Source organism: Lampetra fluviatilis, chromosome 28 (genome assembly GCF_964198595.1).
Source record: "Lampetra fluviatilis chromosome 28, kcLamFluv1.1, whole genome shotgun sequence".
In the NCBI taxonomy this organism is placed as follows: Eukaryota; Metazoa; Chordata; class Hyperoartia; order Petromyzontiformes; family Petromyzontidae; genus Lampetra; species Lampetra fluviatilis.
Genome location: NC_136302.1, coordinates 3,593,780 through 3,737,958, shown reverse-complemented (window position 1 = coordinate 3,737,958; position 144,179 = coordinate 3,593,780). Strand labels below are relative to the sequence as shown.

Here is a 144,179-nt window from a genome sequence, read left to right as displayed (position 1 = left end):
TCGGGATTTTGGCAGCTTCCCCTTGACGAGTCCTCACGGGAGAAAACCGCATTCCGTACGCCGCAGGGGTTATTTCAATTCAACTGTCTCCCGATGGGATTGAATGCGGCCCCTGCTACATTTCAAAGATTGATGGAGCTCGTTTTGACGGGGTTGCAGTGGGAGACATGTCTTATATATTTGGACGATATCATTGTCTTCAGCCGCACATTCGATGAACATTTGACGCGGCTGGAGACAGTGTTCACGAGGATGCGTTCTGCCAAATTGAAATTCAAACCAAAGAAATGTCACCTACTGCAACGGTCCGTCCGCTATTTGGGGCACATTGTGAGCGCTGAGGGGGTGTCCACGGATCCGGAAAAGACGGCGTGCGTCCGGGATTGGCCGACTCCGGCCACCGTGGGGGATGTTCGGCGGTTTTTGGGATTTGCCTCGTATTACCGAAGATTTGTGCCGGGTTTTGCGACGATTGCGAGGCCTTTGCATCTCCTTACGGGTAAAGGACGGAAGTTTGTTTGGGGACAGCCGGAGGAGGCGGCCTTTCGGAGTCTGCGTGATCTATTGGCCACGGCCCCAACATTGGATTATCTCGATTTCGATCACCCATTCATTCTTGATACGGACGCGAGTGACACAGGTATTGGGGCGGTGTTATCACAGTCTAAAGGGGGTGTAGAGCGTGTCGTGGCGTATGGTAGCCGAGTCTTGTCTCCTGCGGAAACCCGCTACTGTGTCACTCGCAGAGAACTATTGGCGGTTGTTTTTTTCCTACGGCAATTTCGACCATACCTCTACGGTCGTTCTTTTATTGTGCGTACGGATCATGCGGCCTTGCAATATGCCCTTAAAATTGACCAGCCATCCGGACAGTTGGCACGTTGGTTGGACACGCTACAGGAATTTTCCTTCCAAATTCAACATCGGAAGGGAGTGCGCCATGCGAACGCTGACGCACTTTCCAGATTACCGCGGCGCGGCCCTTGTAAATGTGAGTCGGGGACGCATAGGTGTTCGCCGATTCCAAACCCCCCTCAGCCGCTCACGTTGGCCGTCGAGAAGTCGGACACTCCGATGGAACCGGGACCGGCTGACGGGGTTTTGAATCTGCCGCGGTCTGTCTGGATCCGTGAACAGATGATGGATGAGTCATTGGTGTCCTTGCGGAAGCGGTCTGCTAAGGACAATGGGAGTCCGAGTACGGCTGTGGGGCCGCAAACCGCTCTCCGAGATGGTCTGCTTATGTGGCGGGAGGGGTTCCAGGAACGTTGGCGCCTGGTGGTACCAACGTCCTTGCGATTCGAGTTGATTAGAACCCTCCATTGTGACACTCTCTTACATTTAGGGGTGCAGAAGACCTTGTTGACGTTGCAACGTCATTATTTTTGGCACGGCATGGCGACAGATGTCGTAGGGCACGTGCGCGCGTGCCCTGCATGTGCACAACGTAAGCCGCCGAAACATCCTTACGTGCCGCCTCTCCAGTCCATTCAGGTGTCTCGAGTCAATGAATTGGTGGCACTGGACATATTGGGACCTTTTCCACCATCGGCGAGGGGTAATAAATATTTGCTGGTAGGGGTTGAGTACCTCTCCCGTTGGCCGATGGCCTGGCCGTTGCCCGATCAGTCGGCCGCGGCCATTACCGACGCCTTTTTGTTTGGGTATATTATGGATAAGGGGGCGCCTGAGAGACTCCTCACGGACCAGGGCAGGAATTTCTCTTCTAAATTATTGGCGGAAGTGTGCGCGGGCCTTGGGACTAAGAAAGTACGGACATCCCCATACCATCCGCAGACGGATGGTATGGTTGAACGGCTGAACAGGACATTGTCTGCCATGCTTTGCCATACCGTGAGTGAACAACAATCAGATTGGGATCTGCACATCCCCGGGGTGCTTTCGGCGTACAGGATGACGCCTCATGCGGCTACAGGATATTCGCCGTTTTACCTTATGTATGGTCGGGAAAACGTGCCGCCGGTGGATGTGCAATTGGGAACTGGGGTGAAGGGACCTCGTAAACCACTTCCTGAATACATTCAGGACACGGTTCGCCGAGTCACGGAGGCGCGGGAGAATGCCCGCGTGGCTACGGCCAAAGCCCAGGCCCGGAACGAGCGATATGCGCGACGGTCTGAGGGGGAGTGCCCTTGGAAGGTTGGGGACCTAGCCTGGCTTCATTGTCCACAGGTACGTCCGGGGACCTCGCCGAAATTGCACAAACCCTGGCATGGTCCCGTACGCCTCATTGCGGTTCCCAACCCACAGTCAGCACGCGTCCAGATTGGGTCTCGTCGCTGGGTTGTGCATACGTCGCGCTTGAAACCATATGTTGCTCCCTTACATGATGCGTCATCCCCCAATGTTGCCTTGCCGGGGTCTGTTGCTGCTGACTCTCCCCTGCCTGCGTCCATTGATTTTGCTAGAGCGCCTGTCGTACCTGTTCCAGACAGGCCGGCCGTGACATTGCGGGGGACGAGGGGCCCTGCTCGGAGGACGCCTGCCAGGTCTGCGGGACCTTCGAGCCCTGCAGCCCTTCCGACCCAGCTGCGGGCACGGTCACAGGACAAGCCCAAGACTAACTCTTTAGAGACACGGGACGGCGGTGGACTTCCAGCTGCGACAGGGGGATTACCCCCTGTCGTTCCTCGACTTTCATCGCGTTCCCGTTCTGCGAGTGGGCCGCCGACCGTCCGGGACGGGCCGGCGACCCGCACACGTTCCAAATCGCTTACGTTTCGTTGATTGTTGTTGTCTTGTTATTTTTTTCTTACAGTTGTATTTATTGCATGCTTTTTGTACGTTCGTTGATGTTAATTGCGTTGTTGTTGTTGTTCTTGCTGTTACATTGTATGCTTAGTGTCCTTTAGGGGGGAAGCTCGGTTCGCCGCATTACGATTTGCTATTGGTCAGCCGAGGTCGGCTGGGATTTTTCTACGGGGGAGGGTGGTGTAATGCGGGCGTAAGCGACCTTCCGGATGTGACGTCACGGGGGGTGGAGCCATGTGACGTGGGTGGTAGGTTCGGGTTCTTAAGTGGGTAAACCGGAAGGGGAAGTCAGTCGGGGTGCGAGCGGAAAAGAGTGAGGCCACGCGGGCGAGTGTGGAGAGGGGGGGCGCCGACGGCCATCGGGAGCCAACCCCGAAGATAAGAGGAGAGCTGCGGAGTGGTGGGCAGCTGCAGAGGAGACAGCCAGGAGGGCTGCGTGTTAGAGGCAGCGGTGTGGCTGCCAGGAGGAGCTGCGGAGAGAGAGAGAGAGAGGGCTGCATGTTAGAGGCAGCGGTGTGGCTGCCAGGAGGAGCTGCGGAGAGAGAGAGAGACAGCAAGAAGCTGTCAGAGCTGCGGAGGGAGAGGAGTTGCAGCGAGTACAGCCAAGGGGGGCTGTGTGAGAGAAACAGCAGCGGAGCTGCTGTTGTGGATCGGGCCGACATTGGAGTCAGCACCGTGGAGAAGCTACAGAGTAAAGACAGCCGTGTGGGTGTACAGCACGAACCGAATAAAGGACACTGAGCCAGACATCGTGGTCCAGTCGTTCATTACACTTGTAAAAGGTTTCAGTTTGGTGGTTTAACATCTTATCACCTGTTTTGTTGCCAGAAAAAAGTGGAAAACCTATTCTCATATCTTGGTACATATCTCTTACAGATTTGTACCTAGGCTGTGTGTATCGGGCTGTCCAACACAAGTTTTATCAGTGTGAAAACACTTCTACCAGAGCTTTCTCTAACCATGCGATTGCAATGTGACTGCCAAACATTTAAATAAAAATGTCAGAATGTAGTTGCATTTGTATGAAAACGTCTAATACAGCAAGAGCTAGGTGCTCGCAGCCAATATGATTCGTAATATAATTTAGGGTTAAGCATTGCAAATGTTGTGGATTCACTCTTCAACACACCGGTGGGCTAAAAAGTAGTGAACTATTTGTCTTTTGCCAATGTGACACATTTTTTACTGATTGGCCGTGTCGGATGGTGGAGGGTTGCGACACATTTGTAAATAATGCGATCTAACCCAAACATATTTATTATGAATAATACTGGTCACAAAAGCCGACGTGTTCAACTCACATTATGATTTGACTAAATCTGTGTCGATAAACCCTCATTACCTGACATAACCACACTACTTACATTGTCATGTGTACAAGTATTATTATTGTTTCAGGTCAACCGGTAAGTTGAAAAACAATTCTCAAAGACCAAATTTAGCAATTAGATACACAACGTTTCGCTTGAAACTGCGTCAAACACCTTAAGGAAAATCTAGGAAATCGTGGAATCTGATTAGCTAAATTTGGTTGTGAGTTCCGTTCTTTTTAGCACGTTTGTTTGGCTATATTGGGCGGTGGAGGGTCTGTTGATACGATTTTCGTCAGATAATGATGTGGCCTTACAGAAAAATCGGTTGTCCATACAACTCTATTGATGTATGTATGTTGAACTTCTTTCGCACCGTATGTAGCCAACCGTGCTAATCAGAGGTGCGGGGGAAGGACAACAAACTAAAGACAAAAGCTGTTTTTCATATAGTTGATACAAGTATATCAAATGTACAGCATTCACACTTTAGTGATGACACTGTAATATCCGACAATACACTTATAAATTGTATTTTATATTAAAAAGTATGTTGTTGGACCGTCCAGTTAGATATCATATAGAGGTTAGCTATGTAGCCGTGAAGTAATACGGGCTTTGAATTTCAATTATTTCATGGATACGTTTCATACACTTTAAAGATGTGGGAAATCATTTGTATAATCATTAAGGAGCTTTTAATTGGGCATGGTACGTCCACCATTTAGAATGAAAAATCAATCATTCGTCCAATTATCTTGATGAAGGAGAAATTCTCATAAAGCATCACGGTGTTGGATGTACACACATACAGGAACTGATTTTAAAAACTGATTTTAATCCATGCAGAGATGGCGATGGTGCATGCAGTTTCACATACACCAAAAAACCGTTGACTTGTTCAATAAATAAAACAACTTTTATAAAGCTATAGATAATTGTCTTCAATTTTACACTCACTATGTCGAAGTTGTTTTTTTATTTTATTTGTGAGGTTGCCTAATTTGTGCAATTATTCATGTTGCCTAATTTATGTAATGCCCAGTTCTTTGTTTGTTGTCTTATTTGAATTGTGCAAAAGTGGCACTCGTGCATTTGTTTTCTGTCATTTAAGATGCTCAGATTTTTTAATTGATGCACGTTTGTGCGTGTGGTATCCAGTTCACAGACAACGGGTTGATTGTGTTCAAAGAAAACGAAGACCAATCAAAGTTTGCTTATCCCAATCCAACTAGAAATTCATGGTGGTACTATACTCCCATGATTGCAGTTTTCTGGGACGATTGTGACTTCTCATCCGGCATTGGAAAAATATATTACCAGGTATGTGTGCTGTACGCTGAAGAGTGTTAAAGCCATCGACACCTCTGTATCCAGTTGCTGTTATTGTTGTTAGCCTGTAACTACCCACTCCTGGGAAAAGGTCTGCCCCATTTTCTTCCATTCCTTCCTTTCCTCGGTTGTCAAGTAGTGAGCCTCCAAACTCTTTTATTTCGTCTCGCCATCTCTTTCACCATCTTTCTTTTTCTTCGATTGCCTTCTCTTCAGTATGCACTATGCAGTTAATTTCCTCTATCGCTCATCAATTGTTGTCATGATGTGTCCTGCCCATTTCCACTTGATTTATTTTTCCGTGCATTAAATATATATAGCTTTCACGTGAATGCACACATTTGCAAACCTAACATAAATGTAATGCTGGAGTAAATGTTGGGCTTCGTCTCTCCACCTCAATCAACATTGCTTTCATTTTGCAGGAGTATGACTTTACTGTGGGCAACCCGAGCCAAGATGCAAAACAGCTCCGTGACAAGGTGCAGGCCCAGGTCCGAGCCAACTTCAGCTCTACGTCGGATATACAAAACTATGTGCCCACCTGGATGTTAAAGATCACCTGGGAGGAAGCTCCTGCTGTGCCAGCAAGCAACAATGGCAGATATGTAAGAATATTTAGCTACTCAATTGCAGGTCATACTTGAATGTCACTTCATAATTATTTTTTACATTTTTATTGCATTTTTCAATAAATGTTTTGTGTGTGTGCATGTGTAGGTATTAAGTATACAAAACAAATCTCGCAAATAATGATTTTATTTCATCAAATGTTGCTTGATTTTTGGGGCATCAAAAAAATATATCTCATCTAATAACAATAAGTATTTGATATATGTTAGTCAATCATAACTGTATTGCATTTTAATGGGATTTGATCATCACAAAAAAAAATCACAGTTACGTAATTTTTTTATTTTATTTTATTTGTTTTGGTTTCGCACATTATCTTGTCCCGGCAATATGTTACTGCAGCAGACATAAAGTAAACTTGAAATGTCCAAGTGACCTGAACCCGAGTGGGTTCCGGGTCTATCGGGTGTGAGGCACGATCCATCACATACTCAGGCACATGCCGTCACACCATACTAAGCCATGCATGCCACGCAAGGCCTCCCCACACCTCGTCAGTTATGGGAGTTGTTAAGACCATGCTTCACCATGCTGGTCGGTTTGAGTTTGTGAGGTTGGTGGTGGAGGGGGGGACAAGACTGGTTCAGATATCTCTCGTAACTGTTGTTAGCCATGGTTGGGTATTTAATGCACTTTGCCAGGTCTTGAGTGAAGCACACTCACCAACGTCTATCCCCTTACCGCTGTGAAGCATTGCATAGTTATTTGAAAAAAATGTATTTTAAAAGAAAATTGTATTTCTGTAAATGGAAATTGAAAAAGAATATTCGTAAAAGTGCCACTTATGCATAGGTTATAAATAGATGTCACGAGATGTTTACGGTCAGCTCATATTTCAGATCCCGTTGAGTTATTTTTTTCTGGATAGGGTTGCATGGCACTGCAATGGTGTTTAGCAATTTTTTGTTTGGACTCGGATTACAATGCAACACTGCTGCATTCCAGATAATTATTTGTCCCCGCTGAGGCCCATACACGACCCAAATTATTTTAACTTGACTTCATAACTCTCAGACCTTCCTGTCCATGCCTCATGTGGGGTGCAACTTGGCATACACCTGCAGGATTGACACATTTTATCTGACTATGCCATGGAAATTACTTGACTGTACTTCACTACATTCTTCAATCAGTACCTTCCAAAAAACTTTTAAAATAAAGTGAGTTTTTATATCTTCTCTCACGAAGTCCTAAATAGTATAAGCATTTACATGTTTATCTTCAATATTTGTTACTGTAAAATTGTATCCAACCACAATCATATGTGTACTCTAAGCACATTGAATGTCAATATACATCTCTCAGTCGTACTGCATCTTGTTTGGAATCATATCCATTTGATATCCATTCCGCATGAATTTATATTTGTTTACTTTTCAGACAAACACATTCCAAGCCATCTTGAGCACAGATGGCATATTTTCATTCTGCCTACAAATATTTAAGGATGGAGGCATGCAATGGAGAACTGAAGTTAGGGATGTCAACAATGTTGTTATGGGCTTCATGAGGTAGGTCAAACATCACCGATATAGATGGTAATTTTCGATTTAAAGCTTTCGTGACTGCAGGGATTCATCTTCTTGGTTCTTTCAGTAAAGTTACGTAGAAGGGAAGTAATAAAATAATAAAAATAAATCATAATAAAATAACTCTCACGACGTTTCGGCCACAACGCAAGCAGCCGTCCTCAGGTGAAAATCAGGTCTGTCGAGGCGACAGCGTCTGAACGAAACAGCACACGTGCTTGGAGCATATATATAAGCTGGGTTGGAAGGGGGGGAAAGGGCGCCTTGACGAAAGAATATGCATATCAAGAGGAATTTAGCATATTTATGGAAATGCAGGTATGTGATTAGTACTACTTATGCCCGTGCATTATGCAGGATTAGCAGCATCAAAGGGAGGGGATATGGGAAATGCAGGTATGTGATTAGTACTACTTATGCCCATGCATTATGCAGGATTAGCAGCATCAAAGGGAGGGGATATGGGAAATGCAGGTATATGATTAGTACTACTTATGCTCGTGCATTATGCAGGATTAGCAGCATCAAAGTGAGGGGATATAGGTAGCATTAATAAAGGGAAGGAGTGTTCATAGTATGTAGCTGCAGTAACTAAAACCACCACGTAAACAACTAAAGTATAAACTACATAGTATCATCAGTATACAAAATATACTCTACAATAAGCTGAATTACTAACAGTAAGTAATAAATTACAATTCTACGTCGTAAAAAATATAATATGCTTCCATCTAAACTTTATTCTCTTACATCACACGAGTCTACACCGTACTATATACTGCCATAGACAAACCCAACTTTAAATTATATACTGTATTGTTATAAACCACCCTAGATCTTATACATTGTAATATTACACTATGTATTATTGTACCCACCCTAATGTATATCACACTGCTGTATATTCACTATACAATTACGATACTATATATTACTTTGTACATTGTATTAAGCATTACAATTTTATACTATTTATTATTATACAATCCGCTATACACTGTACCATTGACCGTCGTGTGAAAGATACTAAGAGGAAGCAACGAAATATGTCAATGGGAGAGTAGTGAGAGGAAACTTGCAGCGGAGCAAAGAATCCATTCCCTGCGGAGAAGACAATGCCAGTGAGTGGAACGCGGTCTGAAAGCCACCGTAAACGTGAACACAATCAGTTAAGATCCGAAATGGTTTATTACGTCCTTCCTATGATTGCTAAGCCAGAATCCATCTTCTCGGTTGAAATTGTCTCTGTGTTTGTATATGTGGATCGCCTCATGAACGAATCTCTCATGGTAGCCAGATGGCTTGCAGAGAACCTCTGTCTTGGAAAAGTCAATATCATGTGAGCCCACTGAATTGTAACAGTGATATGCCACGGCTGAGGTGTTTGTCCTACCGTGTTTCAATTCTGCTTTATGTTCACGGATGCGGTCCGAGACATGTCGTTTGGTTTCTCCAATGTAACTGCTACCACAGAGGTAACTTAGTTTGTAGACGCCAGGGTACTGTATGTCTGGAACCACATATTTTACAGATGGGACCAGATCACGGATTTTATGTACTGTGTTGAATCGGACCTGGATCTTGTGTTTTATCAGGATTTTGGAGATCTTTTTTGTGACCCCAGCAATGTAGGGTAAGGTGATGGTTTTGAAAGGCTCCTCAACAGGATCCTTCTTGATGGTTGGAGTGATGGCTTTGCGGATTGTGTAGTCGGAGTAACCATTAGCCTTAAGAGCTTGGCGTACGTGTTTGAGTTCACTGGTAATGTGTTCCTGGTCGGATATGCATTGGGCTCTACGGTATATGGTCTTGATGAGGGAATTCTTCTGGGATGGATGGTGGTGGGAATCCGGTTTTAGGTAAGCATCCGTATGGGTGGCTTTCCTGTCGACAGAGTGGCTCATTGAACCATCAGGTCTCCTTTTAATTAGGACATCCAAAAAGGGTAGCTTGCCATCTTTTTCGACTTCCATGGTGAATCTGATGGCTGGGTGTATGGAATTGATGTGGTCGAGAAATTGGTCTAGAGCAGGCCGGCCATGTGGCCAGATGACAAAAGTGTCATCTACGTACCTCTTCCATAAGGTCGGGCGTAGAGTGGCAGTCTGGATGGCGTCAGTCTCAAATTTCTCCATGAAAACGTTGGCTACAACCGGAGATAGGGGGGGGGGGCCCATTGTGGTACCCTCAGTTTCAGACACCCAGCCATCAGATATGTCAATGGGCGCTACTCTCCCATTGACATATTTCGTTGCTTCCTCTTAGTATCTTTCACACGACGGTCAATGGTACAGTGTATAATAACAAATAGTATAAAATTGATATGCTTAATACAATGTACAAAGTAATATATAGTATCGTAATTGTATAGTGAATATACAGCAGTGTGATATACATTAGTGTGGGTAGAATAATACATAGTGTAATATTACAATGTATGAGGTATAGGGTGGTTTACAGCAATACAGTATATAATTTAATGTTGTGTTTGTCTATGGCAGTTTATAGTACGGTGTAGACTCGTGTGATGTAAGAGAATAAAGTTTAGAAGGAAGCATATTATATATTTTTTACGACGTAGAATTGTAATGTATTACTTACTGTTAGTAACTCAGCTTATTGTAGAGTATATTTAGTATACTGATGATACTATGTAGTTTATACTTTAGTTGTTTACGTGGTGGTTTTAGTTACTGCAGCTACATACTATTAACACTCCTTCCCTTTATTAATGCTACCCCTATCCCCTCCCTTTGATGCTGCTAATCCTGCATAATGCACGGGCATAAGTAGTACTAATCACATACCTGCATTTCCCATATCCCCTCCCTTTGATGCTGCTAATCCTGCATAATGCACGGGCATAAGTAGTACTAATCACATACCTGCATTTTCCCATATCCCCTCCCTTTGATGCTGCTAATCCTGCATAATGCACGGGCATAAGTAGTACTAATCACATACCTGCATTTCCCACAAATGTGCTAAATTCCTCTTGATATGCAAATTCTTTTGTCAAGGCGCCCTTTCCCCCCCTTCCAACCCAGCTTATATATATGCTCCAAGCACGTGTGCTGTTTCATTCAGATGCTGTCGCCTCGACAGATCTGGTTTTCACCTGAGGACGGCTGCTTGCGTTGTGGCCGAAACGTCATGAGAATTATTTTATTATGTTTTATTTTTATTATTTTATTACTTCCCTTCTACGTGACTTTACCGAAAGAACCAAGAAGATAAATGGTAACTGTTTTTGGTGAGTTTGAAAATGTAATAATTCATTGAAAAATCATCTTTTTTTAAGAGTTTTATACCGGATTATCCATTTATAACATCGCGCCATGGTGGTGAGATGTTAACTACCTCGCTTGGTATACAGGAGGTTGTGGGTTCGATCCCGATGTCTGTATATTTAGATTTTGCATGTTCTCCCAGTGGTAGCATGGTTTTTTCTCCATGTCCGCTGTTGTTTCCCTCCACATTTAGAATCTACATGCGTTCAGAGTATTTGGCTGCTATAAATTTCTATGTGATAAGCCACTTCTTTGAGCTATCATTTGTAGCCAGGTCGCTTCTGAAAGGAGCTATATAGCTCAGTGGGCCTTGGTCAAATAAAAATAGTTAATCGTTGAAATAGTTTATTGATTTCTAACGACCTTTTGGTGTACTGCAGAACAGGTGATTGAATATTGTATAAACAATGGCACTATATCTTATCGAGGAGAGCATTAAACGATCTAATATGTAGTATTGAGTTTGGTGAGAGACTTGTAGAGGCTTTGAAATACAACTGTTTCTTTCTCTATTGATTTCTCCTTATCATTGTAATGGGGGTGTCTAAAAATGGATCAACCTGTATTTCCATAACTTGATGCTACTACGATTTGGTTCTTTCGGTAAAGTCACGTATAAAGATAAAATAATAAATTAAATAATAGCATACTACGACGTTTCGATTGCAACACAAGCAATCATCATCAGGTATAAAAGAAATAGCAACAAAAATCTAACCAGAAAACTATAGAGAGACATATACGCAGACAGATATCACATAGATACATAGAGAGAGAACACACATCGGCACACAGAGAGAGAACGTCTCTGTGACGAGGCCTTAAATAGAGAGAGGGGGCGGGGGCGGAGAGAGGGAGGGGTTAGAGAAAAAATAGCATGCCAATGAGTAGCACGACGCGTGGCACGGCACGCAAGCTTGAAAAATTAGGAGAACGGGAGAAAGACACACTAAATTAAATAACCTAGCAAAATATCGAAATGTAATGTAATGAAACACAGAGAGTCGGTCAACACACAATTAACGGATAGCCTGGTTGATTACGTATTTCAAAGATTGCTAAGTTAGAATTTAATTGTGAAAATTCCAAAGAGAGGACAGGCAGAGAGAGAGAAAAAGATAAACTTAAAACTTCCCCGTAGAAGTGGTTCAAACTTAATTTGGAGCTTTCGTGACTGCAGGAATTACTATTTGGTTCTTTCGGTAAAGTCACGTATAAAGATAAAATAATAAATTAAATAATAGCATACTACGACGTTTCGATTGCAACACAAGCAATCATCATCAGGTATAAAAGGAATAGCAACAAAAACCTAACCAGAAAATATAGACAGACATATAAGCAGACAGATATCACAAAGATACATATAGATTGATGCTGCTACATTCGTTGTATCGAATACATCAGTATTTTTATAAGATTAACTTTGTGTTACTTTAACACACTTTGTTTTAGATGTTAGAATACATATGGTAACAGTGTATGATTTCTGCAAAGTATGTTGTTACTTTGTTGGATATTTGTTTAAAAATCCACCTTGAATGATCAACCGATTTGAAAACATACGGAATCAGAATTTGACCATAAAGGTGTTTTTGTTGATTAGATTTGCGTGTTTTTATTCAATTTCAAAGTAATAATTGTATTGTACACATTACATTGAAAACTAAAAATGTACTCTTTAGGCAAACGAAAGTAGTATTAAAGAAGACAGTATATCTTGATTTTATTATGTTTGATTTTGTTGATGACAATTGGATACATTTAAATTGCAATTGAAAGTCTAAATAATAACGTATCATTATTTATTTGAATTATATTGTTGAATCGTCATTCTTTAAAATCCTCTCAAGATGTTTGAGTCGTCCAACATTTATGCATGAATGAGTTGTGTGTTAATTTCTCTAATCTCTTACATGAGTGTTTGGATGATGTTTTTTTTCTTCCCATCATTCCTTCCCTTATCAGTGGATACGGAAATAGCCTTTACATTGAACCAATCTCACTGTCGCCAAATGTCACCGTACGATATCGTCCAGACCAGGCTGTTGGAACAAATACAGGTATTCATATGAATTTGTAGCGATCAAATGTGACTGTATACATGTTATAGAATTGTTTGCAAGAGTGGATATTGTAGGTTTGTGTTCTTGGTCGTGTGAATTTACATGCCCATTAAATCTATACGAAGAAAATGTTATTAATCAAATAACAAATTCGTTATACAGTTGAGAAATATTAATAGGAACAAATAGAGAAACGCAATTGTAAAAGTGCAATGCACAACATGGAATTGTAAATGTACGCACACTGCGCACTTTACAATTGCATTCCTTTATGCATTCGTGCACATTTTCCGCATCCAACGAACTTAAGAGCTGCATTCTCTCCTGTGATGAATCAATTAGACCGTTTAAACATTTTAAGATGAAGATACTGCAGCATGACAGCAAGGTGGATAGTCTTCAGACTTGATGTGCGTCAATGTTGTCACGCAACACGTAGCAGCACAATGTATGGTATATTGCAAACTGGTATTTTTTCGGTTTCTGTAAAAAAAAAGATACGCCTCTGTTGAAATACCCTGTCCTTTGCACGTGAATGAAAACACCTGCACACTACTGTCGTAGATCCTATCTTGGTGTCAAAATGCATCTTGACATTGGAATGTTGGCGTGACTTTGTCAGAAGCCAGCACACTTTGCAATTCCATTGAGATTGTCTTATAAAAGCTTTTTAAAAAATAAATTATTTTACCACACAGTGTCTAAGTAGGGAGTATTATTACCATGGCTTTTGTATAAAATTGACCATATTTTGAAGGTTGGCATTTCCCAGGCAATTGGTTTTCAATTAACCACTTGCAAAAAATGTACAACCATTCCATGCGGTGGTGAATAAACTTGAAAAGAAGAACATATGGATGTCTGTCTGTTAGTAAATTACGATAATTTTTTGTGATTCTCATTGTGTGGCATGCTGCTGAACTATTTTAGTGACGATGCCACATAATGGAAGATGCACAAGTCACACCACGTGTTGAGAAAACCCCCAAATTTATTAAGTATCACTCGGTTCTTTTTGGGACCACATTATCCGACCCAGATTTAATTAGGATACTCGTCTGGAGTTATGGTGTCCTTATTCTTAGACTATATTGAATGTATTCACCATATTTCATACAGTTTTGCAACTTTAGCAAGTTCATTAGACAGTTTGTAAAGTGTTTGTAAACTCATTAATATATTGACTGTATTTCAAATTAATACTACATTTTTGTTGCTATGTATATTCAATCAATACAATTTTAATTGGTTTGGTGCCATTCACAATAATTTGTCGCAAGATGCTTGACAAATACAGATACACGGTAATAAACAATTAAAAACAATAATAAATTATGCATCAATGTAAACAATTCAAATTATTCAATACAGAGATAAATTAAAATGCAATCTAAACTCTTATAGTACAGAAGATTAATTCACTTCTGGATAAAAGGCTCTCTTATGACTTTCGGTCATGGGGATTGTTTGACCCATGCTTCAATAAGCTGGCCATAGTGTGCAACGATTAGTGCACTGCGCTACGAACCCGGCGAGTTTGATTCTAGCTCATAACACCAGTGACGATTATCTGAACTAGATCTGGGCCTCCCCTAGGTCGACTCAACCTCAAATGGTGAGTAGTGTAAGCATCACCACTGGGGAGACAAAGACGGCCGGGCGTGGTATTAACCACCCACCCCCTCATGTGCCATGGTGGCCTTCATAGGTGCTCACTTACAGCACTTGCCCTCACAGTCTGTTAAAGGCTATATGGGATATCTTTATCTCTGCTGGTCAATGTGGGTTGGTGAAGGTTGGGTGCCCAGGACTGATTAGGTGTAACTTACCACTGATGTTAGCCATGATCAGGAATCAAACTCAGGCGCTAACCATTGCTGGCCACCTGGGTTTGATTCCTAGCCACGGTGAACATCATTGTTCTGGCACGCTAGGCACTGCACTTTCACCAATCCATACTGACCAGTGTCGTGAGGTGCGACCAAACAACCTTGATCTAAAGGGCGTTATACAGCAGTGGATTGGTAAAGGGCAATGCTGGTATGTTAAAAAGATAAGGCATTGTGTGTTCAACGAAAAATCTTAACAGCAATCACGAATCATTCCTGACACATTCGTCATGAGCACTGGAACTCGTACTTGCAGATATGAACTGCTTTCGTCGCACTTTGTTTATGCTCAGTGTTCTTTTGTGTTAACATTACAATGCAACATGTCTGAGGAAAATGCTGCTTCATTCAATACAAGGTCAAACACTTACCCTTAAAAATATATTTTTTTATGTTCATGTAACTCATTGCGAAATATTACCTGCTTTTCGACAAGTATGAGACATTTTACAAAGCTGCCTTCACAATTAACTCCAAATCGTTGTTTTCCAGTTGTCAGGGCCATGATATAGCTGGTTGCAACTGCCCAAAGCATGTAATTATTGTAATGTGTTGCATACATGTCAAAGTGTGTCATATATGGCCACATTAAAGAAGACACTTGGTTTCCCATATTTTCCAAAACAGCAATAAAGGCAATGCACTTAAAATGTGTTTTCTGAATGCTTCAGAGAGTCCAGGGGATTAATTGTTTCATGATCAGCATGGAAAGCAAACATCAAGTAATTCCCGTAGGGTAAAACAGTTGTATTCACGTAGAGAACTGAGTGTATTACAGCACCAGTGTGCATACATTTCAAATGCTCTCATCATCATCTGCCTTGGTCTGTCCACTGCTGGTTGAAGTCCATCCCATTTAAGATGCGTATTTCGCTAGTTAACACCTTTTGTGGAGATCAACCCTATGCTCTACATTATTAGGGAGTCATGAAAAGAGGATGCTCTATCTTGGTGTATATTTCACCTTCTCACTAAGGTATATGCTTAAACAAAACAATTAAAATACATAGACATATATAGCAGTGCTCTTAAATACATGTTTTATATGATCAAATTATTTGACTCCATTGCAGGCTTGAAGGGGAGATCAGCACTCAGGTTGGATCGTAACTCATTGAATACTAAAAATCCAAAACGCGAATGCCTAAATTGGTATCAAAGTGAGGGATACGCCCCCTACTTCAGTCCCTTCACTACCTGCCCTTGCTTCTACTGGCAAGGGTATTTTGACATGTCCTACGTTGACGGGAACATCATACAAATGTATGGCTACAATCCTCCCTACGTCTCAGGTACTTTTGTAATATTTGCTGTTTTATGTCTGATTTGGTTCGCGATAACGGTGCTCATGGTGGTGATGTGATTTTTTTGTTTACATTTTCTTGTCGGAAACAAGCTCATGTGCCGATATTTATTGCATTAATTAATCTGTACCTTGAATTGTATTACTGGAGCTGTTCTGAAGCAATTTAATATGCAATTTATTTCTCCTCACGTACTTATATTCTGCATATAATTGATTTATGTAATGTTCACAATTGAGAACTTTTGTAACTATCTTGCAAAAAAATTGTATTCGCATTTGTTAAGTCATGGAAGCAACCACTGCCATGCTGCCTTTCACTCTGTCCAAACACATTCTCACACCTGCATCCTCTCAAAAAACAAATACTGGACTGGCAACGTGTGCAATTTAGGAGCATCTCGGAGTCTGCAGAGCCTTTGGCCAGACTACAATCGTGGAGGGGTGAGATGCCACTATAGCTGGTCAGGCTCTCTGCTGTCTGGTGGTTACGAGAGGTATCTGCCCACTCCTTGGAACTACTGGTCGTGGTGGTGGTGGGGTGGGGCGTATTATATGCAACAACAAAGACAAGAATATCAACGTAAGTTACTTAAACGGTATGCTATTTCACAAAAAAATTAAGTGGTGCTATTGTAGAAGTCACGTGATGTCATGGGCATATTTGAAACATATCGAACTAAATGTTTCAGACTTTGTAATCGTTTTGCACGATACGATACTTACAATTTACCAATTTGATGATAAAGACGTTGGCAGATGCAATTGTATTTCACACCCGTATCATCTCGTTGTTGTCCTCTGATGTCCTTCAAGTACGAATGTAGATTGTTTAAAGGTTATTCACCTGCAGTACACTCAATCATAAGCCTTCCATTAGTCTTGTAAGCATTGTGACTCTACAATCTGTCATGCTTATAATTCACACGTGGTCAGTTACTCAAGAAAAGTATTCAATAATTACATGGACAGCGAAAATCATGATCCAATTACATTTTGTCTTTGTATTGTATTTGTTTGATATAGTGTAGTATCGCAGAACCCTACCCATAGTTGTATCTTCGTTAGTCGAATACATGTTTCAGTTGCTTAATGAAGTCTCAAAACAATACTTTACAATGAGTGATTGACTAACATTTTATTACGTCTTCATTGTTTTGCTCAAATTAGAAAAGGAAGCGGATCCCTACCGATACTGCTGTCAGTCTGGAGACAGTCGGCTGTGTCGCCTGTACCAAGAGAAACGCCCTCGCAACCAATGTTCCTTCTACAGGCCTCCCTTCTTCGGTGAGTCTCACAGTCTCTTCGCTAAATAGCATATTTATATTACATGTATGTTCAGAAACGCAACATGCGTGATCCCGTCAGGATTGTGCTTGCATAGTGCTTCGATGAACACTCTGCAAGGATTTTGTGGTTGGCAGTACAGCAAAATGGATAGTTTTACTGCACTTCTATGCTGCCCCCCCCCCACCCCTTTTGTGTATGCTTGGCAAATTCACCAACCTGTACGGACTAGCATAGTGGTGAAGCATTGTCACGTGATCACTTTCAAAATGATGGAGGGGCAATTGTATAATTAAGACAGAGCCAACATATAAATTACATCCTATCCACACAGAACTTTTAGAATTGAGTAAAATATCTTTCCGAAAAATGTGACTGCAATTACAGAATATATTCTTAGGTTTTTTCGGTAAAGTCACGTAGGTAAACAATTAAAATTAATAAAAGTAAAATAAAAATAAAATTAAAATCACGACGTTTCGGAGGCAACACAAGCTTCCGTCCCACCCTCAACCAGTATATATACAAGGACTGTTTTCTTGGAATTTCTCTTACTTGAAACAGCAATCGTGCTGTGACGGTTCCACCTGAAGACGGAAGCTTGTGTTGCCTCCGAGACGTCGTGATTTTTATTTTATTGTTATTCTACTTTTATTAATTTTTATTTTTTACCTACGTGACTTTACCGAAAAAACCTAAGAATATGAATCCTTGCAGTCATGAAAGCTTCAAATCTAGAATTACAGAATATGTAATTGCTTACCTGCCAGCACAGTTCTACAAACACTTGCATGCACATTTATGCATGCAGATATGTGTTTTACTGTGTAAATTCTTGAACGTGCACAACCTGCTGTCATATTTTTCTTGCATTGGCAGCGTTTCTCCTTGGCGACCCTCACATCACGACTCTGGACAACGTCTCGTACACCTTTAACGGCCTGGGAGAGTACACGGTCTTGGAGGTGTCTGCCGATCAGAACCATTTCACCATGCAGGCCCGGACGGCGATCGCAGGGTCCAATGGGACCTCAAAAGCCACGTCGTTTGTGGCCATCGTGGCCCAAGAAAATGGCAGCAGCAAGGTGGGTAGGGAAGTGGCTTGAGCGCTCAGCTTGCCCCCTAACCCTTCGCTGTTTTGTTAACGTTTGTGGACAGGTGCACTTATGACAAAGTTGGCACAGTAGGGGGGCACAGGTGGTGCATCGGCCAGTCATTTGAGGGAGTCAACCCATGGCACCTGGGTCTGTCCCATGACTTGCTGCCAGTGGCCGTTTGACACTTCATGTGGCCCTAACGTGCACATAGCCTGGCACAAGTGCCGCGGTGATGTCACCGCCACTTTGTGGCAAATGGCGGTTGTTGTTGTGAAGACGAAGTGCACCTGTAACGAGCTTTTGTGTTCACAGGTTGAATGGATTCTCAAAGACAACATCACTGTCGTGCTATTAGATAGTCAAGTTACTCAAGTCTCAGGTACCCCCTTTGCGTTGAGGTGCAAATACACTTGATATATAGTGATTAAAAGATGCTGTGTGTGTGATTCCTTTTTGTGTGACATATGCAATGCATCACGTTTTTTTACGTATGATTTGATGTTTCATCTTAATATACCAAAAAGTTCAGTCGCAGTCAGTACATACATTGAATGTTCCCTATTGCCCACAGAAAAACAAACCCCAGTAAGGATATTTTGTAAATTAGACCTTCGTAAACCATCCTTGATAACCAAGTTAATGCGTTCCTGGATAAGAAATAATAATTTTGCTGTAATGTTCTCAAATGTGGTTTGTGGCTGTAAACTATTTGCTCGGCATGAAATCCCACGTTTGCCTCCGTGGGATATCAAGCTGGAAGCTTGTTCAGATAGTTCCTGAGAGGTTCCTGAAGAAGGTTCTTGTACGTGGAGCAAAACGTTGGACATCATGCTGAACAATACCTGATGCAAACAGAAAACACATCGGAGAGACATAGTACAGCGTGACGGCGAAAATGTACACATTCGTATTGCATGTGTAGCTTATATATATTAAACATTTGTCCTTTTTTCATTTCAACGTGCTTTGTTAGAAAACAAAACGTTTTTCAACCAGACGTCAGTCGAGCTGTCGTATGGGTCAGTCGTCGCGTCGTTCCCATCGGGTATCTCCGTGAATGTGACGGCTTCTTACGGGGCGCTCAACTTCATCACCCTGCTACCCCAAAAATTCGTCAACCAAACGCAAGGCTTGCTGGGTGAGATGTCCATTCATCCCACTCACCGCCACCACCACACCAAATGCTCATCTACCTCTGTCGGTCTGTGGGTTGTCTCCTTACGAAATGTTTTTTACTTGTGTCTCCAATAAACAACAGCTGACACATATAAATCATCTCACAAATACAAACGCAGTATTTAAATATATTTTGTGATGCATGTAATTTGTGTGAGTGTTTAAAAAAAAAATTAAGTGTATTCCATATTTTACTTGCAGGTGTTTTCAACGGTGATCCTAAAGATGATTTTAAATCTAAGAATGGCACTGTGCTGCCCTTTGATGGAACAAATATCCCTCCAGAGAACCAGTTATACTATGATTTTGGAGTCACATGTGAGTAGTTTATACATTTTCTCAAATTATATCGGCTGTGTGGGTTGTTTGACCATACTTCACCATGCTTATCAGTGCAGATTAGTAAAAGTGTGTAACAAGGGGGGAGCAGGAGCAATTCATATGTCATTCGGCAACAATCTGACGTGCAGCCTCCTGACTAACTTTGGTTATTGAACCAATTTTCTCCAATTTCCCTTCATATGTGTAGTAAGAGAAGCTCGCAGAGAAACACGTGCATTTTCATGACAATATGCGTTTATATATGAGCATTTATATTGATGTAGCTGAACAATTCTTAATACAGTAGAACTCCTCTTAATGATAGCAATGGGTTCCATTGAACAGGTCGTTAAGTGATTTAGTCATTAAGCGAGTATAGGAAATATATGTTAAAAGCTAAATTCGTTCCCATAGCATCGAAAGTTACCCTTTTTCACCCACAAAACACATACTTTATAATATTTAAACAATGGATATTAATACATAAACATACTAACAACATTGTAAACACATAATATTAAAAGAAACATGGTTAATCAATGCATTAAATTAATATTTGCTGTACCTACAACAGCCCATCGTTAACGGGAGAATTGCGGGTAAGCAAACACATTGGGCTCTTTGGAGGCACTACACTACTATACACTACGCTAATATACACTACGCTACTATACACCACACTACTATACACTACGCTAATATACACTACACCATATACTACACATTGGGCTCTATGAAGGTCCCGTCGTTAAGCGATTCGTCATTAACAGGGGTGGTCGTTAAGAGGAGTTCTACTGTAAACGCCATTGCAATTAAATTTTTTTGAGTCTTGCTATGTTCATGCAATCAGCACCATTTACATTTGTTGTCGCGTGGCTTAAAAAAACACCTGAAAGAGTGGCCGAATAAAATTAAACAAGGAAGGTATTTCAGACGACTCATATAGAACGGCACGTGAGCATTCCAAAAAAAAATTACATTTCATGTCATAACAACGTTTGATCTTGTTGTCATCGGTCTCAAAACATATATTCAGTTTGTGAATGCTTTCTGAGGAATCACGCATTGCCGGCGTACGTCCTTCTCGTTTAAGGAGCATTATGGGTAAATTTTGGCTTAGATACAAGAAATCAGTCAATTTATTTCCATACCAGGTATCTAGGAATGCAAATTTTGTACGTGTTCTATTGAATTAAACTGATTTGGTAATTAACCATCATTTAGTTAATGTTAACATCTAATTGATTAGCGTTAACTATGATGATTAGCAAATATCGAGTATTAAGATTAAAACTATTTAAAAAGGAATACATTATACATGTAACTGTGGCTCTTGCAACAGAATGACCTAAGATTAAAATGCCTAGTACGACGTTGCAGGTGCATACATTCTTGTTATATTCACCGTTTTAAAAATGTTATATTTACAGGGCAAATCGCTGCAAACACGAGCTTGTTTTCCTACAACACCGGTGCTGGGGAGAGCTGGCACACCTACAACAACAACAGCTTTGTGCCGATGTTTTATGAAGAACTCCTTAATCGGACATCGGCCGAAAAGCTGGCCAATGTCAGCGCTTCCTGCGGAGGGCAAAAGGACTGCATTTTTGATGTGCTCAGCACTGACGACCCCAATTTTGGAACGGCCACGAAGAACAGCGCTGGAGAATTTGGATCGCAGGGCCAAACACTGCGTGGGTTTTATTCGTATTTTTTCTACGAACAAGTGTTTATGTTATTAAATGATGAGTAAAAAAAAGGTGAAATCTACTAAAAAGCTTTGAATATTTTTTCGTTGCAGAAAACTTCCCTCCCAACATTACAAGCAGCGGACAGCTCTCGACCAAAGTGAATTCCACGGTGTGGGCCAGAGTAATTGCAGAGGACCCCAATAACGACACCATTGTCTTCACCCTTACGACAAACTCATCAGGCCTCACGATTACAAGTGGGTTATTAATTTCTATAAGATGATCTTATTAGAAATTTCTATTACTTGAAAATGAACATCGCTGTCCGATGTACATTCAGAGTGCAGCGCCTGTTGTTCGGTGTGATGTCTGATGTTTCTTTCTACGTGCTGGAAAATTCAGTTCCTTAGGAGCTTCAGTTTCTGAAATTCAGTTTCTGAAGCTCCTAGGATGTGGAGTGAAACGTTGGACATCATGGCGAGTAATACGTGGCAGAACCCGAAAAGACATCGGAGAGCTGTACAAAACACAACCGCGTACATTCATGCTGTAGTAAAATAAGCATTCGCCAAGATGAGACTCCAGGCCAAGGGCTCGCCATGCTCATATGACTTTCTTTGTTGGTTGCCCAAAGCCAGTGGTGAAAATTCTACATTTTGCCATGACAGGGGGTTATTCTTTCCATATGATGGTCACTCTTACATTTCAAAGTGATTTAACATAATACCTATATTATAAAGTATGTATTACAAAGGGATAATTTATATAATACTTTTTTCCCACGGGCATATCCAAGCCAAGCTAATGAGTGCATGGCCCTCCCGATACGGGTGGTTTTCTACTGGCTAATTGCCGTGCTGAGCCAGAGCCAAACAGTGATACGCTTGCTTCACAAGCCATCTGAATATGGCGGGTTTGACTTAATCAACCATTTCACCATTGCATCTGCGACCGGTCTCCTAGCAAGTGAGAGCATAGTTCGAGGGATATGGCTGTCACTTTTTGGACACATTGCCCCGTCTTAATGCACAAACTCCAGAAAATTGTGCACTTCAGTTGGCGGCTGACGTTCCAAGTGGACTGCGACCCTCAAAGGAATGCCCACCACCGCAGTGGTACCCCCCCCTCCCCCCGTGATACACGGGTCAAACAAATCACTCGAGACACTGGTATGGCAGCAAGAGCAGTTTATGCTAATGCTGTCGCAAGAGGTCACACGTTTGGCGCAATCGTTATTCCTTCGCTGACTATGTCCGATGAATGAATGGCCAAATACGGCTGGGGGGGAGGCTAATTACACGTTCATTGCATGTGACGTCAATAAATTAACTGTAACAACAGCGTCACTACACGCCTCGACTTTCTCACTGTGAGCGACGTCAGCGGCACGACTCAGCTTCTCCATTGAAAAATTTACGTGGTGCCTCCTGAGCTGTGCCAGCCTTGCACGGCATGGCCCCAGCGCGGCCTGTTTGTCCAATGGAAAAAGAGGTTTAATTGGCACGGAGACTAAAATAAGGACACAGAATCAGCAATCTGAAAAGTTTTTTTTTTGGTGCGGGTTCTTGCAGGCGATGGGAATTTGACGTGGAGTCCCAGAAGCTCGGAGCCAGCGTTTGGCGTGGTGAGCGCCAGCGACGGCAAGGCCTCCTCTGCGCTGCTGCTCAACCTCACTCTGTGCAACTGCAGCGCGAACTCCATGTGCCTCTCCAACCAGACCACCCTGAGCATCAATGGCAGCGACGGATCCACTTTTAAGGTCTGCCAAACAATCTGCCCGCTTGTACCCTTCTTATAAGAAAGCGTATTTATGGCTCTGATTTATCGTTGCTGTATTGTAGCAGTTTCGCCATGGCACTCTTCGTGCATGCTGCTGCAGGGAGTATGACCGACTTATTATTTCTTCTTGATTTGAAGCTTTCGTGACTGCAGGAATCAATACTCTTTGGTTCTTTCAGTAAAGTCACGTAGGTAGAAAATGAATAGATCACGACTTTTCGATCGCAACACAAGCAACCGTCATCAGGTGAAACAAACACAGCAGGAGAACTTCATGTCTTACCAATTGGCCTGCTCTTGTATATTATATCACGTGTCCTTTAATGTATGTATTTCAATAGACCACACACTTTGATAATGACTCAAATATTTAAAGCATTTAGAATTAAAAAGTTTGCATGTGAAATCATCCAGAGAAACTAAGCTGTGCTCATGTACCACAGAATGACAATAGCACAAACAAATGTTTTATCGTTAGCAGTTTTTCAGTATTACAAAGCAGCCAGGATACTTGTTACAATCCATACATTAATTGGATCAGATTTTTAATGTTTCACTCAAGATGTAAGCATTGATTTGTTGTTGTAAGAATGTATTATTTAGGTCCATGTGCTTTTTGTGTTTAGTTTGTTGTCATTCCCCGCACCTCTAATAAGCATGGTTGCCTTCGTATGGTGCGAAAGAAGTTCAACATATATACTTACATATAATTTCTGTGATTAGGTTTATGTTAATCCACCAGCCACTGCAGATTCTACTTACATTACAATATTAACTAACAATGTTTTTGTTAATCAAATTGTGAGGAGGCAAAGAGTTAAATGCCCTGGTATTAAGGGTTAATGTAATAGCACCTTTTCTTTCCTATATTAAGAAAATTAACCAATGCATATTCACTCCTAAACAAAACAATATCCTTTGTTCTGCGTTTAAAGTTAGCGTGCATCGTGAAGTTACGTCCGGACGACGAGGAAACAATCTGCGACAAAGCATCAGCACTTTTTTTTGTAACAAAAGCCTTTATTTCCTTTTCTTGTTTTAACAAAATAATGACCAAAACATATATTTGGCATACTTTTCTGTCATCAGTGTGGACACTGTTGCTGACAAGTTAATCTTAATATTTCAGGGAATGTAAACATTCTGGGGTTCCTATGACAACAGAGTGTGCGGCTTTTTGTATCGGACGCGTCGTATGTTTTACGGTCACATATGCTGCTGTTATTTATGACGTGCCAGTTGCTGTATTTCACTGTGGTCACGATGAGTCAACGTTAATAAATACCAGAAAATTTATAATTGCATATGAAACCGAATGTTATACAATGGTCACTGATATTACTTAATTGCTTTAAAAAAATATTAATAACAAGTGCAAGTTTTTAAAACATATTTCTAAATATATATCTGTAATGCTCTAACAATTGATATTTTAATGGTGTTATTTTTGTCAGAAGGAAAACACAAGCCGTGACTTGTATATTGCAGCACTATTTAGCATTTAATTGAGTTTCGGGAAACGTCTGCCAAAAGTTGGATAATTTATTTACGTTTTAATTTTAATCATTCCCTTTTTGTTAAATGTCTGCGATTGCCTGAAGGTTTCCGGCTGTCTGTGTGATCCTGGCTACGCGGGAGCGTATTGCACGGACGACTACAATGCCTGTGTAGACAGCCCTTGCCATCCTGGAGTGAACTGCACGGATGATCCTGCACCCTCCCTAGGCTTTTCGTGTGGGCCCTGTCCCGTTGGGCTCACAGGCAACGGGAGCAAGTGTTTCGGTGCGTACAGTTTGCTTAAAATTGCTTTTCTCATTTCATGTTCTCACGTGTAAATTGTAATTTCATGAAATATTTATTGTATGAGTATGCTCTGTAGCAGTGGCGGCTCCTGCAAAATCTCTCAGGGGGGGCAAATGTCTGGATGATTGATAAGGATAAGGTCCACCCATGCAATGGATAAATTAACAGCTTAAGCATGTAAAGGCAACTTCACTTCTTTAATATTAATGAAAAATAAAGTGACTCTTACAATACATCTTGTTTGTTTCTATACTCACTATTATTACAATCCACTCAGTTTATTTTATTAAAGATTCCACTAGGTGGCGACAAATAATATTTTTGACTGAAACGTGCTTACGTATGATGACGTAAGCACGTTAGTGCGAGCCCTCCCGGAAGCCATAGAGAATGCATTGCAGCGCCCGCCGTTCAAAAAAAAACATCTTTGAATGTAAGTCTATGGGAACACTCTGGGCGATTCTCAGCCAGAGTGAAATAGCCCAAAAAGAGGCGGTACTCCACAGAACGTGACATGACGCTGATTGGACTATATCCAGAGGCACAGTAACGGCTAGCGTAACTCTGTGGTTGAATGACATTGGTGGTGCGTCGCCCAATCGCCCTAATGAAGAAACCGCCCCTGCTCTGTAGACTATATGAGACCTCCTTTACCAGTGGCAAAATATAGTAATAGGTTTTTACCCTTTCAACTGGTGCAAAAACTGACACCTTTATACAAGGGATCATGTTTGCAGTAACCACAACACAAGCAGTCAAAATGCAAACAAAAAGAAACAACTCTGATAATGATATGCACTGTCCTTGAAGTTGATTGGTCCACACCCGAGACAGCTTTTCCTAGAGCCTAGTTTCCATTGGTGTTGGACCAGATGACGCCAAAAGGCTAGGCTCTAAGAAAAGCTGTCTCGGGTGTGGACCAATCAACTTAAATGACAGTGCATATCATCAATATTGTTTCTTTTTGTTTGCATTTTGACTGCTTGTGTTGTGATTATTGCAAACATCATCCCTTGTATAAAGGTGTCAGTTTTTGTACCAGTTGAAAGGGTAAAAACCTATTACTATATGCTCTGTAGGTTAGTATTAATGCTGTCTATACTAGGTATGGCTTATAAGTTATGATTGTTACTTGGTGGTGATGGTGTGGTGATGTTCATGATGGTGGTGATAACCCTGGTTGCTCTTGACGCTCTTGCTTGCAAACTGAGAATGCAACAGGGTTTTGGGGTTATTAAGAGAGAATGCAGAAAGGTAAAATATATATTTTTGGAAACGATTCAACTACATTGTATTTTCTTTGCTTGATCTCTGCCTTTTGTAGATGTGGACGAGTGCGTGTTACAGCTGTCTACGTGTAATCAAACGTGCACGAATATATTTAATGGCTACACGTGCAGCTGCAATGAGGGCTACCGTAATGTCACCATGAACAGCGACAGATGTGAAGGTATTTTGAGGCTTTGGTATATTTGTCAATTATGTAGCACAAGTAATGTAAAAAAGTATTCTCGTCGGAAAAAAACCCACTTAAACATGGCTTCCTTGTATGTTTTGCACTTTTGTTATTTTTTAAGTCTAAATATACTTCCCATAGTCTACAAGTTTTGCTTGAAGCAAAGCATAGAAGCTGTGAAGCTACTCATGGTTTGTTGAAATAATAAAATGTGGTCAAACAGCATTCCCCTGCCCAGCTTTTTCATATTAAAACATGCATTTTACTTACATTTGAATGTATGTTGACATGTTAAGGCAGCACATTGTTTTCAAATGTTTGTATCCGAGATCTGACCTGGAACTAAAAATGTGAAACCCATTCAACTGTGAGCCATTCCTTACGTGTTTTTGTGTTGTTTTGAACAGACATTGATGAGTGTGCCCTGAATTCATCTCTTTGTGTCAACAATGCCCATTGTGTAAACACACCTGGACACTATGACTGCAGATGCAATGCTGGCTTCAGAGGAGATGGATTTATGGTTTGTCAAGGTAAAACAATCGCTGCATCCGTGCATGTTTAGGTCTGATTGTCTTTGTGATACCAGTAACTTAACCCAATACTTTTAGTGGGAGCATCTCTCATAATTTGAATGAGGTTTATTCATCTACCAAACGGTGCTTTCTTGAAAGTCTCGAAAGTTTTGTCTCCTGCTAGTCACTGAATAGAAGCTGTTCAAAGTATTTTATTTGCAGTTCGCGGGCCAGATTCACTTCTCAGAAGAAAAAAAACAGCCAAGACATATTTGTGATTGTCTGCACTCTTGGCAATGCTGAAAGTTTTTTTTTACTAAAACCTTTGAAACGTAAAATTCAACAACATGTGAATTGGAAGCAAAGTCCATTAACGCTGCCTGATACACTTTTTTTGCATTAAAGTACTGCAGTATGCTTGTTTAAACATTCAATGTCACAAACTTTTCACCTATAAATCCATGTTTTCACCGTGTGTTCAAATATCATGTCCTGAATTGGTCATGTGTTTAGTGTGTTGAAATTCATTATATCAGAGTGAAGGCAGTTCGCAGTCTGAATATCAGCTGCAACTGCTGTAAAATAAAAACGGTTTATATTGTATATGCTTGTTCACATTATCTGTGTTTTAGTGATGGGTAATAGTTAATGTTTAATATTCTAAAATACACCCCTTGAGAAGTATACGCATACAGTGTTGGATGTTTGTTTTGAGCAAATGTAGTAACTTTTTCAGACTTTAGTATTTGCCCATCTCTGTTAAATGAAAAGCAAATGTGGGGAAAAGTTTAGATTCGGTGGTGATCGTTAATGGATGTGTAAAAGTGTGTAAAAGTAGCTCCGCGTGTGATGCGGTTCTCGAAAGTATTTCGGTCAAAGACGAAGAAAAAAATGGCCCTTCTTCTTTGAAAGGTTGCCCACCCCCTGGGATAGAGCGTTGCCGCCTCGCACACTTGGGTTTTCTCCGGGTGCTCCGGTTTCCTCCCACGCGTACTGGCTGCAACCATCTTCATAAATAGACATGCATCCGTGTGTGTTGCGGATTGGGAAACGTTGGGAAATGCAGTTTGCATAAGTGACGCATTGAGCACGCTAATTATTCGAGGTAGCTGCCATGGGAAATGTTGAAGTGTTCCTGAATTATTAACATTCCTTGTTTTTTTGTCAGTCACGTTCAAGCTCTAAAGTGGAAACTATAGTAACGTGCGATGGTTGAACCAGTTCTCGCTACCCCTTTAATAACCCACTCTGACCAGCATGGTGTAGTACTGCGTGGTCAAAACCCCCTACAGCACTGGATGGACAGGGCTATACACTTTTTTAGCTACCCCCATGGCTCTTGAAACTATTGATGTGGAGTTTATGGATAAGTATTTGCTGTCATGACATATACAGCATTTGAAAGGGAAGCGTACCTTAATTTTCACAGACATTACTGAACATGTGAAGTATTTCAAAGGGAATTGTGTCTTGACTTTCACAGCATTACTGACCTGTAATAGAGGTGAATCTCACACTTACTCATAACTACCTTCCTCGGATGTTCGTTTCTCTTAAGTCTACTTGCCTGCCTTATTTGACCACGCATATCCATACTGGCCAGCGCAGGTTAGTTAAGTCCAAGAGTATATACTTGGGAGCATAGTACACTACAGTAATACATTTGCTTCACTGATGTCTGCTGCCTGCAATGTAAGCCCACAGCTTGTAACGTTTGGTATACATTGTGGTCACCCAATAAAACACTATCCAGGCCTTGTCCTGTTTAACGTCCGAGATTTCACAAAAGCAGGAACTATGTGGGCGAATTAAATTGTTATATTATCACGGTTCCTGGGCACAAATCCTAAATAGGCCCAAGCCATAAATAAACAAGAAAGGTTCTAAGAACTTGGGAAAGCGATGGGGGGAGTGACTTTCAAAGTTGAGCAGTGCGAGGAAAGACGCAGAATGAGAAAGTTTTTGACCTGCAGCATGGTGATTGAACACACGAGTCAGATGAAATGGTCAATCTGGTATACTGAGTCCTCAATGGGTGGAAGAATGAGTGAAGTTCATGGGAATAGTAACCAGTCATCTTCTATATATAAGGGAAATTTGTGAATATGTGTGTCTATACTCTTAGTTCTTTCGGTAAAGTCACGTAGGTAAAAAATGAAATTAAAATTAATAAAAAATAAAACAATAAAAATCACGACGTTTTGGAGGCTTGTGTTGCCTCCGAAACATCGTGATTTTTTATCCCAGGGGGTGGGAGTGTGCCTGCTGATGTCACGCAACCTCCCCCCCCAACCCTCCGCGGGTAAAGTGAAATACAAATGTGTTGCAGGTCAAAGGCGTTCTTCGCGCAGCATTGGTTTCTTATTTGAGTCGTTTACTGTCGTACGCACCCTGAAAGTTATGTGTCTGCAGCAAGCGCATGTATGTGTACCTATGGACACACGCGTGTGTGGGGGGAGCGGTAGTGTAGTGGTTAGCGCGCTGCGCTATGAACCCGGTGACCCGAGTTCGATTCCTGGTCATGGTCACCACCGGTGACGATTATTTGAACCGGTCCTGGGACTCCCCTAGGTCGACTCAGCCTCAAATGAGTAACTCGTGTGGTGTGTGAACATCGCCGCTTGGGAGACAAAGGCGACCAGGCGTGGTGAATCCAAGTCTTGGGCGAAGCCGGGTAGTAAAGCTAGTAGGGAATAAAAGAGTGATCAGGTGGTGACTGACTGCAAGTGAGTGAGTGCCTTGAGTAAAATAATTGTTTCGCCATGGTTGCCGTAAATAGTATTACATTTATTAATCTGTACTTGGTATTCAAGTGTCGATTTAAAACTCAATGACGGTTTTGCTTTTCACCTGCAGATGAAGATGAATGTTCAATCGGAAATAATCCCTGCTCATCCGTAAACAATTCTTTTTGCGAAAATTGCATCGGGTCCTATTCCTGCGTCTGCACTTCCGGCTATAACGGCACAAATTGTGAAGGTAATACATGATCAAACACAATATTTTAGATTAATTTGTTTCATTTCGTAGGAATTGTATTATTATATGCTGGGCTACTTGTACGCCTAGAGTGTAACGAATCACCCCCTCACTAATAATGAGTTTAATGAATTATCACGGTTTCGAGGTCGCTATTCCATCCAATAATTGGTGTGTTATTTTCTACTTCGGTGTAAATATCATCTCCATTGGTTGCAGGGTTCATGTGAACCAAACTACCTATAACATCGTACTAAATTTTTGTTATTATAGATGTTTCACATGCATTATTGCACAGTGATCATTTTAATGAGTTTTGACAGTTTAATCGATGCATCATTGCATACCAGTGTATTATTCATATACAACACATCTTACCCAGCAAACAAGCAGGACATTTTAAGTGTAAATAATGTCCGCGCTGACACGCAACATGCCACACTATATACAGCCCTGAAATTATTACACTTCCTCGCTGGATACGCGTACTCCCTACCACATACATTTTACCGACACCACATTCTATAAATAAAAAAGTTCTCCTGCCTCGGAGGGTTAGGGTGATTAGGATTATGTTGGTAGAAATTAGTTCTTCGAACCTTGAATACAGTTATGAATGCTAAAGTTAAAAAAGTGTTACAAGTATTTAGTCGTTTTAAAATGTGGCCTCTCTTTCAGGGAGGTACTGATCGATAAAATTACATGTAAATGCAATCTCACTATTTATATTCCCATATTTATCTTCCAAGCTGATGTGTATACGTCAATTAATGATGCCTGGCCAAAAGATGTATGTATACTTGTTTAATATGTGCAGGATGTTTATAGAGATATCATGTACTGTATTATTATTTGATAATAATTATCAGCTTTAACCGTATGGTTGAAATATTGGCAACATATATATTTGTATTGGCGAATGTTTCAAAGATTCACAGTGGAGATATTGAACATCTGGGGACATGTGAAAGTGTATAGGGATGAAACTCGTGCAATATAATCGTCAAGTTACCAAGTGTGTAGACATATGTTTTTGCTGACCTAGCCCAAAAGATTTGTCAAATTATAATTATTGAATAACGGACATTATGGAAAATGTACGTTACTGAATACAAGTATGAAACAAAATAAAAATAGGTTTTATCCTTTCTGGCAATAAAATAAGTGTTAAGATGTTCAAACACCAAAAAGGAACCTATTCCGAGGAATCATATTTTGATATTGACAAAAAAATGTCCCATGTAATATGCATAAACCAGCAAGTGTAATGTATCATGCCTGGAATCTAAAATTAAGAGTTAAAAGCACGATTATAAATGATAATTATTACAGGTTTTTTATATTTATTGTTTGTAAAAAGTGAATGAATGCCTGAAAACTTACACAGTTTCTTTTTTGTTACAGATATAAATGAATGCATAAGTGGGCAGAACACTTGTTCCGTCGACGCCAATTGCACCAATACAATCGGCTCCTATACGTGTGCATGCAAACTGGGCTATGAAGGAAATGGCAGGGACTGTATGGATATCAACGAATGTATGAGGGGAACAAACAGTTGTAATAGCAGTATATCGGAATGTATGAACAATAATGGGTCATATTACTGCACCTGTGCTCTTGGATTCACTGGGAATGGAACCTACTGCACAGGTAAGAGGACACATGCTCAAATGTTAATGGGGAAAAATAGGCAGCTTACGTAGATAATGTGACGGGCGATGTAATTAAACTTATTTAAGTATTTTCAGTGCATATATAATATTTTTACAATTATTGTTCTATTGGCATCATGTCGTAAGCTAAAGAAGACATTCATAAGAGATCATAAATCTCACACAACAGTGACCCCTCCCCCCCTCCTTGTTAGCGGGTGGCCTGCCAAGTCACATAACTAAATATGGAGATCCCATCAAGGGCCTTTCTTTATCCACACACACATTCGATCCCACATGCCCTGCTACAGAGAAATGGCCAGCCAAATATTTTTACACTCTCAGAATTGGAATTTGCTGGCTTTGAGACTATCAATTCACTTTTCTTAAGAATTCAGTGCAATCATGGTTGGCTGAACCAACATTCACACTGAGGGTCTCAGCAGCGCAGGTTAAGTGCTCGGACCCCATCTCGCCAACCGACCATCTCGCTTTTTACTTAGTTTTAACTTATTATAATTTAGTTTAGCTATTGGAAGTGTAAACTATACTGGGCAACTATACTGTATATATTTGTAATGGAGACTGTCAAAGGGCAGAGTGGCTCTTAGGTCAAATGAGGAATTCACATTTCCATGGTGAGGAAAGACCACCCCGTAGAAATCCTGTTGACCTACCACAACAATGCTTATTTGATCTACCTCGCACTGGAGTTTGAGAAACACTTTTTTCATATTGCCTCACTCTCCACCACTAATGCTGCACCCCTGACAGCATCATCTATTGTCGCTCACAATGGTTTGAACCTAAATCAAGGGCATACGTTAAATATGACTTGCCATCCGGGTTCCTCACAGACAGAATGAGCCCTCACTCGAGATCATATTATGACAACTGTTCAAGTAAGTGTTGTTACTGAAGAACTGATGCACATATTTTTGTTCCTATATAAAAGGATCCGTAGGTGAATTTAAATACCTGTGATTGGTGGGAGCATGAATTAAACAATAGAGGCAGAGTAGCAAACTGCAGAACATTGTTTAATGTATTACATTCGAACTAATATGGCTGTTCTTTTGTGTACAGATATAAATGAATGCACGGCCAATCCATACTTGTGCCAGGACACAGAAGAATGTATGAATATTTTTGGAAGCTACAAATGCGAGTGCTTACCAGGCTACAAAAGGAATGGAACAGTTTGTACAGGTACACAATATTGTGATGAGGATTTTTTTTTGGTGGATCTGCCAAGAATCTGGATCCAACAAAACTACAAATGTCTGTCATATATGCGCTAAAAGATATATAAAAAAAACTAAATAAAGGGGCAGACATAATGCCTGCTTCCCGTATTTTTTTTGCCACATCCTATCAGCCAAAATGTCTTCAGAGAGTGCATCTCATCAACAGCATTGGTTAATTAGAATACATCTATGGACCGGTTTTGACATTCATCATCTCATCAGCAGTCAGGCTTGTTTATGCAGTGTGTAGAAGGAGATTATCTGCCACATTGATATTCTCATAGCATCCTTTAAATTACCATTGCTATAATTCTCATATGGATTTTACCATTTTGTCATTTACTTGTCTGAGAAAGCCTCACTCATTCTCAAGATTGTTTTTGGTTTAAAACTAAGCCACTGTGTTGGAATAGTTAGTTCTCATCTTATATCTCGGCCTCGCTGTGCGCTGCGTTGCACCGCTAGCTGAGTAGATAACCTTGTGTCCAATAAACCCTCAAAGCCAAGGTGAACATCCGACTCCAAACGTCATTTATTGGTTTTAACGAGGTAAAACTGGTGAGAAAACACAGACACAGCATCTGTTATAACCCGGAAACACATACACAATGAACACCACAGCATCAGAACATTTTCTTAGATAACACTGAACAACTACACAAGAGTACAAGCCGATGCGTTGCATAAAGGCACATCGTGTATTCATCCCACTGCACCCCAAATGTACAGCATTACACATAACACTAAACTGTGGATGAGATACTTCGTCATCTTTGCTCTCAGGATCGCAACATAGCCACCTGGGCACAAGTCTGACTCGACCTACTAAATCACAAGTAACATCCACAATAAGGAAAGTTGCAGGCTTCGTTGCTAACTAGGCCTCGTATTTACCACACCAACTTAACGGCACCATAAAGGCATTTACATCACTATAACGGTCATTCCAACATTACAACAGCATTGCAAATATTTTAAGAACATAAACAAACTTACAGACAATGCTTCTCAAAGTCCCACGATGGACAACTGCGTCTGGCTTCACTGGGACGCGATGTGTGCCGCCATCTTGAATTATCTGTGTAATGGCTGACGCCCGCGTGGTTAAGCGGGAATCTTAATTCGCAACTTCCTGGTCACGTGACCAAAATTAGCATAAAAAACAGGAAATTCCCGTGTACATACGCCCCCCCCCCCCCCATCTGCCATGAGGCAAAACTCCTGCCATGATGCAGAACATTCCCCGTCTGGTATCTAAGAGATACCACCATTTATTTCCTATCTAAACAAATGTATAACAACTTCAACGGGTCAACTTATTTGTCTATATCTTTGCGAGAGAGAAGTAGTACTGTCTCCACTATGGGCCTGACGAAAGTTCTTGCGACACCTTGCTTTGCAATCATAACCTCGACTTTTCGAACTTTTCCATCAGCACTTGGAATCGACTTGAGGATGCGGCCCATTGGCCACTCATTCCGTTTGGCTTGGTTGTCCTTCAGTAGGACGAGATCACCTTCTTGGATGTCTGGTCTGTTAGACTGCCACTTGTTGCGCACTTGGAGTGTCGTAAGGTACTCGTTTTTCCAGCGACGCCAGAACGTGTTCGCGAAGTTCTGCACTTGCCTCCATTGATGTCTGTAGAGGTCTGCAGTGCTGGCCTCCTCGGTAGGTGCTGTGAGCACGTCTGTCTTCTGGGTAAGAAGTGTAGCAGGAGTCAAGATGAATGGTGACTCCGGGTCGGTTGAGATGGGGATCAGGGGTCTTGAATTAATTATGGCTGAGACCTCGGCCATGAGAGTGGTTAAGACCTCGTGAGAGAGCCGTGTAGACCCGACATCCCATAGCATGGAGTCGAGAATGCGTCGAGCAATCCCGATCATGCGTTCGCAGGCTCCACCCATATGCGAAGAGTGGGGAGGATTGAAGATTCATGTGCAGCCTTGGTCACTAAGGTATTTCCTGACAGAATCATCTTCGCATTCTCCGTATTGATCTTAAGCTCTTTACATGCTCCAGTGAAATTGGTTCCACAATCAGAAAGGAGTTGCTTGGCTGGCCCTCTGATGGCGAAGAATCTCCGGAGTGCATTTATAAAGCTCGAAGAGTCCATGGACTCGATGACTTCGATGTGCACTGCTCGTGTACTCATACAGGTGAACAGCACTGCCCAATGTTTGCTGTTCGCGAGCCCTCCTCTGGTGCGGCGGGAGATGACTGTCCATGGTCCAAACACGTCGATCCCTAGAGGTGAAGCGAGGTTCCACACTGAGTCGATCGGCTGGGAGGTCTGCCATTTTCTGTTCTTCCTGTTTTCCACGTAGCTTGTGACACCTGCTACACTTGTGGATTGTGCTGGCGATGCACCTCTTTGCTCTAACGATCCACAGCCCTGCAGATCGGATTGCTCTTTTTGTGAAGTGCCGACCTTGGTGCTTGACCTTCTCATGGTAGTGGCACACAAGTAAGATTGCGATGTGGCTCTGGCTTGGGATTATGAGGGGGTTTCGTTCATTCTCATCTAATTTTGCATTCCCTAGCCGATCACCGATCCTGAGCAAGTCGTCTTTGTCCATCCTGGGGTTTAGCTTCCTGAGGGTGCTGACTCTAGGAAGGTCTTCTCCCTTGTTGATGGCCTTGATCTCGCTTGCATAAGCTGCCTGTTGCACACAGCGGAAGATTGATTTCCTTGTTCTGGAAAGCTCGTCTTCAGTGCGTGGCACTGTGCAGTGATGGCATCCATTGCAGCTACCAGTGGTGCATCTCATTGGGCGATGGAAGCAGTCTGTGATATGCGTTAAATGTGCTATCGCTCGCACGAGCGTCGTCCATTTCAAGAAATGTTCAAAATGGTGTGGACTCAGTGGACTTCTTGGTCGCACATTTGTTACGAAAGTTGTCACTTGAGGACGAATCTCCTTGTCTGACTCGGGCTCTATGAGTCCAAAAATCTCTTTGGTAGTACATGGGCCACCGTCATGTCGTAAAAGGAACGCTGGACCCGTCAACCAGATCGTTTGCTTCAGCAGAGATGCAGGGACGGACCTAGTTGCGAGATTTGCTGGATTCTGGTCAGTTGGAATGTAATTCCATTGCTCCGGCTGCTGATGTAGGTGTAGAACCTTCTGGTTTGGTTGTTTATGTAGCCTAGTACGACCTTACTGTCCGTGTAGAACTTGACCGCATCCAGTTTGACGTCCAATTCGTCTAAGATCAGTTCCACCACCTCTGTAGCAAGAATGGCTCCACACAGCTCGAGCCTTGAGATGGTATGTTCTGGTTGTGGGGCCTTGCCGTGGAACTCCTTCCAGGATTCCCACTCGGACGACAGCTCCGAGTCGAGGAACGGAGAGGCCACGGTCACAGCGACCACCGCCACGACCACCAGCAGAGCGACGAGCAGCGGCTTCGTCTTAGTCTTCTTCCCGTCAGTCAGGACTGGCTTGGAGAAACGTGGAGGAACAAACTCCAGCGAAGACGGTGGATGTACAAGCGAAGTCGTGGTGGTTTCTTCGTAAGTCTGCACGGTACAGCCTTGACTTCTCTTGTCGAATTTCTCTTTCAGCGTGAAGTGGTTGGGGCACGGTTTGAAGAGCGACGTGCGTTCATTCATGAGCACACTCGTTCTGAATGTGCTAATGTGGTCTGGTTTGTGTGTTCCATCAAGACAAACGTCACCTATGATGACCCATCCTAGGTCGAGTCTCTAGGCGTAGGGAGCGTCGTGAGGTCCATTGCGTTGGTCGCGAACCTTGTGGGCTCTCAGCATGTCCCTGCCGAGCAGAAGTAAAATCTGTGCTGCTTGATCCAATGGCGGGATGAACTCTGCTATGGGTTTCAGGTGTGGGTGGTGACGTGCAACTTCGGGCGTGGGACTCTCACTCCTGTCGTCCGGTATCTCGTTGCACTCTGTCACCGTAGGAAGGGCTAGCTTTATGGTGCTATCCATGGTTTCCACCATGAGGCCGCTCGCTCTTCTTCCCGCTGTCTCCATCAGTCCTGAGCATGTTCTGAACGTGTATGGAAAGGAAGTCCCACCTACGCTTAGCTGATCAAAGAACCCTGACCTTGCCAAAGACTTGTTGCTCTGGTCGTCCATTATGGCGTACATCCTTACTGCCCTTTCAGGATGTCCTTTGGGATACACTCGGACGAGGCATATCTTTGAGCAAGATCTTTCTTTGAAGCCTTCTCCACAGACTTCTGTGCATTTGGTTGTGATTGACGAAGTGAGTGCGGCGGTCTCGCATTGCTCCCCGCCGTGCTCTGCTTCGGGATCGGAAGCCTTAGTGCCACTGGGTTTGGAGTAAAATGTGTGCAAAGCAGTTGCGTGTTTGTCGCTGCCACATTCCTCGCACTTGATATTTGCCTTGCAATTCCTTGCAAGGTGGTTTGTAGAAGCACAGCATTTGAAGCACACTCCAAATTATTTCAGCATGTTCTTCCTCTCTTCCAATGGTTTCCTCCTGAACTCACGGCATTTCTGGAGGGAGTGAGGTTTATCATGCAATGGGCATTGCTTCTCTGTATCCTCCATCTTTTTCTTTGTGGTGGTTGTCTGAACGGAGTTTGCGAATGTCATAGGAGAGACCTCAGTCTTGTGTACGGAAATTGGCACTCTCGCTGTTGCTCGTTTCGCCATCGTTCTTTCTATTTTTGGGAGATCTGGACTGGAAATCCCCGTGGTGCCAAACATGAAACTCGGGTCATTTCTAGTCTTAGCCAGGTTGCGGATAAACTTTGAGAAAAAAGAGAATAGGGGGAATGCAACCTGATGCTCTGACTTGTATCTTGAACCCGCTGTTCTCCATTTTTCTTGCACGTCAAATGGCAATTTCTCTACAATGGGGTTCACGCCATGGTAGGTATTCAAGAAAATGAGACCTGGTAAGTAGGGGTCAGCCTGGGCTGATTTAAGCTCCATAAAAAGATCTCCAAGCTCTCGTAACCTTTTATTGTCCCTACCAGAGATTTTTGGAAAGTTCTGCAACTTCTTGAAGAGAGCCTTCTCATATTGTTTCTGGGCTACCATAGCACTCCTCGAGCCTCTCCCACACCGCATGCAGGCTTGAGGCGGGGTCGTCAATGTTTGCTGGCCGGATCCTCTTTGCGTACTCTGCAGATTTGTTTCCTAACCATTTCACCAACAGGTCCAGTTCTTCACTTGCAGAGATGTCTGCATTTCGGATTGCATTCCTGAAGGTAGATCTCCAGGCTCGATAGTTCTCAGAGTGGTCATCAAACTTCACGAGTCCTGTATTGATTAGTTCGCGGTGAGCCAGGTACCTAGCAAAGTCCCCTAGTCCTGCTGATCCAGGGTGTGTCAATACCGGCGCTTGTGAGGTGGCATTATTGGCTGTATTGCCTTGCATGCTGTAATTTGCGATGGCGTTGGACTGTGGGCCCAAAGGGTTTCGATCACGTTGGTTTGATCCCTTTATGTGACTGTCTGGAATGTGGGTCTGACTTGATGCATCCACGTCTGACCCCTCGTGTGCGACGCTGAGTTGGCGACTAACTCTCAGGGCAGGATATGCATTTCCACCATTCCCGTAGACAGCATTCATGTTCATTCGGTGTGGAGATGGCGATGCCTGAACGTCCACCCTTTGTTTATTATTGTTTGGTGGAGGAGCATTGATGCATTGTTCAGACCAGTCCAAAATATTTTTTTCTGGTGAGTTGATCACGGTCCTTGACAGGTATCTGAGTGCCAAACTCACTCCAATTCTCTTCCTTATCCATGTTAGCTGCTGCTTCGAGTACCTCTGCCTGGGCCCTTGCAGCAGCTGCTTCCTTTTTGAGTTGTAGGGTGCTTAACTTAGCATCCAGCTCAATCTTTTTCCGTGTGGCAGTAGCCGCTAATGTACTTGCTTCTTCTTGTATGCACGCCTTTTCAAGGAGCATGGCTTCCTCTTCAGCCATGTAGGCAATACGTGCATTTGCTGCTTCTGCTACTGTGCGTGCCTGAGCTGCTGCCATACTAGTAGATGATGTCTTTGAGTGTGCTGAGCCTTTAGATCTTGTGGTGGACCTGGATGAGACAGAGTGCTGGGATCGTGTCTCTCTTAAGCCCTCCACACGGTCCATTGCATCTTGTATCACTGCCTGCACATTATCATCGAGCAGTTTGAGGAAGTGCTCTTGCGTGCGCACTCCCTCAATGCCCTCATCTGTTTTCATCTTCATCAGGAGGGAAATGTATTTATTTGCCAGGAGTTTGTAGCTTGAGCTGCTCACCTTCACTCGCTGGATGGCCCGCTGAATTGAGGCCACTGTGTCTGAGGCGTTTGAAGTTTCAGATATATCTGCTTCAGCCCGGTCCCATGCCCTTTGCATCCTGGCATCAAGGTCCTGCTTCTCAGCATCATAGCTTTCCAAGGCCCGTTGTGTCAACCTGACCTCCCTCTGGGGCCTTGAACTCCCTTGGTCCTCTTGAGGCAGGATGGGAGGTCCTGGATTGCTTGAATCACCTTCTTCAGCATCTCTCCCTGCTGAACTGTGGCTTTCCATGCTGCGATGCTTGCAACACAATGTTTAATGTAGACTTGCTGCAGAGCTGGCTGCAGAGCTGGCTGCAGAGCTGGCTGCAGGGCTGGCTGCAGGGCTGGCTGCAGGGCTGGCTGCAGGGCTGGCCACAGGGCTGGCCGCAGAGCTGGCTGTAGGGCTGGCCGCAGGGCTGGCCGCAGGACTGGCCGTAGAGCTGGCCGCAGGGCTGGCCGCAAGGCTGGCCGCAGGGCTAGCTGCAGGGCTGGCTGCAGGGCTGGTTGGGAGCATCAAGAAGAGTGTCTTTTTACTATCTCGGCCTCGCTGTGCGCTGCGTTGCACCGCTGAGTAGATAAACTTGTGTCCAATAAAACCTCAGAGCCAGGGTGAACATCCGACTCCAAACGTCATGTATTGGTTTTAATGAGGTAAAACTGGTGAGAAAACACAGATACAGCATCTGTTATAACCCGGAAACAGCAACACAATGAACACCACAGCATCAGAACATTGTCTTAGATAACAATAGATCCTGGACGGACCAGGCTCCTACATTACCACTGAACAACTACACAAGAGCACAAGCCGATGCGTTGCACACCAGAAGGCGTACAACTCCAATGGGGACTAGGCTCTAAAGAAAGCCGTCTCGGGTGTGGACCAATCAACTTCAAGGACAGTGCTAATTATTATCATTATCAGAGTTGCTTCTTGTTGTTTGCTTTTTTGACTACTTGTGTTGTGGTTATTGCAAACATGATGCCTTGAATAAAGGTGTCAGTTTTGTACCAGTGTAGTGACATAGAATGGTCACTACTGTGTCGGCCTGTACGAAGGCTGGGGGCCCCAAGGGGGTGCCTGGGGGGTCACGTGGTGGAGGGATCCGGACCTTCCCAGAGGTGGGGGAAGTGAGGTGTGTCCTGGGAAGGGAGGCGTGGCCAGAAGAGAGCCAGCCACGCCGGGGCGGAGCCAGCCACGCCAAACCAGATATAAGCGTGGTGTGAACGCAGAGCGAGGCTGTTGTACTGTACTCCAAAGAGAAGACATCATCGGTCATCAAGTCCCGAGTCGTTGTCCTGGGCCAGGCAGGCCGTTGCCTGCCTGGTCCAGTCTGTGTCGCGTTCCAGAGTGTTAGTGAGTTGAGGAAGGTGGTCACCACCTCATGTACAGTGTTATATTACTTACCGTTAATAGTGTTGCCTCCAAGCTGCGTGTGTGTGCACCTAATTCGAACCTACTACATTTGGCGTCAGAAGTTGTGGAAAAATAAATATTGCTAGGTGTTATCCTAGGGAAGTAAAATGGGCACACGAAAAACAAATATAAAACTCACCTGGACGCCTTCGTACGACGGGGACGGTGTGACGACCATCCTTCGGACAGCCCCGGGGATGGCAGCCCCGGTGACAGAGAGAGAGAGAGATGGCGCTGCACGCGGAGCGGTGGGACTTGCATCGTACTGCTGCTTCGCCGCCATCGGGAACGGAGCGACGGAGCCGCGGGGAGAGGACACCATCGTCGCTGCGGGGGCTGGCGGGGGAGGCCCGGGCATGCGGGCCACGCGGTGGGCCCGCCATTTCGGCGGCGGGTCGGGGCGCTGTTCCCGCCAAAACGCCGCTCCCGCCATTTCGGCGGCGGGTCGGGGCGCTGTTCCCGCCAAAGCGCCGCTCCCGCCATTTCGGCGGCGGGTCTGGGCGCTGTTCCCGCCAAAGCGCCGCTCCCGCCATTTCGGCGGCGGGTCGGGGCGCTGTTCCCGCCAAAGCGCCGCTCCCGCCGACATCAACGCCTGCGGAGGGGGAGTTCCACACGTGCAGGTGGCGCCCCCGTCTTGTGGATGGGGGTTCGCAAGAGCAGGCCGTGTTCACCATGCAAGATTCTTCGGGGTGTCCCAGTGCTCCACCTTGCCGCCCTCCACTATTCACAGTTTGCCAGGCGAGTCGTGACATGACAAGCACCCGGCCTCAAGAAAAATAATAATAACTTCACCCATCTTGCGTGTGCCGGGTTGCGATCGCGGGTGTTTTTTTTTTAACTCGCTGGTTTGCGGAGCGTGTTCGTCCGGTTGTGTGCGTGATAAAGTGACGCGGCGACCATGCGGGTTTCTGCTTGTAACAGTGTTGTTGTTAATTACGGCGTCGAGATCGGTATCTTCTGGGTGTAGTTAATGATTAATTCGTTGTTGGTGTCCCGAGCTCCGTTGATATCCTGTATGTTGCCGTGTTAATGACTCGTGTTGTTACATCGTTGTGTTGCGAAATCGCCATTGTTATTGTGTATACTGTATGGAGTTTCGCTCGTGATTGTCACTTGTAACTGTCAGAAACTTTGATCGTCATTGTTGCCAATGTACAGACCGTATGGAGCTCTGCTTGAAATTGTTAACAGTGTATGGACTGTTGGGTACTTGCTTGTGATTATTTACTATGTACGGATTGTCTGGAGTATTGATTGTGTGTGTTGCCATGTGGGGACTGGATGGAGCATTGCGCCAAATGATTGACTGTACGAACTTCGTATACTGCATATACTGTATTAATCAATTCGGCGATTTTTGACATTTGTGTCTAGTTTTTTTTTTGCTCTCAAAATTCGAATGCCCTGAGTCCCATGGTTAATGTTGAAGGGGATTTTGAAATGACAGGTTCGGTTTGTTTCAAACTCACTGGTTGGTTCCTGTCCGTTGTTGCACAGATGATGTCTTTTGTGCGGGAATGCTCCTTGTGTTCTACATGGATCGGGGGTGCGTTTCCGTTAATTGCCGTCAAATTGCGTTGCTCTCTCCACTCGGTTGGTACAGCTGCATGCTGCCATGCGAGTCTCGGAGATGATGTGTACGGATACGGGATGTGAGGTGTATTGTTGTGACCATTGAATATTCGGGATCGTCACAAATTGTGCGTACCTGTTCGGCATTGGATCAGTTCTGTGGGGGATCATAATTCAAATTGTATGTGTTGTGATGGTGTTAAATTGCGATGGTGACATGCTGCCAGGGATTTGGAATTGTGCTGCTGGCTGTCACCTATCTTGGGGCGCAGGTCCTGACCAGGATGGCCCAGTGAGTGTTGCGTGTCTAACATGAACGTTGTGGTCCCGTCATGCTATGGCTGACGGCTTGACCTGACAGCCCGGAGATTGAAACACTCCGTGGTATGTCTAGCCTAGTGGGCTGTGCGCTCACAGGGCTCGGAGAGTGTGGTCCCGTCATGCAATGGCTGACGGCTTGACCTGACAGCCCGGAGATTGAAACACTCCGTGGCATGTCTAGCCTAGTGGGCTGTGCGCTCACATGGCTCGGAGAGTGTGGTCCCGTCATGCAATGGCTGACGGCTTGACCTGACAGCCCGGAGATCGAGACACTCCGTGGCTTGTCTAGCCTAGTGGGCTGTGCGCTTTCATGGCTCGGAGAGTGTGGTCCCGTCATGCTGTGTCTGACGGCTTGACCTGACAGCCCGGAGATCGAGACACTCTGTGGCTTGTCTAGCCTTGTGGGCTGTGCGCTCACATGGCTCGGGGAGTGTGGTCCCGTCATGCTATGGCTGACAGCTTGACCTGACGGCTCGGAGGTTGAGACCCTCCGAGGCGCGTTGAAACAGTGGGCTGGAGATTCGTAAGGTTCAGGTGGAGTTGTCCTGTTACGTTGAGACTGTATCCCTCAGTTGTTAGGGTGCATGTTGTGCAGTGAGTGAACGATGGGTCGTCTCAGCTTGGTCGGTACAGCTATATGCTGCGATGCGAGTCTTGGAGAGAGACTGGGTCGTCTCAGCTCGGTCGGTACAGCTATATGCTGCGATGCGAGTCTTGGAGAGAGACTGGGTCGACTCAGCTCGGTCGGTACAGCTATATGCTGCGATGCGAGTCTTGGAGAGAGACTGGGTTAAAATCCCACCGATATGGCCGACGCGTGCTGCTGGTTGTGACGCCGCGTCGGAAAGGCGGTGGGGTGGTAACATGGAAATTCCCCCCCCCCCGATATGGCTGACGTGTGCTACTGGTTGTGACGCCGCGTCGGAAAGGCGGTGGGGTGGTAACATGGAAATTCCCCCCCCGATATAGCCGACGCGTGCTACTGGTTGTGACGCCGCGTCGGAAAGGCGGTGGGGTGGTAACATGGAAATTCCCCCCCCGATATGGCCGACGCGCGCTACTGGTTGTGACGCCACGTCGGAAAGGCGGGGGGGTGCTAACGGGTGACTGTCATTGCATGCGTGATTCTAACGGGGGGGGGGGGGGGGGGGCTGTGCTGGAGCGTAAGTGGGTTAGCCAGTTTTCATGTATATTTGTTGTTAATTCCCCGTTTTCTATGCGGTTCCCTTTTTCTTATCGGTCGCCGGTCATTTATTGATGTTGCTGGTTCGGAGGCACACCTTTTCGATTTTTCACAGTTGTGTTACAGCCGGGGACGGCTGTGTGTTTATACAGGGGGGGGTGATGTAGTGACATAGAATGGTCACTACTGTGTCGGCCTGTACGAAGGCTGGGGGCCCCAAGGGGGTGCCTGGGGGGTCACGTGGTGGAGGGATCCGGACCTTCCCAGAGGTGGGGGAAGTGAGGCGTGTCCTGGGAAGGGAGGCGTGGCCTGAAGAGAGCCAGCCACGCCGGGGCGGAGCCAGCCACGCCAAACCAGATATAAGCGTGGTGTGAACGCAGAGCGAGGCTGTTGTACTGTACTCCAAAGAGAAGACATCATCGGTCGTCAAGTCCCGAGTCGTTGTCCTGGGCCAGGCAGGCCGTTGCCTGCCTGGTCCAGTCTGTGTCGCGTTCCAGAGTGTTAGTGAGTTGAGGAAGGTGGTCACCACCTCATGTACAGTGTTATATTACTTACCGTTAATAAATAGTGTTGCCTCCAAGCTGCGTGTGTGTGCACCTAATTCGAACCTACTACACCAGTTTAAAAGGGTAAAAACCTACTACTATATTTTGCCACTGGTAAAAGAGATCTCATAGTGATCCTATACCCGTGTCGTGCACACTCGTATGGAAGCCTGCTGTGCACTAACATTGATATGTTGGAACCCATCGTTTTGTATATGGTTGCTCGATTGTGATGTGCATTGTTTATATTTCGACCAGATATTGATGAGTGCAAGGAAAACCAACCGTGTGACGCGAACACGATGGTGTGCAGCAACACGATGGGATCATACACATGTCCGTGCAAGGCGGGATACCAGTATAATAGCACACTTCGAATCTGTACTGGTAAGTCTTTTACCAGCGGGTTTGTTATCAACGCAATATTTCTTTGCAGTATAAACCGAATCATATACTGTGTAGTGTTCTTACCACTACAAAGAGCTGCAAGAACGTATGTTCTTCTGAAGGAAGAGATAACGTTACTGGGCTCACATCTCATTAAGAACAATGACATTGTTCAATTTAAAATGACTGACAAGATAGAGTATTTCTCGAGTCATCGCCTGAGCTTTTGTAGTCTTTCTCAAATGCGTGTGCACATTTGCAATCACACCCTAATTACAAACGCCACGTACATTTTTTGTTGTTTCTTAGACACGGACGAGTGCGTCGTTCCATCGTTAAACAACTGCTCGAGGACGACAGGGCTCTGCCTAAATTTCGATGGAAGTTTCAAGTGCCAGTGCATCGCTGGCTATACAGGAGACGGAGTCACGTGCACAGGTAAGCTTTGCTTCCACGTGGTGGGTGTCCCCCAGTGTCGAGGTGCCGTCATTCTCTGGCTAGAAAAACGTTTCGTCTTTTCCCGGTTTTATTTCACTTAGTGCGATCTAAATCACTTCATGAGACTATTTATTCCAAACTCTTGCAGACCAGTGCATCGGAAGCTGACATCACGGAGCCACTTTTGAGATACGCGCACATTTCCTCGTTTGTCCAAGCTACGGAGTGCTTGCTACATATCCCCAAATGCCCCGCATAGCAGTAAAACTAATATTAAAAAATATATATTGTAAGAGCTGATTTTTCTTTCAACCATTATTTTTTTTACTAATTCAACATGCATTTGTTTGTGACTCAGCTGAAAGCATTAACTCACGATAGACATTCGAAGCACTTGCAAACATAAACTCGTATGCTCGTGGTGCTTATTGTTCTTGTTGTCTTGCTTAGTCTAACTTTAATTGGAATAGGAAAAGTGGGCACGAATAACATGTAAACGGTAACGGTGCCGGTCCTACTATTACGCCACTGCTGGTAGAGAGGTCTCCACTAGAGGGAGCTCTAGAGCGGCCTACTCTTCCACACTAGGCCGACGTGTTGGAAGTGTGGGAATACGTATAGAATGTGTCTTGAAAAGTTCATAAAGCATACAATAGATAAACTCAGATTATACATTTATTTTTAAGAGGCCCAAGTTATAAAACTTGTAGAATATAGTAGTTCCTTTTTTATGAGCCTCATAATATCTTGACTATTAATAATGATTATACTAAAAATGCATGGATGCAGTGCCATGAAATTATTTTGTTTATTGATTTTTGCCAAGCATACGACTGCCTTGTTCTCCCTTGTGCTGTACTGTACACGCAGGTTTAGCAATGGAAAGGAAGCGATGCTTCTGGATGTTTCAAATGTTTAAATTTGAGGATAGTAAAGTCAAGTATAGCTTCTTATGTTATCACTGTAATGCAAGGCTATCGCAAAGGCGCTATGTTCCACAGATGGTATAATCTGGCAGTAGGGGCGGTGTTGCTTTGTGATTTTACCACAATTAAGTTGTACAAAAAGAAAGTTTTTGGTTAGAATGTTCCTAATCACTGTGCAGTCGTGAGGCTCCCGCAAGACCACTTGTAATTCAACTTTTGCATATTAACATACGTTCTCTTGCGATGCACCACAGATATCGATGAGTGTAATCCACCGGAAAATACAACGCAGCCCTGCAAAGGCCCTGTCGGAGTGAGATGTAACAACACCATTGGCCACTACACATGCAGCTGTCCCCTTGGATACTACTTGGACAATGATGGAACCACATGCAAAGGTTTGACAATGATCATTTCTGATTTTATGCGCAGAAGCATAGCTGTTTACTTACTAGAACTGTATGAGGGGAAATCAATTTGAGTGTGTCTCAATGTTAATTCTGCACTGAGGCGACTAATGTCTTGGCATGGCTTGTTATGAAAAAGCTACCTTAATAGGCCGCTGTCAGTAGCCTAAAAGAGGCCTAGAAATAGGGTTTCGTTCCACCAAGTGGGGCACTACCTACTTTTTTATATTTAACATCAGAAATATATAGAGATTCCTTAGGAAAAAGTTATCCGCACACAACCTTGCAGTTTTTGAGAAAAATGATGCTAAAGGTGCCCATTTTGAAAAAAAGGGAAACCATAGGGAATTTTGCACTTTCAAACCTGTTTATCATATAAACCCAAAAATGCAGAATTACCACTTGAAGTACAAAATAAACCAGTTTGAAATGTGTGATATACCTGAAGTTGCTATCTATGCACAGTAAACATAAGATTATCAAGAAAACTTCTACTGTAGCATTAACATCCCAATTACTTCTCATTATGTTGTTCCAATTCAAAGGTAATATTTGAGGTAAAATCTGAATAACAAATATAATTAAGCCAAAATATACTATATTAAAAAAACACTTTTCAAAATAACACATTTAATGGTGAATTGTCAATTCGCATACACGAGCAGTAACTGCACTACATGTACATATTCACAGGAATTATTATTGTAAACAAGATTTAATTTTGATTGATTTATATTAAATATATATATCCTATATTAATTTTATTATCATATACACATCACTAAATATCAAGATCACTGTCCTCACTATCAGATTCACATGAAACAATATCCTCAGTTAATCTCACATTGTCACAATGAACACATTTACATAGGTCAGTGCAGGCCAGGCCAGCCTTGTGGCATGAGCACCTTCCACCTGTACAAGTACCAGACTTACACCCACAGTGGAGTGACCCCAAAATCTGTTGAGGAGCTGGATCTTTAGTCATCCATGATATGATGAGATCACCATCCTTGACAATCCATCCAAAGCCGTCTGGACTGGGAGCATTTATAAAAGGATCCAATGCTCTCCTGTGGATTGCAGCTTGGTAGTTAGCATGCTTGAAGTGCTCTGTAAGTGCATCTTTTGTTGGAGGTAATGCCTGTTCGGAAGAGGCCTGGACACAGAACCTATTGTATCTGGCCAAATTAACATCTGATACCTTTTCTCCATACAGCTCACACACAAAAAGTTCTATGGTCACAAATGCGGTGCTGTCCATTTCAAATTGCCTCCCAAGAGCAACAAATGCACTGATGTACTCTGCATTTCCAGACACTATATTTAGTGGTTTCTCTTTTCCTTTCCCATAAAAGGAACTAGTTGAGTCACAGCCAGTGTGTAGTCCTATCAGTGCCTCTGTTAGTGAAGGACCCAAAGCAGAACCAATAGCCTGGAGATCTAACATTCGTTGCCTGTCTTTTGTTCCTGTCAGAAAGTACATCTTTGCTGAGGGAAGCTTAGCCATTATTGAAAGTGAAATGATAGCAACATCAGTGTCAGGACTCTGGATGATTATCTTATTATAAAGTTCACTCCAGGCATGTTTTGCATGAAGTAGGAGCCTCGTGTCAGCTTCTTCATGGTCACAAGTCAAAGATTCTACCTCTTTGACAGACAATGCCATCTTTAAGAGTGAGTTGATGACATACATTTCTGTGTGCCACAAAGATAGCTATGTCTTTTCCAGCTGCTTGTAAAGGCACAGTTCTCCATGTCTCAAAGAGAAAGTCTGTCAAGGCTTCTTTATTTTCACCACTGGCTAGAAACTTGGTCCACTGACTTGGAGTCTTCTGCTTGATGCTGTATATTTGCAGTAATTGTTGTCCAGCAACAGCACGTCTTGATTGTTCAGCATTTTTGATGCTCACTGCCAGGTAGTGATCAATGACAAAATCGACCCTTGGACAACTGGACTTTCTACCCATCTTAATCATAAGTTGAAGAAGATCATCAGCAAGCTCACCGAATGTGTCTGGTATATTCTTGAGACTCCTGATCAATGCCATGCCATCTATCAGTAGGGCACCATTATCACCAACAGTCTTGTTCACATGACAGTCCTTGTTCTTTGAGTCTAAACAAGCTAGAAGAGCAGCCTTATTTGTTTTGGCTAATGAACCATCAGTGCTTGCTAGCGGGGATGAGATATTGGCAAGCGAATATGTCAGAATCTCTTTCAAGTTTACAGACCGGGATTGACTTATCACTAACAGTCGTGCAAAGAGTCTCCTGTCATTTTTTAGAATGACTTGATTTCCATCTTTTGTCTTAGATGATTTCTTCATTTGATCCCCAAACGTAGTGAGCTTCAAGGACTTTATTGGAGAGAAGTCTGTTTTTGATGACTGGACTCGATCTTGGATGAAATTTTTCAGAGCTGTTTCACCTTTATCACAAGCACTTTGTATGTCATCTCTGACAGTCTTTGTAGCAACAACACCAGAGCTAACACATACAAGATCTTCACGAGGCAGGAAGGGATTGATCATAGACTCAACCGCTGAAACCAAAGATATAACAGCAGCATTGTCTTTTGCAATTCTTGTTGCATCTAACTCTTTATGACCCCTCTCTTCATGTTGCATTCCAGCCATCATTTCACACTGCCTTGTGATTGCAGAACGTTCAGGATGAGACAGTATCCATCGCTGGATGGCACCTCTGTTCAATGTTATCCCAGTTATGCCGCCTTTGGTCTTTGAATCACGGTTGCAGGTTTGTTCTATTGCTTGGTCACAAGCTATGGATGAGAACCTGTTAGCATCCTTACGCTGTACTGTCCAGTTTCCTTTTGCAGTAACTTCTTCATAGCAGTGTGAATGAGTCTTTGGAAGATTGATCATCTCGACCCAATATGCTGATAGGTACCTTGCATAATTTTGGTGGTCATATGCAAAATACCATGCCAGCATACGTCTCACTGTTGCTAAGTGAAGGCTCCAGTCAGATTCTCTGGTTGCTCTAATGGAACTCAGTAACAGTTCAACCATTTCAATGTATGAGCTCCAAAGTCCAAAGGTGGGATTAACATAGTTCATCTCATGTACATATCTATCATAGCAGGACAGCATATCTGATATGTCAGACACTGAGTTAGATGAAAATCCTGCCTCAGACTTGTACTCTCGTACTAGATCTTCCATGGCTGATATGTAACGAGTGTGCTGTTAATCAGGAAGGGACTGAAGAATGACCTCAACCGTAAGATATGCATTGCCTCAAATAGGAGTTTGTGTGCACGAATGCTACGGTTGTAGTGATGTCCACTAATGACTCCATTTATTGAACCAACAGCTACCACATTTGATTCAATCAGCATATCCTGTAGTCCTGCTTCTTTGAAACGTTTGCCTATCACTGCCATAAAGGACATGGCTGTGTGGAACTCACCTTAATCGAGCTTGATCGCCGCTATCAGATGAAGCTGCACTGCTTACGTCCTCCATGTTTACATGTGCGTAGTGATATTGGCTTGATTTTGGCTCAGACCTACTTACATTTTCGATGCTGATTGGTTGAAAATCTAGCTCAACAGTTGTATATGTCTCAATACGCAGTCAATATAGTGCGCCCATAAATTACACTTTTCTCATTAACTGCAGGATAATGCGTGGAGAACTTTTTGCTTGGATACCTTTTATTAACGTTGAACATATTGAGCAAAAGAAAAAGTAGTGCCCCGTTTGTCGGAACGAAACTGAACGATACAGCTCACGTACAGCGGCCTATAAGGATTTGTATGGCCGCAATGATGCTCATTGTGTTTGTGCAGATGTTGATGAATGCATCAGAGGACTCCACAACTGCACCCAGAACTGCACGAACATCGAAGGAGGCTTTACCTGCAGCTGCTTTGCCCGTTTCAGCTCTGTGAATGGGACTTGTAAACGTAAGTTACATCTGTCTACATCCTTTGTACATGTGGCTTATGTATATACTCTATGGCCTAATTCTATATCTCTGAAGCTAAGCAGGTTTGAGCCTAGATAGTGCTTATATGGGTGACCAACCAAGTATGCTTAATAGGGTCAGAGGCTGTGTAGTTACGTTGGGTGCAACAGAAGCAATGCAGCCATTTAAATGTTTATACCGTACTTTTATGCTTCCCACTGTCACAACCTGTAATGATTCAGTGTTTAGAGCCCGTGCTACAATCTCGGTTGCCCAGTTTTAATCCCTTGTAATGTGCACCAGTTTGGCAAGTCATATCTGTACATGACCTGGGCCTTCCCAAGGTTGACTCGGCCTAAAATTAATATCTGGCACGCTGTGTGAGCATCAGTACTAGGGATCAACGATTCTAGACGTCTTCCAATTTACATGGCTTAATGGGGATCATTGCCTTTGTGCATATCTACAGGCTACAAGCTTGTAGGTAATTGACACTTGAAGCTTCGTGCTTCCTACGGTGATGGGAGTGTTTGTTATAGCATAAGTATGTGTGTGTGTGGTACATAACTATAGCAATGCAATTCCTGTCTTGCATAACTCTAAACACATTTAGAGTGATATCAATAACTGCATAAAGAATTAACTGAAGGGATCACTGGTTTGAAATGTACAAACATCTATGGTACCATAATATGCAATTCTGCACGTGAAATAAATTGTATTTATTTATTTTTCAGAAAACCAAACTTGTGTGACGGATGTTTGCAATGGAACTGGAGACTGTTACATTGATGATACAACTCTCCCAGGATGTTCCTGCAATTCTGGGTATGAAAAATTTAACCCGTAAAAACAAAGTTTTTCACTATAAATCCTTTATATGCGTGGCGGCTAGAGTCATCTCGTCCTCTGGCTTGAGATGGCTGCCTCCTATGGGTCAGATGATAGCCTGCCACCATTAAGCAATTGGTAATTAAATATAATTTTTTTTCCCTAAAAAGTGTAAAGTTATGGAAAAAAATTTTCATGAAAATAAATTGTCACGCACAACGAGTCTGTGTGCAAAATGTCAGCTCGATTGGATCACGGGAAGTGGGTTAAAAAACTACCGAAAGATTTGCACGGTCGTAAGCACGCAAGCAAGTGAACTTAATATAAAGGATTAAAAAATTGATGGATCTAGGGTTGTTTCCAAACCAATTGATATTTGCAGCATACTCAACATACTGTGTATAAGTACATAGCAATGTTTCATATCCACAAGGATATATTACACACCAGCACTAGACATTTTCTTGAAAAGGTGGCCATGTGGCTGTGGAGTCAGAGCATTGAGCCAGCACTGCTGAGATTCTGGGATTGGTTTTAGGTTGCCAAGAACTATGGTGAAATTGGGTTCTCAACCATAAACTAAAGTGATGTAATTCTTTCAGTGGGTCACAAACGAATGCATGTTAAATTAGTTTATTTTTTAATGGATGAAAGAAAAATCAGCTCTTAACATAAATAAGGATATTGGTTTGACTGCCATGCGGGACATGTGTGGATAATGAGCAAGCACTCCCTAGCTTGGACAAAAGAGGTCATGTGCATGTATCTCAAAAGTGGTTCTGTGATGTCAGCTTCTGATGCACTGGTCTACAAGAGTTTGGAATAGTCTCATTATGTTATTTCGATCGCACTATAGGTGAAATAAAACTGAGAAAAGACGAAACCTTTTCTAACAAGAACATTTCTGGAATTGTAACATTACATTGTAGACTTGTAACTTACAATTGGATTATTAGTGTGATCGGCTATGTAATCACAAGACAAGAAACAATACTCTATAGTCCTTTATAATGTTGGCGGTTCATCTTGTCTATGCAAACCCATTTCCTCTCGTGGACAAAGTAACTTCACATGATTAGTTGCAAAATATTTTTCTTTCTCAACCTTGTAAAGTCTAAAAGTACTTTACTTATTTAGTTTGTTATGGTAAACTTTGTTATAAATAACTTAACATTTTAAAGTGTGTTAATCAGAGTAATAATACAGCTTGTGTAAAATAAAAGGTCATGGGACCACAACTCAGGACTACAATTGATGTTAAAAGCATTTATATTTTACGTGCTTCTCGGTGCCATGAAAAATTTGTATACGTTGTCCGCTTGAAGTAATTGATTTGTGTTTTGTATCAGTTTTAACGAGTGTAATTGTTAACTTTATTTCATCAGGTACACCCTCAATGGCACAAGCAAAACGCAATGCATCAATATTGATGAGTGCAGCTTGTCCGTGGCTGATGGACAGACACCTTGCGACTCCATATACGGGACATGCACTGACACAATCGGCAGCTTCAAGTGTGGATGTGTGGCTGGGTACGTGGTCGTTAGCGACAGCCGGACCTGCCAAGACGTGGACGAGTGTCAGAGCGGAATCTACAACTGCACTCAAAATTCCACGTGTCATAACTTAGATGGAAATTATACCTGCATCTGCAACAATGGATATGTCCGTAAGTGTCTTAGTGGCTATTTCTATAGTACCTGTATGAATTTCACATGCAAAGGTCTATACGAATTTTCCTACACATTAATTGTACAGGCTAGCACAACATAAAAACACCAACAAAATTGCCATGTGTCTACCTCCCATTATACATTTTTTGTCTCAAATGTATAGAAATTTAAATTTTCATAGGAATCAGCCCACGGTATTCCCACCCAGGGTGTATATTCATTTGAGTTCAAGCATGTAAACGCACAATGTATTTACGAATGTTTCTTATTCCAATATTTTCTTCCCCCTCCAAACCACCAGAATCTGGAGAGACGTGCGTAGATGTTGATGAGTGTCAAAAAGCAGGTAGTGCTCTCTGTGGTCATGGAGCCTACTGTGATAACACAATGGGTTCATACGCATGCAGGTGTCTTGCGGGATACGTAGGCAATGGCACTGTCTGCCTGGATGTGGATGAGTGTCTGCTCCCCAGCAACAACTGTAGTGCCAATTCAACCTGCGAGAACACGCCAGGCTCTTACCAATGCAAGTGTGATGCTGGTTTCCAAAGTAAGTTGAAACGTCCGGATTTCCTCTGCGTGATTTTCATGGTTTTGGTATGCGTCAATGTAATCTAGGCTCATCCTACAATAACATGGCTGGAAGGGCAGCACAGTCAAAACACTTGCATGCCACAGCAATAAAGGCCTTGGTGTGATTCCCAACTCGTACACCTTTCTGAGTGTCTCTTCCTCTTCTGCATGGGGCTTCCTCCAGGCTCAGCGGTTTTCTTCTACGGCAAAAACAAACACACAAATACATAACTGGTAGAGGCCAAACATCCCAATGCTGAAAATGTACATGCAAATTACCCCCTACTCTGAAAAATTTGCAGGACCCTCCAGTTATATGTCTTGTGGCTAAGTGAGGCTTTTCTGAGCAGGCAAGCATAATAATACAGTAGTTTTTCGTAAAAAAGAAAATTTGTTTTACATGACTTTACTGAAAGACCCAAAGAATATAATAATACAATTATCAATACATACAATAATAATCTCAAGATGAATTGTCACACTACAATCTAACGGTACAATTCTGGGTATGATGGTAAGTGTGGTGTATATTTATATTGAGTTTATATTATGTAATTTTTCCAGGTAAAATCCAGACGACTCCTTCATAATGTATTCAAAGTGATTTGTTTCTCGGGATTATACACATTACTCATACGAGCTATGAAAAAATAAAAATACATTACACAAACAAAATATCCCACACGTCCACTTCTCATTCCATTTCTGTAGCCTCAAATGTATACAGATATCAGCCAAGCACTGTTCCCGCCCAGGCTATGTAGTATTTTTTTCAATGATACAAATTAAGAAAATTTAGTTTTTCTGGGTTCCAGTGGTGAAATACGTATCTAATGTTGTTCGTGTTATTCAAATCTCCCTCCCTCCCACCCACCAGAAACTGGAGAGATGTGCACAGATGTCGATGAGTGTCTGAAATTTGGCAGTGCGGCCTGTGGGCCAGGAGCCTACTGTGTCAACACGGTGGGTTCATACAATTGCCCGTGTCTTGCGGGATACATAGGCAATGGCACTCACTGCCTGGATGTGGATGAGTGTCTGCTCCCCAACAACAACTGCAGTGCCAATTCAACCTGCGAGAACACGGCAGGCTCCTTCCAATGCAATTGTTATACTGGTTTCCAAAGTAAGTTGAAGCGTCCAGATTTCCTCTGCGTGATTTTCATGGTTTTGGTATGCGTCAATGTAATCTAGGCTCATCCTACAATAACATGGCTGGAAGGGCGGCACAGTCAAAATACTTGCACGCCACAGCAAGAAAGGCCTTGGTGTGATTCCCAACTCGTACGCCTTTCTGCGTGTCTCTTCCTCTTCTGCATGGGGCTTCCTCCAGGCTCAGCGGTTTTCTTCCACGGCAAAAACAAACACACAAATACATAACTGGTAGAGGCCAAACATCCCAATGCTGAAAATGTACATGCAAATTACTCATTTGGGATTATACATAGCAACATTACCCCCTACTCTGAAAAATTAGCAGGACCCTCCAGTTATATGTCTTGTGGCTCAGTGAGGCTTTTCTGAGCAGGCAATCATAAAACAGTAGTTTTTTGTAAAAAAGAAAATTTGTTTTACGTGACTTTACTGAAAGACCCAAAGAATATAATAATACAATTATCAATACATACAACAATAATCTCAAGATGAATTGTCACACTACAATCTAATGGTACAATTCTGGGTATGATGGTAAGAGTGGTGTATATTTATATTGAGCTCATATTATGTAATTTTTCCAGTTAAAATCCAGACGACTCCTTCATAATGTATTCAAAGAGATTTGTTTCTCGGGATTATACACATTACTCATACGAGCTATGAAAAATTAAAAATACATTACACAAACAAAATATCCCACACGTCCACTTCTTATTCATATTCTCAGGTTTTTTCGGTAAAGTCACGTAGGTAAAAACATTAAAATTAATGAAAGTAAAATAAAATAAAACAAAACAAAAATAAAATTCACGACGTTTCGGAGGCAACACAAGTCTCCGTCATCAGGTGGGACCGTCACAGCCGAATTAGCTGCATCAAGTGAAGCAATGATTCAAGATGTAATCCCTTATAAGCAAGTTGAAGGGAGGTGGAGAGGTGGGGGGGAGAGCTTATCAGGCTGTGGTAGCCAATGAATGGAAACGTATCGGGAGGGAGGAGGAGCGGTGATCAAAGACTGCACGCAGTGCTCAACACAATGAATGGAGACGTGTCGGGACAGAGGGCGAGCGGCGATCAAAGACTGCACGCAGTGCTCAACACAATGAATGGAGACGCGCCGGGACGGAGGGCGAGCGGTGATCAAAGACATCACGTAGTGCTCAACACAATGAATGGAAACGTGGCGAGCGGTGATCAAAGAACAATGAAGAGATTACTGTTAAACACTGTGGATGTTAACACTCGGTGAAGTAAATTAAAATAGTGCCTGTCAGATAAGATGGTCCAAAAAGTGTAATTAAGTCTTTTTTGCGTGGTTAATAACATCTTTCCAGTGATTACTGAGTTTGTACCCATCATCACGGTTGAAATTATGTCTGTGTTTGTATATTTGTATGGCTTCGTGTACAAACCTTTGATGGTAGCCCGGAGGTTTGCAGAGAACCTTGGTCTCGGAAAAGACAATTTCATGAGAGCCCGCCGAGTTGTAGCAATGATCGGCAACGGCCGAAGAATCAGTTCTGCCGTGTTTCAGATTTGACTTGTGCTCGCGGACACGATCAGCAACATGACGTTTTGTTTCTCCAATGTAGCAATCACCACAAATGCAACTCAATTTGTAGACTCCAGGATACTGTAAGTCAGGAACGACATCCTTCACAGATGGAATCAGATCACGGATTTTATGCACTGTACTGAATCGGACTTGGATCTTATGTTTGTTTAGAATTTTGGAGATCTTTTTGGTCACGACTGCTATGTATGGTAACGTGATACAAATTAAGAAAATTTAGTTTTTCTGGGTTCCAGTGGTGAAATACGTATCTAATGTTGTTCATGTTATTCAAATCTCCCTCCCTCCCACCCACCAGAAACTGGAGAGATGTGCACAGATGTCGATGAGTGTCTGAAATTTGGCAGTGCGGCCTGTGGGCCAGGAGCCTACTGTGTCAACACGGTGGGTTCATACAATTGCCCATGTCTTGCGGGATACATAGGCAATGGCACTCACTGCCTGGATGTGGATGAGTGTCTGCTCCCCAACAACAACTGCAGTGCCAATTCAACCTGCGAGAACACGGCAGGCTCCTTCCAATGCAATTGTTATACTGGTTTCCAAAGTAAGTTGAAGCGTCCGGATTTCCTCTGCGTGATTTTCATGGTTTTGGTATGCGTCAATGTAATCTAGGCTCATCCTACAATAACATGGCTGGGAAGGGCGGCACAGTCAAAACACTTGCACGCCACAGCAAGAAAGGCCTTGGTGTGATTCCCAACTCGTACGCCTTTCTGTGTGTCTCTTCCTCTTCTGCATGGGGCTTCCTCCAGGCTCAGCGGTTTTCTTCCACGGCAAAAACAAACACACAAATACATAGAGGCCAAACATCCCAATGCTGAAAATGTACATGCAAATTACTTTTTTGGGATTATACATAGGAACATTACCCCCTACTCTGAAAAATTAGCAGGACCCTCCAGTTATATGTCTTGTGGCTCAGTGAGGCTTTTCTGAGCAGGCAAGCATAATAATACAGTAGTTTTATGTAAAAAAAAAATTGTTCTACGTGACTTTACCGAAAGACCCAAAGAATATAATAATTCAATTATCAATACATACAATAATAATCTCAAGATGAATTGTCACACTACAATCTAACGGTGCAATTCTGGGTATGATGGTAAATGTAGTGTATATTTATATTGGGCTCATATTATGTAATTTTCCAGTTAAAATACATACGATTGCCTTAATAATGTATTCAAAGTGATTTGTTCCTCGGCATTATACACATTTCCCATACGAACTATGGAAAAATACAAATACAGTACACAAACAAAATATCCCACACGTCCACTTCTCATATTCCATTTCTATAGCCTCAAATTTATACAGATATCAGCCTAGCACTGTTTCCGCCGAGGCTATGTAGTATTTCTTTCAATGATACAAATTAAGAAAATGTAGTTTTTTGGGTTCCAGTGGTGAAATACATATCTAATATTGTTCATGTTATTCAAATCTCCCTCCCACCCACCAGAAACTGGAGAGAAATGCGTAGATGTAGATGAGTGTCAAACATCTGGCAATGCGGCCTGTGGGAATGGAGCCTACTGTGTCAACACGGTGGGTTCATACAATTGCCCGTGTCTTGCGGGATACGCAGGCAATGGCACTCACTGCCTGGATGTGGATGAGTGTTTGTTCCCCAGCAACAACTGCAGTGCCAATTCAACCTGCGAGAACACGCCAGGCTCCTACCAATGCAAGTGTGATGCTGGTTTCCAAAGTAAGTTGAAGCGTCCGGATTTCCTCTATGAGATGTTTCACGATTGTTTTGGTATTCATGGCTAAGAGTTGTAAAGGGATACATGTTATCTCCTCCAAACTTATATTGGGGGGGATAGCATTTTTTCTCCGATATTTTTGTACTCAATGGTCTACAGGCTTTTTTTAGGAGGGATCTGCTTTGGAATATCGTGGCGAAGTAACTTATTATAGTATATACTTTTAAATGGAAGTGGCCAAATAAAACCCACACATATGGGGCAATAGAAAGCAGCATTTTGGAATGAATATGTTTCAGTTCATGAAATGTTTTCACCTAATAATGTGCAGAATAAAGGTTCCGCTGCTCAGAATATAGAGCTCGTATTGAAATATTTAAAATATATAAACATTAAAGTAGTATTTTTTTTTTTATAAGAGACCAATAAAGCAACATTTTAATCGATATAGGAAGTTAAACGAACCAAAAAAACATGCAAAAGTAGTGTAAACTCAATACAAATAATGTTTTTTTTTAATCATCTACACTGCGTATATGTAAAACGTTATGTTAAATTATTTCCCTTAGGTAATGCTACTGTGTGCGAGGACATCGACGAATGTGGGAGAGTCCCAGCTGTGTGTGGCTTGGGAACGGTTTGTGAGAACACAGTGGGGTCATACCGCTGTCCCTGTGCTCCAGGATATCAACGCAACACAAGTAAACGCTCCATTGCCATCCTGCGCTGTACAGGGTATCCATAACAGTGGGATTTGTCTTCTTGGTTCTTTCGGTAAAGTCACGTAGAAGGGAAGTAATAAAATAATAAAAATAAAACATAATAAAACAATTCTCACGACGTTTCGGCCACAATGCAAGCAGCCATCCTCAGGCGCCTGAGGATGGCTGCTTGCGTTGTGGCCGAAACGTCGTGAGAATTGTTTTATTATGTTTTATTTTTATTATTTTATTACTTCCCTTCTACGTGACTTTACCGAAAGAACCAAGAAGATGAATCCCTGCAGTCACGAAAGCTTTAAGTGGGATTTGTTTTAAGCCAATCTGTGTTCTTTTTTCTGGCCACACAATATTGAAAACAAGATTTTTGTATACATTTAAAAATGTACCATGTAGATAATTACTGCGTGGGTTTTCGTAGTTGCGCTGTGTAACTTCAGAGCTTTACTGCAAAAGAATCGTGAAAAAAACTACGTAGGACGAGTCTATTCCTGACATAGGTTTTTGTTTTTTATAAACCACAGAGAGCTTCAGTGATGTTTGGCAGGCCCATGACAGAAGCATTTGAAGTAACCACAGTTGACATGTCGGTGAACACCTGGGACTCTCCTAAATCTAGATTTGTATTACCAACCTCATTGCGGGTGTGGAGGTTGAGAGGGATGAGACCTTTATGATGAGTCTACACATGGCCATGTGATATTAGCCTCATTGGATTTCCTGTAAATAGTGATATAACAATGTATTTAAATTCAGCATTTTAAAATAATTATTATGCCTTTTCAATATTTTATATATGTTTGCTGAACATTTGTTTTGATCAAAGTATATTTTTCTACGATTAAGTTATGACGGTGCTTAATGGTGCTATCTTCTCCTCCCCCTCTGCAGGTGATGGAAATGCAACATGCTCACGTGAGTCTATCTCCCTACCCTTGTGTACGCTGCATTACAGAGCAAATAATAGAAAAATGTACTATTAAAATTGAGGGATATTTTGGAAATTTGATCGGACTTTCAGTCAAATGTACAATTAGAAATCCTGATGCCACTGAATAGAATATCTTCCTACATCACTATTTTCTCATATATGGTACTGTAAATATTTCAATGATGGGAACTGTGTTAATGGTGCAAGACTGTACATTAAGGGCCAGCAACCTGCGGCTCAGGAGCCGCATGCGGCTTTTTAAGGGACTTTTTCGTGACGTTATTTATTAAGGATCACCGTCTCGTATTCATGTGCATTGTGTGGCTCTTGTAATATTGAGGGTTTTTTTTACCGATTTAGAAAAATGGCTCTTCTTCTTATTTTGGTTGCTGACCCCCTGCTGGACATGAAGTAACTTCTGAGGGAAATTATCTTTGGTGTTAAGTGTGAAAAGTGTTTCAAAGTCCAGTGTCTTTCTTGGTAAAAATAACGCTTGGTAATATAGCACCTTAAAATATGTCGGTTTAAGGCCTGTGATTACATTTTACAAGGTCATTAGCGTGCTCAGGTCATCTGTCAATAATAAAATGTCAAATTTCTGTCTCTTAATGGTGATATTAGAATCATGGTGCATTTGTCAGTTTAACATATACAACGCCTACGTTTAACACGTAGGCGTTGCATATGTTCAAAAACAGAAACTTTATGATTTACAGATAGATAGACAGCATTTGTGTATTTGTACAGTACATTATATACAGGACATACAGTTTTTCCATCAGCAGATATGAACATACATTGTGTAACTGATGATAGAAATACATTGGCCTGTGACCAAATACGCTTAAATATTCCCAATTCCAGGAGGCCTTATAAGTTAAACAAATATAACCCTTGTGGGTGACTACGAAGGCTTGGTATGTGTTTTAGGCATAAGGCTGCAAGGTTGCCAAAGGATGACAATACTGAGTATCACCCAGTGTGAAATATCTCGGGCGCATTCTAGTTTCCTGATAATATCGATCAGTAAGGATCCTTATGAAAAATCGTCTTAATACTCAGGCTTTTCTGAGTAAATAATTCGTATTGTTCTTGTTTTACTGCAAGGTACATTGAAAGGTTCTTTAAGTCACAAGAATGATTGATTAATTGTAAACTATTGAATTATTCTCACAGTGGCAACGACATATTCAACCACGCCATGGACTGCTAATTCAACACAGTCACCACAGACAGCAAGTCCACCAAGATCAACCACCTCAAACACAACGAGTAATTCTACAGTATTCTTCACATCAGAAGGTGTATCGGCCGCTACTGCACCAATAAATGCATCATTCACTGCAATTACTCAACCTCCACCATTCTCAACATCAGCCACCCCGGTAACAAATACAACTGATTCTATTAATGCAACCGCTACCGCTGTAGAGACATCACCAATAACAGCGCCCTCAGAGACAACAGCAGTGAATACATCAGCTGTGATTCAATCTCCATCATTCTCAACATCAGCCGCCCCGATAACAAATACAACTGATTCTATTAATGCAACCGCTACCGCTGTGGAGACATCACCAAAAACAGCGCCCTCAGACACAACAGCAGCAAATACATCAGCTCTGACTCAACCTCCATCATTCTCAACATCAGCCGCCCCGGTAACAAATACAACTGATTCTATTAATGCAACCGCTACCGCTGTGGAGATATCACCAATAACAGCGCCCTCGGACACAACAGCAGCGAATACATCAGCTGTGACTCAACCTCCATCATTATCAACATCAGCCGCCCCGGTAACAAATACAACTGATTCTATTAATGCGACCGCTACCGCTGTGGAGATATCACCAATAACAGCGCCCTCGGACACAACAGCAGCGAATACATCAGCTGTGACTCAACCTCCATCATTATCAACATCAGCCGCCCCGGTAACAAATACAACTGATTATATTAATGCAACCGCTACCGCTGTGGAGATATCACCAATAACAGCGCCCTCAGACACAACAGCAGCGGATACATCAGCTGTGACTCAATCTCCATCATTCTCAACATCAGCCGCCCCGGTAACAAATACAACTGATTCTATTAATGCAACCGCTACCGCTGTGGAGACATCACCAATAACAGCGCCCTCAGACACAACAGCAGCGAATACATCAGCTGTGACTCAACCTCCATCAATCCCAACATCAGCCGCCCGGGTAACAAATACAACTGATTCTATTAATGCGACCGCTACCGCTGTGGAGATATCACCAATAACAGCGCCCTCGGACACAACAGCAGCGAATACATCAGCTGTGACTCAACCTGAATCATTCTCAACATCAGCCGCCCCGGTAACAATTACAGCTGATTATATTAATGCAACCGCTACCGCTGTGGAGACATCACCAATAACAGCGCCCTCAGACACAACAGCAGCGAATACATCAGCTGTGACTCAACCTCCATCAATCCCAACATCAGCCGCCCCGGTAACAAATACAACTGATTCTATTAATGCGACCACTACCGCTGTGGAGATATCACCAATAACAGTGCCCTCGGACACAACAGCAGCAAATACATCAGCTGTGACTCAACCTCCATCAATCCCAACATCAGCCTTCCCGGTAACAAATACAACTTATTCTATTAATGCAACCGCTACCGCTGTGGAGATATTACCAATAACAGCGCCCTCGGACACAACAGCATCGAATACATCAGCTGTGACTCAAGCTCCATCCTTCTCAACATCAGCCGCCCTGGTAACAAATACAACTGATTCTATTAATGCAACCACTACCGCTGTGGAGACATCACCAATAACAGCACCCTCAGACACAACAGCAGCGAATACATCAGCTGTGACTCAACCTCCATCATTCTCAACATCAGCCACCCCGGTAACAAATACAACTGATTATATTAATGCGACCGCTACCGCTGTGGAGATATCACCAATAACAGCGCCCTCGGACACAACAGCAGCGAATACATCAGCTGTGACTCAACCTCCATCATTCTCAACATCAGCCGCCCCGGTAACAAATACAACTGATTCTATTAATGCAACCGCTACCGCTGTGGAGACATCACCAATAACAGCACCCTCAGACACAACAGCAGCGAATACATCAGCTGTGACTCAACCTCCATCAATCTCAAAATCAGCCGCCCCGGTAACAAATACAACTGATTCTATTAATGCGACCGCTACCGCTGTGGCGATATCACCAATAACAGCGCCCTCGGACACAACAACAGCGAATACATCAGCTATGACTCAACCTCCATCAATCCCAACATCAGCCGCCCTGGTAACAAATACAACTGTTTCTATTAATGCAACCGCTACCGCTGTGGAGACATCACCAATAACAGCGCCCTCAGACACAACAGCAGCGAATATATCAGCTGTGACTCAACCTCCATCATTCTCAACATCAGCCGCCCCGGTAACAAATACAACTGATTCTATTAATGCGACCGCTACCGCTGTGGAGATATCACCAATAACAGCGCCCTCAGAAACAACAGCAGCGAATACATCAGCTGTGACTCAACCTCCATCAATCCCAACATCAGCCGCCCTGGTAACAAATACAACTGATTCTATTAATGCAACCGCTACCGCTGTGCAGACATCACCAATAACAGCGCCCTCAGACACAACAGCAGCGAATACATCAGCTGTGACTCAACCTCCATCAATCCCAACATCAGCCGCCCTGGTAACAAATACAACTGATTCTATTAATGCGACCGCTACCGCTGTGCAGACATCACCAAAAACAGCGCCCTCAGACACAACAGCAGCGAATATATCAGCTGTGACTCAACCTCCATCATTCTCAACATCAGCCGCCCCGGTAACAAATACAACTGATTCTATTAATGCGACCGCTACCGCTGTGGAGATATCACCAATAACAGCACCCTCAGACACAACAGCAGCGAATACATCAGCTGTGATTCAATTTCCATCATTCTCAACATCAGCCGCCCCGATAACAAATACAACTGATTCTATTAATGCAACCGCTACCGCTGTGGAGACATCACCAAAAACAGCGCCCTCAGACACAACAGCAGCAAATACATCAGCTCTGACTCAACCTCCATCATTCTCAACATCAGCCGCCCCGGTAACAAATAAAACTGATTCTATTAATGCAACCGCTACCGCTGTGGAGACATCACCAATAACAGCGCCCTCAGACACAACAGCAGCGAATACATCAGCTGTGACTCAACCTCCATCATTATCAACATCAGCCGCCCCGGTAACAAATACAACTTATTCTATTAATGCAACCGCTACCGCTGTGGAGATATTACCAATAACAGCGCCCTCGGACACAACAGCATCAAATACATCAGCTGTGACTCAAGCTCCATCCTTCTCAACATCAGCCGCCCTGGTAACAAATACAACTGATTCTATTAATGCAACCGCTACCGCTGTGGAGACATCACCAATAACAGCACCCTCAGACACAACAGCAGCGAATACATCAGCTGTGACTCAACCTCCATCATTCTCAACATCAGCCACCCCGGTAACAAATACAACTGATTATATTAATGCGACCGCTACCGCTGTGGAGATATCACCAATAACAGCGCCCTCGGACACAACAGCAGCGAATACATCAGCTGTGACTCAACCTCCATCATTCTCAACATCAGCCGCCCCGGTAACAAATACAACTGATTCTATTAATGCAACCGCTACCGCTGTGGAGACATCACCAATAACAGCACCCTCAGACACAACAGCAGCGAATACATCAGCTGTGACTCAACCTCCATCAATCTCAACATCAGCCGCCCCGGTAACAAATACAACTGATTCTATTAATGCGACCGCTACCGCTGTGGCGATATCACCAATAACAGCGCCCTCGGACACAACAACAGCGAATACATCAGCTGTGACTCAACCTCCATCAATCCCAACATCAGCCGCCCTGGTAACAAATACAACTGTTTCTATTAATGCAACCGCTACCGCTGTGGAGACATCACCAATAACAGCGCCCTCAGACACAACAGCAGCGAATATATCAGCTGTGACTCAACCTCCATCATTCTCAACATCAGCCGCCCCGGTAACAAATACAACTGATTCTATTAATGCGACCGCTACCGCTGTGGAGATATCACCAATAACAGCGCCCTCAGACACAACAGCAGCGAATACATCAGCTGTGACTCAACCTCCATCAATCCCAACATCAGCCGCCCCGGTAACAAATACAACTGATTCTATTAATGCAACCGCTACCGCTGTGCAGACATCACCAATAACAGCGCCCTCAGACACAACAGCAGCGAATACATCAGCTGTGACTCAACCTCCATCAATCCCAACATCAGCCGCCCTGGTAACAAATACAACTGATTCTATTAATGCGACCGCTACCGCTGTGCAGACATCACCAAAAACAGCGCCCTCAGACACAACAGCAGCGAATATATCAGCTGTGACTCAACCTCCATCATTCTCAACATCAGCCGCCCCGGTAACAAATACAACTGATTCTATTAATGCGACCGCTACCGCTGTGGAGATATCACCAATAACAGCACCCTCAGACACAACAGCAGCGAATACATCAGCTGTGATTCAATTTCCATCATTCTCAACATCAGCCGCCCCGATAACAAATACAACTGATTCTATTAATGCAACCGCTACCGCTGTGGAGACATCACCAAAAACAGCGCCCTCAGACACAACAGCAGCAAATACATCAGCTCTGACTCAACCTCCATCATTCTCAACATCAGCCGCCCCGGTAACAAATAAAACTGATTCTATTAATGCAACCGCTACCGCTGTGGAGACATCACCAATAACAGCGCCCTCAGACACAACAGCAGCGAATACATCAGCTGTGACTCAACCTCCATCAATCTCAACATCAGCCGCCCCGGTAACAAATACAACTGATTCTATTAATGTGACCGCTACCGCTGTGGAGATATCACCAATAACAGCGCCCTCGGACACAACAGCAGCGAATACATCAGCTGTGACTCAACCTCCATCATTATCAACATCAGCCGCCCCGGTAACAAATACAACTGATTATATTAATTCAACCGCTACCGCTGTGGAGATATCACCAATAACAGCGCCCTCAGACACAACAGCAGCGGATACATCAGCTGTGACTCAGTCTCCATCATTCTCAACATCAGCCGCCCCGGTAACAAATACAACTGATTCTATTAATGCAACCGCTACCGCTGTGGAGACATCACCAATAACAGCGCCCTCAAACACAACAGCAGCGAATACATCAGCTGTGACTCAACCTCCATCAATCCCAACATCAGCCGCCCGGGTAACAAATACAACTGATTCTATTAATGTGACCGCTACCGCTGTGGAGATATCACCAATAACAGCGCCCTCGGACACAACAGCAGCGAATACATCAGCTGTGACTCAACCTGAATCATTCTCAACATCAGCCGCCCCGGTAACAATTACAGCTGATTATATTAATGCAACCGCTACCGCTGTGGAGACATCACCAATAACAGCGCCCTCAGACACAACAGCAGCGAATACATCAGCTGTGACTCAACCTCCATCAATCCCAACATCAGCCGCCCCGGTAACAAATACAACTGATTCTATTAACGCGACCGCTACCGCTGTGGAGATATCACCAATAACAGTGCCCTCGGACACAACAGCAGCAAATACATCAGCTGTGACTCAACCTCCATCAATCCCAACATCAGCCTTCCCGGTAACAAATACAACTTATTCTATTAATGCAACCGCTACCGCTGTGGAGATATTACCAATAACAGCGCCCTCAGACACAACAGCAGCGAATACATCAGCTGTGACTCAACTTCCATCAATCTCAACATCAGCCGCCCCGGTAACAAATACAACTGATTCTATTAATGCGACCGCTACCGCTGTGGAGATATCACCAATAACAGCGCCCTCAGACACAACAACAGCGGATACATCAGCTGTGACTCAACCTCCATCAATCCCAACATCAGCCGCCCGGGTAACAAATACAACTGATTCTATTAATGCGACCGCTACCGCTGTGGAGATATCACCAATAACAGCGCCCTCGGACACAACAGCAGCGAATACATCAGCTGTGACTCAACCTGAATCATTCTCAACATCAGCCGCCCCGGTAACAATTACAGCTGATTATATTAATGCAACCGCTACCGCTGTGGAGACATCACCAATAACAGCGCCCTCAGACACAACAGCAGCGAATACATCAGCTGTGACTCAACCTCCATCAATCCCAACATCAGCCGCCCCGGTAACAAATACAACTGATTCTATTAATGCGACCGCTACCGCTGTGGAGATATCACCAATAACAGTGCCCTCGGACACAACAGCAGCAAATACATCAGCTGTGACTCAATCTCCATCAATCCCAACATCAGCCTTCCCGGTAACAAATACAACTTATTCTATTAATGCAACCGCTACCGCTGTGGAGATATTACCAATAACAGCGCCCTCGGACACAACAGCATCGAATACATCAGCTGTGACTCAAGCTCCATCCTTCTCAACATCAGCCGCCCTGGTAACAAATACAACTGATTCTATTAATGCAACCACTACCGCTGTGGAGACATCACCAATAACAGCGCCCTCAGACACAACAGCAGCGAATACATCAGCTGTGACTCAACCTCCATCATTCTCAACATCAGCCACCCCGGTAACAAATACAACTGATTATATTAATGCGACCGCTACCGCTGTGGAGATATCACCAATAACAGCGCCCTCGGACACAACAGCAGCGAATACATCAGCTGTGACTCAACCTCCATCATTCTCAACATCAGCCGCCCCGGTAACAAATACAACTGATTCTATTAATGCAACCGCTACCGCTGTGGAGACATCACCAATAACAGCACCCTCAGACACAACAGCAGCGAATACATCAGCTGTGACTCAACCTCCATCAATCTCAACATCAGCCACCCCGGTAACAAATACAACTGATTCTATTAATGCGACCGCTACCGCTGTGGCGATATCACCAATAACAGCGCCCTCAAACACAACAGCAGCGAATACATCAGCTGTGACTCAACCTCCATCAATCCCAACATCAGCCGCCCGGGTAACAAATACAACTGATTCTATTAATGCGACCGCTACCGCTGTGGAGATATCACCAATAACAGCGCCCTCGGACACAACAGCAGCGAATACATCAGCTGTGACTCAACCTGAATCATTCTCAACATCAGCCGCCCCGGTAACAATTACAGCTGATTATATTAATGCAACCGCTACCGCTGTGGAGACATCACCAATAATAGCGCCCTCAGACACAACAGCAGCGAATACATCAGCTGTGACTCAACCTCCATCAATCCCAACATCAGCCGCCCCGGTAACAAATACAACTGATTCTATTAACGCGACCGCTACCGCTGTGGAGATATCACCAATAACAGTGCCCTCGGACACAACAGCAGCAAATACATCAGCTGTGACTCAACCTCCATCAATCCCAACATCAGCCTTCCCGGTAACAAATACAACTTATTCTATTAATGCAACCGCTACCGCTGTGGAGATATTACCAATAACAGCGCCCTCAGACACAACAGCAGCGAATACATCAGCTGTGACTCAACTTCCATCAATCTCAACATCAGCCGCCCCGGTAACAAATACAACTGATTCTATTAATGCGACCGCTACCGCTGTGGAGATATCACCAATAACAGCGCCCTCAGACACAACAACAGCGGATACATCAGCTGTGACTCAACCTCCATCAATCCCAACATCAGCCGCCCGGGTAACAAATACAACTGATTCTATTAATGCGACCGCTACCGCTGTGGAGATATCACCAATAACAGCGCCCTCGGACACAACAGCAGCGAATACATCAGCTGTGACTCAACCTGAATCATTCTCAACATCAGCCGCCCCGGTAACAATTACAGCTGATTATATTAATGCAACCGCTACCGCTGTGGAGACATCACCAATAACAGCGCCCTCAGACACAACAGCAGCGAATACATCAGCTGTGACTCAACCTCCATCAATCCCAACATCAGCCGCCCCGGTAACAAATACAACTGATTCTATTAATGCGACCGCTACCGCTGTGGAGATATCACCAATAACAGTGCCCTCGGACACAACAGCAGCAAATACATCAGCTGTGACTCAATCTCCATCAATCCCAACATCAGCCTTCCCGGTAACAAATACAACTTATTCTATTAATGCAACCGCTACCGCTGTGGAGATATTACCAATAACAGCGCCCTCGGACACAACAGCATCGAATACATCAGCTGTGACTCAAGCTCCATCCTTCTCAACATCAGCCGCCCTGGTAACAAATACAACTGATTCTATTAATGCAACCACTACCGCTGTGGAGACATCACCAATAACAGCGCCCTCAGACACAACAGCAGCGAATACATCAGCTGTGACTCAACCTCCATCATTCTCAACATCAGCCACCCCGGTAACAAATACAACTGATTATATTAATGCGACCGCTACCGCTGTGGAGATATCACCAATAACAGCGCCCTCGGACACAACAGCAGCGAATACATCAGCTGTGACTCAACCTCCATCATTCTCAACATCAGCCGCCCCGGTAACAAATACAACTGATTCTATTAATGCAACCGCTACCGCTGTGGAGACATCACCAATAACAGCACCCTCAGACACAACAGCAGCGAATACATCAGCTGTGACTCAACCTCCATCAATCTCAACATCAGCCGCCCCAGTAACAAATACAACTGATTCTATTAATGCGACCGCTACCGCTGTGGCGATATCACCAATAACAGCGCCCTCGGACACAACAACAGCGAATACATCAGCTGTGACTCAACCTCCATCAATCCCAACATCAGCCGCCCTGGTAACAAATACAACTGTTTCTATTAATGCAACCGCTACCGCTGTGGAGACATCACCAATAACAGCGCCCTCAGACACAACAGCAGCGAATATATCAGCTGTGACTCAACCTCCATCATTCTCAACATCAGCCGCCCCGGTAACAAATACAACTGATTCTATTAATGCGACCGCTACCGCTGTGGAGATATCACCAATAACAGCGCCCTCAGACGCAACAGCAGCGAATACATCAGCTGTGACTCAACCTCCATCAATCCCAACATCAGCCGCCCTGGTAACGAATACAACTGATTCTATTAATGCGACCGCTACCGCTGTGCAGACATCACCAATAACAGCGCCCTCAGACACAACAGCAGCGAATACATCAGCTGTGACTCAACCTCCATCAATCCCAACATCAGCCGCCCTGGTAACAAATACAACTGATTCTATTAATGCAACCGCTACCGCTGTGCAGACATCACCAATAACAGCGCCCTCAGACACAACAGCAGCGAATACATCAGCTGTGACTCAACCTCCATCAATCCCAACATCAGCCGCCCTGGTAACAAATACAACTGATTCTATTAATGCAACCGCTACCGCTGTGCAGACATCACCAATAACAGCGCCCTCAGACACAACAGCAGCGAATACATCAGCTGTGACTCAACCTCCATCAATCCCAACATCAGCCGCCCTGGTAACAAATACAACTGATTCTATTAATGCAACCGCTACCGCTGTGCAGACATCACCAATAACAGCTCCCTCAGACACAACAGCAGCGAATACATCAGCTGTGACTCAACCTCCATCAATCCCAACATCAGCCGCCCTGGTAACAAATACAACTGATTCTATTAATGCGACCGCTACCGCTGTGCAGACATCACCAAAAACAGCGCCCTCAGACACAACAGCAGCGAATATATCAGCTGTGACTCAACCTCCATCATTCTCAACATCAGCCGCCCCGGTAACAAATACAACTGATTCTATTAATGCGACCGCTACCGCTGTGGAGATATCACCAATAACAGCGCCCTCGGACACAACAGCAGCGAATACATCAGCTGTGACTCAACCTCAATCATTCTCAACATCAGCCGCCCCGGTAACAAATACAGCTGATTATATTAATGCAACCGCTACCGCTGTGGAGACATCACCAATAACAGCGCCCTCAGACACAGCAGCAGCGAATACATCAGCTGTGACTCAACCTCCATCATTCTCAACATCAGCTGCCCTGGTAACAAATACAACTGATTCTATTAATGCAACCACTACCGCTGTGGAGACATCACCAATAACAGCGCCTTCGGACAGAACAGCAGCGAATACATCAGCTGTGACTCAACCTCCATCATTCTCAACATCAGCCGCCCCGGTAACAAATACAACTGATTCTATTAATGCAACTGCTACCGCTGTGGAGACATCACCAATAACAGCGCCCTCAGACACAACAGCAGCGAATACATCAGCTGTGACTCAACCTCCATCAATCCCAACATCAGCCGCCCCGGTAACAAATACAACTGATTCTATTAATGCGACCGCTACCGCTGTGGAGATATCACCAATAACAGCGCCCTCAGACACAACAGCAACGAATACATCAGCTGTGACTCAAGCTCCATCATTCTCAACATCAGCCGCCCTGGTAACAAATACAACTCATTCTATTAATGCAACCACTACCGCTGTGGAGACATCACCAATAACAGCGCCCTCAGACACAACAGCAGCGAATACATCAGCTGTGACTCAAGCTCCATCATTCTCAACATCAGCCGCCCTGGTAACAAATACAACTCATTCTATTAATGCAACCACTACCGCTGTGGAGACATCACCAATAACAGCGCCCTCAGACACAACAGCAGCGAATACATCAGCTGTGACTCAACCTCCATCAATCCCAACATCAGCCGCCCCGGTAACAAATACAACTGATTCTATTAATGCGACCGCTACCGCTGTGGAGATATCACCAATAACAGCGCCCTCGGACAGAACAGCAGCGGATACATCAGCTGTGACTCAACCTCCATCATTCTCAACATCAGCCGCCCCGGTAACCAATTCAACTGATTCTATTAATGCAACCGCTACCGCTGTGGAGACATCACCAATAACAGCGCCCTCGGACACAACAGCAGCGAATACATCAGCTGTGATTCAACCTCCATCATTCTCAACATCAGCCTTCCCGGTAACAAATACAACTGATTCTATTAATGCAACCACTACCGCTGTGGAGACATTACCAATAACAGCGCCCTCAGACACAACAGCATTGAATACATTGGCTGTGACTCAAGCTCCATCCTTCTCAACATCAGCCGCCCTGGTAACAAATACAACTGATTCTATTAATGCAACCACTACCGCTGTGGAGACATCACCAATAACAGCGCCCTCAGACACAACAGCAGCGAATACATCAGCTGTGACTCAACCTCCATCATTCTCAACATCAGCCACCCTGGTAACAAATACAACTGATTATATTAATGCGACCGCTACCACTGTGGAGATATCACCAATAACAGCGCCCTCGGACACAACAGCAGCGAATACATCAGCTGTGACTCAAGCTCCATCATTCTCAACATCAGCCGCCCTGGTAACAAATACAACTCATTCTATTAATGCAACCACTACCGCTGTGGAGACATCACCAATAACAGCGCCCTCAGACACAACAGCAGCGAATACATCAGCTGTGACTCAACCTCCATCAATCCCAACATCAGCCGCCCCGGTAACAAATACAACTGATTCTATTAATGCGACCGCTACCGCTGTGGAGATATCACCAATAACAGCGCCCTCGGACACAACAGCAGCGGATACATCAGCTGTGACTCAACCTCCATCATTCTCAACATCAGCCGCCCCGGTAACCAATTCAACTGATTCTATTAATGCAACCGCTACCGCTGTGGAGACATCACCAATAACAGCGCCCTCGGACACAACAGCAGCGAATACATCAGCTGTGATTCAACCTCCATCATTCTCAACATCAGCCTTCCCGGTAACAAATACAACTGATTCTATTAATGCAACCACTACCGCTGTGGAGACATTACCAATAACAGCGCCTTCAGACACAACAGCATCGAATACATTAGCTGTGACTCAAGCTCCATCCTTCTCAACATCAGCCGCCCTGGTAACAAATATAACTGATTCTATTAATGCAACCACTACTGCTGTGGAGACATCACCAATAACAGCGCCCTCAGACACAACAGCAGCGAATACATCAGCTGTGACTCAACCTCCATCATTCTCAACATCAGCCACCCTGGTAACAAATACAACTGATTATATTAATGCGACCGCTACCACTGTGGAGATATCACCAATAACAGCGCCCTCGGACACAACAGCAGCGAATACATCAGCTGTGACTCAACCTCCATCATTCTCAACATCAGCCGCCCCGGTAACAAATACAACTGATTCTATTAATGCAACCGCTACCGCTGTGGAGACATCATCAATAACAGCACCCTCAGACACAACAGCAGCAAATACATCAGCTGTGACTCAACCTCCATCAATCCCAACATCAGCCGCCCCGGTAACAAATACAACTGATTCCATTAATGCGACCGCTACCGCTGTGGAGATATCACCAATATCAGCGCCCTCAGACACAACAGCAGTGAATACATCAGCTGTGACTCAAGCTCCATCATTCTCAACATCAGCCACCCTGGTAACAAATACAACTGATTCTATTAATGCAACTGCTACCGCTGTGGAGACATCACCAATAACAGCGCCCTCAGACACAACAGCAGCGAATACATCAGCTGTGACTCAACCTCCATCATTCTCAACATCAGCCGCCCCGGTAACAAATACAACTGATTCTATTAATGCGACCGCTACCGCTGTGGAGTTTTCACCAATAACAGCACCCTCAGACACAACAGCAGCGAATACATCAGCTGTGACTCAACCTCCATCATTCTCAACATCAGCCGCCCCGGTAACAAATACAACTGATTCTATTAATGCGACCGCTACCGCTGTGGAGACATCACCAATAACAGCGCCCTCGGACACAACAGCAGCGGATACATCAGCTGTGACTCAACCTCCATCATTCTCAACATCAGCCGCCCCGGTAACAAATACAACTGATTCTATTAATGCGACCGCTACCGCTGTGGAGATATCACCAATAACAGCGCCCTCCGACACAACAGCAGCGAATACATCAGCTGTGACTCAACCTCCATCAATCTCAACATCAGCCGTCCCGGTAACAAATACAACTGATTCTATTAATGCTACCGCTGTGGAGACATCACCAATAACAGTGCCCTCAGACACAACAGCAACAAATACATCAGCTGTGACTCAACCTCCATCAATCCCAACATCATCCGCCCTGGTAACAAATACAACTGATTCTATTAATGCAACCACTACCGCTGTGGAGATATCACCAAAAACAGCGCCCTCGGACACAACAGCAGCGAATACATCAGCTGTGACTCAACCTCCATCAATCTCAACATCAGCCACCCCGGTAACACATATAACAGATTCTATGAATGCAACCACTACCATTGTAAACACATCACCAATAACAGTGCCCTCAAACACAGCAGCGAATACATCAGCTGTGGAGTCGACAACAGCATCAACAACGAGAGTTGGGACTGAAAGCACATTAGTGATGGTGAATATGAATGCAACAAGTCCCGTAGTTCTAACAGCGGCATCAAACGCAACTTCAAAGACCACTGTGACATCAGTGATCACCGCAGCAATGTCTACAATCGGACCTAATGGCACAAACGTGACTCTACCAATATTATTAGGGACATCAAGCACAACAACCACAGCCACAATGGCACCAGCGGCTCCCAATTCCTCAACGGTAGCGTTGACAAGTGCGAGTCTGCTGTTGTCGCCTGCTACATCGAACACGACAGCAGCAAACACAGTTGTGGGTTCGGCAACAACATCAACAACTACATTGCCAACCAATAGCACAACAGTGACTGCACTTACAAACCAGTCAACAAGCACAGCTGTGACTCAACTGATAGTGAACTCACCCACCTCATACACAACAATAATATCAACAGTGTCATCGTCTACGGCCTCAACCACAAATGCAACAGTCAATCCGGCTTCAACAATTAGTAGCATTTCAACGGTGACATCTCCAACGACTTCATCGACTTCCACCACTGTGTCTAACTCAAGTAAGCAGTGTAAAGTGGGCTCATATATCAAAACTCTGTATTCTGCTGTCCATATATTAAATAAGATTAGGCTGGGTAGAGATTGTGAGTTCAGCTCATCATTTTTCAAAGCTAGATAAAATAAGCACCACTGTGAAAATTAAATTGTATTTGTCCTCTGTAGAGACTGAGGTATCTGTCCTTTGAGATGTTGTTTTCCATATTGGTTCAATGTTGTGAGTGGGGATGAGCACCAACTTTAATACAAAATTTTACTACATTTTTGTTTTATTTTAGCAGGTAAGGCCCACTGAGCTATACAGCTCTTTTTCAGAAACGATCTGGCCACAAATGATAGTTCAACGAAGAGGCCTATCACGTGGAAATGTATAGCAGCCAAATACAATTCATAGCAGTACACGTGCTTGGAGCATATATATAAGCTGGGTTGGAAGGGGGGAAAAGGGGCGCCTTGACAAAAGAATATGCATATCAAGAGGAATTTAGCATATTTATGGTAAATGCAGATATGCGATTAGTACTACTTGTGAAATGCGTAGGAGGTTTGGCGAGGGGTTGAACGTCATTATGCCCAAGCATTATGCAGGATTAGCAGTAACAAAGGGAGGGAGTAAGGTTAGAATTAATAAAGGGAAGGAATGTTAATAATATGGCGCCGCAGCAACTAATATGCTTATAGACTATACATTGTAATATTACACTATGTATTATTCTACCCACTCTAATATATATCACACTGCTGTATATTCACTATGCAATTACGATACTATATATTACTTTGTACATTGTATTAAGCATTACAATTTTATACTATTTATTATTATACAATCCGCTATACACTGTACCATTGACCATCGTGTGAAAGATATTAAGAGGAAGCAACGAAATATGTCAATGGGAGAGTAGTGAGGGAGACTTGCAGCAGAGCAAAGAATCCATTCCCTGCGGAGAATACAAGATATATAGTCAATGCCAGTGAGTGGAACGCGGTCTGAAAGTCACCGTAAACGTGAACACAATCAGATAAGATCCGAAATGGTTTATTACATCCTTCCAATGATTGCTGAGCCAGAATCCATCTTCTCGTTTGAAATTGTCTCTGTGTTTGTATATGTCGATCGCCTCATGAACAAATCTCTCATGGTAGCCAGATGGCTTGCAGAGAACCTCTGTCTTGGAGAAGTCAATATCATGTGAGCCCACTGAATTGTAACAGTGATCTGCCACGGCTGAGGTGTTTGTCCTACCGTATTTCAAGTCTGCTTTATGTTCACGGATGCGGTCCGAGACATGTCGTTTGGTTTCTCCAATGTAACTGCTACCACAGAGGCAACTTAGTTTGTAGACGCCAGGGTACTGTATGTCTGGAACCACATCTTTTACAGACGGGACCAGATCACGGATTTTATGTACTGTGTTGAATCGGACCTGGATCTTATTTTATCAGGATTTTGGAGATCTTTTTTGTGACCCCAGCAATGTAGGGTAAGGTGATGGTTTTGAAAGGCTCCTCAACAGGATCCTTCTTGATGGTTGGAGTGATGGCTTTGCGGATTGTGTAGTCGGAGTAACCATTAGCCTTAAGAGCTTGGCGTACGTGTTTTGAGTTCACTGGCAATGTGTTCCTGGTCGGAGATGCATTGGGCTCTATGGTATAGAGTCTTGATGAGGGAATTCTTCTGGGATGGATGGTGGTAGGAATCCGGTTTTAGGTAAGCATCCGTATGGGTGGCTTTCCTGTAGACAGAGTGGCTCATTGAACCATCAGGTCTCCTTTTAATTAAGACATCCAAAAAGGGTAGCTTGTCATCTTTTTCGACTTCCATGGTGAATCTGATGGCTGGGTGTATGGAATTGATGTGGTCGAGGAATTGGTCTAGAGAAGGCCGGCCATGTGGCCAGATGACAAAAGTGTCATCTACGTACCTCTTCCATAAGGTCGGGCGTAGAGTGGCAGTCTGGATGGCGTCAGTCTCAGACGACCTGCTTGTCAGTTTTGATGTGGTTTCCTTATTCACCAAAGTTCCTGTACCTGACACCATCGCAATAATTGAAGACTTGGTTCATCAAGGACTGAATACTGGGGTACCCCCCCCCCCCCCCCCTGGTGAGACACTGCTTAACCAATACATACTTCACCTGGAATGAAACTTTCTACAAACTGAGGGCACCCCAATGGGCTCCCTCCTATCTCCGGTTGTAGCCAACGTTTTCATGGAGAAATTTGAGACTGACGCCATCCAGACTGCCACTCTACGCCCGACCTTATGGAAGAGGTACGTAGATGACACTTTTGTCATCTGGCCACATGGCCGGCCTGCTCTAGACCAATTCCTCGACCACATCAATTCCATACACCCAGCCATCAGATTCACCATGGAAGTCGAAAAAGATGGCAAGCTACCCTTTTTGGATGTCCTAATTAAAAGGAGACCTGATGGTTCAATGAGCCACTCTGTCTACAGGAAAGCCACCCATGCGGATGCTTACCTAAAACCGGATTCCCACCACCATCCATCCCAGAAGAATTTCCTCATCAAGACTCTATACCATAGAGCCCAATGCATCTCCGACCAGGAACACATTGCCAGTCAACTCAAACACGTACGCCAAGCTCTTAAGGCTAATGGTTACTCCGACTACACAATCCGCAAAGCCATCACTCCAACCATCAAGAAGGATCCTGTTGAGGAGCCTTTCAAAACCATCACCTTACCCTACATTGCTGGGGTCACAAAAAAGATCTCCAAAATCCTGATAAAACAAGATCCAGGTCCGATTCAACACAGTACATAAAATCCGTCATCTGGTCCCGTCTGTAAAATATGTGGTTCCAGACATACAGTACCCTGGCGTCTACAAACTAAGTTGCCTCTGTGGTAGCAGTTACATTGGAGAAACCAACGACATGTCTCGGACCGCATCCGTGAACATAAAGCAGACTTGAAATACGGTAGGACAAACACCTCAGCCGTGGCAGATCACTGTTACAATTCAGTGGGCTCACATGATATTGACTTCTCCAAGACAGAGGTTCTCTGCAAGCCATCTGGCTACCATGAGAGATTTGTTCATGAGGCGATCCACATATACAAACACAGAGACAATTTCAACCGAGAAAATGGATTCTGGCTCAGCAATCATTGGAAGGACGTAATAAACCATTTCGGATCTTAACTGATTGTGTTCACGTTTACGGTGACTTTCAGACTGCGTTACACTCACTGGCATTGACTATATATCTTGTATTCTCCGCAGGGAATGGATTCTTTGCTCCGCTGCAAGTCTCCCTCACTACTCTCCCATTGACATATTTCGTTGCTTCCTCTTAGTATCTTTCACACGACGGTCAATGGTACAGTGTATAATAACAAATAGTATAAAATTGATATGCTTAATACAATGTACAAAGTAATATATAGTATCGTAATTGTATAGTGAATATACAGCAGTGTGATATACATTAGGGTGGGTAGAATAATACATAGTGTAATATTACAATGTATAAGGTGGTGTATAGCAATACAGTATATAATTTAATGTTGGGTTTGTCTATGGCAGTATATAGTACGGTGTAGACTCGTGTGATGTAAGAGAATAAAGTTTAGCTGGAAGCATATTATATTTTTTGCGACATAGAATTGTAATGTATTACTTACTGTTAGTAGCTCAGCTTATTGGAGAGTATATTTAGTATACTGATGATACTATGTAGTTTATACTTTAGTTGTTTACGTGGTGGTTTAGTTACTGCAGCTACATACTATTTACATTCCTTCCCTTTATTAATGTTACCCCTATCCCCTCCCTTTGATGCTGCTAATCCTGCATAATGCACGGGCATAATGACTTTAAAACCCTCGCCAAACCTCATACGCATTTCACAAGTAGTACTAATCGCATATCTGCATTTCCCATAAATATACTAAATTCCTCTTGATATGCAAATTATTTTCTCAAGGCGCTCTTCGCCCCTCCATCCCAGCTTAAATAGTCGCTCCAAGCCTGGGGCGTGTCATTCAGACTCTGTTTTCTCGACAGACCTGTTTTCCACCTGAGGACGGCTGCTTGCGTTGTGGCCGAAACGTCGTGAGAATTATTTAATTATGTTTTATTTTTATTATTTTATAATTTCCATTCTACGTGACTTTACCGAAAGAACCAAGAAGATATATTTAAGGTCTATTTTATTTTACCAGGTAAGGCCCACGAGAGCTATATAGCTGTTTTTCAATAGCGACCTGGCCACAAATGAGAGGCCAATTAAGTGGAAATTTATAGCAGCCAAATACTCGAAGGACATGTTTCTAAATGTGGAGTGAAAAACCCGCACGATAATGGGGAGAAAACGCAAACTCCATATATACAGGCGTGAGGGTCAGCATCATACCCACAACCTCCTGCATACAAGAGATGTTAACTGTTAAGAGCAGCATCACTATAACCCTGAACGCCGATTAACAAATCACCCGGACTTGGAACGCACGCCTTTCATTGGTCAGAGGCTCCCCAACATCCACTGTAATTGGACAATATGTTCCCCGAATAGCTGCGCACAACCATCCGTGATTTAAGAGGGGGGGTAAAATGTGGGAGTATTAATAATAAAAATTAAGTAAAATAACACGACTAGGACCAGGATCGGCAGGACCTGGACCAGTTTTTTTTAATGAAACATTTAATTGTTACGCAAAACAAGTCTGGGTAGAAAATTTTGGCTTGTTAGGCTTCGTAAATCCGAATATATTAAGCATCAAAGATTTGAAAGAATATAAACAGACGAGGCAAATCCAATAAAAGTGTGTAAAAAAACATGTTTAATGTAAATACATAAGTTTGATAAAACAAAGTAGTTGTTCTTACGTGCCCGTACTTAATTTGAGTTTCGATGATTTACCTTCTAAAAAAATTGGCCATATCTTGCACCCCCAGAAAGGGCATCTCACACCCCAACGGGGTGCGTGAACCCCGGGATAGGAGCCACTGGTCTAAGTAAAGCAAGAAAGAGAGAACTGCAGTTGAGTTTCACTGGTTTAAACAAGCCAGAGTTATAACCAATGCAATATAAGGCAAGCGTCACATTTGCGAGAAACGTTTCTGAGAGTTATGACTAGATTTTAATCAATGTCCATTCATCAATACTAAACGCACATATAATAAAAAATGCCATATTAGTTCATGCTGCACCACGGTTTTAAGTTGCAGTGAAAGGGGGTCCACACGAGTGGGCCTGGTAAGGGAACTTTATTGTTCCAACAGAACTAATAGGAACACCTGTAGGGCACGAACATGGTTGTGACGACCAGCCTTTCCTTCCCTAGAGACCTCCGGGTTTGACTTACACCCTCTTATGCAGGATAACCTCTTTCCAATTCTCCTCTTTCCCATAAATCTATATCTTTTGGTCGTATTCCTCCAATCCCCTATCCCCCTTTTTACACTTTCATTGCAAACACCCTTCGTTAATTATTTCTATGGGAGTGGTCCATTGTCCTTACTGTGTCCCCTGATGCATGCTACTGATCTGTTTTTACATGTTAATATTTTCCTTGGGGAGCACCTGCATTCCATGTATATACATCAGCTCTGCAACTGACACGGAAACGTTTTCCACTTCGTGAACCAGGTCACCATTGCAAATAAGTCTTCTTGCATAAATTGACTCTACAATCATGAAATAATGAAAAGAGGTAAGGTGTTTGTAGCCATTGCATATTTAATATGATACGACTTGTTGATGTTTATACTGTCTTTTCACAGCCTCGACTGAACAAACTACAACAGACACCACCACTACAGAATTGACAACTACCACTCCGCAGGCAACCACAACAAAGGAAGGTGCCACCCTATCAACTTCAACAGAACAATCCACCACAACTTCACCTATAACAGCCACTTCAGAATTGACAACTACCACTCCGCAGGCAACTACAACTAAGGAAGTCACCACCTTATCGACATCAACAGAACAATCCACCACAACTGCACCTACAACAGCCACTTCAGAATTGACAACTACCACTACGCAGGCAAGCACAACAAAGGAAGGCACCACCCTATCGACTTCAACAGAACAATCCACCACAACTGCACCTACAACAGCCACTTCAGAATTGACAACTACCACTCCGCAGACAACCACAACAACGGAAGTCACCACCCTATCGACTTCAACAGCACAATCCACCACAACTGCACCTACAACAGCCACTTCAGATTTGACAACTACAACTCCACAGGCAACTACAACACAGGAAGTCACCACCCTATCGACTTCAACAGCACAATCCACCACAACTGCACCTACAACAGCCACTTCAGAATTTACAACTACAACACCACAGGCAACCACAACAAAGGAAATCACCACCCTATCAACTTCAACAGCACAATCCACCACAACTGCACTTACAACAGCCACTTCAGAATTGACTACTACTCCGCAGGCAACCATAACAAAGGAGGTCACCACCCTGTCAACTTCAACAGCACAATCCACCACAACTGCACCTACAACAGCCACTACAGAATTGACAAGTACTACTCCGCAGGCAACCACAACAAAGGAAGTCACCACCCTGTCAACTTCAACAGCACAATCCACCACAACTGCACCTACAACAGCCACTTCAGAATTGACAACTACCACTCCGCAGGCAACCACAACAAATGAAGTCACCACCCTATCAACTTTAACAGCACAATCCACCACAACTGCAACTACAACAGCCACTTCAGAATTGACAACTACAACTCCGCAGGCAACCACAACAAAGGAAGTCACCACCCATTCAACTTCAACAGCACAATCCACCACAAATGCAACTACAACAGCCACTACAGAATTGACATCTACCACTCCGCAGGCAACCACAACACAGGAAGTCACCACCCTATCGACTTCAACAGCACAATCCACCACAACTGGACCTACAACAGCCACTTCAGATTTGACAACTACCACTCCGCAGGCAACCACAACAAAAGAAGTCACCACCCTATCGACTTCAACAGCACAATCCACCAAAACTGCACCTACAACAGCCACTTCAGAATTGACAACTACCACTCTGCAGGCAACCACAACAAAGGAAGTCACCACCCTATCAACTTCAACAGCACAATCCACCACAACTGCACCTACAACAGCCACTTCAGAATTGACAACTACCACTCCGCAGGCAACCACAACAAAGGAAGTCACCCTATCAACTTCAACAGCACAATTCACCACAACTGCACCTACAACAGCCACTTCAGAATTGACAACTACCACTCCGCAGGCAACTACAACAAAGGAAGTCACCACCCTATCGACTTCAACAGCACAATCCACCACAACTGCACCTACAACAGCCACTACAGAATTGACATCTACCACTCCGCAGGCAACTACAACAAAGGAAGTCACCACCCTATCGACTTCAACAGCACAATCCACCACAACTGCACCTACAACAGCCACTTCAGAATTTACAACTACAACACCACAGGCAACCACAACAAAGGAAATCACCACCCTATCAACTTCAACAGCACAATCCACCACAACTGCACTTACAACAGCCACTTCAGAATTGACTACTACTCCGCAGGCAACCATAACAAAGGAGGTCACCACCCTGTCAACTTCAACAGCACAATCCACCACAACTGCACCTACAACAGCCACTACAGAATTGACAAGTACTACTCCGCAGGCAACCACAACAAAGGAAGTCACCACCCTGTCAACTTCAACAGCACAATCCACCACAACTGCACCTACAACAGCCACTTCAGAATTGACAACTACCACTCCGCAGGCAACCACAACAAATGAAGTCACCACCCTATCAACTTTAACAGCACAATCCACCACAACTGCAACTACAACAGCCACTTCAGAATTGACAACTACAACTCCGCAGGCAACCACAACAAAGGAAGTCACCACCCTATCAACTTCAACAGCACAATCCACCACAAATGCAACTACAACAGCCACTACAGAATTGACATCTACCACTCCGCAGGCAACCACAACACAGGAAGTCACCACCCTATCGACTTCAACAGCACAATCCACCACAACTGGACCTACAACAGCCACTTCAGAATTGACAACTACCACTCCGCAGGCAACCACAACAAAAGAAGTCACCACCCTATCGACTTCAACAGCAAAATCCACCAAAACTGCACCTACAACAGCCACTTCAGAATTGACAACTACCACTCTGCAGGCAACCACAACAAAGGAAGTCACCACCCTATCAACTTCAACAGCACAATCCACCACAACTGCACCTACAACAGCCACTTCAGAATTGACAACTACCACTCCGCAGGCAACCACAACAAAGGAAGTCACCCTATCAACTTCAACAGCACAATTCACCACAACTGCACCTACAACAGCCACTTCAGAATTGACAACTACCACTCCGCAGGCAACTACAACAAAGGAAGTCACCACCCTATCGACTTCAACAGCACAATCCACCACAACTGCACCTACAACAGCCACTACAGAATTGACATCTACCACTCCGCAGGCAACTACAACAAAGGAAGTCACCACCCTATCGACTTCAACAGCACAATCCACCACAACTGCACCTACAACTGCCACTTCAGATTTGACAACTACAACTCCACAGGCAACTACAACACAGGAAATCACCACCCTATCAACTTCAACAGCACAATCCACCACAACTGCACTTACAACAGCCACTTCAGAATTGACTACTACTCCGCAGGCAACCATAACAAAGGAGGTCACCACCCTGTCAACTTCAACAGCACAATCCACCACAACTGCACCTACAACAGCCACTACAGAATTGACAACTACTACTCCGCAGGCAACCACAACAAAGGAAGTCACCACCCTGTCAACTTCAACAGCACAATCCACCACAACTGCACCTACAACAGCCACTTCAGAATTGACAACTACCACTCCGCAGGCAACCACAACAAATGAAGTCACCACCCTATCAACTTTAACAGCACAATCCACCACAACTGCAACTACAACAGCCACTTCAGAATTGACAACTACAACTCCGCAGGCAACCACAACAAAGGAAGTCACCACCCTATCAACTTCAACAGCACAATCCACCAAAAATGCAACTACAACAGCCACTACAGAATTGACATCTACCACTCCGCAGGCAACCACAACAAAGGAAGTCACCACCCTATCGACTTCAACAGCACAATCCACCACAACTGGACCTACAACAGCCACTTCAGAATTGACAACTACCACTCCGCAGGCAACCACAACAAAAGAAGTCACCACCCTATCGACTTCAACAGCACAATCCACCAAAACTGCACCTACAACAGCCACTTCAGAATTGACAACTACCACTCCGCAGGCAACCACAACAAAGGAAGTCACCCTATCAACTTCAACAGCACAATTCACCACAACTGCACCTACAACAGCCACTTCAGAATTGACAACTACCACTCCGCAGGCAACCACAACAAAGGAAGTCACCACCCTATCAGCTTCAACAGCACAATCCACCACAACTGCACCTACAACAGCCACTACAGAATTGACATCTACCACTCCGCAGGCAACTACAACAAAGGAAGTCACCACCCTATCGACTTCAACAGCACAATCCACCACAACTGCACCTACAACAGCCACTTCAGATTTGACAACTACAACTCCACAGGCAACTACAACACAGGAAGTCACCACCCTATCGACTTCAACAGCACAATCCACCACAACTGCACCTACAACAGCCACTTCAGAATTGACAACTACGACTCTGCAGGCAACCACAACAAAGGAAGTCACCACCCTATCAACTTCAACAGCACAATCCACCACAACTGCACCTACAACAGCCACTTCAGAATTGGCTACTACTCCGCAGGCAACCATAACAAAGGAAGTCACCACCCTGTCAACTTCAACAGCGCAATCCACCACAAATGCACCTACAACATCCACTACAGAATTGACAACTACTACTCCGCAGGCAACCACAACAAAGGAAGTCACCACCCTGTTAACTTCAACAGCACAATCCACCACAACTGCACCTACAACAGCCACTTCAGAATTGACAACTACCACTCCGCAGGCAACCACAACAAAGGAAGTCACCCTATCAACTTCAACAGCACAATTCACCACAACTGCACCTACAACAGCCACTTCAGAATTGACAACTACCACTCCGCAGGCAACCACAACAAAGGAAGTCACCCTATCAACTTCAACAGCACAATTCACCACAACTGCACCTACAACAGCCACTTCAGAATTGACAACTACCACTCCGCAGGCAACCACAACAAAGGAAGTCACCACCCTATCAGCTTCAACAGCACAATCCACCACAACTGCACCTACAACAGCCACTACAGAATTGACATCTACCACTCCGCAGGCAACTACAACAAAGGAAGTCACCACCCTATCGACTTCAACAGCACAATCCACCACAACTGCACCTACAACAGCCACTTCAGATTTGACAACTACAACTCCACAGGCAACTACAACACAGGAAGTCACCACCCTATCGACTTCAACAGCACAATCCACCACAACTGCACCTACAACAGCCACTTCAGAATTGACAACTACGACTCTGCAGGCAACCACAACAAAGGAAGTCACCACCCTATCAACTTCAACAGCACAATCCACCACAACTGCACCTACAACAGCCACTTCAGAATTGGCTACTACTCCGCAGGCAACCATAACAAAGGAAGTCACCACCCTGTCAACTTCAACAGCGCAATCCACCACAAATGCACCTACAACATCCACTACAGAATTGACAACTACTACTCCGCAGGCAACCACAACAAAGGAAGTCACCACCCTGTTAACTTCAACAGCACAATCCACCACAACTGCACCTACAACAGCCACTTCAGAATTGACAACTATCACTCCGCAGGCAACCACAACAAAGGAAGTCACCACCCTATCAACTTTAACAGCACAATCCACCACAACTGCACCTACAACAGCCACTTCAGAATTGACTACTACTCCGCAGGCAACCATAACAAAGGAAGTCACCACCCTGTCAACTTCAACAGCACAATCCACCACAACTGCACCTACAACAGCCACTACAGAATTGACAACTACTACTCCGCAGGCAACCACAACAAAGGAAGTCACCACCCTGTCAACTTCAACAGCACAATCCACCACAACTGCACCTATAACAACCACTACAGAACTGACAACTACCATACCGCAGGCAACCACAACAAAGGAAGTCACCACCCTATCGACTTCAACAGCACAATCCACCACAACTGCACCTACAACAGCCACTACAGAACTGACAACTACCATACCGCAGGCAACCACAACAAAGGAAGTCACCACCCTATCGACTTCAACAGCACAATCCACCACAACTGCACCTACAACAGCGACTTCAGATTTGACAACTACAACTCCACAGGCAACTACAACACAGGAAGTCACCACCCTATCGACTTCAACAGCACAATCCACCACAACTGCACCTACAACAGCCACTTCAGAATTGACAACTACGACTCTGCAGGCAACCACAACAAAGGAAGTCACCACCCTATCAACTTCAACAGCACAATCCACCACACCTGCACCTACAACAGCCACTTCAGAATTGACAACTACCACTCCGCAGGCAACCACAACGAAGGAAGTCACCCTATCAACTTCAACAGCACAATTCACCACAACTGCACCTACAACAGCCACTTCAGAATTGACAACTACCACTCCACAGGCAACCACAACAAAGGAAGTCACCACCCTATCAACTTCAACAGCACAATCCACCACAACTGCACCTACAACAGCCACTTCAGAATTGACTACTACTCCGCAGGCAACCATAACAAAGGAAGTCACCACCCTGTCAACTTCAACAGCACAATCCACCACAACTGCACCTACAACAGCCACTACAGAATTGACATCTACCACTCCGCAGGCAACCACAACAAAGGAAGTCACCACCCTGTCAACTTCAACAGCACAATCCACCACAACTGCACCTACAACAGCCACTACAGAACTGACAACTACCATACCGCAGGCAACCACAACAAAGGAAGTCACCACCCTATCGACTTCAACAGCACAATCCACCACAACTGCACCTACAACAGCCACTTCAGAATTGACAACTACCACTCCGCCGGCAACCACAACTAAGGAAGTCACCACCCTAACGATTTCAACAGCACAATCCACCACAACTGCACTTACAACAGCCACTTCAGAATTGACAACTACCACTCCGCAGGCAACCACAACTAAGGAAGTCACCACCCTATCGACTTCAACAGCACAATCCACCACAACTGCACCTACAACAGCCACTTCAGAATTGACAACTACAACACCACAGGCAACCACAACAAAGGAAATCACCACCCTATCAACTTCAACAGCACAAGCCACCACAACGGCACCTACAACAGCCACTTCAGAATTGACAACTACAACTCCGCAGGCAACCACAACAAAGGAAGTCACCACCCTATCAACTTCAACAGCACAATCCACCACAACTGCACCTACAACAGCCACTTCAGAATTGACAACTACCACTCCGCAGGCAACCACAACAAAGGAAGTCACCACCCTATCAACTTCAACAGCACAATCCACCACAACTGCACCTACAACAGCCACTACAGAATTGGCATCTACCACTCCACAGGCAACCACAACTAAGGAAGTCACCACCCTATCGACATCAACAGCACAATCCACCACAACTGCACCTACAACAGCCACTTCAGAATTGACAACTCCACAGGCAACTACAACACAGGAAGTCACCACCATATCGACTTCAACAGCACAATCCACCACAACTGCACCTACAACAGCCACTTCAGATTTGACAACTACAACTCCACAGGCAACTACAACACAGGAAGTCACTACCCTATCGACTTCAACAGCACAATCCACCACAACTGCACCTACAACAGCCACTTCAGAATTGACAACTACCACTCCGCAGGCAACCACAACAAAGGAAGTCACCACTCTATCAACTTCAACAGCACAATCCACCACAACTACATCTACAACAGCCACTTCAGAATTGACAACTACCACTCCGCAGGCAACCACAACAAAGGAAGTCACCCTATCAACTTCAACAGCACAATCCACCACAACTGCACCTACAACAGCCACTTCAGAATTGACAACTACCACTCCGCAGGCAACCACAACAAAGGAAGTCACCACCCTATCGACTTCAACAGCACAATCCACCACAACTGCACCTACAACAGCCACTTCAGAATTGACAACTACCACTCCGCAGGCAACCACAACTAAGGAAGTCACCACCCTATCGACTTCAGCACAATCTACCACAACTGCACCTACAACAGCCACTTCAGAATTGACAACTACCATACCGCAGGCAACCACAACAAAGGAAGTCACCACCCTATCGACTTCAACAGCACAATCCACCACAACTGCACCTACAACAGCCACTTCAGAATTGACAACTACCACTCCGCCGGCAACCACAACTAAGGAAGTCACCACCCTAACGATTTCAACAGCACAATCCACCACAACTGCACTTACAACAGCCACTTCAGAATTGACAACTACCACTCCGCAGGCAACCACAACTAAGGAAGTCACCACCCTATCGACTTCAACAGCACAATCCACCACAACTGCACCTACAACAGCCACTTCAGAATTGACAACTACAACACCACAGGCAACCACAACAAAGGAAATCACCACCCTATCAACTTCAACAGCACAAGCCACCACAACGGCACCTACAACAGCCACTTCAGAATTGACAACTACAACTCCGCAGGCAACCACAACAAAGGAAGTCACCACCCTATCAACTTCAACAGCACAATCCACCACAACTGCACCTACAACAGCCACTTCAGAATTGACAACTACCACTCCGCAGGCAACCACAACAAAGGAAGTCACCACCCTATCAACTTCAACAGCACAATCCACCACAACTGCACCTACAACAGCCACTACAGAATTGGCATCTACCACTCCACAGGCAACCACAACTAAGGAAGTCACCACCCTATCGACATCAACAGCACAATCCACCACAACTGCACCTACAACAGCCACTTCAGAATTGACAACTCCACAGGCAACTACAACACAGGAAGTCACCACCATATCGACTTCAACAGCACAATCCACCACAACTGCACCTACAACAGCCACTTCAGATTTGACAACTACAACTCCACAGGCAACTACAACACAGGAAGTCACTACCCTATCGACTTCAACAGCACAATCCACCACAACTGCACCTACAACAGCCACTTCAGAATTGACAACTACCACTCCGCAGGCAACCACAACAAAGGAAGTCACCACTCTATCAACTTCAACAGCACAATCCACCACAACTACATCTACAACAGCCACTTCAGAATTGACAACTACCACTCCGCAGGCAACCACAACAAAGGAAGTCACCCTATCAACTTCAACAGCACAATCCACCACAACTGCACCTACAACAGCCACTTCAGAATTGACAACTACCACTCCGCAGGCAACCACAACAAAGGAAGTCACCACCCTATCGACTTCAACAGCACAATCCACCACAACTGCACCTACAACAGCCACTTCAGAATTGACAACTACCACTCCGCAGGCAACCACAACCAAGGAAGTCACCACCCTATCAACTTCAACAGCACAAGCCACCACAACGGCACCTACAACAGCCACTTCAGAATTGACAACTACAACTCCGCAGGCAACCACAACAAAGGAAGTCACCACCCTATCAACTTCAACAGCACAATCCACCACAACTGCACCTACAACAGCCACTTCAGAATTGACAACTACCACTCCGCAGGCAACCACAACAAAGGAAGTCACCACCCTATCAACTTCAACAGCACAATCCACCACAACTGCACCTACAACAGCCACTACAGAATTGGCATCTACCACTCCACAGGCAACCACAACTAAGGAAGTCACCACCCTATCGACATCAACAGCACAATCCACCACAACTGCACCTACAACAGCCACTTCAGAATTGACAACTCCACAGGCAACTACAACACAGGAAGTCACCACCATATCGACTTCAACAGCACAATCCACCACAACTGCACCTACAACAGCCACTTCAGATTTGACAACTACAACTCCACAGGCAACTACAACACAGGAAGTCACTACCCTATCGACTTCAACAGCACAATCCACCACAACTGCACCTACAACAGCCACTTCAGAATTGACAACTACCACTCCGCAGGCAACCACAACAAAGGAAGTCACCACTCTATCAACTTCAACAGCACAATCCACCACAACTACATCTACAACAGCCACTTCAGAATTGACAACTACCACTCCGCAGGCAACCACAACAAAGGAAGTCACCCTATCAACTTCAACAGCACAATCCACCACAACTGCACCTACAACAGCCACTTCAGAATTGACAACTACCACTCCGCAGGCAACCACAACAAAGGAAGTCACCACCCTATCGACTTCAACAGCACAATCCACCACAACTGCACCTACAACAGCCACTTCAGAATTGACAACTACCACTCCGCAGGCAACCACAACTAAGGAAGTCACCACCCTATCGACTTCAGCACAATCTACCACAACTGCACCTACAACAGCCACTTCAGAATTGACAACTACAACTCCACAGGCAACTACAACACAGGAAGTCACCACCATATCGACTTCAACAGCACAATCCACCACAAATGCACCTACAACAGCCACTTCAGATTTGACAACTACAACTCCACAGGCAACTACAACACAGGAAGTCACCACCCTATCCACTTCAACAGCACAATCCACCACAACTACACCTACAACAGCCACTTCAGAATTGACAACTACCACTCCGCAGGTAACCACAACAAAGGAAGTCACCACCCTATCAACTTCAACAGCACAATCCACCACAACTGCACCTACAACAGCCACTTCAGAATTGACAACTACCACTCCACAGGCAACTACAACAAAGGAAGTCACCACCCTATCAACTTCAACAGCACAATCCACCACAACTGCACCTACAACAGCCACTTCAGAATTGACAACTACCACTCCGCAGGCAACCACAACAAAGGAAGACACCACCCTATCGACTTCAACAGCACAATCCACCACAACTGCACCTACAACAGCCACTTCAGAATTGACAACTACCACTCCGCAGGCAACCACAACTAAGGAAGTCACCACCCTATCGACTTTAACAGCACAATCCACCACAACTGCACCTACAACAGCCACTTCAGAATTGACATCTACAACTCCACAGGCAACTACAACAAAGGAAGTCACCACCCTATCGACTTCAACAGCACAATCCACCACAACTGCACCTACAACAGCCACTTCAGAATTGACAACTACCACTCCGCAGGCAACCACAACTAAGGAAGTCACCACCCTATCGACTTCAACAGCACAATCCACCACAACTGCACCTACAACAGCCACTTCAGAATTGACAACTACCATTCCGCAGGCAACCACAACTAAGGAAGTCACCACCCTATCGACTTTAACAACACAATCCACCACAACTGCACCTACAACAGCCACTTCAGAATTGACATCTACAACTCCACAGGCAACTACAACAAAGGAAGTCACCACCCGATCGACTTCAACAGCACAATCCACCACAACTGCACCTACAACAGCCACTTCAGAATTGACAACTACCACTCCGCAGGAAACCACAACCAAGGAAGTCACCACCCTATCAACTTCAACAGCACAATCCACCACAACTGCACCTACAACAGCCACTTCAGAATTGACAACTGCCACTCCGCAGGAAACCACAACCAAGGAAGTCACCACCCTATCAACTTCAACAGCACAATCCACCACAACTGCACCTACAACACCGACAGCCACTACAGAATTGACAACTACCACTCCGCAGGAAACCACAACAAAGGAAGTCACCACCCTATCGACTTCAACAGAACAATCTACCAGATTCACAGAAGCAATCACCCAAGCCCCTACCACAACTTCACAATCCACCACAAATACGCCACCAACAACGGAGACAACCACCGTACATTTGACAACAACCACACCGCAGACAACCACTCCAACCACAACACTGCAAACTACCACCCAATCAACTTCACAAACAACCACAAATACACCGACAACAGACACAACCACCGTACATTTGACAACAACCACACCGCAGACAACCACAACACATCAAGCCACCACACTATCGACTTCAACAGAACAATCTACCAGAATCACAGAAGCAATCATCCAAGCCCCTACCACAACTTCACAATCCACCACAAATACACCGACAACAACAGAGACAACCACTGTAAAATTAACAACAACCACACCGCAAACTACCACGCCAACCACAACAAAAGAAGCTACCACCCAATCAACTTCACAATCCACCACAAATGCACTGACAACAACAGAGACAACCACTGTAAAATTGACAACAACCACACTGCAGACAACCACACCAACCACAACATTGCAAACTACCACCCAATCAACTTCACAAACAACCACAAATACACCGACAACAGAGACAACCACTGTAAATTTGACAACAACCACACCACAGACAACCACAACAAAAGAAACTACCACCCAATCAACTTCACAATCCACCACAAATACACCGACAACAGAGACAACCACTGTAAATTTGACAACAACCACACCGCAGACAACCACACCAACCACAAGAAAAGAAACTACCACCCAATCAATTTCACAATCCACCACAAATACACCGACAACAGAGACAACCACTGTAAATTTGACAACAATCACACCGCAGACAACCACACCAACCACAAGAAAAGAAACTACCACCCAATCAACTTCACAATCCACCACAAATACACCGACAACAATCACAACAGCATCTTCAACCACAACATCTCTCCCCACCACACTTGCATCACCAACAACATTGACAACAATCACAACAGCATCACCATCAACCACAACAAAATCTCCAACCACAATAGCGTCACAAACAACATATACCCCAACTACAACATCTTCAACAACAACATCTTCAACATCGCAAATCACAACAGCATCGCCATCTACAACATCTCCAGGTTAGTTATGTTATGTAAACAGGACCTATGCCTGACTATTCCGCTAGCAGTGTTAAGATCTCGATTTAAAATGTGGATATCCACCGTTTGTTAAACCAGGTTCTGAAATGTACAGGAGTCGGTTGATGGTCTCAATGTGAACACCAATTATTGTGCTGCATAAATTATCGTGTGAATTGTATATTATTCCATAATAACATTAATATCCCATAGGTAATTTTAAATGTGGCTAACCCTCTAGAGATAATGTGAGAGCTCGCCTATATCTACGTTCATTCCACGACAAGTTTATGATAATACAATTGGGAAATTCATTGGCGATATGAAATATATATTAAGTGCTTAAAATGTATATATTACGTCATATATCCATGCAACTTCTACAATGAACAATACAGCACCATCTAAGATGGTTACCCATAATGTATGTTGTTTATTTACATGCAACTTTCCAGTACCAGGTTTGCCAAGAAATCTAACTCTTGCCAGTGGAGGAGTAACAAACACATCTCTGCAAGTAATTTGGCTGAGTGCTCTGGGAGATGTTGAACGATACACAGCATTAATCTCTCCTGGAGATTCACCCTCCATTGCTGTTAGCCCGAATGGTTCACTCAATGCCAAGTTTGGTGGGCTGAGACCCGGAGTCCTATACATCATCACTGTGAAAGCCATTGGGAAAGGAAATCTCTCTGGTGAAGGAGTGTCTGTGACTGCGAGGACAGGTATTTACACTCCAACTACATCGAAGCCATTTTAGCCGATTTGAGGGACATTTATTTAATGTCAATATTGTACACAAAAATATGTATTATGTTGAACTTCTGTGCTAATCAGAGGTGCGGGGAAAGGACAATAAACTAAATACAAAAAGCAGTTCCAAGGAAATTAGTTTTCAATCTAGATTTAAAAGTGCACAGCTGCAGTGGCTTCCTAATATCGGAAGAGCATTCCAGACGGCCGCAGAAGTGCATCTGAAAGCGCGCAATGCAGTGATCGTCTTTGTTCGATGGTTAGAATATATAACTATTGTATAGTGTGATACATAACTATTGTATAGTATTTGCAAAAAAAGTATGCTCGAAGAAGAATACGTATATGAAAAATCAACGTAATGTGTATGATTTTTTTTAAAACTAATGCAGTAGATTACGTACATGATGATCATCATATATAATACCATAAATGTTATATACTGTATTTCAATCATGATTTGTACAATATTGCTTCTCAAACCCCAACACTCACTACATCTGAAAAGAAGTCAAGGCGATAAAATAATTATATTCTTTACATAGCACCTAAGATATTTTTGTGAACGTGTTTAATAAAGGAAGTACTTCCTGTATTAACGATATTAGATTTTCTAACATAGGCATTATAAATACCAATGAAAACTACAAGAAACTTTCACTTGCAGAGTGCCACAAGTTATACTCATAACAAACGTCAGGAAAACTCACGTATACGTGTCCAAAACAAAATACAATTATTGGAGAGACAATTTAAAAGCAAATTTGTAAATTACTCGTCATTTACAGAGTTGAATTTATTGTTTTCTGAGGTAATCGTATGGGTATCCCCAGAGTGTAGAAGTGGGGACTGAATAGCCAACGAATGTGAGCTTTCCAGAAGTAGGCCTGCCAGCAATGAGCATTAATTAGGTTACTGTGTAATATTCTTCTGAGTCAATAATGACAAACTTGGTATACCGTTCTCTGTCTGTTGATTAGACAAATTAGCTCAACTTAATACAAGATGGCCACATTGCAATTCTTCAGGAACTGGCGGGTTTGCATAATGCTTAAGCCCCGAAAACATTTTGTATGCACAGTGCACATGTTTGTGTTGTTTTGTGTTGTATATACCCAGGGTAATCATTGCAAGTGGATCAGGATTAAAATGATGAATGAAAGACATCAGAATAGAGCAATTCTTGTGAATTTTAACTTGATAAATGGAGATACAGATGTATAACTAAAAAAAGCGTTCCATATATTTTGCTGCTATCTTTGATGTATGGACGGGTAAGCATAGGGATATGTTCACAGACTGAAACCGTCACGGGAGGGCACATTTGGATGAGGGAACAAACACAAACCCGTTTAATACGTAGACTTTCGCGACCAATATTATACATAAAACAAGTGTTTTGTGTTAGATCACGTAAATATCAATGGGGTTTACTCTCCAACACACCGATGTGCTGAAGTAGTAACTAATTGCCACGTTTTGTTTACGTGACAAACCTTACTAAATGGCTGTGTCGGGTGGTGTCGGTTAAACGACACATTTATATTTACGCGATCTAACCCAAAAACACCTCTTAAAGGAAAACACAGCAGATTAACTGAAGATACACTCCTTTAAAAACTTTTTTTTTAAACAACGCTTTTATTAACTTCGTTTAACTCACGGTCGAGAAGTACAGTACGTCAATGGCGCCTGCGTTTTGTGTGAGTAGATTCCACAGTTTAGGGACCGCGGCGTTTTTTTGACCTTCACAAAAATATATAATTAATTTTCCGTCCATACAAAAATTGTAATTGCTTGAAAGGAGGTAATTAATTGATGAATTGATGCCGATTTTCACATAGGCGTGCATTGTCACCGGAGCTGAGTACGTGTACAATATTTGGAATTGATTGGACAGCAGGAAGTAGACTAACTTTTGATTACAAGATTTGACCACGACAAACACAAGTGAAGTTAAATAAAACCGTTGAATAAAGTGAGCATGCATGGCCGATTCACAAAACTGGTGACGGAGCGCCAGCCAAAAGAGAGCAATGCACACCACAAGGAAAAACTAGTGGAGATGGAGTGATGAAATCATTTCATGAAGACAGGTGCTTATTCATTTACTGTATAAGGGTATATCATCTATTGTGATATTTCCCCCCTGTTGGAGTTAGTACATTTTAACACGTGTTGGCGCGTGTTAAAAACAACCACAACACGCAACAGCAACAAATTGAGGCAGTGACATTCCAGTTTTTAATGTATAGCTTCTACCAACGTGCACAACCGATTAGCATGGTTGGCTATGTAGGGTGCGAAAGAAGTTCAACACACATCGGGACGTGTCTTATTATCAAACCGGATGCTGGTTTGAAGGGCACAAATGTTTGAATTTCCTGTCCATAGTTAACGCCATACTAAATCGTTTTGTACTCATCAGTTCCAGGGAATGCAAGGAATTTGACCTTCACCAGTCAAGGAGTGACCAACAAGTCCTTGGAAATTGTCTGGACGAGCGCTCAGGGCGACGTGGCACAATATTCGGTGCTCATCTCTCCGGCAAACGTTTCTGCCCTTTCCATCAGTCCATATGGGTTACTCATCGCCAAGTTTGATAATTTGAGAGCAGGTGTCATCTATGTCATCAACGTGAAAACCATTGATCATGGGAATAACTCCAATGATGGGGTATCTGTGACGCAAAGAACAGGTAACTTATCTCTGTAGCCTTTTAGTAGTAACTGAGGTTGCTTTCACAATGCTTACAGCAATTCGTTTGCACATATACAGCACATCAGAAATCCAATAATTCGTGTTGATTTGAGAGGCTATGTCAAAAATCATGTAATCAGCAGCACAGCGCGCAGGTTTGACCAAACAATCCGTGCAATGTGTTCTTTTGCGCCCATGCGGTTTTGTGATGCAGATAATAGGATGAAATATTCCATTAATCCGTGAAAAATATGCGCATGACAGGGGAACCGTGCCTAAATTCATCCGCGAGTGGTTTCGTTTCTTCTCAGACCCAAATTGTGCAAATCCGTTATCAACGCGTATCGTTTTGTTACTCAAAAAACCTCGACAGAGCAGTCCCCACGTTCGCCCCACCTGCTTGCACGGATCGCGATTTCCATTTTCGTGAAGCATTTTGAATCCACCGCGGTTTGCCGCGGAATTACCGAAGGGCATCGCGAACCAACAATTATAATTATCCGCGAATTACAAGGATTCGTAGAATATTAAAGTTGGAATTATTGGTGTTCTGCTGCACTTGTTGATTATTTATACCCAAAAATGCCGTCAGTACACACACTTCTGTAGATTTACACTGTTTCATTAACATTTAGCGTGTCCTGTTATCAACATTACAGTCACGTATATGGAGTCAGATATCATCAGTTGGGTATCTATAAATGGATGACTGTGTTAATTAAAGTATAAATACTATGATCTGTAACCCGATTATCCACAACTCTTATTATCCACAAGCTGTAGGATTTGTGGAACCCTATTATCCATGGCCCTATGGTTTTCTATTGTAAAATGTATACGTTAAGTAAATGTGTGGTTAATCGCAACCACAAAATTCAATCTCCCCAACAACATCACTACAGATAAGAGGATATACTGTGTGCAGCTGTTTATATTTTTAGATATCCAGCGTGTGCCGAGATAGTTATTTTTTTTAAATGTATATACAATTGCGTTAATTTGTCCTTTTATGCCTCGTCTTAATTTCACTTCTCGTTCACTTTATAGACGTTGACGAGTGCAGTGATGGGAACAACAAATGCGCTCAGGTATGCAATGAGCTGAACCTCTTTGAGAACAGCCAGGGCTACAACTGCAGCTGCTTCGGTGGCTTCAAGATGCAGCAAGATGGCATAAGTTGTCAGCGTGAGTTAACGACACAATTTATTCTGCGCATAATGTGTCCAGGTTGTTTCACAGTGCACTTGATTGAGACACGCATCTTCTGGTGTAATCGGGACCCTATTTTCCATTTGCCGTGGGTATTTTTACTGTATTTATTCTTGTTGGTGCTACCACAATGAGTACACTATACGATATGTTAAACATTTAGTACGCACATCAAACTGTAATGTTTAACATTTCTGTAGGATTGTGTTGCCTGTAACTTGCAAATCGCATAAAAGCAAAGCTAAATATTCTACGTGACAGTATTAAACATTTTAATGTAGTCTTCTTCCGCTCCAATAAATGTTAACGTAGAAAAATACAGTAAAGGGAAACATTTACTTATGTTTTGGAAGTAAAAGTAATGATGGTGTGTGTATACATGTAGTGCTGAACTCGACATAACAGCTTCTTGCTTTTCTTCCTCACTTTATTCCGCTAATACCGATCAACATTCCTTCAGCGCGTTCTCCGCTCGCTCGCCGCCGCGTTCCGCCGGCCTCGCTCGCTCCGCGTCTCTCATTCTGTCGACTCTCCTCTCCACTCTCTCAGTCACAGTTCAGCCGCTCTTTATCAGCTTCGCCGTCACACTGCTACCCTATACTTCTCCACTGCTACCCTATACTTCTCCACTGCTACCCTATACTTCTCCACTGCTACCCTATACTTCTCCACTGCTACCCTATACTTCTTCACTGCTTCTGGCTCCGCTGTTTCCGCTCCAACATTCTTCTTCTCCTCCCAGGCACGAACTCCCGTCTCCTTCAAACCCCCCTCTCTTTATGGCCAAGCCAATTAATTTCTAATTAATCAGGTGGCATCCCCCGCAACGCCCCCCCCCCCTCGCTGGCACCCGCCACGCGGCGCCACTTAGCATTTAGACAATAACAAATCCCAGCCAATCAGCGCCCTGTGTCCTTAATTGCCCCCTACCCGTCTCTGGCCTCCTTGCATCGAGACGACAAAAACAACCTCGACCTCGCATGCTCCCACTGTACTCTGCGCACACGTGCCCCCGACTCCCGCGCGTGGCACATATTTCAGGCACTACATACATACAATGTATAGAGTGGTGATTGGTTGCAATAGTGGCAAATGTCGAATTCCTGGCAATGCACGTCGACGGCTGGCGATATCCAAATTCGACCCAGGCCTCCCCAAAGTCAACGTAGCCTTTAAAATAAATATTTGTATAAAAATTAGTAGAGCCGGTCCAGCCCCTGTCCCCTCTCCTCCTGTACTTAATCGCCCAATAACGATCAGAAGAAACACTCCCCCCCCCCCGCGTCGAAATACCGCAGTTCAATTTCTCATCACGAAATTCGCCCAAATCTCAATTGTGACAATAGCCGATGATATCTAGGAACATTTAACATAGAAACATCTGCCCGAAACATTAATAATGTCCCTCCTAAACGTCCGAGTTCATCATAATACTTACACGTTTCGTTTAACATCGAATTCTATGAACAACGTCAATGAGATAAATCAAATTTAACTGACAAAACATCAAAAACAGTTATTGTTTCTTATATTAATGTCACCGCTTCCATAGCGCATGTTCTGCTCAGCCCCATTAGCTCGCTCAATGTTGAAACCAAGCTCTGATCAGCCATCGTGCGCCTTTCCAATGTACAGCTCTACATCGCAACAACACCACTACCACCAAGTGTTTGCAATTGCAAAAACGAATTCCGTTTTTCAAAACCAAAACGCACTCATCATCTTTCAACTCCGTTATAGCTATTGATTCGAGTTGTATAGCTCAAAGTAAACAAGTTTATTAACACTCGTAATACTGATTAAAGAACTCGCCACGAAGCCGATTTTCCGCGCAAATACTAAGTGGTGGAAGGGGAGGAGTGGAGGAGATTGCTGACTGATGCTGCCCCCACGTGTGGTGGTTGTCAGTACTGCTTGCCGCTTGCTTGCTGCTGATGCTGCGGCACTTCGAGGCATCAACGCCACTCAACTTTTGCCTCCCGACTCGCGATCAGCTCCGCAAGGCGCGCTCCGTCTGCGTCGCGTCCCAAACGCGCTCGTTATTTCCATTCATAGTGCGGGCATGTACAACAAAAATAAGCGCTCGTTATTTCCATTCATAGTGCGCGCATGTGCAACAAAAATAAGTGCGAGTTAATCGAACGCGCCATTTCAACCCCGCGTTACGTAAAACGCGAGGCGACTCCACCGAGCTCCTGTCAGTCGATTGACGTAAATTGAACAGTTAGACATTATTTCTAGATTTGAAGCTTTCGTGACTGCAAGGATTCATACTCTTAGGTTTTTTCGGTAAAGTCACGTAGGTAAAAAATAATTTAGCATGTGCACCTCTAGCATGTGCACTTGTTGTTCTCTTTTAGCCCCGCCCCCCCCAATACGTTCCATTCATTGGCTACCACATTCAGATAAGCCCCTCCCCCCTCCTCCCCCCTTAACTTGTATTTAAGAACTTATATCTTGGAATTTTTTGCCTCACTTGATACAGTAAATCTAGCTGTGACGGTCCCACCTGATGACGGAGACTTGTGTTGCTTCCAAAATGTCGTGATTTATTATTACTTTTATTAATTTTATTATTTTTTACCTACGTGACTTTACAGAAAAAACCTAAGAGTAGTTAGACATTATTATTGGAGCTAATGTAACAACACGCGGCTGAAAGGGCACTTAATCCACCCAAATCTAAACTGTGCACTTCGGGGGCTAGGGTCCCAATCCTTGATTACCATTGCATTAACTTAAATAATAATTTAAAAAACGCAACTGGTTACCCGTAGCTATTAGCAGAGTGCTCAAATTATACGTGTCATACGTGTGATTAATCACAGGTGAGCACACACCAGCATCAGGGAGACAAAGCTGGTGAGGTGTGATGCTGGCCACACTTCCTGTGTCCTAGACTGGTTCTTAATATGTGTTTGCTGTGTGTTTAATTCAGATTTAATTTAATATAGAAATATTAACAAATACAAGAACGGCAGTGTATATTAATTCTGTACCTCAGAGATGTGAATACAAATGCTGCCATATATGCTGTGACTGACCCAAAGTCTTACATATAGCTCATATTTTCAACCTTTATAAGATTTAAAGTACATATTTGAATCGTAAATCTAGGCAATGGTCACCAGTGCATAAGCAATTTGACCAATTGGATGCAACTGAGAGTGAAGTATTATATCATGGACAGAGCCAAATTGAAGAAGGCCATGATCGCCGAAGTCTTTGAGAAAGGACACGGCTCATAGAGAATAGGAATTGGAAATTATAACTAAATATTTAGAAAATGACTTCACTGTATCATGTTAATCGTGGGATGGATGGTAGGCTTGAATAAAGGAAATCAATGTCATTATTTAGAGTACAATATAGTATTGCCCTGCATCAAAAATGTAATCTAAACATTACATTTCACATTCATCTGTTTTGGCCATCTCGTTACACCCAAACATCACATGTTAGCTGTTTAATAAGTTTACTGAATGTATAAGCACGTACATACAAACATATATTATTTGTTTACAACATACTATATATATTTACAGTCAAATATTAAGAAAACATTAAATTTGCTTGTAAAAATATTGAGTCATTGTGTATGCATTACTGTACTGTTTCATTACACACGTTACGATTTGAATTGTGAACAATTACACTGCAATACCGTATGGAGGTTAATGCACTGTATATGTTGTATGTTATTTTTCAGCTATTGTGAGCTGCACACTGGCCTGTACCAATGGAAGGTGCTTTATTGATCCCAACACAAAGAGACCAACCTGCTCCTGTAACATTGGTTACGTCCTTGATAAAAGCAAGCAAAACTGCTTAGGTAAAACTGGATTTGCCAGCACAGCTGACATACTATTGCACGATCAATCTGTTGTATTTTTTAAATCCTTTATATTAAGTTCACTTGCTTGCTTGCTCGCTTACGACCGTGCAAATCTTTCGGTCGTTTTTTAACCCACTTTCCGTGATCCAATCGAGCTGACATTTTGCACACAGACTCGTTGTGCGTGACAATTTATTTTCGTGAAAATTTTTTTCCATAACTTTACACTTTTTAGGATTTTTTTTTTATATTGAATTACCAATTGCTTAATCATCTGACCCATAGGTGGCAGCCATCTCAAGCCAGAGGACGAGAGGACTCTAGCCGCCACGCATATAAAGGATTTATAGTGAAAAACTTTGTTTTTACGGGTTAATTTTAAATCCTTTATATTAAGTTCACTTGCTTGCTTGCGCGCTTACGACCGTGCAAATCTTTCGGTCGTTTTTTAACCCACTTCCAGTGATCCAATCGAGCTGACATTTTGCACACAGACTCGTTCTGCGTGAAAATGTATTTTCGTGAAAAAATTTTTCCAAAATTTTCCACTTTTTAGGAAAAAAAAATCATATTTAATTTAAAATACCAATGTGATAAAAATGAAACTCTTACTCAAGAAAAACAGAAATGAATAATAAAATAAAACCGATGCCACGCATATAAAGGATTTATAGTGAAACACTTTGTTTTTACGGGTTAATTTTTTAAATCCTTTATATTAAGTTCACTTGCTTGCTTGCGTGCTTACGACCGTGCAAATCTTTCGGTCATTTTTTAACCCACTTCCCATGATCCAATGGAGCTGACATTTTGCACATAGACTCGTTGTGCGTGACAATTTATTTTCGTGAAAAATTTTTTCCAAAATTTTCCACTTTTTAGGAATTTTTTTTTTCATATTTAATTTAAAATACCAATTTCATAAAAATGAAACTCTTACTCAAGAAAAACAGAAATGAATAATAAAATAAAACCGATGCCTCGCATATAAAGGATTTATATTGAAAACCTTTGTTTTTACGGGTTAATTTTTTATGCTTTCTCCCACCTAGTATCCATTCATTAGAGGAGATGTCAGTAATACTGTGTGTTTATTTAAAGCATTTAAGATTAAACATTTTTTAAAATGTTATGTTTCTAATCTGATGATTGTTCTTTACGTACCCTCAAACATACCTCTGGACCTGCTGCTTAGCTAGCTATATAAGAATTATTATGATACATTGCCAATACTGTGTTGTTTAAGCTCAATTGCCTGATAACTACATGCAATGCTACTGAATGATACATATTTAAATGAATAGCTGTTAGTTGCAAGCAATGCAATAATTGTCATGATACATTGCCAATACTGTCTTGTTTAAGCTCAATTGCCTGATGACTGCATGCGGTGCTCTTGAACGATACAGATTTGAATGAATGTGAAGAACAGCCTAAACCGTGTGAGCAGGAATGCTCTAACACCATCGGAAGCTACAAGTGCTCCTGTTCTCCTGGGTTCACGCAGGATCCCGTTGTTGCTCACAGATGCATTGGTACGTGAAAACCGTCACTACGGAGATTTTTCCCAGTTCCACAGCCCTTGTGTTTTTTCTTTAAACAAACAAAGCATGATCGAAGGAAGAGTGATTGGGCTCACTGTCCCGCTACTCACGTAGGGGTAACGATCAGGAATTTTTACAGGAGCGAAAGATGAGGGAAAGGAGGGGGAGGGGTGTACTCAAACAGAACTGCACAATAAAATAACATAGACACGAAATGAGTGAACTTGACGTTGTTAATTCCCCATATCATCTTGGTCATAGGTTTTTGTTTTAACATACTTTCATTAGTGCGGTTTGGGGGATGTGTTGTTAAGGATATTAATTTCATTGGTACAGCAAAATTTAGTTGAAAGAAATAAGTTGGACTGAGCCATTACATTTTACATGATACACATGTGTACCATTGTACTATTAATAATTGTTACATACTTGTTACAACTTAATGCTGGGCGGTGGTTGCTTTGCACACCTGTAATCCAGGATGGTGGAGGTGAGAGTTGGTGGATCGCACAACTATTGTGAAGCTCCCTTCCCATGGGCATCAAGGTGCCATACCCTAGGCTCGCTAGGAGAAGGAATAACACTGAGTCCAACAATAGCTATCATACGTTTTGATTCCTTTCGGGGATAAGAGTCACGTGCGCTTTATCGCTGGGTGCTATAGTGGTTTGTTTCCTACTTGTATAGACACTCAGTAATTGCCTGAAAACATCTGTTTTAAAAATCCCAATGGAGGACCTTCGTGAAAAAAAGAGTCCTTAGGGGGGTTGGTGGGGGGGGGGGCCTCGTGGATGAATGAGTAAATCATTATTAGAATGACCTGTATGCTGCTCAAAGCCTTTACTCCATTTTCATGTTTTCTTTTGTTCCCCACAGATGTTGATGAGTGCCAGAGTAATCCTTGCACAAATTCTGGCACCTGTCAAAACATGGTAAATAAATTCTCCTGCCATTGTACCAGTGGATGGACCGGCGTCTACTGTGATGAAGGTGAATGGAACATTTTAATTACATCAATGTTTGTGGGGTAAATGCTTCTGAACATGTGGATGTAGTTTATGTACTTATAATGGTAACAACATACTTATAGAGGCAACAATATGCTTGGTGACATTACTACTACATATTCTACGTAATGTCAGTTTGGGGCAAAACATGCTTACATGTACTGTATGTTAATTTCGTATAATACCATTTAGTAGAAATGTCGTAATCAAAATGTATTTTTGTAAAAAAAAGTTAACCGGACGTTTTACATCGATGGGTATATTTCCATGACCTTTCGTGTGTGTGTTTTTGCAGATGTAAATGAATGTGCCTCTAGACCATGCTCCCATGGAGGAACCTGTGTCAACACACCGGGCTCCTTCTCTTGCAGATGTGCACCCGGTTGGAGTGGGACCCTCTGTACACTGCGTAAGCTGATACACATGCGTTGGCTAGTTTTGATAAATTACTCGCAAAATCACTGAATTGGGAATAACCAGATAGCAACGTTGGCCCCTACTGGCAGATGAAAGCCCACATGCAGGCCAGTGTTGCGTGCGCTGAGTGCCGCACAGGGACAGCTGCCACTGGGGAGCATCTTTAGCCGGACTGCAGCAGGGTATCAAAATGGTTGAGATGAGATACGATGGAGAGCACTTTGAGTGCCCTATAAATGCAAATCCTTAAACGCATTCAAAAGTCCGTGAATACTAACAAACATTGCTCTTTTTATTATTATTACACGCTTTTATTTAACTCACTCCGTCTGTTGTCATAACCTAAAAAAAATTTCTAAGTTAATTTTACCCACTTCCCAATGTGCTATCGACTGCAAACTTGGTGCACTTATGTCATACTGATGACAAGCCTATATACTATCATTACAATTTAAATAGATATTAAAACATTTTACACGTTTTTTTTATTTAACTCACTCTGTCTGTTGTATCCTCAAATCTTGTAACTCAATTTTAACCGTCTTCCCAATGTCGTATCGACTGCAAACTTGGTATAGGCATGTAATACTGATGGCAATACTATATTCTATCATTGAAAATTAAAAATATATATTTTTAAACAATCCTTTTCACGGCTCTAATTGCCCACGCTCAACTCACGTTGCCTGTAAATCACCACGGTCCCTTACGTTACGACAAGCCTCGTGGAGCCACGCCGAGGGGCGGGGGATGTGGAAGGAGGGGAGGGGCAATGGGGGAAGGGGGCAGGGGGAGGGGCAGCTCGGACAGTACATTTCATTAAATCGTGTTTAAAAAAAGTATTTTTTTAAATATATTTTACTTATTTGTGTACACGGTTCACGATAGCAAAAACACATTTTCTATATGGGAAATGTAGATGTAGCACCAATGTCTGCACATTGATGCTTTAACACCTATAAACTTCACAAATAAAACGTATATATTAAATACAATTCTACAACCTCACACTGCCTATTTAGTTTTTTTTTTTCAGCAGACATAAAATCTGGAGTGTGCAATGTGGCCCTGTGCTATCGTGCAGACTGCACAAGTTGTGTGTTTACACTGCCCTTTGCTTCCCTTAGTTGTGGATGAATGTGCTTCCAACCCGTGCATCCACGGCACCTGTGTGGATCAGGTCAACGCCTTTTTCTGCAGATGTGACGAGGGGTGGTCGGGCGACACATGCAATACGAGTGAGTCCTGATCATGCTCGGCTTCAATAAAAACGTTTTAGATCGAACACATCTCAGATTGCCTCATATACATATGGAGCATAACAAAAAAAAGTGTCTTTAGCCCAGTACGTGTGCTTCGTTCATAACAACCTCCCAAACACCGCCCTGTGGTGTGAGCAGGCAGATGCACTACTACGATAACTGAATGGCAACCCAGGAATAGGTAGTTTACTTCTACCCCTTACTATTGATTGTCGTGCCACTTGAATGCCTTTAAGCTGAAGTTTAACGGGCACATTTTCAGCTTTTAGAACTTTCTGGCCTGTCCAACATAAAGTTGTTGAATGCTTATACATGAATGTGAAGAGTGTGTTTTGGTGCATATGTGTTCAGATAATGAACATGATGAAGCACTTCAAAACGCATTTTACATAATGTACTGTACTATATTTTCAAATGAGACGCATGTGCAAAATAGTAGAGCGCATAAATAAACTGAACTCAACTGATAAATAAGTCCTGGCATTGAGAGAGAAGTAAATATGTCTAAAGGTATGTTAAGTGAATGTTGTGTGTGAATTTGCGTATGAAAGTGGTTCTATCAAAATAATCGTTTGCTGCTTAATGCAGTTAAAAAGTGTATTAACCTTTTGTGTGTATAACCACTGCGTTGTGATATTGTTTAGACATCGACGACTGCGTGAATGCACAGTGCCAAAATGGTGCAACCTGCATTGACAATCTGAAGGGATACAACTGTTCCTGTGTGCTGGGATACAAAGGGCAATACTGCCAATACAGTGAGGCTCATTTCCCACATTCTTTTGTATTAAGTCAAATGTAAGAGTTTTCAACTCAGATGAGCATTAGGCTTTGTTTATATCATACTATTTCATAGCTTTTGTGATTGTACTGTATACCTCTGTTGCATTTTCCAGTTGTACTTTGTGTTGCTTGGCATGATATCCAACGTGTATTCAGTTCTCTTAAGAAGCTGCTAGCATGTATAGCGAAACGTCGGACATCATGGTGAAGAACATGCAGTGCCAACCAAGAAGACACGCCGTAGAATTGTGCGATCTCTTTTGGTTACGCTGAGTCAGTGGTAGAATTTCCACATTCATATGAAGAAGCCCATGTTTAGGTTGACCGCTGTTGTTGAGGAATGTCGAGAAAAGACGATCCCTGACTGGGATTAGAACTCATAAGTATTTGAATGTATTGTAAATTATTACTTTTGAGTGACTTTAGTTTAGGGGGTAGAATTCTGGACTAAAAATCCTCACGCATGGGTATGATTTCCAATTAAAATGAATGCCAATGAAAATAATCTTGTAACATTGATCTGATTTCTCATTCCAAAATCAATGTGGGTTATTTGGAATTTGACCATAGTTGTCATCCTACAAAATACAATGTGGGCCATTATTTTCTAGTTTTTTAAAATGTATTTCTATGAGAATCAAATGTGCCAGCAAGAGTGTGAATTTGAGTGAATCACATACTCCTCTTCGTGATTGTCTGCTACGCTTTCTTGTATTCCAAACCTATTCTTCTTTCGTAAGGCAGGAGGAAACATCAACAGTTTTGAAACATGTGAAAGTTGAATGCTAAGTTCTTTTAACAAATACAGGGAGGCGGTAGACACTGTATGCATTGCAGTGACACCGCTAAGATGTGCATGCATGGTGCATTCGTCGGTGATGTGATTCTAAACTTAGCAGGTTACTTACTCTATCCTGCCATGACATTTGTATTATGTTCTGCGTGAGTCCTTATGTAATACTTTTTTGTCCCTCTCAACGTCTTGTGTTTCATTTGCAATGTATGATTAATGTAGCTGTCAATAGTGTAAATCTTGGACTGTTAAAGTGACATTTACATGAATGATGTTTGTGATTTCTCCATAGATATCGATGACTGCATTGGAAACAAGTGTCAGCACAATAGCACATGTCTGGATGATGTCAATAGTTACATGTGCCTTTGTCCGCGTGGATGGACTGGTCTTCGCTGTGAAACTGGTAAACATACATATACCATGCTACTTATAACAATTGACTAATAACTACGTATAATACTTATAACATATACTTATAACAATTGAACATCGCCCATTTACTCGTTAAGCCATACATGGTACTGCATACATAGTTTGAACCGGTGGTCCAGTGGTTGGGGCACTGCACTATGAACCCCGTGACCTGAATTTTATATCTGAACCAGTCCTGGGCCTCGCCTTCATCAGATTGTAAATTGCTGTGTGGTGAAGTATGGTCAAACTACCCCCATTACCAACACAGTGTGGGGAGGCCTTCATCCTGTCCATGGATTGAAGAAACGGCTATAAATGTGTATATTTTTTACCACATATCTAACTTTTTTGAAAACTAAACCTGCGTCTTTTGGGAGGCTCTTCTACCAGCAGTGTTATAAGCAAGCAACTACAGAGCTGCACCTTTCGAATCTCTTAACATTACTTCGGTTTTAGTTGTTATAGTGAAGTTTGAGTAATGCTTGTTTTTCTCATGCCGAGAAGAACATAAAATGTTTATGTTTTAAGTTTGCTGACCTTCATGAAAATAGAGTCTAAAATGTGATTTTTTAAAGGATGCAATCTCAGCTCAGTACTCGCAGCATGTTTACATATATGTAACTGTGGCCGTGTGCACATTGTATGTTTTGTTCAGACATTGATGAGTGCAATGCTAGACCACCCTGCCACGGAACGCTTGGGCTCTGTACCAACACGCCTGGCTCATACGCTTGCTCGTGCAAGCCTGGCTATGAGGGAGATGGCATTCAGTGCTTCGGTATGCAAACTCTGCTTTTGAGAATAATAAAACACACGATCATTCAATTTAAATAAAGTTATCACGTGGGTAATTATGCTAATTGCTTTGGTTTGACAGCAAACTGAAATCTTAATAAGCAAGCATATTTTTGACAATTGTATATTGACGTTTCGCTGAAGATTACATCCAGCATCCGCAGGTGTAAACATATACATATAATACACATTTAATTTCCATTGAACATTTACAAATTCAATATCATGTATATGTCAAATAATTCAATATAGAGATACTCATCTGATACTGATTGTATAAATACCTGACAATGCTGACTTCTGCAACCACGTATCGTGACCTTTACAAATCATGAACTAGGGTTTAATCAGGGGCGGTTTCTTCATTAGGGCGATTGGGCGACGCACCACCAATCTCAGCCGTTACTGTGCCTCTGGATATAGTCCAATCAGCGTCATGTCACGTTCTGTGGAGTACCGCCTCTTTTTGGGCGATTTCACTCCGGCTGAGAATGGCCCCGAGTGTTCCCATAGACTTTTCGAACGGCGGGCGCTGCAATGTATTCTCTATGGCTTCCGGGAGGGGTCGCACTAACGTGCTTACATCATCATACGTAAGCACGTTTCATCCAACAATATTATTTGTCGCCACCTAGTGGAATCTTTAATAAAAGAAACTGAGTGGATTGTAATAATAGTGAGATAGAAACAAACAAGATGTATTGTAAGAATCACTTTATTTTTCATTAATATTAAAGAAGTGAAGTGGCCTTTACATGCTTAAGCTGTTAATTTATCCATTGCATGGGTGGACCTTATCCTTATCAATCATCCAGACATTTGCCCCCCCTGAGAGATTTTGCAGGAGCCGCCACTGGGTTTAATGGTTTCTGAAATATATGATCACTTTCCATTGACACCTTCATCTAAGCAAGAACTTTTCTATTACCCAAAAGTCAGTTTTAATGTGTAACAATTATATTCACTGTGAGAGTCTTTCTTTAATAGTTTAATTGATTTATTTTAACAGAGAAGAGGCTCTTCGATTATGGGAGAAATGTGTACGACCAAAGTCCGTATATTTGGGACACAGACTACGTTTCTCCGTTCTTCTCACCACCGTACGGATTTCCATTCGGAACCAGGTTCTACCAACAGTTGTATGTAAGTAGTTTCAACTGATGCTGTTACAAGATATTGTACAATACATATGTCAACGTCTGAAAATGGAATATCATCTTTTAAGAGTTTCATTATTGCTAAAGACGTCATATTGACCGGAATATGTTGAAGTTATTGAAATACTTTTGTGCTGTTTTGTTGCCCCAGCATTGAGAACAGAATTATTAACACTCGCATATGTAAAAAAATTATTAAAGGAAGGTGCAACTCCTAAATAAATAAATGCATATCTGAAAATGGCTTTTCCCCTTTTTTGTGGCAACAAAACAGGGGTTAAGATGTTAAAACATCAAACTGAAACCTTTTACAAGGAATCATAACACCGTTTTGAGACTAGGCTCAAAATACAGCTGCCTCTGGTGTGGACCAATCAGTTTCAAAGACAATTGCATATATTATCAGAGTATGTTTTTTGTTTGCATTCTGACCACAAGTATTGTGGTTAATGCAGTCATGATTCCTTGTAAAAGGTTTCAGTTTGGTGGTTTAACATCTTATTACCTGTTTTGTTGCCAGAAAAAGGGGAAAACGTATTCTCATATCTTGGTACATATCTCTTACAGATTTGTACCTAGGCTGTGTGTATCGGGCTTTCCAACACAAGTTTTATCAGTGTGAAAACACTTCTACCAGAGCTTTCTCTAACCATGAGAATGCAATGTGACTGCCATGCATTAAAATAAAAATGTCAGAATGTAGTTGCATTTGTATGAAAATGTCTAATAGAGCAAGAGCTAGGTGTTCGCAGCCAATATGATTCGTAATATAATTTTGGGTTAGGCATTGCAAATGTTGTGGATTCACTCTTCAACACACCGGTGGGCTAAAAAGTAGTGAACTATTTGTCTTTTGTCAACGTGACACATGTTTTACTGATTGGCCCTGTCGGGTGGTGGAGAGTTGTGACACATTTATAAATAATGCGTCTAACCCAAAAATCTTTATTATGAATAATACTAGTCACGAAAGCCTACGTGTTAAACTCACATTATGATCTGATTAGATCTGTGTCGATAAACCCTCATTACCTAAAATAACCACACTATTTACATTGTCACGTGTACAAGTATTATTATTGTTTCAGGTCAACCAATAAGTTGAAGAACAATTCTCAAAGACCAAATTTAGCAATTAGATACACAACGTTTCGCTTGAAACTGCGTCAAACACCTTAAGGAAAATCTAGGAAATCGTGGAATCTGATTAGCTAAATTTGGTTGTGAGTTCCGTTCTTTTTAGCACGTTTGTTTGGCTATATTGGGCGGTGGAGGGTCTGTTGATACGATTTTCGTCAGATAATGATGTGGCCTTACAGAAAAATCGGTTGTCCATACAACTCTATTGATGTATGTATGTTGAACTTCTTTCGCACCGTATGTAGCCAACCGTGCTAATCAGAGGTGCGGGGGAAGGACAACAAACTAAAGACAAAAGCTGTTTTTCATATAGTTGATACAAGTATATCAAATGTACAGCATTCACACTTTAGTGATGACACTGTAATATCCGACAATACACTTATAAATTGTATTTTATATTAAAAAGTATGTTGTTGGACCGTCCAGTTAGATATCATATAGAGGTTAGCTATGTAGCCGTGAAGTAATACGGGCTTTGAATTTCAATTATTTCATGGATACGTTTCATACACTTTAAAGATGTGGGAAATCATTTGTATAATCATTAAGGAGCTTTTAATTGGGCATGGTACGTCCACCATTTAGAATGAAAAATCAATCATTCGTCCAATTATCTTGATGAAGGAGAAATTCTCATAAAGCATCACGGTGTTGGATGTACACACATACAGGAACTGATTTTAAAAACTGATTTTAATCCATGCAGAGATGGCGATGGTGCATGCAGTTTCACATACACCAAAAAACCGTTGACTTGTTCAATAAATAAAACAACTTTTATAAAGCTATAGATAATTGTCTTCAATTTTACACTCACTATGTCGAAGTTGTTTTTTTATTTTATTTGTGAGGTTGCCTAATTTGTGCAATTATTCATGTTGCCTAATTTATGTAATGCCCAGTTCTTTGTTTGTTGTCTTATTTGAATTGTGCAAAAGTGGCACTCGTGCATTTGTTTTCTGTCATTTAAGATGCTCAGATTTTTTAATTGATGCACGTTTGTGCGTGTGGTATCCAGTTCACAGACAACGGGTTGATTGTGTTCAAAGAAAACGAAGACCAATCAAAGTTTGCTTATCCCAATCCAACTAGAAATTCATGGTGGTACTATACTCCCATGATTGCAGTTTTCTGGGACGATTGTGACTTCTCATCCGGCATTGGAAAAATATATTACCAGGTATGTGTGCTGTACGCTGAAGAGTGTTAAAGCCATCGACACCTCTGTATCCAGTTGCTGTTATTGTTGTTAGCCTGTAACTACCCACTCCTGGGAAAAGGTCTGCCCCATTTTCTTCCATTCCTTCCTTTCCTCGGTTGTCAAGTAGTGAGCCTCCAAACTCTTTTATTTCGTCTCGCCATCTCTTTCACCATCTTTCTTTTTCTTCGATTGCCTTCTCTTCAGTATGCACTATGCAGTTAATTTCCTCTATCGCTCATCAATTGTTGTCATGATGTGTCCTGCCCATTTCCACTTGATTTATTTTTCCGTGCATTAAATATATATAGCTTTCACGTGAATGCACACATTTGCAAACCTAACATAAATGTAATGCTGGAGTAAATGTTGGGCTTCGTCTCTCCACCTCAATCAACATTGCTTTCATTTTGCAGGAGTATGACTTTACTGTGGGCAACCCGAGCCAAGATGCAAAACAGCTCCGTGACAAGGTGCAGGCCCAGGTCCGAGCCAACTTCAGCTCTACGTCGGATATACAAAACTATGTGCCCACCTGGATGTTAAAGATCACCTGGGAGGAAGCTCCTGCTGTGCCAGCAAGCAACAATGGCAGATATGTAAGAATATTTAGCTACTCAATTGCAGGTCATACTTGAATGTCACTTCATAATTATTTTTTACATTTTTATTGCATTTTTCAATAAATGTTTTGTGTGTGTGCATGTGTAGGTATTAAGTATACAAAACAAATCTCGCAAATAATGATTTTATTTCATCAAATGTTGCTTGATTTTTGGGGCATCAAAAATGTTTTATCTAATCTAATAACAATAAGTATTTGATATATGTTAGTCAATCATAACTGTATTTATTTAATTTTAATGGTATTTGATAATCACACAAAAAAATCACAGTTATGTAATTTCATTATTTTATTTTATTTGTTTTGGTTTGGCACATTATCTTGTCCCGGCAATATGTTACTGCAGCAGACATAAGATAAACTTGAAATGTCCAAGTGACCTGGACCCTGAGTGGGTTCCGGGTCTGTCGGGTGTGAGGCACGATCCATCACATACTCAGGCACATGCCGTCACACCATACTAAGCCATGCATGCCACGCAAGGCCTCCCCACACCATGCTGGTCGGTTTGAGTTTGTGAGGTTGGTGGTGGAGGGGGGGGACAAGACTGGTTCAGATATTTCTCGTAACTATTGTTAGCCATGGGTGGGGATTGAATGCACTTTGCCAGGTCTTGAGTGAAGCACACTCACCAACGTCTCTCCCCTTACCGCGGTGAAGCATTGAATAGTTTTGATTTAAAGCTTTCGTGACTGCAGGGATTCATCTTCTTGGTTCTTTCGGTAAAGGCACGTAGAAGGGAAATAATAAAATAATACAAATAAAACATAATAAAATAATTCTCACGACGTTTTGGCTACAACGCAAGCAGCCGTCCTCAGGTGAAGAATGAAACACCACCAAGCTTGGAGCGTATATTTAAGCTGGGTTGGATGGGGAAGAAGACCGCCTTGACAAAATAATTTGCATATCAAGAGGAATCTAGCATATTTATAGGAAATGCGTAGGAGGTGGGCGGGGGGGTTTTAAAGTCATATTATGCCCATTTATTAGTCATATTATGCCCATGCATTATGCAGGATTAGCAGCATCAAAGGGAGGGGATAGGGAAGGAATGTTAATAGTATGTAGCTGCAGTTACTAAACCACCACGTAAACAACTAAAGTATAAACTACATAGTATGATCAGTGTACTAAATATACTCTCCAATAAGCTGAGCTACTAACAGCAAGTAATACATTACAATTCTATGTCGCAAAAAATATAATATGCTTCCAGCTAAACTTTTTTCCTTGACATCACACCGGTCTACCCCGTACTATATACTGCCATAGACAAACCCAACATTAAATTATATACTGTATTACTATACACACTCTATACTTTCGACTATAATATTACCCTAAGTATTATTCTACCCACCCTACTGTATACCACACTGCTGTTTATTCACTATACAATTACGATACTGTATATTACCTTATACACCGCATCAAACACTACATTTTTATACTATTTATACAATCTGCTATACACTATACCATTGACCGTCGCGTGAAAGATACTAAGAGGAAGCAACGAAACATGTCAATGGGAGAGCGGTAGCAGGAGACCCGCAGCGGAGCAATTAATCCATTCCCTGTGGAGAACACAAGATACACAGTCAATGCCAGTGAGTGGACTGCGGTCTGAAAGTCACCGTAAACGTGAACACAATCAGTTAAGATCCGAAATGGTTTATTACGTCCTTCCAATGATTGCTGAGCTAGAATCCATCTTCTCGGTTGAAATTGTCTCTGTGGCAGATCACTGTTACAATTCAGTGGGCTCACATGACATTGACTTTTCCAAGACAGAGGTTCTCTGCAAGCCATCTGGCTACCATGAGAGATTCGTTCATGAGGCGATCCACATATACAAACACAGAGACAATTTCAACCGAGAAGATGGATTCTGGCTCAGCAATCATTGGAAGGACGTAATAAACCATTTCGGATCTTAACTGATTGTGTTCACGTTTACGGTGACTTTCAGACCGCAGTCCACTCACTGGCATTGACTGTGTATCTTGTGTTCTCCACAGGGAATGGATTATTTGCTCCGCTGCGAGTCTCCTTTCACCGCTCTCCCATTGACATGTTTCGTTGCTTCCTCTTAGTATCTTTCACGCGACGGTCAATGGTATAGTGTATAGCAGATTGTATAAATAATGTAGAGGAGTAGAGGAGAGTGGTGGCGTCGTGTGCGCTGTCTGGTGCGGTGACATCACGGGACGTGGGGTCGCGCGCGCTGGGCAGTGCACGTGACGTCACCCCTCCTAGGGTATTTAAGGGAGACCCCGTGACGTAAGCGGGGTCACTGGAGAAACGGGGATAGTAGAAGGGGTAAAGAGGGAACCAGGGATAGTGATATGTGTTAATAAACCCTGGCGGAAGCCCCTAACTCACCTCCGTCTCCGAGTACCTCCGTCTACTACTCATCAACTACTCAACAATAGTATAAAATTGTAGTGTTTGATGCGGTGTATAAGGTAATATACAGTATCGTAATTGTATAGTGAATATACAGCAGTGTGGTATACAGTAGGGTGGGTAGAATAATTCTTAGGGTAATATTATAGTCGAAGGTATAGAGTGTGTATAGTAATACAGTATATCATTTAATGTTGGGTTTGTCTATGGCAGTATATAGTACGGGGTAGACCCGTGTGATGTAAAGGAAAAAGTTTAGCTGCAAGCATATTATATTTTTTGCGACATAGAATTGTAATATATTACTTACTGTTAGTAGCTCAGCTTATTGGAAAGTATATTTAGTATACTGATGATACTATGTAGTTTATACTTTTTTTACGTGGTGGTGTAGTAACTGCAGCTACATACTCTATTAACATTCCTTCCCTTTGTTAATGCTACCCCCTATTCCCTCCCTTTGATGTTGCTAATCCTGCATAATGCATGGGCATATTATGACTTTGAAACCCACTGCCCACCTCCTACGCATTTCCGATACATATGCTAAATTCCTCTTGATATGCAAATTATTTTGTCAAGGCGCTCTTCTTCCCCCTCCAACCCAGCTTAAATATACGCTCCAAGCTTGGTGGTGTTTAATTCTTCACCTGAGGACGGCTGCTTGCATTGTAGCCGAAACGTCGTGAGAATTATTTGATTATGTTTTATTTTTATTATTTCCCTTCTACGTGACTTTACCGAAAGAACCAAGAAGAACATTGAATAGTTATTTGAAAAAAATTTATTTTAAAAGAAAATTGTATTGTATCCATGCCTCATGTGAGGTGCAACTTGGCATACACCTGCAGGATTGACACATTTTATCTGACTATGCCATGGAAATTACTTGACTGTACTTCACTACATTCTTCCATCAATACCTTCCAAAAAACTTTGAAACTAAAGTGAGTTTTTATTTCTTCTCTCACGAAGTCCTAAATAGTATAAGCATTTACATGTTTATCTTTAATATTTGTTACTGTATAATTGTAGCCAACCACAATCACAAATTGAATGTCAATATACATCTCTCAGTCGTACTGCATGTTGTTTGGAATCATATCCATTTGCTATCCATTCTGCATGAATTTCTATTTGTTTACTTTCCAGACAAACACATTCCAAGCCATCCTGAGCACAGATGGCATATTTTCATTCTGCCTACAAATATTTAAGGATGGAGGCATGCGATGGAGAACTGAAGTTAGGGATGTCAACAATGTTGTCATGGGCTTCATGAGGTAGGTCAAACATCACCGATATAGATGGTAACTGTTTTTGGTGAGTTTGAAAATGTTTCATTGAAAAATCATATTTATGAGTTATATACTGGATGATCCATTTATAACATCACGCCATGGTGATGAGATGTTAACTACCTCGCCTGGTATACAGGAGATTGTGGGTTCGATCCCGATCCCGATGTCTGTATATTTAGATTTTGCATGTTCTCCCAGTGGTAGCATGGTTTTTTCTCCATGTCCGCTGTTGTTTCCCTCCACATTTAGAATCTACATGCGTTTAGAGTATTTGGCTGCTATAAATTTCGACGTGATAAGCCACTTCTTTGAGCTATCATTTGTAGTCAGGTCGCTTCTGAAAAGAGCTATAGAGCTCAGTGGGCCTTACTTGGTCAAATAAAAAATAGTTCATCGTTTAAATAGTTTATTGATTTCTAACGACCTTTTGGTGTACTGCAGAACAGGTGATTGAATATTGTATAAACGATGGCACTATATCTTATCGAGGAGAGCTTTAAATGATCTAATATGTAGTATTGAGGTTGGTGAGAGACTTGTAGAGGCTTTGAAATACAATTGTTTCTTTCTCTATTGATTTCTCCATATCATTGTAATGGGGGTGTCTAAAAATGGATCACCCTGTATTTCCATAACTTGATGCTACTACATTCGTTGTATCGAATACATCAGTATTTTCATAAGATTAACCTTGTGTTACTTTAACACACTTTGTTTTAGATGTTAGAATACCTATGGTAACAGTGTATGATTTCTGTAAAGTATGTTGTTACTTTGTTGGATATTTGTTTATAAATCCACATTGAATGATCAACCAATTTGAAAACATACGGAATCAGAATTTGACCATGAATGTGTTTTTGTTTATTATATTTGTGTGTTTTTATTATATTTCAAAGTAATAATTGTATTGTACACATTACATTGAAAAAAATACTCTTTAGGCAAACGAAAGTAGTATTAAAGAAGACAGTATATCTTGATTTCTTGATTTTTTATGTTTTATTTTGTTGATGACAATTGGATACATTAAAATTGCAATTGAAATTCTAAATAATAACGGATCATTATTTATTTAAAATCCTCTCAAGATGTTTGAGTCGTCCAACATTTATGCATGAATTAGTTGTGTGTTAATTTCTCTAATCTCTTACATGAGTGTTTGGATGATGTTTTTTTCTTCCCATCATTCCTTCCCTTATCAGTGGATACGGAAATAGCCCTTACATTGAACCAATCTCACTTTCGTCAAATGCCACCGTACGATATCGTCCAGACCAGGCTGTTGGAACAAATACAGGTATTCATATGAATTTGTAGTGATAAAATGTGACTGTATACATGTTATAGAAATGTTTGCAAGAATGGATATTGTAGGTTTGTGTTCTTGGTCGTGTGAATTTACATGCCCATTAACTCTATACGAAGAAAAGGTTATTAATCAACTAACAAATTCGTTATACAGTTGGGAAAAATGAATAGGAACAAATAGAGAAACGCAATTGTAAAAGTGCAATGCACAACATGGAATTGTAAATGTGCGCACACTGCGCACTTTACAATTGCATTCCTTTATGCATTCGTGCACATTTTCCGCATCCACGAACTTAAGAGCTGTATTCTCTCCTGTGATGAATCAATTAAACCATTTACACATTTTAAGATGAAGATACTGCAGCATGACAGCAAGGCGGATAGTCTTCAGACTTGCTGTGCGTCAATGTTGTCACGCAACACGTAGCAGCACAATGTATGGTATATTGCAAACCGGTATTTTTCCGTCTTAATTTTGGAGCTTTCGTGACTGCAGGAATCATTCTTTGTTTCTTTCGGTTAAGTCACGTCTAAAGATAAAATAATAAATTAAAATAATAGTATATTACGACGTTTCAATTGCAACACAAGCAATCATCATCAGGCATAAAAGAAATAGCAACAAAAATCTAACTAGAAAACTATAGACAGACATACAAGCAGACAGACATCACAACGGCACACAGAGAGATGACACATCGGCACAAAGAGAGGGGTCGTTTCTGTGACGGTCCCTTAAATATAGAGAGGGGGGGGCGGGGACGGAGAGAGGGAGGGGGCAGATAAAATTAGCATATCAATGAGTGTACGGCAACATACTGCTGCTGCTGCAAGTAAGATGACGACGTGGCACGGGCACGCAAGCTTGAAAATTAGGAGAAAGGCACACGAAAATTAAATAACCTAGTAAAATATCGAAATGTGATGTAATACAACACAGAGAGTCGGTTAACACACAATTAACGCATAGCCTGGTTGATTACGTATTTCAAAGATTGCTAAGTTAGAATTTTAAGTGTGACAATTCCAAAGAGAAGACACAGGCAGAGAGAACACATAGCCAGAGAGAGAAAAGGATAAGCTTAAAACTTCCCCGTAGAAGTGGTTCAATCTTAATTTTGGAGCTTTCGTGACTGCAGGAATCATTCTTTGTTTCTTTCGGTTAAGTCACGTCTAAAGATAAAATAATAAATTAAAATAATAGTATATTACGACGTTTCGATTGCAACACAAGCAATCATCATCAGGCAGAAAAGAAATAGCAACAAAAATCTAACTAGAAAACTATAGACAGACATACAAGCAGACAGACATCACAACGGCACACAGAGAGATGACACATCGGCACAAAGAGAGGGGTCGTTTCTGTGACGGTCCCTTAAATATAGAGAGGGGGGGGCAGGGACGGAGAGAGGGAGGGGGCAGAGAAAATTAGCATATCAATGAGTGTACGGCAACGTACTGCTGCTGCTGCAAGTAAGATGACGACGTGGCACGGGCACGCAAGCTTGAAAATTAGGAGAAAGGCACACGAAAATTAAATAACCTAGTAAAATATCGAAATGTGATGTAATACAACACAGAGAGTCGGTTAACACACAATTAACGCATAGCCTGGTTGATTACGTATTTCAAAGATTGATAAGTTAGAATTTTAAGTGTGACAATTCCAAAGAGAAGACACAGGCAGAGAGAACACATAGCCAGAGAGAGAAAAGGATAAGCTTAAAACTTCCCCGTAGAAGTGGTTCAATCTTAATTTTGGAGCTTTCGTGACTGCAGGAATCATTCTTTGTTTCTTTCGGTTAAGTCACGTCTAAAGATAAAATAATAAATTAAAATAATAGTATATTACGACGTTTCGATTGCAACACAAGCAATCATCATCAGGCATAAAAGAAATAGCAACAAAAATCTAACTAGAAAACTATAGACAGACATACAAGCAGACAGACATCACAACGGCACACAGAGAGATGACACATCGGCACAAAGAGAGGGGTCGTTTCTGTGACGGTCCCTTAAATATAGAGAGGGGGGGCGGGGACGGAGAGAGGGAGGGGGCAGATAAAATTAGCATATCAATGAGTGTACGGCAACGTACTGCTGCTGCTGCAAGTAAGATGACGACGTGGCACGGGCACGCAAGCTTGAAAATTAGGAGAAAGGCACACAAAAATTAAATAACCTAGTAAAATATCGAAATGTGATGTAATACAACACAGAGAGTCGGTTAACACACAATTAACGCATAGCCTGGTTGATTACGTATTTCAAAGATTGCTAAGTTAGAATTTTAAGTGTGACAATTCCAAAGAGAAGACACAGGCAGAGAGAACACATAGCCAGAGAGAGAAAAGGATAAGCTTAAAACTTCCCCGTAGAAGTGGTTCAATCTTAATTTTGGAGCTTTCGTGACTGCAGGAATCATTCTTTGTTTCTTTCGGTTAAGTCACGTCTAAAGATAAAATAATAAATTAAAATAATAGTATATTACGACGTTTCGATTGCAACACAAGCAATCATCATCAGGCAGAAAAGAAATAGCAACAAAAATCTAACTAGAAAACTATAGACAGACATACAAGCAGACAGACATCACAACGGCACACAGAGAGATGACACATCGGCACAAAGAGAGGGGTCGTTTCTGTGACGGTCCCTTAAATATAGAGAGGGGGGGGCAGGGACGGAGAGAGGGAGGGGGCAGAGAAAATTAGCATATCAATGAGTGTACGGCAACGTACTGCTGCTGCTGCAAGTAAGATGACGACGTGGCACGGGCACGCAAGCTTGAAAATTAGGAGAAAGGCACACGAAAATTAAATAACCTAGTAAAATATCGAAATGTGATGTAATACAACACAGAGAGTCGGTTAACACACAATTAACGCATAGCCTGGTTGATTACGTATTTCAAAGATTGATAAGTTAGAATTTTAAGTGTGACAATTCCAAAGAGAAGACACAGGCAGAGAGAACACATAGCCAGAGAGAGAAAAGGATAAGCTTAAAACTTCCCCGTAGAAGTGGTTCAATCTTAATTTTGGAGCTTTCGTGACTGCAGGAATCATTCTTTGTTTCTTTCGGTTAAGTCACGTCTAAAGATAAAATAATAAATTAAAATAATAGTATATTACGACGTTTCGATTGCAACACAAGCAATCATCATCAGGCATAAAAGAAATAGCAACAAAAATCTAACTAGAAAACTATAGACAGACATACAAGCAGACAGACATCACAACGGCACACAGAGAGATGACACATCGGCACAAAGAGAGGGGTCGTTTCTGTGACGGTCCCTTAAATATAGAGAGGGGGGGCGGGGACGGAGAGAGGGAGGGGGCAGATAAAATTAGCATATCAATGAGTGTACGGCAACGTACTGCTGCTGCTGCAAGTAAGATGACGACGTGGCACGGGCACGCAAGCTTGAAAATTAGGAGAAAGGCACACAAAAATTAAATAACCTAGTAAAATATCGAAATGTGATGTAATACAACACAGAGAGTCGGTTAACACACAATTAACGCATAGCCTGGTTGATTACGTATTTCAAAGATTGCTAAGTTAGAATTTTAAGTGTGACAATTCCAAAGAGAAGACACAGGCAGAGAGAACACATAGCCAGAGAGAGAAAAGGATAAGCTTAAAACTTCCCCGTAGAAGTGGTTCAATCTTAATTTTGGAGCTTTCGTGACTGCAGGAATCATTCTTTGTTTCTTTCGGTTAAGTCACGTCTAAAGATAAAATAATAAATTAAAATAATAGTATATTACGACGTTTCGATTGCAACACAAGCAATCATCATCAGGCATAAAAGAAATAGCAACAAAAATCTAACTAGAAAACTATAGACAGACATACAAGCAGACAGACATCACAACGGCACACAGAGAGATGACACATCGGCACAAAGAGAGGGGTCGTTTCTGTGACGGTCCCTTAAATATAGAGAGGGGGGGGCGGGGACGGAGAGAGGGAGGGGGCAGAGAAAATTAGCATATCAATGAGTGTACGGCAACGTACTGCTGCTGCTGCAAGTAAGATGACGACGTGGCACGGGCACGCAAGCTTGAAAATTAGGAGAAAGGCACACGAAAATTAAATAACCTAGTAAAATATCGAAATGTGATGTAATACAACACAGAGAGTCGGTTAACACACAATTAACGCATAGCCTGGTTGATTTCGTATTTCAAAGATTGCTCAGTTAGAATTTTAAGTGTGACAATTCCAAAGAGAAGACACAGGCAGAGAGAACACATAGCCAGAGAGAGAAAAGGATAAGCTTAAAACTTCCCCGTAGAAGTGGTTCAATCTTAATTTTGGAGCTTTCGTGACTGCAGGAATCATTCTTTGTTTCTTTCGGTTTAGTCACGTCTAAAGATAAAATAATAAAGTAAAATAATAGTATATTACGACGTTTCGATTGCAACACAAGCAATCATCATCAGGCATAAAAGAAATAGCAACAAAAATCTAACTAGAAAACTATAGACAGACATACAAGCAGACAGACATCACAACGGCACACAGAGAGATGACACATCGGCACAAAGAGAGGGGTCGTTTCTGTGACGGTCCCTTAAATATAGAGAGGGGGGGGCGGGGACGGAGAGAGGGAGGGGGCAGAGAAAATTAGCATATCAATGAGTGTACGGCAACGTGCTGCTGCTGCTACAAGTAAGATGACGACGTGGCACGGGCACGCAAGCTTGAAAATTAGGAGAAAGGCACACGAAAATTAAATAACCTAGTAAAATATCGAAATGTGATGTAATACAACACAGAGAGTCGGTTAACACACAATTAACGCATAGCCTGGTTGATTACGTATTTCAAAGATTGATAAGTTAGAATTTTAAGTGTGACAATTCCAAAGAGAAGACACAGGCAGAGAGAACACATAGCCAGAGAGAGAAAAGGATAAGCTTAAAACTTCCCCGTAGAAGTGGTTCAATCTTAATTTTGGAGCTTTCGTGACTGCAGGAATCATTCTTTGTTTCTTTCGGTTAAGTCACGTCTAAAGATAAAATAATAAATTAAAATAATAGTATATTACGACGTTTCAATTGCAACACAAGCAATCATCATCAGGCATAAAATAAATAGCAACAAAAATCTAACTAGAAAACTATAGACAGACATACAAGCAGACAGACATCACAACGGCACACAGAGAGATGACACATCGGCACAAAGAGAGGGGTCGTTTCTGTGACGGTCCCTTCAATATAGAGAGGGGGGGCGGGGACGGAGAGAGGGAGGGGGCAGATAAAATTAGCATATCAATGAGTGTACGGCAACGTACTGCTGCTGCTGCAAGTAAGATGACGACGTGGCACGGGCACGCAAGCTTGAAAATTATGAGAAAGGCACACGAAAATTAAATAACCTAGTAAAATATCGAAATGTGATGTAATACAACACAGAGAGTCGGTTAACACACAATTAACGCATAGCCTGGTTGATTACGTATTTCAAAGATTGTTAAGTTAGAATTTTAAGTGTGACAATTCCAAAGAGAAGACACAGGCAGAGAGAACACATAGCCAGAGAGAGAAAAGGATAAGCTTAAAACTTCCCCGTAGAAGTGGTTCAATCTTAATTTTGGAGCTTTCGTGACTGCAGGAATCATTCTTTGTTTCTTTCGGTTAAGTCACGTCTAAAGATAAAATAATAAATTAAAATTATAGTATATTACGACGTTTCGATTGCAACACAAGCAATCATCATCAGGCATAAAAGAAATAGCAACAAAAATCTAACTAGAAAACTATAGACAGACATACAAGCAGACAGACATCACAACGGCACACAGAGAGATGACACATCGGCACAAAGAGAGGGGTCATTTCTGTGACGGTCCCTTAAATATAGAGAGGGGGGGGCGGGGACGGAGAGAGGGAGGGGGCAGATAAAATTAGCATATCAATGAGTGTACGGCAACGTACTGCTGCTGCTGCAAGTAAGATGACGACGTGGCACGGGCACGCAAGCTTGAAAATTAGGAGAAAGGCACACGAAAATTAAATAACCTAGTAAAATATCGAAATGTGATGTAATACAACACAGAGAGTCGGTTAACACACAATTAACGCATAGCCTGGTTGATTACGTATTTCAAAGATTGCTAAGTTAGAATTTTAAGTGTGACAATTCCAAAGAGAAGACACAGGCAGAGAGAACACATAGCCAGAGAGAGAAAAGGATAAGCTTAAAACTTCCCCGTAGAAGTGGTTCAATCTTAATTTTGGAGCTTTCGTGACTGCAGGAATCATTCTTTGTTTCTTTCGGTTAAGTCACGTCTAAAGATAAAATAATAAATTAAAATTATAGTATATTACGACGTTTCGATTGCAACACAAGCAATCATCATCAGGCATAAAAGAAATAGCAACAAAAATCTAACTAGAAAACTATAGACAGACATACAAGCAGACAGACATCACAACGGCACACAGAGAGATGACACATCGGCACAAAGAGAGGGGTCGTTTCTGTGACGGTCCCTTAAATATAGAGAGGGGGGGGCGGGGACGGAGAGAGGGAGGGGGCAGATAAAATTAGCATATCAATGAGTGTACGGCAACGTACTGCTGCTGCTGCAAGTAAGATGACGACGTGGCACGGGCACGCAAGCTTGAAAATTAGGAGAAAGGCACACGAAAATTAAATAACCTAGTAAAATATCGAAATGTGATGTAATACAACACAGAGAGTCGGTTAACACACAATTAACGCATAGCCTGGTTGATTACGTATTTCAAAGATTGCTAAGTTAGAATTTTAAGTGTGACAATTCCAAAGAGAAGACACAGGCAGAGAGAACACATAGCCAGAGAGAGAAAAGGATAAGCTTAAAACTTCCCCGTAGAAGTGGTTCAATCTTAATTTTGGAGCTTTCGTGACTGCAGGAATCATTCTTTGTTTCTTTCGGTTAAGTCACGTCTAAAGATAAAATAATAAATTAAAATAATAGTATATTACGACGTTTCGATTGCAACACAAGCAATCATCATCAGGCATAAAAGAAATAGCAACAAAAATCTAACTAGAAAACTATAGACAGACATACAAGCAGACAGACATCACAACGGCACACAGAGAGATGACACATCGGCACAAAGAGAGGGGTCGTTTCTGTGACGGTCCCTTAAATATAGAGAGGGGGGGGCGGGGACGGAGAGAGGGAGGGGGCAGAGAAAATTAGCATATCAATGAGTGTATGGCAACGTACTGCTGCTGCTGCAAGTAAGATGACGACGTGGCACGGGCACGCAAGCTTGAAAATTAGGAGAAAGGCACACGAAAATTAAATAACCTAGTAAAATATCGAAATGTGATGTAATACAACACAGAGAGTCGGTTAACACACAATTAACGCATAGCCTGGTTGATTTCGTATTTCAAAGATTGCTCAGTTAGAATTTTAAGTGTGACAATTCCAAAGAGAAGACACAGGCAGAGAGAACACATAGCCAGAGAGAGAAAAGGATAAGCTTAAAACTTCCCCGTAGAAGTGGTTCAATCTTAATTTTGGAGCTTTCGTGACTGCAGGAATCATTCTTTGTTTCTTTCGGTTTAGTCACGTCTAAAGATAAAATAATAAATTAAAATAATAGTATATTACGACGTTTCGATTGCAACACAAGCAATCATCATCAGGCATAAAAGAAATAGCAACAAAAATCTAACTAGAAAACTATAGACAGACATACAAGCAGACAGACATCACAACGGCACACAGAGAGATGACACATCGGCACAAAGAGAGGGGTCGTTTCTGTGACGGTCCCTTAAATATAGAGAGGGGGGGGGCAGGGACGGAGAGAGGGAGGGGGCAGAGAAAATTAGCATATCAATGAGTGTACGGCAACGTGCTGCTGCTGCTGCAAGTAAGATGACGACGTGGCACGAGCACGCAAGCTTGAAAATTAGGAGAAAGGCACACGAAAATTAAATAACCTAGTAAAATATCGAAATGTGATGTAATACAACACAGAGAGTCGGTTAACACACAATTAGCGCATAGCCTGGTTGATTACGTATTTCAAAGATTGCTAAGTTAGAATTTTAAGTGTGACAATTCCAAAGAGAAGACACAGGCAGAGAGAACACATAGCCAGAGAGAGAAAAGGATAAGCTTAAAACTTCCCCGTAGAAGTGGTTCAATCTTAATTTTGGAGCTTTCGTGACTGCAGGAATCATTCTTTGATTCTTTCGGTTAAGTCACGTCTAAAGATAAAATAATAAATTAAAATAATAGTATATTACGACGTTTCGATTGCAACACAAGCAATCATCATCAGGCATAAAAGAAATAGCAACAAAAATCTAACTAGAAAACTATAGACAGACATACAAGCAGACAGACATCACAACGGCACACAGAGAGATGACACATCGGCACAAAGAGAGGGGTCGTTTCTGTGACGGTCCCTTAAATATAGAGAGGGGGGGGGGGGCGGGGACGGAGAGAGGGAGGGGGCAGAGAAAATTAGCATATCAATGAGTGTACGGCAACGTACTGCTGCTGCTGCAAGTAAGATGACGACGTGGCACGGGCATGCAAGCTTGAAAATTAGGAGAAAGGCACACGAAAATTAAATAACCTAGTAAAATATCGAAATGTGATGTAATACAACACAGAGAGTCGGTTAACACACAATTAACGCATAGCCTGGTTGATTACGTATTTCAAAGATTGCTAAGTTAGAATTTTAAGTGTGACAATTCCAAAGAGAAGACAGGCAGAGAGAACACATAGCCAGAGAGAGAAAAGGATAAGCTTAAAACTTCCCATAGAAGTGGTTCAATCTTAATTTTGGAGCTTTCGTGACTGCAGGAATCATTCTTTGTTTCTTTCGGTTAAGTCACGTCTAAAGATAAAATAATAAATTAAAATAATAGTATATTATGACGTTTCGATTGCAACACAAGCAATCATCATCAGGCATAAAAGAAATAGCAACAAAAATCTAACTAGAAAACTATAGACAGACATACAAGCAGACAGACATCACAACGGCACACAGAGAGATGACACATCGGCACAAAGAGAGGCGTCGTTTCTGTGACGGTCCCTTAAATATAGAGAGGGGGCGGCGGGGACGGAGAGAGGGAGGGGGCAGATAAAATTAGCATATCAATGAGTGTACGGCAACGTACTGCTGCTGCTGCAAGTAAGATGACGACGTGGCACGGGCACGCAAGCTTGAAAATTATGAGAAAGGCACACGAAAATTAAATAACCTAGTAAAATATCGAAATGTGATGTAATACAACACAGAGAGTCGGTTAACACACAATTAACGCATAGCCTGGTTGATTACGTATTTCAAAGATTGCTAAGTTAGAATTTTAAGTGTGACAATTCCAAAGAGAAGACACAGGCAGAGAGAACACATAGCCAGAGAGAGAAAAGGATAAGCTTAAAACTTCCCCGTAGAAGTGGTTCAATCTTAATTTTGGAGCTTTCGTGACTGCAGGAATCATTCTTTGTTTCTTTCGGTTAAGTCACGTCTAAAGATAAAATAATAAATTAAAATAATAGTATATTACGACGTTTCGATTGCAACACAAGCAATCATCATCAGGCATAAAATAAATAGCAACAAAAATCTAACTAGAAAACTATAGACAGACATACAAGCAGACAGACATCACAACGGCACACAGAGAGATGACACATCGGCACAAAGAGAGGGGTCGTTTCTGTGACGGTCCCTTAAATATAGAGAGGGGGGGGGCAGGGACGGAGAGAGGGAGGGGGCAGAGAAAATTAGCATATCAATGAGTGTACGGCAACGTGCTGCTGCTGCTGCAAGTAAGATGACGACGTGGCACGAGCACGCAAGCTTGAAAATTAGGAGAAAGGCACACGAAAATTAAATAACCTAGTAAAATATCGAAATGTGATGTAATACAACACAGAGAGTCGGTTAACACACAATTAGCGCATAGCCTGGTTGATTACGTATTTCAAAGATTGCTAAGTTAGAATTTTAAGTGTGACAATTCCAAAGAGAAGACACAGGCAGAGAGAACACATAGCCAGAGAGAGAAAAGGATAAGCTTAAAACTTCCCCGTAGAAGTGGTTCAATCTTAATTTTGGAGCTTTCGTGACTGCAGGAATCATTCTTTGATTCTTTCGGTTAAGTCACGTCTAAAGATAAAATAATAAATTAAAATAATAGTATATTACGACGTTTCGATTGCAACACAAGCAATCATCATCAGGCATAAAAGAAATAGCAACAAAAATCTAACTAGAAAACTATAGACAGACATACAAGCAGACAGACATCACAACGGCACACAGAGAGATGACACATCGGCACAAAGAGAGGGGTCGTTTCTGTGACGGTCCCTTAAATATAGAGAGGGGGGGGGGGGCGGGGACGGAGAGAGGGAGGGGGCAGAGAAAATTAGCATATCAATGAGTGTACGGCAACGTACTGCTGCTGCTGCAAGTAAGATGACGACGTGGCACGGGCATGCAAGCTTGAAAATTAGGAGAAAGGCACACGAAAATTAAATAACCTAGTAAAATATCGAAATGTGATGTAATACAACACAGAGAGTCGGTTAACACACAATTAACGCATAGCCTGGTTGATTACGTATTTCAAAGATTGCTAAGTTAGAATTTTAAGTGTGACAATTCCAAAGAGAAGACAGGCAGAGAGAACACATAGCCAGAGAGAGAAAAGGATAAGCTTAAAACTTCCCATAGAAGTGGTTCAATCTTAATTTTGGAGCTTTCGTGACTGCAGGAATCATTCTTTGTTTCTTTCGGTTAAGTCACGTCTAAAGATAAAATAATAAATTAAAATAATAGTATATTATGACGTTTCGATTGCAACACAAGCAATCATCATCAGGCATAAAAGAAATAGCAACAAAAATCTAACTAGAAAACTATAGACAGACATACAAGCAGACAGACATCACAACGGCACACAGAGAGATGACACATCGGCACAAAGAGAGGCGTCGTTTCTGTGACGGTCCCTTAAATATAGAGAGGGGGCGGCGGGGACGGAGAGAGGGAGGGGGCAGATAAAATTAGCATATCAATGAGTGTACGGCAACGTACTGCTGCTGCTGCAAGTAAGATGACGACGTGGCACGGGCACGCAAGCTTGAAAATTATGAGAAAGGCACACGAAAATTAAATAACCTAGTAAAATATCGAAATGTGATGTAATACAACACAGAGAGTCGGTTAACACACAATTAACGCATAGCCTGGTTGATTACGTATTTCAAAGATTGCTAAGTTAGAATTTTAAGTGTGACAATTCCAAAGAGAAGACACAGGCAGAGAGAACACATAGCCAGAGAGAGAAAAGGATAAGCTTAAAACTTCCCCGTAGAAGTGGTTCAATCTTAATTTTGGAGCTTTCGTGACTGCAGGAATCATTCTTTGTTTCTTTCGGTTAAGTCACGTCTAAAGATAAAATAATAAATTAAAATAATAGTATATTACGACGTTTCGATTGCAACACAAGCAATCATCATCAGGCATAAAATAAATAGCAACAAAAATCTAACTAGAAAACTATAGACAGACATACAAGCAGACAGACATCACAACGGCACACAGAGAGATGACACATCGGCACAAAGAGAGGGGTCGTTTCTGTGACGGTCCCTTAAATATAGAGAGGGGGGGCGGGGACAGAGAGAGGGAGGGAGCAGATAAAATTAGCATATCAATGAGTGTACGGCAACGTACTGCTGCTGCTGCAAGTAAGATGACGACGTGGCACGGGCACGCAAGCTTGAAAATTAGGAGAAAGGCACACGAAAATTAAATAACCTAGTAAAATATCGAAATGTGATGTAATACAACACAGAGAGTCGGTTAACACACAATTAACGCATAGCCTGGTTGATTACGTATTTCAAAGATTGCTAAGTTAGAATTTTAAGTGTGACAATTCCAAAGAGAAGACACAGGCAGAGAGAACACATAGCCAGAGAGAGAAAAGGATAAGCTTAAAACTTCCCCGTAGAAGTGGTTCAATCTTAATTTTGGAGCTTTCGTGACTGCAGGAATCATTCTTTGTTGCTTTCGGTTAAGTCACGTTTAAAGATAAAATAATAAATTAAAATAATAGTATATTATGACGTTTCGATTGCAACACAAGCAATCATCATCAGGCATAAAAGAAATAGCAACAAAAATCTAACTAGAAAACTATAGACAGACATACAAGCAGACAGACATCACAACGGCACACAGAGAGATGACACATCGGCACAAAGAGAGGGGTCGTTTCTGTGACGGTCCCTTAAATATAGAGAGGGGGGGGCGGGGACGGAGAGAGGGAGGGGGCAGAGAAAATTAGCATATCAATGAGTGTACGGCAACGTACTGCTGCTGCAAGTAAGATGACGACGTGGCACGGGCACGCAAGCTTGAAAATTAGGAGAAAGGCACACAAAAATTAAATAACCTAGTAAAATATCGAAATGTGATGTAATACAACACAGAGAGTCGGTTAACACACAATTAACGCATAGCCTGGTTGATTACGTATTTCAAAGATTGCTAAGTTAGAATTTTAAGTGTGACAATTCCAAAGAGAAGACACAGGCAGAGAGAACACATAGCCAGAGAGAGAAAAGGATAAGCTTAAAACTTCCCCGTAGAAGTGGTTCAATCTTAATTTTGGAGCTTTCGTGACTGCAGGAATCATTCTTTGTTTCTTTCGGTTAAGTCACGTCTAAAGATAAAATAATAAATTAAAATAATAGTATATTACGACGTTTCGATTGCAACACAAGCAATCATCATCAGGCATAAAAGAAATAGCAACAAAAATCTAACTAGAAAACTATAGACAGACATACAAGCAGACAGACATCACAACGGCACACAGAGAGATGACACATCGGCACAAAGAGAGGGGTCGTTTCTGTGACGGTCCCTTAAATATAGAGAGGGGGGGCCGGGACAGAGAGAGGGAGGGGGCAGATAAAATTAGCATATCAATGAGTGTACGGCAACGTACTGCTGCTGCTGCAAGTAAGATGACGACGTGGCACGGGCACGCAAGCTTGAAAATTAGGAGAAAGGCACACGAAAATTAAATAACCTAGTAAAATATCGAAATGTGATGTAATACAACACAGAGAGTCGGTTAACACACAATTAACGCATAGCCTGGTTGATTACGTATTTCAAAGATTGCTAAGTTAGAATTTTAAGTGTGACAATTCCAAAGAGAAGACACAGGCAGAGAGAACACATAGCCAGAGAGAGAAAAGGATAAGCTTAAAACTTCCCCGTAGAAGTGGTTCAATCTTAATTTTGGGGCTTTCGTGACTGCAGGAATCATTCTTTGTTGCTTTCGGTTAAGTCACGTTTAAAGATAAAATAATAAATTAAAATAATAGTATATTATGACGTTTCGATTGCAACACAAGCAATCATCATCAGGCATAAAAGAAATAGCAACAAAAATCTAACTAGAAAACTATAGACAGACATACAAGCAGACAGACATCACAACGGCACACAGAGAGATGACACATCGGCACAAAGAGAGGGGTCGTTTCTGTGACGGTCCCTTAAATATAGAGAGGGGGGGGCGGGGACGGAGAGAGGGAGGGGGCAGAGAAAATTAGCATATCAATGAGTGTACGGCAACGTACTGCTGCTGCTGCAAGTAAGATGACGACGTGGCACGGGCACGCAAGCTTGAAAATTAGGAGAAAGGCACACAAAAATTAAATAACCTAGTAAAATATCGAAATGTGATGTAATACAACACAGAGAGTCGGTTAACACACAATTAACGCATAGCCTGGTTGATTACGTATTTCAAAGATTGCTAAGTTAGAATTTTAAGTGTGACAATTCCAAAGAGAAGACACAGGCAGAGAGAACACATAGCCAGAGAGAGAAAAGGATAAGCTTAAAACTTCCCCGTAGAAGTGGTTCAATCTTAATTTTGGAGCTTTCGTGACTGCAGGAATCATTCTTTGTTTCTTTCGGTTAAGTCACGTCTAAAGATAAAATAATAAATTAAAATAATAGTATATTACGACGTTTCGATTGCAACACAAGCAATCATCATCAGGCATAAAAGAAATAGCAACAAAAATCTAACTAGAAAACTATAGACAGACATACAAGCAGACAGACATCACAACGGCACACAGAGAGATGACACATCGGCACAAAGAGAGGGGTCGTTTCTGTGACGGTCCCTTAAATATAGATAGGGGGGGGGCGGGGACGGAGAGAGGGAGGGGGCAGAGAAAATTAGCATATCAATGAGTGTACGGCAACGTAAACAAAAAAAAGATACGCCTCTTTTGAAATACCCTGTCCTTTGCACGTGAATGAAAACACATGCACACTACTGTCGTAGATCCTATCTTGGTGTCAAAATGCATCTTGACATTGGGATGTTGGCGTGAATTTGTCAGAAGCCAGCACACCTTGCAATTCCATTGAGATTGTCTTAGAAAAGCTTTTTAAAAAAATAATTATTTTACCACACAGTGTCTAAGTAGGGAGTATTATTACCATGGCTTTTGTATAAAATGTACCGTCTTTTGAAGGTTGGCATTTCCCAGGCAATTGGTTTTCAATTTACCACTCGCAAAAAATGTACAACCCTGCCATGCGGTGATGAATAAACTTGAAAAGAAGAACATATGGATGTCTGTCTGCTAGTAAATAACGTTAATTTTTTGTGATTCTCATTATGTGGCATGCTGCTGAACTATTTTAGTGACGGTGCCACATAATGGAAGACGCACAAGTCACACCACGTGTTGAGAGAAACCCCTAATTTATTAAGTATCACTCGCTTCTTTTTGGGACCACATCTGACCCAGATTTATTAGGATACTAGTCTGGAGTTATGTTGTCCTTATTCTTAGACTATAGAGAATGTATTCACCATATTTCATACAGTTTTGCAACTTTAGCAAGTTCATTAGACAGTTTGTGAAATGTTTGTAAATTCATTAATATATTGACTGTGTTTAAAATGAATACTACATTTTTGTTGCTATGTATATTCAATCAATACAATTTTAATTGGTTTGGTGCCATTCACAATAATTTGTCGCAAGATGCTTGACAAATACAGATACACGGTAATAAGCAATTAAAAATAATAATAAATGATGCATCAACGTAACCAAATCAAATTATTCAATACAGAGATAAATACAAATGCAATCTAAACTATTATAGTACAGAAGATTAATTCACTTCTGGATAAAAGGCTCTCTCATGACTTTCGGTCATGGGGATTGTTTGACCCATGCTTCAATATGCTGGCCATTGTGTGCAACGATTAGCGCTACGAACCCGGCGAGTTTGATTCTAGCTCATAACGCCAGTGACGATTATCTGAACTAGTTCTGAGCCTCCCGTAGGTCGACTCAGCCTCAAATGGTGAATAGTGTAAGCATCACCACTGGGGAGACAAAGACGGCCGGGCGTGGTATTAACCACCCACCCCCTCATGTGCCATGCTGGCCTTCATAGGTGCTCACTTACAGCACTTGCCCTCACAGTCTGTTAAAGGCTATATGGGATATCTTTATCTCTGCTGGTCAATGTGGGTTGGTGAAGGTTGGGTGCCCAGGACTGATTAGGTGTAACTTACCACTGATGTTAGCCATGATCAGGAATCAAACTCAGGTGCTAACCATTGCTGGCCACCTGGGTTTGATTCCTAGACACAGTGAACATCAGTGTTCTGGCACCCTATGCACTGCACTTTCACCAATCCATACTGACCAGTATCGTGAGGTGCGACCAAACAACCTTTTTGATCTAAAGGGCTTCATCCAGCAGTGGATTGGTAAAGGGCAATGCTGGTATGTTAAAAAGATAAGGCATTGTGTGTTCAACGAAAAATCTTGACAGCAATCACGAAATATTCCTGACACATTCGTCATGAGCACTGGAACTCGTACTTGCAGATATGAACTGCTTTCGTCGCACTTTGTTTATGCTCAGTGTTCTTTTGTGTTAACATTACAATGCAACATGTATGAGGAAAATGCTGTTTCATTCAATACAAGGTCAAACACTTACCCTTAAAATATATTTTTTTATGTTCATGTAACTCATTGCGAAATATTACCTGCTTTTCGACAAGTATGAGAAATTTTACAACGCTGCCTTCACAATTAATTCCAAAGCGTTGTTTTCCAGTTGTCAGGGCCATGATATAGCTGGTTGCAACTGCCCAAAGCATGTAATTATTGTATTGTGTTGCATACATGTCAAAGTGTGTAATATATGGCCACATTAAAGAAGACACTTGGTTTCCCATATTTTGCAAAACAGCAATAAAGGCAATGCACTTAAAATGTGTTTTCTGAATGCTTCAGAGAGTCCAGGTGATTAATTGTTTCATGATCAACATGGAAAGCAAACATCAAAGTAATTCCCGTAGGGTAAAACAGTTGTATTCACGTAGAGAACTGAGTGTATTACAGCACCAGTGTGCATACATTCCAAATGCTCTCATCATCATCTGCCTTGGTCTGTCCACTGCTGGTTGAAGGCCACCCTATTTAAGATGCTTCTTTCGCTAGTTAACACCTTTTGTGGAGTTCAACCCTATGCTCTATATTATTAGGGAGTCATAAAAAAAATTAACCCGTAAAATCAAAGTTTTTCACTATAAATCCTTTATATGCATGGCATCGGTTTTATTTTATTATTCATTTCTGTTTTTCTTGAGTAAGAGTTTCATTTTTATCACATTGGTATTTTAAATTAAATATGACATTTTTTTTTTCCTAAAAAGTGGAAAATTTTGGAAAAAAATTTTCACGAAAATAAATTGTCACGCACAACGAGTCTGTGTGCAAAATGTCAGCTCGATTGGATCACGGGAAGTGGGTTAAAAAACGACCGAAAGATTTGCACGGTCGTAAGCGCGCAAGCAAGCAAGCAAGTGAACTTAATATAAAGGATTTAATAAAGGATTTAAAAAGAGGATGCTCTATCTTGGTGTATATTTCACCTTCTCACTAAGGTATATGCTTAAACAAAACAATTAAAATACATAGACATATATAGCAGTGCTCTTAAATACATGTTTTATATGATCAAATTATTTGACTCCATTGCAGGCTTGAAGGGGAGATCAGCACTCAGGTTGGATCGTAACTCATTGAATACTAAAAATCCAAAACGCGAATGCCTAAATTGGTATCAAAGTGAGGGATACGCCCCCTACTTCAGTCCCTTCACTACCTGCCCTTGCTTCTACTGGCAAGGGTATTTTGACATGTCCTACGTTGACGGGAACATCATACAAATGTATGGCTACAATCCTCCCTACGTCTCAGGTACTTTTGTAATATTTGCTGTTATATGTCTGATTTGGTTCGCGATAACGGTGCTCATGGTGGTGATGTGATTTTTTTGTTTACATTTTCTTGTCGGAAACAAGCTCATGTGCCGATATTTATTGCATTAATTAATCTGTACCTTGAATTGTATTACTGGAGCTGTTCTGAAGCAATTTAATATGCAATTTATTTCTCCTCACGTACTTATATTCTGCATATAATTGATTTCTGTAATGTTCACAATTGAGAACTTTTGTAACTATCTTGCAAAACAATTGTATTCGCATTTGTTAAGTCACGGAAGCAACCACTGCCATGCTGCCTTTCACTCTGTCCAAACACATTCTCACACCTGCATCCTCTCAAAAACAAATACTGGACTGGCAACGTGTGCAATTTAGGAGCATCTCGGAGTCTGCAGAGCCTTTGGCCAGACTACAATCGTGGAGGGGTGAGATGCCACTATAGCTGGTCGGGCTCTCTGCTGTCTGGTGGTTACGAGAGGTATCTGCCCACTCCTTGGAACTATTGGTCGTGGTGGTGGTGGTGGGGTGGGGCATATTATATGCAACAACAAAGACAAGAATATCAACGTAAGTTACTTAAACGGTATGCTATTTCACAAAAAATTAAGTGGTGCTATTGTAGAAGTCACGTGATGTCATGGGCATATTTGAAAGATATCGAACTAAATGTTTCAGACTTTTTAATAGTTTTGCACGATACGATACTTACAATTCAGAAATTTGATGATAAAGACGTTGGCAGATGCAATTGTATTTCACACCCGTATCATCTCGTTGTTGTCCTCTGATGTCCTTCAAGTACGAATGTAGATTGTTTAAAGGTTATTCACCTGCAGTACACTCAATCATAAGCCTGCCATTAGTCTTGTAAGCATTGTGACTCTACAATCTGTCATGCTTATAATGCACACGTGGTCAGTTACTCAAGAAAAGTATTCAATAATTACATGGACAGCGAAAATCATGATCCAATTACATTTTGTCTTTGTATTGTATTTGTTTGATATAGTGTAGTATCGCAATATCGCAGAACCCTACCCATAGTTGTATCTTCGTTAGTCGAATACATGTTTCAGTTGCTTAATGAAGTCTCAAAACAATACTTTACAATGAGTGATTGACTAACATTTTATTACGTCTTCATTGTTTTGCTAAAATTAGAAAAGGAAGCGGATCCCTACCGATACTGCTGTCAGTCTGGAGACAGTCGGCTGTGTCGCCTGTACCAAGAGAAACGCCCTCGCAACCAATGTTCCTTCTACAGGCCTCCCTTCTTCGGTGAGTCTCACAGTCTCTTCGCTAAATAGCATATTTATATTACATGTATGTTCAGAAACGCAACATGCGTGATCCCGTCAGGATTGTGCTTGCATAGTGCTTCGATGAACACTCTGCAAGGATTTTGTGGTTGGCAGTACAGCAAAATGGATAGTTTTACTGCACTTCTATGCTGCCCCCCCACCCCTTTTGTGTATGCTTGGCAATTTCACCAACCTGTACGGACTAGCATAGTGGTGAAGCATTGTCACGTAATCACTTGCGAATTGATGGAGGGGCAATTGTATTATTAAGACAGAGCCAACCTATAAATTACATCCTATCCACACAAAACATTTAGAATTGAGTAAAATATCTTTCCGAAAAATGTGACTGCAATTACAGAATATGTAATTGCTTACCTGCCAGCACAGTTCTACAAACACTTGCATGCACATTTATGCATGCAGATATGTGTTTTACTGTGTAAACGCTTGAACGTGCACAACCTGCTGTCATATTTTTCTTGCATTGGCAGCGTTTCTCCTTGGCGACCCTCACATCACGACGCTGGACAACGTCTCCTACACCTTTAACGGCCTAGGAGAGTACACGGTCTTGGAGGTGTCTGCCGATCAGAACCATTTCACCATGCAGGCCCGGACGGCGATCGCAGGGTCCAATGGGACCTCAAAAGCCACGTCGTTTGTGGCCATCGTGGCCCAAGAAAATGGCAGCAGCAAGGTGGGTAGGGAAGTGGCTTGAGCGCTCAACTTGCCCCCTAACCCTTCGAGGTTTTGTTAACGTTTGTGGACAGGTGCACTTATGACAAAGTTGGCACAGTAGGGGGGCACAGGTGGTGCATCGGCCAGTCATTTGAGTGAGTCAACCCATGGCACCTGGGTCTGTGCCATGACCTGCTGCCAGTGGGCGTTTGACACTTCACGTGGCCCTAACGTGCACATAGCCTGGCACAAGTGCCGCAGTGATGTCACCGCCACTTTGTGGCAAATGGCGGTTGTTGTTGTGAAGACGAAGTGCACCTGTAACGAGCTTTTGTGTTCACAGGTTGAATGGATTCTCAAAGATAACATCACTGTCGTGCTATTAGATAGTCAAGTTACTCAAGTCTCAGGTACCCCCTTTGCATTGAGGTGCACATACACTTGATATATAGTAATTGAAAGATGCTGTGTGTGTGTGATTCTTTTTTGTGACATATGCAATGCATCACATTTTTTTACGTATGATTTGATGTTTCATCTTAATATACCAAAAAGTTCAGTCGCAGTCAGTACATACATTGAATGTTCCCTATTGCCCACAGAAAAACAAACCCCAGTAAGGATATTTTGTAAATTAGACCTTCGTAAAACCATCCTTGATAACTAAGTTAATGCGTTCCTGGATAAGAAATAATAATTTTGCTGTAATGTTCTCAAATGTAGTTTGTGGCTGTAAATGTTTTGCTCGGCACGAAATCCCACGTTTGCCTCCGTGGGATATCAAGCTGGAAGCTTGTTCGGAGAGTTCCTGAGAGGCTCCTGAAGAAGGTTATTGTACGTGGAGCAAAACGTTGGACATCATGCTGAACAATACCTGATGCAACCAGAAAATACATCGGAGAGATATAGTACAGCGTGACGGCGAAAACGTACACATTAGTATTGCATGTGTGATCTTCGCTGTAACTTATATATATTAAACATTTGTAATTTTTTTTCATTTCAACGTGCTTTGTTAGAAAACAAAACGTTTTTCAACCAGACGTCAGTCGAGCTGTCGTATGGGTCAGTCGTCGCGTCGTTCCCATCGGGTATCTCCGTGAATGTGACGGCTTCTTATGGGGCGCTCAACTTCATCACCCTGCTACCCCAAAAATTCGTCAACCAAACGCAAGGCTTGCTGGGTGAGATGTCCATCCATCCCACTCACTGCCACCACCACACCAAATGCTCATCTACCTCTGTCGGTCTGTGGGTTGTCTCCTTACGAAATGTTTTTTTACTTGTGTCTCCAATAAACAACAGCTGATACATATAAATCATCTCACAAATACAAACGCAGTATTTAAATATATTTTGTGATGCATGTAATTTGTGTGAGTTTTTTAAAATAAAATTAAGTGTATTCCATATTTTACTTGCAGGTGTTTTCAACGGTGATCCTAAAGATGATTTTAAATCTAAGAATGGCACTGTGCTGCCCTTTGATGGAACAAATATCCCTCCAGAGAACCAGTTATACTATGATTTTGGAGTTACATGTGAGTAGTTTATACATTTTCTCAAATTGTGTCGACTGTGTGGGTTGTTTGACCATACTTCACCATGCTTATCAGTGCAGATTAGTAAAAGTGTGTGACAAGGGGGGAGCAGGAGCAATTCAGATGTCATTCGGCAACAATTTGACATCCAGCCTCCTGAATAACTTTGGTTATTGAACCAATTTTCTTCAATTTCCCTTCATATGTGTAGTAAGAGAAGCTAGCAGAGAAACACGTGCATTTTCATGGCAATATGCGTTTATATATGAGCATTTATATTGATACAGCTGAACAATTCTTAATACAGTAGAACTCCTCTTAATGATAGCAATTGGTTCCATTGAACAGGTCGTTAAGTGATTTAGTCATTAAGCGAGTATAGGAAATATATGTTAAATGCTAAATTCGTTCCCATAGCATCGAAAGTTACCCTTTTTCACCCACAAAACACATGCTTTATAATATTTGAACAATGGATATGGTTAATCAATGCATTAAATTAATATTTACTGTACCTACAACAGCCCATCGTTAACGGGAGAATGGCGGGTAAGTGAACACATTGGGCTCTTTAGAGGCACTACACTACTATACACTACGCTAATATACACTACGCTACTATACACTACACTACTATACACTATGCTAATATACACTACATCATATACTACACATTGGGCTCTATGAAGGTCCCGTCGTTAAGCGATTCGTCATTAACAGGGGTGGTCGTTAAGAGGAGTTCTACTGTAAACGCCATTGCAATTAAATTTTTTTGAGTCTTGCTATGTTCATGCAATCAGCACCATTTACATTTGTTGTCACGTGGCTTAAAAAAAACACCTGAAAGAGTGGCCGAATAAAATTAACCAAGGAAGGTATTTCAGACGACTCGTATAGAACTGCACGTGAGCATTAAAAAAAAAATTACATTTCATGTCACAACAACGTTTGATCTTGTTGTCATCGGTCTCAAAACATATATTCAGTTTGTGATGCTTTCTGAGGAATCACGCATTGCCGGCGTACGTCCTTCTCGTTTAAGGTTCACTGCTTTTTGAGTCGAGCGTTTTGGGTAAATTTTGGCTTAGATACTAGAAATCAGACAATTTATTTCCATACCAGGTATCTAAGAATATAAATTTTGTACGTGTTTTATTGAATTAAACTGATTTGGTAATTAACCATCATTTAGTAAATGTTAACATCTAATTGATTAGCGTTAACTATGATGATGAGCAAATATTAGCGAGTATTAAGATTAAAACTATTTAAAAAGGAATACATCATACATGTAACTGTGGCTCTTGCAACAGAATGACCTACGATTAAAATGCCTAGTACGACGTTGCAGGTGCATACATTCTTTTTATATTCACCATTTTAAAAATATTGTATTTACAGGGCAAATCACTGCAAACACGAGCTTGTTTTCCTACAACACCAATTCTGGGGAGAGCTGGCACACCTACAACAACAACAGCTTTGTGCCGATGTTTTATGAAGAACTCCTTAATCGGACATCGGCCGAAAAGCTGGCCAACGTCAGCGATTCCTGCGGAGGGCAAAAGGACTGCATTTTTGATGTGCTCAGCACTGACGACCCCAAGTTTGGAATGGCCACGAAGAACAGCGCTGGAGAATTTGGATCGCAGGGCCAAACACTGCGTGGGTTTTATTCGTATTTTTTCTACGAACAAGTGTTTATGTTATTAAATGATGAGTAAAAAAAAAAGGTGAAAACTACTAAAAAGCTTTGAATATTTTTTCGTTGCAGAAAACTTCCCTCCCAACATTACAAGCAGCGGACAGCTCTCGACCAAAGTGAATTCCACGGTGTGGACCAGAGTAATTGCAGAGGACCCCAATAACGACACCATTGTCTTCACCCTTTCGACAAACTCATCAGGCCTCACGATTACAAGTGGGTTATTAATGTCTATAAGATGACCTTATTAGAAATTTCTATTACTTGAAAATGAACATCGCTGTCCGATGTACATTCAGAGTGCAGCGCCCGTTGTTCGGTGTGATGTCTGATGTTTCTTTCTACGTGCTCGAAAATTCAGTTCCTTAAGAGCTTCAGTTTCTGAAGCTCCTAAGGAACTGAATTTTCTGAAGCTCCTAGGATGTGGAGTGAAACGTTGGACATCATTGTGAGTAATATGTGGCAGAACCCGAAAAGACATCGGAGAGCTGTACAAAACACAACCGCGTACATCCATGCTGTAGTAAAATAAGCATTCGCCAAGATGAGACTCCAGGCCAAGGGCTCACCATGCTCATATGACTTTCTCTGTTGGTTTGCCCAAAGCCAGTGGTGAAAATTCCACATTTTGCCATGACGGGGTTATTCTTTCCATATGATGGTCACTCTTACATTTCAAAATGATTTAACATAATACCTATATTATAAAGTATATATATTATAAAGGGAAATTTATATAATACTTTTTTTTCACTGGCATATCCAAGCCAAGCTAATGAGTGCATGGCCCTCCCGATACGGGTGGTTTTCCAATGGCTAATTGCCATGCCGAGCCAGAGCCAAACAGTGATACGCTTGCTTCACAAGCCATCTGAATATGGCGGGTTTGACTTAATCAACCATTTCACCATTGCATCTGCGACCGGTCTCCTAGCAAGTGAGAGCGTAGTTCGAGGGATATGGCTGTCACTTTTTGGACACATTGCCCCGTCTTGATGCACAAACTCCAGAAAATAGGGCACTTCAGTTGGTGGCTGGCGTTCCAAGTGGACTGCGACCCTCAAAGGAATGCCCACCACCGCTGTGGTACCCCCCCACCCCCCGTGATACACGGGTCAAAAAATCACTCGAGACACTGGTATGGCAGCAAGAGCAGTTTATGCTAATGCTGTCGCAAGAGGTCACACATTTGGTGCAATCGTTATTCCTTCGCTGACTATGTCCGATGAATGAATGTCCAAATACGACTGGGGGGGGGGGGGGGGCTAATTACACGTTCATTGCATGTGACGTCAATAAATAAACTGTGACAACAGCGTCACTACACGCCTCGACTTTCTCACTGTGTGCGACGTCAGCGGCACGACTCAGCTTCTGCATTGAAAAATTTACGTGGTGCCTCCTGAGCTGTGCCAGCCTTGCACGGCATGGCCCCAGCACGGCCTATTTGTCCAATGGAAAAAGAGGTTTAATTGGCACGGAGACTAAGATAAGGACACAGAATCAGCAATCTGAAAAGTTTTTTTTTTGGTGCGGGCTGTTGCAGGCGATGGGAATTTGACGTGGAGTCCCAGAAGCTCGGAGCCAGCGTTTGGCGTGGTGAGCGCCAGCGACGGCAAGGCCTCCTCTGCGCTGCTGCTCAACCTCACTCTGTGCAACTGCAGCGCGAATTCCATGTGCCTCTCCAACCAGACCACCCTGAGCATCAATGGCAGCGACGGATCCACTTTTCAGGTCTGCCAAACAATCTGCCCGCTTGTACCCTTCTTATAAGAAAGCGTATTTATGGCTCTGATTTATCGTTGCTGTATTGTAGCAGTTTCGCCATGGCACTCTTCGTGAATGCTGCTGCAGGGAGTATGACCGACTTATTATTTCTTCTTGATTTAAAGCTTTCGTGACTGCAGGAATCCATACTCTTTGGTTCTGTCAGTAAAGTCACGTAGGTAGAAAATGAATAGATCACGACGTTTCGATCGCAACACAAGCAACCGTCGTCAGGTGAAACACAGGAGAACTTCATGTCTTACTAATTGGAACTTTTGGAACTGGCACCCAAGGCCTCCTCTTGTATATTATATCACGTGTCCTTTAATGTACGTATTTCAATAGACCACACACTTTGATAATGACTCAAATATTTAAAGCATTTAGAATGATAATGTTTGCATGTGAAATCATCCAGAGGCACTAAGCTGTGCTCATGTACCAGAGAATTACAATAGCACAAATACATGTTTTATGGTTAGCAGGTTTTCAGTATTACAAAGCAGCCAGGATACTTGTTACAATCCATACATTAATTGGATCATATTTTTAATGTTTCACTCAAGATGTAAGCATTGATTTGTTGTGGTAAGAATGTATTATTTAGGTCCATGTGCTTTTTGTGTTTAATTTGTTGTCATTCCCTGCACCTCCAATTAGCATGGTTGCTTACGTATGGTGCGAAAGAAGTTCAACATATATACTTACATATAATTTATGTGATTATGTTTATGTTAATCCACCAGCCACTGCAGATTCTACTTACATTACAATATTAACTAACAATGTTTTTGTTAATCAAATTGTGAGGAGGCAAAGAGTTAAATGCCCTAGTATAAAGGGGTATTGTAATGGCACCTTTTCTTTTCTATATTAAGAAAATTAACCATTGCATATTCACTCCTAAACAAAACAATATCATTTGTTCTGCGTTTAAAGTTAGCGTGCATCGTGAAGAACATATATTTGGCATACTTTTTTTTAAAAGGTACCTGTCATCAGTATGGACACTGTTGCTGACAAGTTCATTTTAATATTTCAGGGAATGTAAACATTCTGGGGTTCCTATGACGGACGCGTCGTATGTTTTAGGGTCACATATTGTGCTGCTGTTATTTATTACGTGCCAGTTGCTGTATTTCACTGTGGTCAAGATGAGTCAACGTTAATAAATACCAGGAAATGTATAATTCCATATGAAACCGAATGTTATACAATGGTCACTGATATTACTTAATTGCTTTAAAAAAAATATTAATAACAAGTACAAGTTTTTAAAACATATTTCTAAATATATATCTGTAATGCTCTAACAATTGATATTTTAATGGTGTTATTTTTGTCAGAAGGAAAACACAAGCCGTGACTTGTATATTGCAGCACCATTTAGCATTTAATTGAGTTTAGGGAAACGTCCGCCAAAAGTTGTATAATTTATTTATGTTTTAATTTTTATCATTCCCTTTTTGTTAAATGTCTGCGATCGCCTGAAGGTTTCCGGCTGTCTGTGTGATCCTGGCTACGCTGGAGCGTTCTGCACGGACGACTACAATGCCTGTGTAGACAGCCCTTGCCATCCTGGAGTGAACTGCACGGATGATCCTGCACCCTCCCTAGGCTTTTCGTGTGGGCCCTGTCCCGTTGGGCTCACAGGCAACGGGAGCAAGTGTTTCGGTGTGTACAGTTTTGCTTAATTTACTTTTCTCATTTCATGTTCTCACGCGTAAATTGTAATTTAATGAAATATATATTTCGATTTAAAGCTTTCGTGACTGCAGGGATTCATCTTCTTGGTTCTTTTGGCAAAGTCACGTAGAATGGAAATAATAAAATAATAAAAATAAAACATAATAAAATAATTCTCACGACGTTTCGGCCACAACGCAAGCAGCCGTCCTCAGGTGAAGACCAGGTCTGTCGAGAAGACAGACTCTGCCCATTGTGTAAATACACCTGGACACTATGACTGCAGATGCAATGCTGGCTTCAGAGGAGATGGATTTATGGTTTGTAAAGGTAAAACAATTGCTGCATCCGTGCATTTTTAGGTCTGATTGTCTCTGTGATACCAGTAACTTAACCCAATCCTTT

General features: G+C 42.5%; 1 protein-coding gene across 1 annotated transcript; it reads left to right on the top strand.

The window, feature by feature from the left end:
* The first annotated feature begins 59,674 nt into the window (after positions 1–59,674).
* LOC144942649 (uncharacterized) lies at positions 59,675–142,094 on the top strand. Its single transcript, XM_078869446.1, has 23 exons — positions 59,675–59,682; positions 62,942–63,015; positions 63,340–63,429; positions 64,996–65,085; positions 67,634–67,749; positions 68,666–68,673; positions 69,566–69,639; positions 69,964–70,053; positions 70,240–70,329; positions 70,516–70,605; positions 71,702–71,847; positions 82,057–83,619; positions 85,600–86,268; positions 86,788–86,850; positions 91,993–92,841; positions 96,311–96,497; positions 97,547–97,684; positions 99,617–99,772; positions 136,889–137,094; positions 138,118–138,259; positions 140,018–140,281; positions 140,391–140,537; positions 141,868–142,094. Exons 1-23 carry the CDS (start codon positions 59,675–59,677, stop codon positions 142,092–142,094), a joined length of 5,487 nt encoding a protein of 1,828 aa, XP_078725572.1.
* Positions 142,095–144,179: the final 2,085 nt, after the last annotated feature.

Excerpts from the sequence above, each read along its gene's own strand:
- LOC144942649 (XM_078869446.1), top strand. Across the intron at positions 70,330-70,515 it reads TCCCAACATCAGCCGCCCTG|ACATCACCAAAAACAGCGCC; the intron begins GTAACAAATACA and ends ACCGCTGTGCAG. Across the intron at positions 137,095-138,117 it reads AAGAAAATGGCAGCAGCAAG|ACGTCAGTCGAGCTGTCGTA; the intron begins GTGGGTAGGGAA and ends TTTTTCAACCAG.